Raw genomic sequence first — 127,500 nt, forward strand, 5'->3', positions numbered from 1 at the left:
CTACGTACTAGTTGATTTCAATGACAATAAACATTTAGGGGTGTTAGGTGTTATTACACTCACTTAAAGTATTCAGGAAATGGATGAATCAAGAGGCAGAAATCTAACAGGTGATTTTGGACCTTGGGTCACCCTTACAAATTTACAGTGTTATGTTTTTTTTTTTTTTTTTTTAAACCTGGGATTGCTAATATGTTTGGTCTTTTGAACACATGCTGGCCTTCTCTTATGCTTATTCATGCCAGCAGTAATGACCTGCAGTCATAGAATAACTGACAGATAAGCAAGGGCGACCTCTTGGTGTGTGTGTGTGTGTGTGTGTGTGGCTGTTAAAAGACTGGTGTTAATGACTGTGGCATTTAATTAGCCCATCACGGCTTAGTTTCCCCACTTTTGTTCAAGAGTGAGGGAAGGACAGTGAGACACAAGATGAAAGAGATCCTGAGGATAAGGATTAAGATAAATGGAGATCTTTGATATTAAGCAGATGGATTAGCTCTCTCGCATGGCTTTGAAATGAAAAAGAATGCTTAATATAAGACCTTTGGAATGTACAGTATATTGAGTGCAAATTGCTGTTGATGCTGGCGGTAACAGGAGGGACATTATCATAAATGGAGCCCATTTGGTATCACATATGTGTGGCTCAGTTAGTTGCAGGGGCTAGTGAGCTTCAGGTTCCTACCCAGAAGGCAAATACTCTGAATGCAAAACAAAAGTCCTCCCAGCAATTAACGGATGGGCAAGAGTTTACATGTAATCATCTGTTTCGAAAAGACTCAGAGGGCATCACTGAGAGGTAGATCTTCTGATAATGTGAACTCTTTTCCAGAGGTCAGCTTCTTTTTGGATTGATGCAGCAACATCAACAAACATGACAATAAACATGAACAAGCCTGTTCGTATTTAACTAGGTTTCCTCCATCATGTATTTCCATTTTAGCCTGAGTTCATTTGTAATGTGATGGCTGATTCAGCCCCCGTTCCTTCCCCGGCAAGTTTGTGAATTAAAACAGGTGTTTGACATGATGACCAAATACACAAATTCCACCTCCCGCCACCGAAGACAAGACAATGAAAAAGCTCTCAAAGCAGGGTCCTTTCTGAAAGGAGAAAAAAAGCTGTGGATTTGATTATGCTACGCAGATTATTTACCCTTTTGTTTTGCTTTACTAGGCACTCTAATGCTCATCAAGCATAGTTAGCGATTAGCATGACTTTCAAGGCCCTCTTGATTGCAGTGTTGTGCTGTTTTGGACCCTGCCCGGTTCTTTGTTGTGCTCAGTGACTTTGGTGGGGGGTCCCTTTGGGTTAACACAATGAATTGAGATTGGGGGGTTGTTGGGGGATGGGGTGAGACGGGCGGGGGGGGGGGGATGGGGGTGTATGGGTTGAGATTGGGGGGTGCTGGGGGGTCGAGGGATAGTTCAAAAGAAGCCCTCAAGGAGACCCACAAGCCCAACGCTGGTCACAGAAACTCAATATCCTTAAGCACTTCGACCTTAAGTCAGTCGCTGCTCGCCTTAACTGGATTGATTGGCGAGTTAGCACGTTTCGCTGACACAATTAACTAAAATTTCCCCACTTAGAGTCAATTTAGAAACACAGTCTTCACTGACACAGTGGCTGTGCCATATATATCTTTTTTTTAGGTGTGCGTGTGGAGGTCTTTTTGTATAGTGTCCGTCTCAACTGTCCTCACTAGCCTTCATCATAGCCCTTGATGCTTTGTCCACCTCATCCCCTCTCATCTCCTCACAGAAAGTACAGAGATCAAGTCTTCTCAACCTCAGGGATCATGGCGGCCTCCCCGAGGACTAAGCTCTCCATATGGGTAAGGATAAAGAGGGTATCCCTTACAGAGGTTACCTTCCGCCACCAACCCCCATCAAGTCAATGCTATCAATTACCACTACTGAGGCCATTGTCTGCTGCAGGACTTAATAAGGTATTAGCTACCCAAATCACAGCAGAAGGACTCAGTGAGCAGAGCTGCTGATCCCTCATAGAAGGCCTGTGTAGCTTAACCACCTTAGCTTTCTCAGATCAAAGCTAGCTGGTTTGAGTTTAGCTCAGAGACGGCCAGGATTAAAAACAATGAGAAATGCATGAAGTGGCCTCAACAAGTGGAAGCAGTTGGAAGGAGAGTAGGCAGCATACACCCCTATTTTTTTGAGGGGGGACATGTTTGAAGTGGAAAAGGAAATAGTCTATTCAGAGGAGCAGGCAGATTGTCAGCATACTGCAGGAAGTGGGCTTGACGGTGTAATATCGAAAAGAATGTTGGGCGTTTTTTTTTTTTTTGGAGGGGTCCATTTTTCAAGTCAGATGTTTCTGTTTCCTGCACTAAAGTTCTCAAAACTTCCTGCGAAAATCCCGCGACTCATTGAGGAAATTCTCCCTGGCCGTATAGGCCACGTATCCCACCCAAGAGTTGCAGTCTATTATTACAGTAATAACATATGCCAAGGGGGCATACTTTAGAATGGGTAGAGTGATACAATAACAAAAGACAGAGAGAACATTATTGGTCTCACACTTCACCTTGTGATTTTAATGGGTACCTTAATATTCCATGTGACCACAGCCTGACTTAAAGCAGAGAAGTATTTCCTTAGAAAGTGATATTACATCACATTCATATATATGTTTATATTTATATATGTTATATATTTATTATTGCTATTATTATAATTAAGAATTCAAATAATAAAAAATGGTGTTGTATATTGATAGATGAAGCAAAGCATTATGTTTTTAGCATTCTAATTCATTGTTAAGTAAGAGATTACTGTATTCTGTGTGTTTCAGCCATCTGGTTTGAAGGATCTCCTGTGGTATTCAAGGATCATTAAAAACTAGGGTAACGGGAAAGACTTCATGATGAGTAAATTGACAAAGCAGTTAGCAACTGTGTGATGCTTAAAGCAGATAATGATGTTTGTAGTTGCCCCCCCCACCCCATTTTATCCCCTACAAGTTTGTGTGTGTGTGTGTGTGTGTGTGTGTTTACCACAATTGGCTAAAGATAACAAACTCTCAGTTACAGTGTTCAAAACCTCAGCTTGTGTGTGTGCCTGTGTGGCTGTGTGCACAGCCAGACAGGCACGTGTGCAGATATAACATAAACACTCTGGGTTGCAATCCAACACACACACACACACACAGACAGACACACACACACAGACAGACACACACACACACACACACACACACACACACAGACACACACACACACATACACACACACACACACACACACAAACACACACTCAGTTTCCTGGCATGGCAGTGTAATGAGAATTAATTAACAGACTCTGTATTATCTGTTGGCTTAACAAATATTTAGGCAATGAGGAAACCTTTATAAAGCAAATAGATCACTAAAGCTTTGTTTTCTCATTCAACAAGTGTGGCACCTTCAGAAACTGAACCCACACGGGGCCTATTCTCCCTGTTGTTTACCCAGCCAATAAAACTGAAGGATAAACAGTCTTAAGTGACAGTTGTGTCTTTGCTAGGAAGTCAATGGCAATTCTGTTCTTTTAGGGGGACGGGGACAGACCCATGCAAGACCAGAAGTGAAAGAATGGAAAAAAAAAGATTCTGTCAGATTGGTTAGAGGGATGGATGGATGGATAGGTGGATGGATGGATGGGTGGATGGATGGATGGGTGGAGGGGGAGGACAGAGAGGGGTTTGATCGCTCTGAAATCTCATAAAGTGTGAAGCGATGAGCGTGGTTGCATTGCTGAACTCCTCTCAGGCATGCTGCATTGCTAATGTCTAAAGTGACGACAGGTCTCTACTGAGTTTGGACACACACATACGCAAAAACTCGTGCTCGCACACACACACACACACACACACACACACACACACACACACACACACACACACACACACACACACACACACAGTCTCTATCCTAGAAACTGTGTGGTACTCGCAAACTCCCATATGTTTATCTCTCTTTCTGCCTACCCGGGCACACACACACACACAGGCACAAGCTCATCCACACCCACACACACACACACACACACAGAGCTCCGAGCTCACACGAACACACACACACACACCCACACACACACACACAGAGCTAGCACACTCACAGCTCAGAGTTCACACACACACACACACACACACACACACACACACACACACACACACACACACACACACACAGAACGCTCCAGCCCAATAATCCCAGCCTTGACAGATTGCCTCATCGTGGGTCACTTTGGCGGAGGTCTCCCCACGTCTCCGCTTACGCCACCCGCTCCCTGCGCTCAGGAGCTCTCCCTCTCCCTCTCTCACGCAGTGCATGCTGGGACTGCTGCCTCCTCCGGGTTAATGATTTCCGCCCCATTGGCAGGAGCGGGTTGCTGCCGCAAATTTTTCTCTTTTTTTTCCCCCCCTCTCTCTCTCGGAGATAGAGAGAGAGAGAGAGCGCGAGCGAGTGTGGGTGACTGTGCCATCTGTCGCAGTAATGTGCCCCGTGTCGCGCCCAGCTGGTGAGGCTCTGCCGACGGTGCCCGAGCTCCTTATCTCGGCGCTCTCCGCGGAGGAAAAGCCTGCTAATTAATATGCTGCACGCTGCTGTCAAACGCCACTCTTGAGCCTCCCAGACCCCCCCATCCAGCTCCCCTCACCCTCCGGATCTCAACCCCTCTAAGTACACAAGTCCAGCCCTCTCCATAAGTGCTGTTTGAAGTGGGCGAAGAAGGGGGCTTAAGGGTGGCGAAGTGTTGTGGAAATGACGGGGACTGGCGGATCATATTTGGCCCGGAGTGTGTTTGTTTGTCTTGTGTGCGCTCAGACTAGGGCTGGAATGGAACTCACGAGTTGTTCAGAAGGCTGGGCTCCAGCGCCTCGGGGTATGAAAAAGGATTTCACAAGAGGTGCGCGGGGGATTCAGCAGGTTCCTCACAGGACCTCCCACCCACTCTCTCCCTCTCTGACACACACATACAAACACACACACACACACACACACACACACACACACACACACACACACACAGAGGGTCATTTATATACAAACACTGGCAGGTTCACAAACACTGAGAAAAAAACACACACACATCTTTCCAGGTTTTCAAATAGACAGACAGACACAACACACAATAAAAGAATCACAAACACACACACACACACACACACACCTAGGATCATAAATAGACACAAATGTTCACATAACCCAGCAGGCACACACACACACACACACACACACTATCATGCACTCACACACACACCAGCAGGCACACATATACACAAACACACAGACATGTACTCACACACAGACACAGAGAAACACACACACACACACACTATTATGCACTCACACACACACCAGGCACACATATACACAAACACAGAAACATGTACTCACTCACACACAGACACAGAGAAACACACACTTACACACGTACACCTTACACACACACACACACACACACACACACACACACACACACACACACGGCCAGGCACTTGCAGACCAGAACTCTCTAATTACTGCCATGGGCCCTTTGGCAGTGTGCTGAAAGGCTTCTCCTCCCGGGGTCGGAGGACACTGTTTAAACTAAAGCCGTGAGCTCAGCGGCGGTGCCTCTCCCCTCGCTCTCCTCACCGGCACCCGGGGGGATCCAGAGACGCTCCCGGCAGCCGCCAGGCCCCTCTGAAGTTCACCAAATGATCACACCCTCTCTCCGAACAGCGGGGGAGGCCCTGAAAAAAGAAGCTATTCCATAATCCACCTGATCCCAATCAAAACCGCACTCCCTCCTCTCTCACTTTTTACTTGCATGTGTGTGTGTGTGTGTGTGTATTTCAGAGTCCTAGTCCTAGACAGTAATATAAATTGTTGAGACGATACAAATTATAAAGGCATTAGTACTTTACTACATGCCATTGTTATTTTTTATTAAGTCTTTTCCCATAAGTACTTATAATAAGGTATTATATATGCAACATTTTTAGCACAATTTCAGATTCTGCCTATTGTGAACAAATAGACGAGTTTTCCGTGTCACACCAGTAAATGTCATTTATGCAATGCTCATAGTGATATTCCACAAACATAACTCACCATGTGTCCAGGATGCTTGTACAATATACTTGCGGTTGTCTGATCTTAGCTATGCCACAAAATGCGTTTTCTCCATTATCCCCCCCTATGTCACACACAGAAGAAGAAAAAAACAACGGAGGCCGCTGAAAAGCATAACGTGTTCACATCAATCAATGCTTGTCCCCTCCACAGGCATGGTGAGATCATCACCGTAGGAAACGACAGCTCCAGATATGCAGAACATCTCCGCTGATGGATCATTCAGAAGGCTAGACGCGAAAACTATGTCCCTTCTCTAGCCAAATGTCATTTTAAGATCCTAGACTAATGTGACAGAACGCATTTGCAGACAACTACCAAGAAAACGCTGCTGAAACTTCACCTTTGAATGAATGGATACACCCACACACTGAGGATAAAGCATGCTAAAAAAGAACAGACATTGTTTTAGATCAATTGTTCTTTTTATCCTTGAAATATACACCCTGAGCAATTTTGGAGATTATCCATTATTTTCAGGAAATTGCGTCTGTGATAAATTCTACTCTTTTGGTCTATCTGAGCCAGTCAATATGTAGTCAATTTGCCACCAATATCAAAGCAGTCCACATTTCATTCTGCTCGGTCATGTTTGTTGGGATACACGCACATTAAAGAGAGGTCAAAGGTGAGTGACTCTGGAGGTCGCGAGGTCAGGGAGACATACTAAGAGTTGGAGGTCGTGGGAGTACAGTAGGAGGGGTCTGGACTGTTTCGCCAACCTCGTCACCTTTTTTTTTAAAGTGGGACCTTAAGAAGCCCCATTCAGTAGGGCTGACACGGTCAACATGAACCTCATCTATACACCCCGACACTCCCCCTCAACACACACACACACACACACACACACACAAACACTGCAAAAAAACTTGTCACCCTTTCAGGGCGTTGCTACGAGACGCGCTGGCGAGCTCGGACGTATCCAACCCCCCTCCCCTCCCTTTCCCGTCCCGACCCGGATCATCCTCGTTTGCATTGTTTCTCCGAGTGTAAGTGGTAATCATTAGACACCATTAAACAGCAGGGACATTTAACAGCTCATTGGGACACTGAAAGCAAAGCACCCATTCATCCAAAAAGGCTCCCAAACCAATTCTGAAAAAAGGGGAGGGGGGGGGGGGGGGTGTTGGTTGTGTTGCAAAGAAAGCCCCTGTAATGCCGCTGGAGGTAAGAGAAAAGAAAGGGAGAAAAAGAGCAAGAGAGAAAAAAAGGAGGTGTGGAGAGCGTAGGGAAAAACAACAGTGCATCGTTGGAGAAGAATGGACCGGCACCTCCTCTCATTGTCCGCGCTCCCTTTTGTGTTACCGGGGCAGAAAAGGAAGGAGTTCTCTTTTTTTAAATGATATAGGGTGAGAAAAGGGGGAATGGAGGTAGGGGGAGTTGTGGCAAGAGAAAGGGGGTGGTAAAAAAAAAGAGAAAACGTGGTCAATGTTGGGCTATAAATCCTGCAAATCCTTAACTTCATTACATGGCAATTACAGTCTGTAATTGGCCGGACAAAAGCTTTGGCGTTGTTGCAGGGCTGGGACCCAACACTGTGGTGGAGCCACGCAAGGGTCAGGGGGTTTTACACTGCCGCGGATGAATGGGACTCGGGAGTCACTGCCAGACAATGGGAATGCCAGCTTTTTTTCCCCTCTCTTCTCTTGCTGTTAAAATTTAGGCTTTATGGAAATGGGAAGTTACCAATCTGTAGGTGTGTCAGCCTTGATTGCTTGTGGGCCTGTGTTTTGCGTGTGATGGATGGATTAACGGCCATTTGCCGGAGCCAATTGACCACTGTGTTCATTTACAGACTTTAAAAAAGGGCCTTTGGAGTCAGCTCATTGCGGTTGATCGGACAAGACTTAAAGAGATTTACAGTATCCTGGGCCACTGGTGTCGGTGTCGTTACCACATCAAATGTGGCACATGAAATGCTGCTGGGGTTTTTTTCGCCCCCGATTGTTGCTTTAATCGTATACACTCTATCTTAATTTAGAATTCAGAATGACAGGAAATCAATGGGATGTCATTAAAAGAAACTTGTTCACGTAACATGTTTGGAGGCCATGCAATCAGGAGACCATAAGATGCTATTGGCCAGGGGTAAGTTTTACTCCTTCACCAAAATCACTGAAGACCCAAATCTCTTGTTGTGTATCAGTGTATTAGAGTTACCTCCAGTTCATCTTATAATCCCTTGCCTGGCCAGGGGATGATCAGATTTAAGCAGCTTGTGATTAATATTGCATGAGTCATGGCTCAAACCAAGGAGAGGCCGCTGCTGTGTGCTGCAACCGAGCGCCAGCAATCGTCACGCGTCGAGCAGAGAAATCTGCTTTGAAGAAAGGTGTGCCATTTGCTTAAACGCGTGCCAATAGACAAATTTGATATGGGGCCCACTTTATTTGTCAGGATGGAGAGGTTTGAAGGTGGGCCTAGGCTTCAGGCAGGGGACTAAAGGCATAATAATATTGTGATTGATTGAGACCTTCCTCTTCTCAAGTTCAGCTCAACATAATAATCTTTTTTTTTTGTGGTGGTGGGTGGTGCGGGGGGGGGGGGGGCAGTTGAGGTGTGGTGGTGTGTGTGTGTGTGTGTGTGGGGGGGGGGGCAGGGTCAACAGGGCTTGGCTGCCATCATCACTAACTTATTTGCCCCTCGGCCTACGCGAAACAAAGACAAACACATCACACAAGGGCAGCATTGAGACCAGGAGACATGGCCTACGGGCCAGCCAGTGGCTGCGCCGCTGAAAAGATATGAATGGGTTTTGATTGCGCTCGGGGTCAAGTAGTCACTCGAGCCACCGAGTGGCCATCGAGCGGGTGAATATCGGAGGCATTTTCCACCACCCCCCCATCCGCCCTCTTGCTTATGCATGACAATGGCCACGGCGTGTCTATTATTCATGGTAAATATTGAACGGGAGCCACCAGGGATGACTGAATCAACCCACCAGGGATGCGGGAGAGAGAGAAGCCAGACAAAACTGTGCCCTCTCGCTTATCAATTACGTCTAAAATAGATCCAGCGCTCTCTCCCTGTAAATACCTCATCAGAAACGAGACACACATGGCTCCCCCTCACTTGCCTGTGGTGTGTCTTCAGAAGGTGCGCACCAATTTCTTGTGTAATTATAATCCTCATACAAACAGCGTTGGAATGGAGCAATCTTTACTCACAGCTCTAAATTAATTAATGTCTCCACTCCAGTATAAACACACAAAGGAGGGAAACGCATGCATAAATAAGGCTGCTAATTAACAGGGAATAATGTTAATGAGGGGTGCCATTTTTAGTTGGTGTGGGGAGGGGGCTATTTGCATATCATTCACCACGGCAACGACGGGGAGAGAAAGACTTCCCCATGTTTGAAGACTGCTGATATGTGACGTTCAACAACCCCGAGCACTCTTTCTGAGATAGTCTGCCTAAGAGTTCCAGAGAGCTGATGCTTGTCTGTCCATCTGGTTGTCTGGCAAACTTGTGGCCACCATCTTGGATCCCTGCATGAAGCTTTTTTGTTGAGTGTGTGTGTGTGTGTTTGTTTTGCGTTCCTGTGTGTTTTTTAATCCAAAATATTCACAACCACACACTGGCTTGGGAAAAGAAAAAATTGTTTTGGTTGTGTGGCATCTTACAGTGACAATTTGTGCTTTTTTGTGCGCACACTTTGACTTTTATCCACGTGCGACACATAAAACACGTACCAGCGTCCCCCAAGCACACGAGCACGACGGCGCGCGTGATCATCCCCGGCTCATATGAACAGCTGGTCTATAGCTCAGACAAATATGGCCCCGACGTCTTAAGCAGGAATATCTTCACTCTCAACACAAGCCCGACAGGCAAGTGATGGATTAGGAGGCTCTGGTCAGCCGTACAAACACAAACATCTCGCTCCGCTCGGCGCCGCTGAGCGCTCTAGCAGGAGCCTCCGAGCAGAGGGAAGGAGCAGATGTGGATTACATTGCAGACTAAATGATCCATAACCAAGATCATTAGGGGGAAGCTCTTGAAAAATCTACCCAAGGATTATTCCAGATCCTCTAATCTCGCACTGTCACTCACCTGTGTGGCAGAGCCATCCACACGGGCTGCTGTCAGGGGCTTTTGTTGTGCCACATAACAGAAGCACCACAGACATCAGTGTGAGAGGCACTTAAACCCGGCGAGGACCCTGGATGCTCACTTGCATTATTCAAAAGCATTAAAGCTTCGACTGCACATGTAATTCTCTGCAAACAAACAGAATCTGGGAGTCAAGTGTAGGAAGCGATGTGGCTGTTAAATGAAAGCTAAACAGTTGACACACATTATATGCAATGGCCACAGTGTCCACATGTACTTAATACTAAAGAACAATGCCCCTTTTATATTAGTAAATATTGTATTTAGGGTTAGGATTAGGTTTAGGTTTAGGTTTAGGAATGCTAACATGTTATGATATGCACTGACTTGAGAAGTAGACGGTATCGTTTATCACTTGCTATGTAGCCTACGATGGACATTGTGCAGCACACTGAAATAAGTACTGAAATATACTTTTAAAGCGTGATGAAACTGATGTGTTCAAATCAAACTCTACCCTACAAAGGCCACACAGGTGAACAAACACAAATCAATCTGAGGTCCTCAGTATACTCCCTCACATCAGGCATCCAGCCATTCAGGAACCCCTCTCCTGTTTTGATCCTGTCTCTGACTCCCACATCACAAGTGTCAGTCAGCCGGAGTGAAAGCCGCAGTGCGCCCCAGCAGTCACATCGACGGCCGTCTTGGAAATCGGCGCACGGTAGCGGCCGGGGGGAAGCTAATTAGAGCCCCATTAACGTGGCGGAGCTCGTTAACCGCGAGGGGCTCGTTACCGCGCTCGTCCCTCTCGACCTGACCCCCGTGGTCGGACCCCTGTCCCCGCGACTACAAACAGACTAACGAGCCAGGAGGGGATCATTATAAGGCACACGTGTCCTCATCTCCTCTCCACCATAATGTCCAATAATTCGGGGGGAGGTCTGTGTCTTATGATTAGCAAAGCACAGTGCATACAGGTGTTTATGTGTGTCAGTGTGTATATGTGAGGTTTATGCAGTGCGTGTTTATGGAGGGAGTGGAGTGTACTTATGTGATTTTTAATTAATGGTATGTGCATGTGTGTGTGTGTGTGTGTGTGTGTGTGTGTGTGTGTGTGTGTGTGTTTGTGTGTGTGTGTGTGTGTGTGTGTGTGTGTGTGTGTGTGTGTGTGTGTGTTTAAGAATATACTGTCTATGTGGGTGTATGAATATGTGCTCCTTTTCATGTATGGCTCTTTGAGTGTGTGAGTGTGAGGGTGTGCAAGTAGATAATTAAACGCTGTTAAGATGCACAAAGTGGGACATTTGAAGAGCCTCCGAGTGGCTGGGCCATTTGAAGTATTTCAGCCACATTTAAGTGTTTTTAAAATCCTTTATGATGGAAGTGTCACTTAACATTAGAAATATACTCAATCTGTTGAAAACCAAAAATTAGATTGAACAGTGGCTGCTGCCAAGATTTAATTGTTGACTTTTACGCTCTCTTATCTTCTACAGTGACACCATATGAAACATGTTGAATGTCGGAACAATATTTATGCGTGTGGAAAAAACCTTCATTAAACATAATTCTCGTGGGCTTCAATTATAAGATTGAAACACAAATAGAATGTGAAAAGTAAACTACAGAAGGGGGAGCGCTGTTGGATTTTTTTTTTTTTTGGTTCTCACAATTTACAAAATTGGTACTTATTTTTCCTTCAAACTTTAATAACTCTCTAACCATGCATGATATTGTATGGAATTTGAGCATAGATAGCGGAAGCTCATAATATATGTTCCATTTCTTGTCAGTCTCCACTTTAGAGAGAAGCAGACATAACAATGAATTTCAAATGTATTAATTTATGTATGAGTAATACATATCAGTGTAACACAAATGCTATGTCCTTCTAAAGGCTTACTGTTCACTGTTCTCTTGACTCTTGGAAAGAGAGAGAGGAAAGAGCGTGCTTGCATGTAAGTATAATACATGGTTACATGCATATAATCTTGTGTGTGTGTGTGTGTGTGTGTGTGTGTGTGTGTGTGTGTGTGTGTGTGTGTGTGTGTGCATGTCGGTGTGATTGTGTGTACAACTTCTACATAACTAACATACTAATGCAACAGGGTGGGGTGGCCCCAGAACCACATTTTTCACTTATCCTCTTAAAGACCTGGTTGTAGGAGCATGGGTGCCAACTAGACTGTGGACTTTAGTCCAGATGAATCATTTGAAGTGTCTCTGGTGGCAGCTATAATATAACAGAGACAGCAGGAGAGATGCATTATCCTTTAATGCCACTTAATGTTATATCCTGTTGTCTGCAGTGGGGGAGAAGCAGCTATTTTTGTTTTCAGTAAACACATGATTGCTACTTTCATAGAGACTTTGGTGGTCTCTGTGCCTGTTAAAAAATGTTGGGTGTTCATTGTGAAATTACTGTTTGATGTCCCGTAGAAAGGTTTTGGATTCCATTTTGAATGGGCGTTTTTTTATTTACTGTACTCTTGCTTTGCGTTTGAAGTCCAAGCTGTCATTGTTTTGCTTTTGCCAAATTATTTTTGATTACGGCCATTCTGTTGTGTTGAAATCTCCAGTGGTTACAGTGTTACAGAGTTCCTAGCACTGTATTCAAAACAGTAATTTCACCACCAGAATTACACCAGAAAACATATAATTCAAAACAAAATTTACATCAAATACCTGCATGTGAACACTTTTAAACTGAGCACAAAGCAAAACATACGGGTCTTGGATGTAATTTTTTTCCCTTCTTTCTTTGTGTCCTAAAACAGGTTTGACCAGCCCAGTCAAATATTGCTGGAGGTCCGAACCACAGCTTTGCACAGTCCCTCAACCAAATGATAGGAATCCTCTTGTGCCCAGCCCCCTGATAATCTCAACTCCCTGGCATATAATGACAGTAATCAGCAGGCCGTTCTATGTCTCTCCATTTCGGCGCTCTGAATTACAGTCATGCTGTCAAGCGCCAAAGCCTAACTGGATGTGCCGTGTGCCGTTAACCGTTCGAGAGAAGAAAAAAAACGAAACGAAACCGCCGTGTGTCAGAGTGGCGGCGGCTGGCTCAGGAGAAGTCGACATTGACGCAGTTAAAGAAGTGCTCGTGAGGTGGTAATTGCCTTGTGTGGACAGTGAGGAGGGAAGGGGGGGGGGAGCAGGGGGGGTTTGTCAGGGAGAAGAAAGCCATGGCGTATCAGAGGCAAGGTGAGTGTGACAACCAGGAAAGGGAGGAAGGAAGGAGGAGACGGAATGAGAAGAAGCCGGTGGAAGTGCCTCTCTGTGTGTGCCGGGGCAGGTTTGTGGTAGGTGTGTGGGGCGTGTGTGACAAGGCTAATTAAGGGTGGTCTGGGCCAGGTGGTGACTGAATTAGTGTGTGTGTGTGTGTGTGTGTGTGTGTGTGTGTGTGTGTGTGTGTGTGTGTGTGTGTGTGTGTGTGTGTGTGTGCGTGTGTGTATGTGTGTGTGTGTGTGTGTGTGTAGGTGTCTGAGTATGTGCAAATATGTGTGTGTGTGTGTGTGTGTGTGTGGGGGGGGGGGGTGCTGCTGCTGAGGTGGCCTGTCAAGACTGCTAGTGGAATTTTAGTCTGCGTGTGCAAAACTGCCCAAACATTATGACTAGCTCTGCATTACTGGAGTCTCCTCCCACCTCATCTCAGTGCTTTGTGCATCAGCGGGTGCTGTCTCACACAAGTCACATACACAACAATTAATGTCAGCCTGTCACTTAATCCACATTAGCTCATAGAAAAGCCACAGTATAGAGCACCATCATCTCGTACTACTGCTTTTATTTTTCCAGGAATAATTGCACATTCAAACATCTTTTCCAGGAGACAGTGAGGAAGATGAGAAATATTCTCTCGCTTACTGACTCACAATAAGAGAAAATAAACCGACTGGCAATTAGCGCAAAATAAATATTTGCCATTTCTGCCAGCTTCTACACAAGCCACGTGGTACACATAAACAAGAAAAAATAAAAATCTCTCTCTTAAATGATGGTGGGTTGTAAATCTTATGTAATTGATAATTTGGCCTTGATGTCAACATATGGGCTGTGCTCTGGTTTCCACACACACACACACACACACACACACACACACACACACACACACACACACACACACGGTCCTCAATGTCTCATTTATCTTCTTGTGTCTCTGAGGAGGACAACAACCAAGTCACACAGATGACCACACTGCTTTAACAAAACAATAATGCAGAATGGTCTGACATCAGTCTCTGTTAGAATGCTTCAGAATGACACAGACATGAAGCATTCATTCCATGTGAATCTCAGAGAAATAATTCAGTGCTCTCACCACTTAATATTTCAATGTACTTCATGTTTAGGCATTGACTGTATGTCAGCACAGTCTCGCCACTGAGACTGATTGTGGTTGTACTGAATTCCAAACACATCCCAAACTATCCTACAAGATATTTTACCACAATGAAAGAGAAAAATAAAAAGATTATATCTTAAAATCATGTTTTATGTTTCATGTTTAATTTAAAAATGTAACTATGCAGTCCATTCCATCTGGAATTAATGATGGAAAATCTATTTACTTACCAGGAGCTTAACTGTCTTACTACTAGTATAGCACTGGTATAGGATATTTCAAAATGTTTGCGACACAGGTAGGGGGAAGAAAGAGATGCACTCTGTACTGTGACAGTTTCACCTTCAGGTATTTGTCTACTCTGAAGTCAAGTCGAAGCTCTCGGTCCTGGCAAATCCATTCAGCGTGTTTGTTCTTCAGAGGGGACTGATTTCTCTGATACTCCAGAGGACTCAATCTATTGCCTGCCCTTGGGCTGGTTTGTAATGCCTTACTGATCATCTCTTGAATGCATTATACATTACTGGGAGTCTCTCTCTCTCTCTCCCTCTCTCTCACACTCACTTTCTTTCTTTCTCTCTCTCCATCAATTTTGCCCCTCTTTCTTCAAATGGTCTTTTTTTCCTCCTGTCTAAGCCTTGGGCAGGTCCGGATGTATGAGTAATATGTTTAAAACATCTATTTAGGAGAGAAAATGTCCCTCCCCATAGCATCTATTTATCAGTGTGGGTTTTTCTGAGGGGCCAGATTCCTCATGAGGCCCTGGGAGAGAGCTTTGTGTGTGTTTGTGTGTGTGTGTGAGTGTGTGTGTGTAAGTGGTGTTTGTGTGAGAAAGACAGAGAGAGAGAGAGAGAGAGAGAGAGACATACACACACACACACACACACACACACACACAAACAAATACACTTTTGTGTGTACATATTTGTTAAGTAAATGTGTATGTGTATGTGTGTATGTGTGTGTGTGTGTGTGTGTGTGTGCGTGCATGTGCTTAAGTTGCCCTATCTCATTTCCTTCATATCACTACTTAGCATTTCAACTGCTCCAGTAGAGAAAGAAATAAAGGAGATAGGATGAAAGAATGAGATGGGCCAGAGATACAAAATAAACCTGACTGACCGCAAGACCTTTCTCTCTCACTCACTCTGCCCCCCCCCCCCCCCCCACACACACACACACACACACACATACCACCACCACCACCAGCAGCACACACACACACACACACACACACACACACACACACACACACACACACACACACAGCCCTGAGAAACCCTGAGGTTTTATTTACATGTAAATGGTGCTATCAAGCCCTCATTAGTGTGCTATTGGAGGCGAACACAATTACCCGTCACTCCTTGCAATTACCAGCATTTCCTTACTCAAGGACACCAAATGAATTGAGTGTTTCAGACCTGCTGTTCAATATTAAAGTATTGATGAACTGTGTTTGGTAACTGAAGAGCTCTCTTATCTTTCTGCGTCCCCTCCTCTTCCTCCCTCTCTCCGGTCTGTATTCAGCAGCTGTGGGAGATTCACTCCAGACATGCAGATGGGAGAGAGAGAAAGAAAGAGAGAGAGAGAACTCAATCACAAATGCTGCTGGCTCATGAATGAATGAGACTGAATGAATTATTCTGGCTTTTTGAATTTATGTTGAATTTATATATCTTACAGTAATACCCTGTGATAGTGACTAACTTAAAGTACCTGTATGTAGGCCTGAAGTAGCCTGTGACATTGAGTAATAGAGAGCGTGTAAAACTATCATCATTTGGAATTGTTGATAGGCCTTGACCACTGTAGGTGGAAATACCGTGAATATGATGTTTAAATAATTACATTTTAATGTTTGCAGGGAAGGTGTAACCTAATCTACTTGTCAGTGAATCGTGCGTTTGTGTTTTGTTAAAATGATCAACACCAGTGACTAATGATGACTTACGATGATTTATGTACTGTTTTAAACAGCAAACCTAACAATGAAAAGTCCTTAAAAGACTTGGAAAAGAATTAAAAATCAAAATCCTCACTGAATCCCACCATCTCTCTCTCTCTCTCTCTCTCTCTCTCTCTCTCTCTCTCTCTCTCTCTCTCTCTTTCTCTCTCTCTCTCTCTCTATTTCTCTTTTCACAGACACACTCACATACGCCTTTGTTGTTCTTTTGAGTAACAGAATGGAGACAGAAAAAGGAGAAATATTTATAAGACTGGGGCTGCTATGTGGGTGTGTGTGAGTGTTCCTGTGCCTCCATACTCCTTCACGTGTGTGTGTGATACAGGGAGTATGTGTGTGTGTGTGTGTGTGTGTGTGTGTTTGGGAGCGTACAGTGTCCCTGAAGATCGTGGTGGAGACAGGGTGATTAGAGGAAATAAAAACAGCGGCACTAGGCTCTCATTAGCATACTGATTTCCCTCCACTCTCTGATGTGGCTAAGGGAAGGGGCTAGCTCCCCTGGCTCCTTCAGCACTTGAAGCTAGTTAATAATCATTACAGCTCTGAGAGAGAGAGAGAGAGATAGAGATAGAGAGAGAGAGAGAGGGAGAGTGAGAGGGAGGGAGTGAAAGACACAGGGAGAGAGACTGTCTCTCACCTGGGCATGGCCAAATTAACCTCCTCCTCTCCTCCCTGCCGCTTGGCATCCATAAGGGACCCATTAGAGAGCGCTTTGAAACGGGGAAGAGTGTTATCGCTTGCCGCTCCGCCTGGCTCTGTCCGTCAGGAGGCATGGAGGCAGAGTGGCGTATCTCTCTTCTCTTCTCTTCTCTTCTTGTCTCTCTTCTCTTCTCTCGCTCCACAGCCTGGGCCAGTGCCCTGAGCAGACGGCCGCTTCTCTCGCTTTCTCTCCCTCTCTCACTCCTTCATGCTTCCCCCCCTCCCCCCCCAGTCTCTCTAGTTTTCTCTTCTTCCAGTGCTTTCTCTCTGTGTTTGTCGCTCCTGTGGAATTTTTGTCTCTGGTTAATTCTTTTCTCATGTTGTTTGCTGTGGGTAATCTTTCGCTCGCCATCTTCACTCCTTACCTTCATTACCTTTTCTCGCTCTCACTCTCTTTTCACATGCTCTGCCTCTCTTGTCTCTCCCACGCTTTTTTTCTCTTTCCTTCTGCTTATCCATTTATCCATCTCTCTCTCTCTCTCTCTCTCTCTCTCTCTCTCTCTTCCACTATCTCTATCCATCCCGCCCCCACCCCCCCCCTCTCTTTGGAGATGCTAATGGGCTATCCTGGGAGATTAGATAAAACACAACAGAAATCATCTCATTAGCAGACACAGATGCTAAGGAGTGTGGTGTCGCATAACAACACTCCGAAAAACGCCTGCTGCCCGGCCTCTCTACTCTCTCTCCCCAGTGCGCCCGCGTGGCGGCTGGTCAATTCACGATTCTTTTCAGGGGCCAGCAGTTAGCAGGAAACTCACCCATATGTCCATTATTATGCCTGGAGACCAAGCCTTTGCTCTTTTGTAGCCCACACCACCACGACTGACAGCTGACAGCTTTATGTTCTGAAGGAAAATGAGAGAGTAGCTTACACGATGCTAGGCTAATTTGAAATGTGAAAATGAAATGGCCTCCCAATCTCATGTCTGTCCGATGACAGCGAAACACGAGAGTCGTCGACTTTTCCAGCGCAGACTTGCGCAGCTGCAACACGTGGGAGAGATTTGTCACTCTGAAAGATAAGTGTTGACGCTTCTAAATGCCTCGGCGAAGCCACAGGGACTGCGTTGCAACATTTCACATTAGCTGCAATTATGAAAGGTCATACAGAGGACCATATCACCGCAAGCTGTTCGTAATTACCATAGCAACGACCCTGCCCGTTACTGTGTGACCTTCGGAGCATCGGGGCCGGCCTTAATTGGCTACAGCAATGGTTTAAAGCCCTGTGACAAACTAACTGTGACCAGATGAGCGAACACATGTGCACGCCGCAGTTCATTCACAGTGCAGCCATTAGCACACAAATGGTGAAGATGTTTTCACAATTACTCCCCAAAAATCTGTCTCTCATCTGTCTCCACCAGGCTTTTATTTATGTGGTGCTATCTTCACTTTGTTTGTGTGTGAGTGTCTGTGTGTGTATGTGAGTGTCTGTGAGTGTGTGTGTGTAGTGTGTGTGTGTGTGTAGTGTGTGTGTGTGTGTGTGTGTGTGTGTGTGTGTGTGTGTGTGTGTGTGTGTGTGTGTGTGTGTGTGTGTGCACATGTGCCTGCATGAGAGAGAGAGAGAGAGAGAGAAGGAGAGTAATTTGTTTCTGTGACCATGCATGCATATGAGTGTCAGAATATGTGTATGCCAGGTGTGTGTGTGTGTGTGAGTGTGTGTGTGTGTGTGTGTGTATGTGTTTGCATCGACATAAATATGTGCATCAGAATGTGTGTGTGTGTGTGTGTGTGTGTGTGTGTGTGTGTGTGTACCTGGTCGGTGTGGTGTGGTCTGGAGTGTGTTGCCTGTGAAAAGGCCACACCTCAGAGCTCGGGGAGTGCAGGGCACTCTGAATAAAGCCGCCAGCCTCCATCTCTAATGGGCTTTTCCTGCGTGCATAACCAATCACATTCAAATGAAGCACACAGACCTTAAACATGCACAGGGGGCTCTGCCTTCTGAGAAAAAAAAAAACGAAGAGGAAAGAAAAAAAAAACTCACGGTATCCTCCATCCTCTCCTCTGTGCCTCCTTCTGCATCTCATTCTATCCCTCTCTCCTTTCCTCCTCTCTCACCCCTCTTCCTCCCATTACCATCCTTCTCTTCTATCAGTTCCTCTCCATCTGTTTACGCTCGCATTCGCCACTCTTTCACTCGGGGTCTATAATGCATTCGTTCGGGTGATGAATCAGAAGAATGAAACTAAATTTAACGTTCCTCTGACTGCTAAACGATCTCCCCATGCTCAGTGTCAGGAATAGTAACAACAGTGATTTAAAAGTATCACAATTCCATCAGGTGCTTATTAAAAAAGCATTAGAAGACACTGAGGTTTTGTTAAAACATACTGTGAGCCTTAAGAAGCAAATTGCTATTGTTTGGTATGCCTGTTTTCTAACCTCAAGAGCAATGCGTAAGGTGTTAAGTGAATTAACATTTTTTTGTTGTTTTGTGGTTTTTGTATGTTTTCCAATAAAAGTAGTATTTGTTTTCACTTCATGAAGCAAAAAAAAACAAAAAACAAATAACAAATGAGTTTATGCTCTCTCTCTCTCTCTCTCACACACACACACACACACACACACACACACACACACACACACACACACACACACACACACACACACACACACACACACAGCAAAAGGCAACAGTATGCGGCGGGGCCTCTTGAACAGAGCAGAGAGGGGCTTTTTTGCATTCCCTCTGATTCCTCTGTCATCAGACCCCGGGGCACATGGGCCGCTGTGATTGAAAAGCAGAAGACTCCCTGCCTGCCCTTCCTCTCTCTGCTACCATTTAAACCACTCTTCCCTTTTCTGCATCTTTCTTTCTCTCTCTCTCTCTCTCTCTCTCTCTCTCTCTCTCTCTCTCTCTCTCTCTCTCTCTCTCTCTCTTTTAGCTTGGCCAAAGGGGCTAGAGATTAGCCTAACCAGATTATAGACCACTAATGCAATATTCCCTGCCATTCTCCTCACTACCGACCCCCCCCCCCCCCCACCATCCCGCCCCCTTCCCACTGCAAATCTACTCACATGAAAATAATACACATCTGTGCGTCAGTCACAGGAGTGCCCCTGCTCCACGGGGAGCTACCCACAAGCCCCCTTGATACCTGCGCGGCCACATTAGCGTCACCTCCGACTCAGGAAATGAAATATCATAGCCTGACAGAAGTGGCGAAATTCTATATCATAACCTTTAAGGACTTGCGTAACCATGGTGATTAACTGATGGGGCATATTTTGACATGATAATATCCCGGGCGCTTTGGCTGTCTGGGAGTCCAGCAGGGTCGTGAAGGAGATGGAGATGGTTGTGTGCATGTGTGAGTGTGTGTGTGTGTGTGTGTGTGTGTGTGTGTGTGTGTGTGTGTGTGTGTGTGTGTGTGTATGTGTGTGTGAGTGTGTGTGTATGCGTATGCGTGTGTGTGTGTGTGTGTGTGTGTGTGGGGGGGGGGGGGGTAATCTATTCCGTTCCTTTGTGGGGTTTATGCTGGGGGGGTTGGTGGGTGCAAAGGAAGCACAGGGGGAGCTTCTTTACAGTCGCGCCGGGTCAAAGCATCATTGGAAACACAAAGGCAGACAAAGAGAGAGAAAGACTGCAATGGTTTTCTGCCTTTACTTGCTGTTTTCTGTGAAATTTAGCTGGATTCCCTCCTGACAGTGTGTGTGTATTAGACTAGTCATGTGTGCTTGTGGACCTCTGTGTGTGTGTGTGTATGTGTGCATTTGTGTGTGATTGTTTGTGTGCAACTGTATAAATATGCTTTCCGAGGTTAAAGAGGTAAGTGAGTCGATATAGACGTCCAGGGTGGTGGAAGAGTCCCTTAGCCACACACACACACACACACACACACACACACACACACACACACACACCTGTATGCCTAACCGCTGTGTGATCCTATCAATTATGGATAAGGAACAGATGAAAGATTTATGCCGGGATGAGAAGTTGTGGTCTGTCGACCATGTCTGCTGAGGGTAATATTAGACGATAACAGCCTTGCTGGCAGAACTGCTTAGACAGAGGGCAAACACTGCTAATGTCTATCTGGTCTATATCCAAGATAGATAAAATGTGCAATTAGATATAGGGCTTTAAAATATATTATCGTTATGTCATGGAATCTCATTCGCTAAACCAGATGGGAGTGTTCATTAATTGTGTGTTTAGAGACCGCATAATTGTAAAAATGGCACATCTCACACACGCACACACGCACACACACACACACACACACACACACACACACACACACACACACACACACGCACACACACAGTGTGTGCAACTAAAGTCAACCTCTTTATGAATTCATGAACACAATTGAAACGAAATCTGAAACCTACAGTGTGCACTTGGAGCTGAAATCTCCTGTAGTATTTGGGTCATAAGTTTCTGTTTTACACACGTAACTCTTCAGTTCATCGTGAATGTCACTGATTTGTAACTGAATTCAGCAGGTGAGCGAGATAAGGCTGTAGCCACGGCGACAGGCATAGGGAGGAGGGATTACACGCACATTGTCCAATACCACGGGAGAATAATCCGACCTTCTATGGCATATCTCACATTATCGCTCAGTGTCTGCACCACATCCTGCGAACAAAATGTGCTTTTGATTTTTTTTTTTTTTTTTTTTAAGAAGCAAAGCAGCACTCACTCAGGCTCCGGCGTCAAGTGTGGCCTTTTTCCGCATGGACTCATCTGGTAGCCAGTCGCCCGAGCAAACATCTGGGATGTTTTTAAAAAGTCCTATTGATCTATCCTCACTGTTTTCACGAGACCATTTCCTTTTATCTTCCCCGGGATTCATCATTCCCTACATTTTCGTTTAGTTTAGTCACTGGTTAAGATAAATAATTCATTTCTGTCCCCTAAAGTTTCCTCGGGGAATGTTAGAATTGGGAGCTGTTGAAAATGGCTGTGAAGCACTCACTGTATCCACCACTTCCTGTCTATGTGAAGTGAAAAGATTTTTCCTCCATTGGGCCTTCCTTTTCTATGGGTGTAAATGATGGCCCGTTTATGTATGTGTGTGTATGTGTGTGTGTGTGTATGTGTGTGTGTGTGTGTGTGTGTGTGTGTATTGTAGTTGTCTTTTTCTTTTCTGTTTGCCCCCCTCTCTGAGACTTTCTCTCTCTAAAATTTTTTGGGGGGTGAAATTAACTTGTTTCTGTCTCACACTGTGGTCAATTGGCTTTCACACAAGCCAAAATAGGCTTTCCCTCCCTCTCGGAGGCTGAGTCAAAGACGTTATGCCACAAGAGGCTCTGAAGTCTTCATGCATCAGATTCTAAACCTGTTTATTTTCCAGGCGGAGAGGCTTGCTTTCATCTACCTATTTGCACTCGTTTGTGCAAAAGCGCTTCCTCTGAGAGTGTGTGGGGGGATTTTTTTTTCTTACTTTCTTTTCTTTTTTTTCCCCTCAATGAATATTTTTTTCTTTTTGAGCACACTCAACCGGGGGAAAAAAAAACAAAGTTGAAATACAATCAAAGGTGAAGGCTCACAAAACCCTCCGGGCTAATGTCCCTGAATATACAGACTCGGGAGGGGCCAAATCAGTCTAGGTAGGAGAGGCGTCTGCTGAAATGTCACCTTCCAAGTTTTTTTCCCCCTTCTCCCTTTATGACATTTTTTTTAAGGCAGAAGAATATAAAAAAAAACGAGATCGGTATTTGCATCATAACCAAGACACACATATTCATGACTGGAGAAAAAAAAAATACGGTGTGTGAAAATGAGAGTGACCGAACAAAGGGGATCATGGGAAGGCGTTTGGCTCACCCCCGCGCGGCAGGTAATGAGGCTTTCCCAGAGCAAACATCCCGACAAGGCCTGCTTGTCTGTGCCGATTTCGGTGCATTTTCTTGGGGGCTGGGTTTTTTTGGGGTGAAAAAGTGATTAAATGAAAATAGAGGCGTAATCCCGGCCAATCTTGGAGGCTTAGGGCACCCACGCGTTTCTGTTAGACACTTGTAACTTAATTCTGTTTTGTTTTCGATTGCCAGCTTAGCGGTGGGGTGTCTGGATGAGGTTAAACTAACATGACGTCTCGCTGGAAAACAGGCACGAGGTGTGATTCTCCCGAACCTGATCTGCCGCCACATAAAGCTTTAATTAAGTAGGAACAATGCGGCGCTGCAAATGCTCGGGTTCACCTCTTGCTCTTGAGGACACCGCATGAATCAAGGTTTCCTACGCAAGGGTCAAGGCAGTGTCATGGCAAAGAAATAAGAAATAAAACTGTTAAAAATGCAGTAATTGTTCTCAAACACACCCAGGCTCACACTGTCTATGTCACTCCAAGTCACCCGCACACAGAGACACACACACACACACACACACACACACACACACACACACACACACACACACAAACACTTGCAAATACTGATAGGCCTACTGGAGGCTAAAGGCCTGTTTAATGCGTGATTCACTAGATTCACTAATTGTCTCTAAATATTGTAAATGTACTCATCATCCCTCCAAAAGGTCCACTTCACAAACTTTCTTCACAAATTTTTCATTAGAAATTGATTTTTGTATCAACCAGCGAGCCACCACTTCAAAGTCAGCCACTTTGAATTCCACAGAAGCTCTGCAAGTTCCTTTTGAAAAGGAAAAAAAAATGAGGAGACTAATAACTCACGTCTTTTTCACTGGCCAATGAGTGGAAGTAGCATTAAGTGGTGATTGGGTTTTTTGCTTTTTTGCGCGCGGGCAAAAGGAGTTTCCCTGGGAGAGGCGAACAGAGATCTAAAGGAGCTTTTATAGACAAGCCTCACGCGGAGGAGCAACGCAAATGCTATTGCTCAATTATTCACACAGCTTAAATGGCAAACGCTGCTGGGTGCATGACAGTGTGTGTCTGTGGGTGTCTCTCCTCTCTTTTCCTCTCCTCTCTTTCTCTCTCTTTCTGATCGTCTCGCTCTCTCACTCACTCATACACACTCACACGCAGACACATATACATACAATATTAGTGTGTCTACTGTACTGGGATAGGGTAATAGAGTGAAATTGAAGGAGGATGTGAGTGTTAGTGAGTGTGTGTGTGTGTGTGTGTGTGTGTGTGTGTGTGTGTGTGTGTGTGTGTGTGTGTGTGTGTGTGTGTGTGTGTGTGTGTGTTAGTGAGTGAGTGAGTAAGAGAGGGGAAAAGAGAGGAGAGAGAGAGCAATAGAGAGGATTTCAGTGTGACAGACTACTTAGTTTTACCTCAGGGCCATGAATATCAATGTCACAGTGATATTTATTTATGGCCAGAAACAGAGACTGAAATTATGGCCAGATGCAATAAATATATTCACCAGCACCTGGGGGTAATCGAGGGGAGAGGATGGCTGCCATTGATGTATGAGTATATTATGAATGGTTTATACAGTTTATATACTGTACTAGTCGTTAAAGGTTAACTAACTAAAAAAAAGCAATAATATATTTATTACGCACAATGTGGCACTGGAATGATAATTGACTCAATCATCATAAAGTCAAATATGACAAATGTTTTTTGCTGTCAGTGTTTAAAAATTAATTTACAATAATGAATGTGATGTTTAAAAAGGTTAAGGATAAATTTAAAATTCAAAACACGTCATACGGTGCTATCACCACCGTACAGTAATGCATAGAAATGTACAGTATATAGATGATCTACTGATGGAGTACCATGAAGAGTACTTATTATATCTTTCTGAACAAGGTCAAATGAAATTCTAAATAAATGTTTTTGTCACTGTGGGTCCCTGCCATTGTTTAATTAACGTAAATGTTGGCATTCCATAAAAGTTAAGAGGTGTTTGGTTGACGGGGACTGCATTAGACTGGAGACTGGGTTTGTGACCATCTCAAGGCTGCCCTCTATCAGGGGAAGGTGGAAATGCCTCCTTAGTCTATTACTGATACACCAATTATTTTACAGCACACTCAATTTCAAGCACAGCATTTTTAAAACACAGCATATTTCAGCAGGTCTTGTGGTTTAATTTTTAATGAACAGAAAAACATCTATGCAAAAAAATATAGACATAGACATTTTAAACAGAATTATAAAGTAATTTCTCAGGTTTAAGACATTGTCATATTGATAAACAATTACCAATAACATAACCAAACAACCAAAAACATTTTAGTAAAACATATTTGAAACATTGATTTTGGTTGGATTTGTAAAGGGGGTTTACAAATTAAAAGGGAGCATGATTTTCTTTACCCAGAAACAGGCAAAACCACAGCACACACAGGCACACACACACACACACACACACACACACACACACACACACACACACACACACACAGTGGAGCACAGGCACAGCACAGCACAGGGGTAATTAATTAGTCAAAACTGTTATTTTGGGAGAGCGCCAAAGTTGGCATGGTGAAGGGAACACCTGCTCATAGTTTTTGGATAATCATTTACCGTCATCATTTACATGAAATATGATCCTTTGCCAGCACCCATCACCCTAACATCTATCAAACACATGACAAAGACCTCCAAATCCAAACACACACACACACACACACACACACACACGCGCACACACACACACACACACACACACACACACACACACACACACACACACACACACACACACACACACACACACACACACACATTAATGGGGATCATTTATTCTGAGTACGGGGTTCACATCAGCCTCTGTGTCCCTGTTTGTTTGTGTCGCCCTGAAAAACAATTCTAATGCCAAGAGTATTATTATGCAGTTAGTCTCTCACACGGAGCTGGCTGGTTATCTGCACACAGAGATGCTGGAGTGGAGGGAGAGGACCAGTGGGGAATAGTGTTGCACCGTTTTACCACACGATGGAAGCCTGGTGCCGACTAAAGTACAACCTTTTACTTTTTGTGACTGTAACTAAAAAATGGTGCTGCAAGATGAAAGGTTATTAGTAGTCAGAGCAATTCACATATATGTACTGGATATTTGTTTCCAATTTCCCGAAAACTGCTTTGATGGCTTGAAAGCTTATAATACTACTAAATAGATATTATTAGTAGTAGCAGATACCACCACATTTAACACATCTACATATCTGCTGTGGTATATCTGTAATATTTCTGTTTTTATTAAATGCCCCTGAAAAACACCTGTAGAGAAATGAAATTCAGCTAGGTTGAAATGTTGACTAAAATTACCAGTGCTGCCCTTGTGAAAACTATTTTGAGTGAAAACAAATTTCAATAATTTTTTTAATCATATCAAAACTACTTCAAATGCAGACCCATTCTGAGTAATATAGGTAATGATGTTACAGTAATATTCCTGCATTGTGGCTTGTTTTGTGGCGTGTGTTGGCAGTGATGGATGATTCAATAGCTAATTAATTCGGCCCTGAGCGCTTACAGCTGGAGATGAGCCCACAGAGCGCATAAGCTTTCAGCTGTCAATCACTCCACAGACTGATGAACCAGCCAATCCAGTGACAGCTCAACCCCCTGCCAAGGCAACTTGTACCATATCAGCTCGCCACCGCCAGCTGTCAATCACCTCTCACCCATCTCTCTCTCTCTTTCTCTTTCTCTGTCCTGGTCACCCTCTACTCTTCTTTCTTTCTGGCAGACCAACTAAAAGAAACAAAGTCGATCTCTTCGTGTCACAGGCCTCCAGAGTATTGGCATAGTGTAATCACCCGTTCATCAGTCCAGGCAAGGTAAACCAATCCATCCCTGATTGCCAAGAATAAGTGTATAATAGTGTAGGAACAAGTGAGTCAATGACACCTGCTCAACTACTGTGTCTCTCTGTGCGGATGACTATACTGTGACAGCTGGGTGAGTCATAGGAATGGATGACTATGACTGATGACTATGCACCAGATTAGGGCATTGATGGTGTTATCATAGGGGAGGAGAGAGGGAGAGAGAGACAGGGGACAGAAGAAAAGAAGAGAGGAGAGAAAGAAGAGAGGAGAGAAGGAGCGATGGAGATATTTTGTGGCAAACGAGAGGAGGATGATTACAGAGGCCCTTTGGTCTGGAGTGTCTAAAGAGTAGCCTCAGGCTGTAAGCCTCATGGGTGATTCCCCACAGAGAAAGAGGGAGCAAGAGAGAGAAAAAGAAACAAGAGAGAGATGGAATGAGAAAGAAAGCTGGAAAGAGACACTAGAGAGAGTGCAACAGTTCAGGAAAAGGACTGCTGCTGGTTTTTGGAGAAACATTTCAGCACTAACTTGGGCAAATGATCGCCACATTAAATCCACTGATACTGTTGGAGGAATTCACAATCCGAGCGAGGGATTGCCTTTTGAAAGGTGTCTAAAAGGATTTGGAAGTGCTGTTGAAATCTGATATCCTTTCACACTCTAAAATCCTCAATTAAAGGAGATTATGCAGGGATTTATCTTTGATTTGGTCTGCCTGTTGCTCTTTTCTCTCCCTGCCTCCCAGCTCCTCCCCTCTCTCCATTGGGCTCCATAAAGGAGAGATTTGGGGACTTGAAGAGGGGTGGTGGTGGTGTGTGTGATGTTGTTGTTGTTGCATGTGTGTGTGTGTGTGGGGGGGTGTAGAGGGGGTATGGGGTGGTGGAATCTTCAGGTTTTTGGGGAGGAGAGGATCCCCATCCAGCTAAGGCCCAACAATACCCCCCCACACCCCCTTCCTAGTCCGCCACCCCCCCCCCCCCTCCTCCATGTCCTCATGGATATCCGTGCACCCCCATGCACCCCCCCTGTCTTCCCAAGGGGGTCCGCCGCTTCTGGGCGGGTGGAATCAGAGTGGCTCATCTGAAAGGATTTGTCCCAGGCCCCCGCTGGATGGGAGAGGCCAAGGCCCGACAGCCTGGGCCTCGTGTTCAGCCCAAGCCCTGCTGCAGCAGCCCGGCATGGGGCCCGGGGCTTCCCTGCAGCCACCCCCCACCCTCCTTTACACCTCCGCCCAGCCCCTCTCCGCAGCCTCCGTCACGCTGGGATAATCAGTTTTGTGTGGGTGAGTTTGTGCTCTTTTGACAGTCATCAGCCTCTCACTGATCCCATTACAACCAGCCATCCATTGTCCTACTATCCCCCCTAACCCCCCCCCCCCCCAGCACCCCTCCCGAAGTGTTTGAAATGCCTACGAGAGTAGAGGGGAGGGGTGGTAACAGAGAAGGTGGGGGGGGGGGGGGATTTTCTCAATCCTGTCAATCACGGCAGACATTTTTCTCACTGTTGCCAGGGCTCGGGGGTCAGAGTTCGCGGCGGCGGCTGAATGCCAAGCTGACGAAGCGATAATAATGGCGCGTTTGGTTTGAGCGTCCCCTTTTCAGCGAGGGGGTGAGGGGGGGCTCAACCCCCCTCCCTTGACACACTAACACACCACGAGTAAATGAAGACATGTTTGGATACGATAGGCCCGCTGTGAGGGTGAGGGGACACAAAAACTATTTGAAAACTCCAATGGGCTTATGAGAATTTTACCCATGAGTCCCAGGTAGTCCCCTATTCAGCGCCTTGTCTGTAAAGCCTTTGTCCCCAACCTCATATTCTCGGCGTAGCGGCCAAAGGTCTCATGGAGTATTGACTTGGGGGGCCTCCAAGATTTACTAACACGATTAAGCTGCTGTTTGAAATACCCAAGAACTGGATGGTCGTTGTTCAAAAGTATTTAACATAAATCTTTCCACAAAGATGGCAGGGGCTGTGTGCTGATGGATGATTATTGTGCAGAGGCTTGTCACGTTTTTTATCTCTGCCTCCACGAATCACAGGGCGCTAGCATGCTACAATGTTTTACTTTCTTTTCATGCTCATTCTTGCTTTATATTCAAGCCCATGGAAAATGACAAAAGACTAATATTGATAGTGGGTCCCAAACTTAAAAAGAACCTCCTGCTGTGTCTTTTTTATATCTATGTAACAGCAAAAAGCAAGGCCTTAATTATCATCTTGTAGTATATTTAGCAGTCAGTGGTATGGTCCTGAATGCAGCCATAGTCCAAAGTGTATTGTGCCAGTTACTCCAAACCGTTCATAACACATTATATAATTTCTGTTATGTTTCACATCATCTCGCCAGTTAAAATATAACGTGAGCACTCCAACACAACCTGTTGTTTACAGTACTCACAAGTCTCCCTCTCTCTCCTCTCACCACCAAGAGCCTGATGAGCCAACTCCAAATTCACTCCGAGGCCAGCCTAAAAATGGCCGCTCCCTACGAATCTGTTCCTAAAAGGTGGGGCGAGGGGGGAAAAAAACAATGTCAAAAAAAGATGACATGTGAAAGAGAGAAAAGAAAGGAGGAAGGAGAGAGACGTGGTGTAGAGAGGGGAAGCTGGTAGCTGTGATTTATGACCTCATAATGGGTCTAAGAGCCACACAGAGGGATGCTACAATTACCTAAATGCGTGGCTTGTTATTTCCCCTGCCTCTGCTCAAATGACTGCTCAGGGCCCATGTGGGCTTGCAGTGTGCACCATGCGGTTTGCCTGAGCATTCATCATAGCCCTCAGTATAGATCTACAGTGACAGCTTTAATACGGCCAGGGACAGGTTTAGCCTATTCCGTTTCCCCCAGGCTAAAAGACGGCGTTTTTCTTTTTTTTTTTTCTGAGAAAGCAGTTTATTTATTTATCTATCCTGTGTGTTTGTTTGCTTTTCTCCCCCGTTTGTTTATTTGCTTTGGTGACTCATCCATCTTCGCCCCAGTATAAGGAGGGGATGGAGGAGGGTGGGGGGTGGTATTTGGTCTCCCATGGAGAAGCTCTCTTTTGGGGAGGGATAAGAGAGGACGATGGAGAGGCAGCAGCTAGATGATGATGTTAACCAATTCCCACAACACAGCCTCGAGGGGCACCAAGAGACTTCTTCAGAGACGAAAGAGTCCTCCACTGCCTCACCAACAGAGTAACACTTAAGCCTCATACTCAACAGACTCGCCTCTACAGAGAAATGGATGAATTTATGTTAATACCATAAACCATTTTAAATACCAGTCATTTAGATCATTGCCATATATTTTTTTTTAAATCCATGATTATTGTAAGAATTGTAAATCCGATTTTGTTAATTTAATTTTAATAAGGCGAGGTGAAGCCCATTATCCTATAGAAATTAATAATTCATGTCGACTCTGACACAGCTGCTGGTTGTCTCGCTCAAACCATATGGATTTCCCTCTGATGCAGAAAATGAATTGTTTCAACATTAAGTAATAATGATGGTGTGGACCTGCTGCCAAACGACAGGTCACTCATAAGTCACGGTTGAGTAGTTACCATCAAGTTTGGCTCTCTCTCTCTCTCTCTCTCTCTCTCTCTCTCTCTCTCTCTCTCTCTCTTTCACTCCCTCTCTCTATCTTTCTGTGTGTGTGTGTTGGGGGTAGGGGGGAATGTGTGCACATGTGTTTGTATGCCTCATAAGACCAAAAGAAAATTAACTAGCAATTGACCTGCTGTCTTGTCTGAGTATTTAATGATGACTCCCCTCCATTATAATTACCTAGCTAATATCTGTGTGTGTATATGTGTGAGTGTGTGTATATGTGTGAGTGTGAGTGTGTGTATGTGTGTATGCATGAGTGACTTTTACTGAGGATGTAGATCAGCATTGGACCTTATTATCACCCTGAGTGCAAAATGATTACAGTTGATAATGGGCTGGACACACACACACATACACACACACACACACACACACACACACCTACACACACACACACTCACACTGGCAGGGGTCTCGGTAATGGAGTCATTACAGGCTTCAGTGGTTTGAGGACTTATCACAGGATACAGGAGGGCCTGTGGGGGAAAGAGAGAGAAAGGGAGAGAGAGAGAGTAAGGGAGAGAAAGAGAGAGAAAGGGAGAGAGAGTGAGGAAAAGAAAGAGAGAGAGAGAGAGAGAGAGAGAGAGAGAGAAAGGGGGTGGGGTTGAGAAAAAAAAATCAAATGAGTTCAACCAAGCAGACAAAAGACCATTTCATTAAGCTCCAACACTCCCAGTAGTGAAGAGAGGGACACACACTCTCTCTTCACCAGCCATACCCCTCCCTCCCTCCCTCTCTTCAGTTGGTGGGAGAGGTCATTTATTACAGGTTGACTAATGGGATTGTGTTCAATATAAACTGCTGCCATTTATTTGGGCAGGTTGTTTGAACGAGCCATTATTCCCTGTGATTGCAGCATAAGTGTGAGAATTATCTAGACCAGCAGACAATGTATCCATCTGGCAGGGGCCTGACATGGAATCATACTGGACACACACACACACACACACACACACACACACACACACACACACACACACACACACACACACACACACACACACACAAACACACACAGTGGCTGCATTAAAATGTGTCTATGTGATGTGTGTGTATCTGTGTTTGTGAGTGTGTGTGTGTGTGTGTGTGGGTGGGTGTGTGCATATGTGTGCAGTGGGCGTGTGCATGCCATTTTATATGGAATAAGCCACTATGATTCATCAGGGAGGGGAAGAATGGGTCTCTCAAAGGCAGAGAACGAGAGAGAGAGAGAGAGATTAAGACAGGGAGGTAGAGTTATGTGATCCCTCATCCCTTTCTCTCTCTCTCTCTCTCTGTCCCCCTCTCCTCCCAGCCTGTGCTTAAGGTAATTGAGTCAAATGGTCCACATTAACCCTGGCCAGCTTGTGAGTGGCCTGTCATTGATCACATAAACAGTTGGCAGGTATTGTGTTACTCAACAACACAGACATTTAAGCGTCCCCTCTGTCGGCAGCAGGGGAATCGAAGGAGACACAGAATCCTGCGGACAGGCCTTGGAAATATGGAGTGGCATATCCCGCGGGAGCCGAAAGTGCTCTCCGAGGAAAATGGAACTCCGCCGACTGCTGTCCAATCAAGTCATCGTCACTGTGTGCGGTCAGTGACCACTAAAGTGAACACACACACACATACACACACACTCACAAAAAAGTCAAAGTAATTTAATGGCAGGAGGCAAGCTACATGGACTCAATATTATCAATATCCGTCTGAAAAGTAATGGCTTGGTGAAATCGTTTAATTAACCCACTACTGTAATCAGTGGCTGTCCAACCGTTGTGTAAAGTGAGCAAGAGGCTTCTCATTTTGTAGTTGCATATTACAGCAAATTGTCGAGGTAGACATACAGTACAAAGCTAATTGTCCAGAACGAGAGGTGGAATAATGTTTGGTGAGTGCCTGGACATACTGGTATAATTTGGGTTACATGTATGTGATTTGTTAACTCTGACGATAGGCAAGAATAAGTTTCATATGTAGGATTAAATATACAAGGAAGTGTTAGTGTGATGGCGTAGTGATTCATGCATTAGTATGAGAGTGTGTGGGGTGATGTAAGAGGGTCTTTCTGTAGCCTATAGCAATACAACACACTACTGGTTCGCTGAAATTTTGGAATATGACCTGAAATTCCACGTATCATTGTAGAAACCCCCATGTTATATGTATGACATAAACGAGCAATCTAGGAACAGCTCGTATTATAATGCATCAGCCACCATGACAATGCTAACACTAACCTTAACCTCTGATCTCCTCCACACCAAATCGTCTCTTGTTCAGCTAGCGGTGATGCCACCCACCCAGCTGGATTGGGTTTCAAGGGTATCATTCAAACACATGGTTGTTGATACGCCAAAAAAGCACTGATCCATGGTCTGGGTCTAAGGTTATCAATGCTATATTGTGTGAAAAAGGTTTGAAAACTTGAAAACTTATCGACTCACGTTATGATCTGTATATTTTAATCATTTAATACTGGGTGATATGTTGAAATCAACTTGATTGAAATACTGCACATAAATGTTGCATTTTATGAAAGATGTGTGTGTGTATGTGATTTATTTCTGGCCAGTGCATCTTCATACATCAGGCAGCAGGAAAGGACAGGAGACCGAGAGGTCGGACGAGGCCCAGATGGTCTCTGGAAGGGTTGGTGGAAGTTGAAACATTGAAATCCTTGAAAATCCTATCTCAGCGCCAGATCCATGGGGATAGTGTATGTGTATGTGTGTGTGTGTGTGTGTGTGCCCAGACAGATGTCATAAAGACGCAAGCATATGTGTGTGTGTATGTAGCCCTCTGGAATGTGTAGGTGTGTGTGTGGGCACGCACCCACATTTCTGTATACATCTGTGTGTGGTTGTGCATGTGTGTGTGTGTGTGCCACACCACCATGTCTATTAAAACACTATCTATTGACCTTCGACCCAGCAGTAGCATCCTCCACCCCCCCCACCCCCCACACACACACACAACCACCTCCAGACCCCCTCCTCTTGGCTCTGAAGGACCTGCGGTGTTTACTGCTGCCTGGCTGAAGCTGTCATTACCCATTTCCCTCCCCTTCAGAGCACAACACTTTCCTTTCAGGAGCCATTCCGGCTCTAGCCACTTAAACTGCACTTATCACTTTCAGCTACCTCCTTCAGCAGTCACCCGCATTAGCTCCACGTCTCTGGAAAGGTTGCGACCGGTCACAGGCCAGAGCCTTCGGAGTACGGGGATGCTAGCGTTCTGTAACAGGTTGTGTTTGAACTGGTTTGGACATTTTGATCAAAATGCATGATTAGAAATGACTTAAAGGTATGTGAATACAATATGGTTCAAAGCGTCGATGCTTGCATCTCTTACAATCTTTTGCACAAATAATGATAAACAAACAAGCCTTCATTTTTTTTAGAAAAAGTATCATTTGAATTGAAGACATATCTTATTCTAACTGAACGGCTTTCTGGTATGGTGGGTTCCGTCCCAAATACTCATCCACTTATTGTCATCCCCTATTTCAATCCCATTTAATCATGGAATCTTTGTTCTCACAAGTGTTCACGTTTATGGCCTTACTGTAAAAATATACAGTATAAAGCGGAGTCACGCTTATCCCAAAGTCTTTAGAAAATGGGTGCTGGTTTAAAAGACTAACTGTAGGAGTATGGGATGAGTCGCAGATTATAGATTAAGATAGAGCTTTTTAAATAGGCCCACTTTTTCCACACATATCCTGCCCAGTCTTTAAAATGACCTCATAGAACAATTCCTTCTCATTAAAAGATTTTTCACATGGCCAAGAATGCTGGATAATGAATTCAGTGTAATCTAATGAACACACATGAAAATGCTGAAGTTCAAATAAATGAAACACAGAAGTGTGTGTGCTCCTGTATGTTCATATTACCCCAGTGTGGTCCCTGGCCTGGCCTGCACAGTACTGACTTGTTTTACTTTGTGAGTTGCAGGGACACAGAATGTCCAGAAGGTGGAGCCTGACTCCAGTGAGTGTTCATCACAGCAGTGCTGTCTCCAGCCACAAGGCCCCACCAGCCTCCACTCACACTATATAGCTGAGGCCAGCATCATCCAGTGCAAGGATGGTGGTGACATTCAAACAACAGGAACTCCTTTGATACATTTGTATCTCATTTGTATTGTCCACTTCATTGACAAAGAATGTCAACATCTCAGAAAGCCCAGTAGACCCAACACCAGGCTTTTTCTTTTTTTTTCTCTAAACGGCTTCCGCTGTGATCTGTAGTCTGACTCTCTTAATACGTTGCTTTTAAGAAAAGTTAAGGCTCTATCCCAACTAATTATAGGCTTTACGTTAATGCGTCTTGTTAATGCGTCTGTGTGAAGCCAGTCGCCGATATCACAGTGTCGTCTCCTGGCGTGGCTTGAAGAAACGATTCATCTTTGCCACTGTCTGCTTCAATAAGAGCCTAGGAAGAAGCGATAGGGACCGAAGGCTGAATAGGGAAAAGGGAGAGAAAGAGAGGGATAGAGATAGAGAGAGAGGGATGGATGGATGGAGATAAAGTGGATAGAGGAGAAGAGCCAGTGAGAGAGAGAGAGAAGAGGGAGAGAGAGAGACACTTTATATAGTGGATTAAAGGAGGCTAAAACGTTTTTGAGCCAGCATTGGTCCCAGTGGAGGCAGCGTTGAATGAGGGTGAATAATGCATGTCTGGTGAGGGAGTAATGAACTGGAAGCAATGAGGAGGAATACGGCTGCTCTCTGCGGGATCAGGAAATGCATACTTTAAAGGCCTCTCCTCTCTCTGTCTCTCTCTCTCTCCTGCTCTGTAGCTCTCTCTCTCTCTCTCTCTCTCCCTGCATCTCTCCCTCTCTGTCTCTCTCTCTGCATATTTGTACATCTCTCCCTCCCTCTCTCTCTGGCACTGGCCTGGAAAGCAAGCCAAACACACACACACACACACACACACACACACACACACACACACACACACACACACACACACACACACACACACACACACACACACACACCAAGTGAAGTCCCATCCAGTGCACCCCGGCAGCCCCTCCACGCCCAGTTTATATGCGGCCCCTGACCATGATATGACTACGGCTTAACAGGCCTAGTCATGCAACTGCATATCTATTTACAAACGCCCTGGAGCTACACAAACATCCAGAACTGATCGTCTCCACACAATCGGTAAGCAAAGACATGAAATGTCATGTCCAACACAACACCCTATACGCAAAAACCACCCTCAGCTTCCCAGTTACATTAAAACTTATGGAGCAATGGAGAGGTTTATTATGAAGTGGGGGAAACATAAAGGGCAGAATTGAATGTCCACAAGGCAGTGTATGGTGTCATTACTACAGCATCCTTTTAAAGAAACCACAGAATGCTAGTAAACTATAGTACAAAGATCACAGTACAGCATTGATCCTAACTGACGGACCTTAAGTCAAATTGTAATATGTATTGTTTTGAAGAGTTTTCAAGATGATAGAAAGAAATTAACTCTCTTTCTGCATAGTCATGTTTACAGGGTGATTCAGGACAATAATATTCAGTGCTTTAAAAACTGATATTTGAGAATGGATTATAAAGCTTGGATAACTAACTGAAAAGGGTCAAGTAAATATTTCACAATACCATCTACATTTTTTTTGTGCAATTATGACAAATCTCTGGTCCTCAGATGGATTTGGTACATTTTGACGCAGGTTGTACTTCTTTCTACAGTAACTGAAATTCTAAAGATTGACAGGAGAGTTCAGTCATGAAATTGGAAATCTCAGTCCAATTGATTGTTTACGTGTAATTCAATTCAATCAAAGACTTGATTCAAAAGCTGTGTTTGGTTGCACAACAAAAATAGCCTCGGGCACATTGTCTTGTGTGTTTAATTAACTGGTCCAGTGTACTTAGACTTACAGTTTGGATTATGCTGATTATCTTAAAATAATACAAACATTGTTTATTCCTGATGGATGTACTTTGTTGGGCGTGGGTGTAACATATCTTTTCTCATAGACTGTTCTTTCTGTAACCTACTGACTGAATGTATCAGACAAAATACCTTCTGTGCAAAACACACTTTCCCTATTATTGCAGAACTGTAATGTTGACAAAAATAAACATATGATTATGCAGATTGATTATAATGTAGCACCTTGTGTATTTCTTGGCACATAATATACTTTATTAGTCTAGGATGCCTGTTACATGCAGAATCACTTTTGTCTACGGAATGAGCTGATGATGTCCAAAACAGCATTTTTGCCTTTTGTCCACAAAATGAAAAGCACAACAGTTAATTCAGTGAATGACCTAAATCATCCGTTTAGCTTTCTGTGTTCAAAAGAATAGGCTGTCTTCGAGATGTGTCATTTTGTTGAAACAATGCTTAAGTGTGAGTGTTTTCTGTGGAAAAAACTAGAGGCTTTTTGGTGTTGCATGGTGTTGTAATATATGACGACATTTGGTTGCACAGAATGCATTCTGTGTATGAAATAAGGTCAGTTACACTTGATGCCCCATAGTATCTCACTAAAACCACTTGACAAGGAGATGGAAACCAATAGTTTAACTGGCAGTATTTTAGTCAAGTAATGGTGATAACAAAGTATTATTAAATAATGCATAGATGCATGCATGTGGACCATGGTGTCATGGTGTCCATGACAAAATATAATGACATAGCTGTTTCATATTTCACTAACTTTGCTATTAAAACAATACAATGTAGTTATTTTATCTTAAAATAACAACTTCAAAACTCATCTTGATGACACACTGACTGTGCAATGCTGCTCTCACAGGTAGGAGCATGACCCTTTGCATAGGCTTTAGATGAAATGGGTACCCATTACGTTGAAAACTGATGAAAAGGGACATTCTTACATGGTGTTACCTATGACACATCTCCAATGAAAGTGTGGTGCAACTGAAATGATGAAAAAGTTACATAATAAAAACACTTGCACCAGCTCCCCAATTCCCCCTTAATGCCAGAGCTGTCGTTAATAATGCCCAATTTACTGTTTTACTATTCATTTGGATCGCATTTGCCACATATGAGTTTTCTGTATCATATTCCTTTTAAGAAAGCTTAAATGACCATCTGTGAGCTTGAGCAGTCATGCATACTCAACTGCTCCAAATATAGCCTCTCCCTGCTAGCCATAGTTCTGAGAAAAAGCAACTTTTCAAAGCATCTATCCTCAAATAACTCCATCACTCTCACGGCATCTCCGATACCTACTGCACTGCAATTAGTGTTAGTTATTGTACACACAATGCAAGCTCTTCCTAGCAAGTCTCAGCCCTAGTCTTTCATTCTTGTGTGTGTGTGTGTATCTAATGTGTCTTGCAAGTGCGACTTGCGCATGGCTGTGGTAAGACAAGCTTCCTGAGTGTGCAGTGCACTGGGTTGCTCCGCTCCACTCCACTCCTGTGAGTGTCTCTAATGCTGACTGTATTTCAGCCTTCCCTCCTGGTCCCTTTCTCAGAAAGGATTCTTATGTAAAAGGGAGGAGAGGGGGAGCGAGGTGTCAGAGATCACTTGACACCAGTCCCCCTGGTGCAGTCCCCCCTCCCCTCCTCTTCTCCACTCCACCCAATGGAGGTAAAGTGTGTGAGAGGAGTTTTAAGTCCCAATCTACTGCCCCCCCCCTCCACTCACTACCACTCACCACCACCACCGCCCGTCCCAATCCGCCCCTGCTCCCATCTTCCACTACCCAGCCCCCCCACCCCCTCCCCCACCCCTCCCCATCCATTTTCTGCCTGGGTGAGCGACTCGTCTGCCTGAGAGCATTCCATTCGTCCCCTCTGGCCCAGCGGAGCTGCCCGGGCCAGAACACAAGAAGAAAAGGAGGGGAACAAGCAAGACAGAGACAGAGACAGAGACAGAGACAGAGACGAGGAACGAGGAAAACACTAGGAGACTAGGAAGAGGGGAAATGTGTCTTTTTTTAGGTGAAATTGGGCTGGCAGAAGGGGAACAAAAATGTTTAGACAGAGAAGTAGAAACAGATTGGTAGAAACAGATAGATAAATAGATAGATAGATAGATAGATAGATATAGAGAGAGAGATAGATAGATAGATAGATAGATAGATAGATAGATAGATAGAAAAGGAAAGAGAGAAAGATGGGTGAAATAACACACTCCAACACATCACACGCCACCTCACACTCCAACACACTCCATCCACACATCCACATCCACTGCTTCCATTCCCTCTCACCATACAGGTAGTGAGCTGGGGTGGGGTGGGATGGAGGACTCACCAGGGACATCCCCAGCCCAGAACCTCCCCAGGGAACGCTATGGAGTGGACGGCTCCCCCTTGCAGCTGAATGACATTTAATTTGCCTGGTGAAAAGAGTGCTCATATATTGAACAAGCACTGTTGTCTCAGTGGCGACTGTCGAAGGGAAATTAAGCTTTCAATCTGGGGTGGCTCTTCATGAGCACAACAAAAAAAAGTGTCACTCAACGTTGCGGGCAATTTGCTTTGGCCTGTAACAATGGATGATTGTATTCTCATCTCTACAGAGACAACGCTCATCCACCAGCCATAGCTTAGGATGGGTTCCTCCTTCAGATAGAAAACATTTTTTTGTGTGTCTGTGTGTGTGTGGTGTTTGTGTGTTAAGTGTCTGTGTGTGTGTGTGTGTGTGTGTGTGTGTGTGTGTGTGTGTGTGTCTGTATATGTGTGTGTGTGTGTCTGTATATGTGTTTGTGTGTGTGTGTGTGTGTGTGTGTGTGTGTGTGTGTGTGTGTGTGTGTGTGCCACAGTTTGCAAATGCAATTTGACTGTGACCGCAGACATCCTGACAGCGAGTGGCTGCCAATCACCCCTCCCTGGTGCTGGCTGACTTCAGCCTCTGGGAGTTCCACCTGGATGCACCCTTCCGCCATTTTAATCAGAGAGGCAGAAAATCTGACCCGGGCTCCCTCTCACTCCAACCTCCTCCGGCTCCCAGCCGGTCTCCCCCGGGGTCCCATGGCCCACTTGAGTTTCCTTGAAGCACTACGATCCACCCGCCTGTGGGCACCAAAGGCCCATAGGCTGGTAATGCACAAGTATACGTGTTTACCTGGAAAAAGGCTTTACGCAACTCTAGCTCTGGTTCCATCATCTCCACAAACACCAAAAGTAAGACTACAAAGATGACTACAGCTGCTTACTACCATTCTTCATTGTAGCCAGAGACGAGGCCACTCCACTGTGGCCAAATGTTGTCTGTATTTTTTCCTGCATGAGAACAGAATGCATTAATGTCATTATTTTTACCCTCGCTCACCTGAATATTCAATGGCATACTTATATATTTATACAGAAAGAGCCTGCTTTGACTATGATTAGCTCTGTGATCCGACCCCCTGATTTACCCCCCCCCCCCCCATCTCCAATGCGCATCAATCATTCATTCATAATGCACCTTGAGAACACAAATGTGCCTTATTTTCCTGTTTCGGCATCCTTGTCTATGCCCATAAAGGCGCTCCGGCGCCAGCGTCCCGCCACCGTGTAATGAGAGAGTCGTGTTAATCTCAGCGCGCGCGGAACTGTCCTGGCAGGGCCCATGAACCCAATCACAATTTCCTTCAATCACAGGGCCACCAAAACAAGGGCCAATTTGAATATCACCCACCTGAAAGTCAGGGGAAAACAATTCAATTTTAATGACGAGGCTCCTGCATGCCGATGCTACTGTTGTGGCTCTTGCAAGCTCCTGCACCATTGTGCATAAAAGATATGGGTCAGAAAAGTAAAGTTGGACTGCCTTTGACAGATGTGCTAGGCAGGTACATGTTTGCAACACATTTGCAACACATTTAGTGTACCCTTCCCCAGAGAAGTGGGGTTTATGCCTTTTCATTATCAGACCCTTCTCCAAGCCACTGAACTGTTAAGCACTGTGAGAACCTGTTCTTAATGCAGAGACGGAGAGGAAAACATGCCACAAATGTGCCACAACGGACCACTGAAGATATCTGAGGACAGATACATCAATGCACTCACCCTTGCCTGATTTCATGACGGGAAATATGAGAGTGAATCAAACACATATGGTAGACTTGAAGATGGATAGGAACAGAGCCACAGACAGAACGATTTTTGACTTTTGAAAAGCGAATAAAAAAAAAAACCCTGATCTATCAGACCACCATCCACTCCTGACACCACCGTTCCCCCCAACAGAATATTTGATATCAGATTCTGAAATGTTATTGGCATGGCTTTATAAAAGGTATACTTCACTAATTAGTGTGATTTTTACCAGATAATTAAAGGGAGATTGTGTGTGTGGGTGTGTGTGGGTGCAGTTGACTGTAATAACATACCTAACATACAAGGAAATGGCAATGCAAAAGGTATCGGCTGTGCTGTCTATGAACATAACCAGTTCTTCAGGCCACTAAACAAGTTGAGCTAAAGCAACAACCTTAGCATCAGAATCATGGCATGCTCTACTAGTGTTGCAAAGACATGCCCTGAAGTCTTCATGACTTTAACAAGTCTAAGAGCACCAGTAAACTTCCCACACACCCGGAAGCACACCGCAAACGTGTCAACGAAGGAGAACAAATGGAGGCATGGGTCAGCCCAGGGCCCCCAGGCATAGAAACAGTCATTCAGTCTCAATATAACAGGTGTCACATGGACTATACTGGTAGAACCCTCGACAAACAAGAGTGCAAACATGGTGTTAGGCCCTCATAGCCTTCTGTTTAGTGAATGTCTATCGGTGTTTCAATCTCTAATGAGGACACTGGTGGAGTCCCTGGACCTAGTGAACTAAGTGTTCGGTAAATGCACTGAAACTTCTTCATCTATTATGTATATTAAGTGAACAGCAACATGCTAAACCTCTTAGCCACAGCAGAGGGAGAGTAGATGGAGCTTAGCACGGAGAGCTCCAGATCTAAAATGTCAGTTAGCCTCTTAAGTGTCTTTATCTAGGTGAGTAAGCTCTCAGATAGTTGTAAGTGAGAACGGATTGATTTATGGAAGGGAGGACTGTGACAAAATATAGATTTAAAAGCCTTTGGGGAGGCCGCCCATCAGAAGCTATCAGTCTTCATATAAAACGCCTGTGTGTGGTGTTTTAAAGGATCAGGCCAGTACAATGACTGAGCCATTCAAATAAAGACATGCATAAGGTGACACAAGCAGTCACCACATCTCTCTCTCTCTCTCTCTCTCTCTCTCTCCCTTCATCTCCCTCTGTTATTAGACAAGGATTTATAGCCTACAATGCAATGGACAAACTGGAAGTATTAAATATGTTAGTGCAGTGATAAGTGTGACTATAGTGTATTTGGAGATTATAACTGGCCCCAACCACCCCAACTGTATGAGTAGGCCTACCCTAACGCCTAAATCTAAAGCATAAATCTCATTCTTCAATGACCATGCTGCCACTGTTTTAAAACTGCAGCTAAGTGACATTGCTCTCATCACATTTCCTAGCTGTAGACAGATATGATGACAACTACTCACACCTCTATCACATGTGGTGAGTTTCTTCTTCAGGGAGAGCTGTGTAGCAATCAGCCACTCTGACAATTCTTTCCTCAGACTGAAGTAGGCTACAATTAGATCATCTAGATAATCTATTAGAACCTCTGCTAATAATGAGTGGCTAAAATGATTAATAAAACATGTTTGGGACAAAAACGATAATATCAGCTTTCTCATGTTAAGCATTATTGTGCTTTACAGGACTAAAACAATGATTTATCATTTTACAAAAGAATTGAAAGATGCCCATTTATCTCTTGGTGCCGGCCTGGTCTTCTTCTATTACATGGCAGTCAGATGGTCCACTGATTGTTTTCACCCCTGCTTTTCTATTTATCTGCCCCCACATTACCAGCCCCGTAATGTTATTTAATCGTGGACAAGTATTTTAAACTACAGAGAAAAGCAATTATGCTAATCGCTCCTCGGCGCTCATCAATCATCCACAACAGCGCTGTCGATGTTCTGGAGTGAGATCCGCCCGTCGTTTCTCGCGGGCAGGTGTTCCGGAGAGGGAGAGCGGAACACACCCTCATTAATTTGAGCGAGACCCCGGGGCTGCTCACTTGTCTGAGTCTGGAGGTCTCCCCGAGCAAGTACGTCCTTCAGCTGAGGATATCAAGAGTCATATATTTCTACTGGAAATGATCACATTCGGTTGCTGAGGAGGTGTAGGCTACTATTTGAGTTTTCTTTAAAAAAAAATATTTTAGCATTTTCGCTCTGTCTATAAGAATTGATGCTTTTAAAGTAGAAATAAGTAGAAAAGTGTATGACTTGTTTGCACCCGTGATAGTTTAGGCTATGTACTGATGAACTTCCAGATTTTTTTTTTCAAGTGGGTGTTGAAAAGATGCCTGGAGCTTTAAAGGACAGTTTGTGACGTCACGGGGATGGATGTTTAAAACAACGTGCATCTGGGCTGACGTTTTGTTATGCATTTTTTTCTACTGTACAACATGTTTATTCAAGTCCACGGTGTGTTCGAATGTGAAGAGGAGTTAACAGTTTATATGCGATAGATAATATATTGTTAACGATTTCTCTGAACGCAAAAACATATCTGAGGCTGATCGGATCCTTGCTTTTGCCTCACTCCTGGAGCTTTGTGCATCCAGTAAAGGACTACTTATACCGATGAACGTATGTCAGCCGGCACAACTTTGGCGTGGGACTGAGCCATAATCTCTGTCTTGGACCATGTCATATTCACAGTTTGGCTATTCATACACAACTACACCGCAGGTGAGTGTTCTCCATCTAAAAGTATAAATATCAGTAGGCTATCAGTAGCCTGATCTGTCATTACTAAGCATGTGCAGCAGCCTCAACTTTTTTCTTATACACTCGGCAAGTTAAAACTAATTATCCAATTAGGCTATTAGTTGAATTTCTTTACTGTCATCAACGCTGATCTCACCTGTTTACTGTTACCATAGCTGCTGGTGGCCACCAATACCCTGAGCACCTATTGCGAGTCCAGCGGTAGGTCCCTGATGGAGCCTAGTCTGGCGACTTCCCCGCAGAGCTCGCTGTACTGTCCCGTGTACGAAAGCAGGCTTCTGGCCTCGGCTCGACACGACTTAAACCCTGCCACCGCCATTGGGGTGTACGGGAGTCCTTACAGCAAAAGCCAGGGTTACGGGACGTACACATCATGTGGAAGCGACGCCACTGCCCTGTATTCTCTGGTAAGACTTGTGTGGTGCCCCATGAACATTATTTCAGCAATGACATGCACATTCAGACAAAAAATAACTTTTCAAGTAGAGGTTGTTTCGGTGTTTCTTCTATCTATCTATCTATCTATCTATCTATCTATCTCTATCTACAGTATCTCTATCATTTAGCTAGCATATAAGCCTAATAGGTGACATTGAAGGAACAGATAGTCTACATAGTATTTCTTTGTCTATTATTTTGATCAAACTAGAATGTATTGTGTTGTAGGGAAAACTGGATGGAAAAGAGGCAGCAACAGCACATTCAGGTGTTGCGCAAAGTGCGTATTATCAATATGACCACACCTTTGGACAGTATCAGTACGACAGGTAAAACTTTTCTACGGTCTGTGCCAATGTTTCATACTGCCATTGTAAAGTTGTGTGCCACTGTGAAGATTTGCGTTTAGCCTATATCATATAGATAAAGCTTAACAATGCTCTAAATATTGTCTGTTTAGATATGGATCTGTGGACGTGGCCACAAGGAGGAAGAACGCTACCCGGGAGACTACAAGCACTCTGAAAGCCTGGCTACAGGAGCACAAGAAGAACCCTTATCCCACCAAGGGAGAGAAGATCATGCTGGCCATCATCACGAGGATGACCCTTACCCAAGTGTCCACCTGGTTCGCCAACGCGCGCAGGAGACTGAAGAAGGAGAACAAGATGACCTGGTCCCCGCGCACGAAGAACTCCGACGACAAAGGCTGTGATGACGACAGTGACGACGCAGAGGGATCGCAACCGGAACCAATCAAATCCGTGAAGGAATTCAATGGTTTGTGTTAACTAACTTTGATAATGGGATCAACAGGTGCTCTTATAATATGGATTTTAAATGGAAGCTGTTCCTTTATTAAGTTAATAATTGTCATGTCTCAATTGTAAAGGCTGTAGGCTTTGCATTTAAGTCCTTGTTGTGTCATTAAACTTCCCATTTAGTTTAGAAACGTTAACAATTTGACCATGAAACAAATTGGGCTGGGCGTATTCTTAAATCATGCCATTTTCGTTATTTTCAGATAATCGGATCGGGGTGGACACCGACCTTGCACAAAGTGATTTGGAAGACTTTGATCTCACCGAGTCGGATAGCTCCGAATGCGAGCCCAAACGTCAATTTCACGTGATCACCCACTCGCAGGGACGTTCAAATGATCGTATTGAAGAGGCGCCAGCGAGTGCGTCCATGCCTGAATCCTTTGATGGAAACGATGGCTTTCATAAAGACTGTGCCAGATCACTCGCACAAGCCAGCGAAACAACAAAGCTATTCTATCAACAAGACCAGCCAAGATCAGAGCCCAAACCTAAAATCTGGTCCCTGGCACAGACAGCCATTTCTTTAAACCAAACAGAGTACCCATCTTGTATGCACAGATGCCAACCGACCAATCCTCCTTCTCCAGGTGGTCCTCCAGTCCTGGGTGTGGCAGATAGACCGCAGGACTCCCCTGTCGCTACACTCAGGAACTGGGTCGACGGTGTCTTTCACGATCCTTTATTTCGACAGAGCACTTTGAATCAGACTTCATCACACTCCAGCTTGTGGAGTGGAACAGGTCTTGCACAGGATAGTTCACTCGGGAACGTTACTGCTACACAGCTCACTTAAAGAAAAGAACAACTTGTTTCCCTTTTTGTAAAGATGCGGCTTTGTGTTGTCTATTAGGCCTATAGGCCTACATCGTGACTGAAAGGTTCCTGACTCTGCAGAAATATGAACAATTATTGTTTGAAGAGACAAAATTAAGGATGAGGATAAGTTTTGGATAAGAGTTCACCAAGATTTTTTATTGTGCTTCCTTTGCTTTGCAGGACACGTTCTCACTTTTTGATTGGAGGCATGTGGACACAGACTCCCAAATGTAAAACGTGTATTGTTTCCCTGCCATCATTGCTGTAGTACACAAGAGCACACATGTTACAAACATTGCGTCTTGTTAACAGATCACTGAAATAAAAGGTCGCTGAGAAGAAAAAAACTTGTAGGCCTAATGTGTGATTGAATTGTTGGTCGCTGTCCTTGGTGCTGAAACATTCACAATTCCACATTTACACAAAGTTGTGTACGTATGTTGCAAGCGATCTCTTTCTCTCTCTCTCTCTCCCTCACACACACACACACACACATTCTCTCTCTCTCGCTCTCTGTCTCTCTCACACACACACACACACACACATACATACACGCACACACACACGAGAGAGAGGGGAGTGTGTGTTTGTGACTGAACGCAAGTTTGGGACGTGCGTGCAGGGCCACAAGCCAGATAGAGGGAGACTTTCAAGCCCCGCTCGTGTGTTTATTGGAATATTGGAGGAGGTTGGGATCAGTCAACCATGCTAAATGTAAATACACATAGGAGAGTGCTGCTAAATTGTTAAATCAACGGCACTTTTACACAGACCCCAAATGAAACCGTACTCAGTCAAGCGTTGCTTTTCATTAAGTGATTCTGATTGTGTCAACAAGGGAGCTGCACCGTGGAGATCGACTACACACTCCCCGAGTCTTGAGCGAGCCCCATAGCCTCCATTAATAGGGCAGAGTTAAAGGATATGGCCTGCCGACGATCTACAAACCTAATAGGTTTATCGACTGTAGTAATTCCCTGCAGATCTTTCTCGCCCCAGGAGATGTCATGTATTTTGACGAAACACATACAAGGACGAACTGCCTCAGAAACATTTAGAAAAAAATGGCTGTATTGAAGTTACTAACCCCTAAGGCAAGCCGTCTAAGACATAGAATTTTGTATTATCAGACCTTTTTGGTAAAGTACACTGTTCAGATGGTTGTTATTCTTAAATGGCCTGAATGGTTTATAGGTAAGACGATAATATTTACAGGGGATTTAGATAGAGGAGACGCATTTAAACTACTATGCACAAATTAAACTGTTCATTTCTTACACACAATACCGTTATGAAACACAATAGATAAAGATACAACAAATTATCCCTCAAAATGTAAATAATCGTGCAATTGCAATTCAAAATTGCACAAATTCACCTGAGTAGCTTTTTGATAATGGTGCTCAACTGCACGTGAAAGGATACAAATTTATTTTTGTGTCTTTTGCGGACTTGGTTTATTCTCTAAAGCCTTAATTATTTACTCTAACTTCTCGGAATTTAAAGACTTTCCGCCTAAAAGAAAGACTGTCTGAGGGAATAGGGGGCACACACGGGATAGGGATAGACAATATTTTTCCTTTCGTTTATTTCTATTTACCCATTTATTTATTTATTTATTTTTAAGTTAGAGGCTTAGGATGTTAAAGTATTTATTAGAACAGAGCAGGGATCTGCCACTGCCTTGTATGGAATTAACTATTTCAAGGTGAATAATTCAAGACGAATTCAGCCGAGAATTCCATTCTTTTTCTGCTTTATAAATAAGTTACGTTTAAGATAATAAATAATGACATCCAGCTTTTTCTACCGTAAACTTTACTTTCTTCTACACAATGAGGTGAGAAGTGAGTCTAGCTCGATCTGGGTGAGTGATACAACTTTACAGCTGCTATAAATGCTGCGTTAGAGTGAATTGTTATTCGGTATAGGCTACAACAGTTTGCCTATGGTCTTTGTATTGTTATATTATTTTGCCCGTGTCCCTAACCAACATTCTGCTCTAGGAAGGAAGGCAATATACACAATAAAACATGGAAAAAGTAAGAAACAATGTTTTAAGACAGCCCACAGTCGATGAGTCTTTAGCAATTTTTTACATGTCACGGCAATCTGTGACACAGGACCTCTGGTGAAAACCAGAATGAAAAAAGCCTACCATCACAGCTTATCCTACAATAAAAATGAGTGCCCCTTGAATCACTTATTTCCCCTGACTGTCACCCTGAACATGCAGCACAGAGGTCTTGTCTGGGAGCACGAACACGATATTTACAGGCTTGCTAACACGCCTGGCTGTTCCACCAGCCATGTAATGCCATTATGTCCAGTTTGTTAGTCTACATTCAGGGTAAGTTACTTAAATCTGTTCTACGTCCCTGTTTCGCACAAATTACAGGGTCTAACACGCAGTCACAACACCCTGGTGCTGACAACATCCCCCGTTGGGCCAAGGGCCTACTCTCAGAGATTCTGTTTTGTTTAGTGTTTAGTCATGTTTAGTGTTGTTCTCCCTGTCAAAAATGACCGCTGCATTAGGCCTTGTTATAAATCCATAGCACATATATTATCAACTAATGTTGTGATAGACCTTTATATCAACTTGGGTTCTATTGGATATGACCAGTTTTGAACTTCCATTTGCTATTTGCTCATTGACCTGAGCTCATGCGAGTCAGAAAGGGGAATATTATATTCATAAATATCAGCTGGGGAATGGTTCCGGGGGCTGGCAGCAAAGAGGGGGCGAGGGTGTGTTTGTGTGTGTGTGTGTGTTTTAATGTAGCCTACAGAAGCACACACACAGTCCATATGATCAATAAGTATATGTCTGGACTCAATTTTATACACTGATCATTTTCTCACCCATTCAATTCTAATGGCTGGTCATTTTGACCGGGAATATACAGGTTCTAAAGTTAAACAAAACACTTACTTTGTTATGTGTTCAATATGTTTAAAAAAATGTGTGTTCAGATGCCCTGTGTTAACAAAGTCATGGAGCCTCATGTACGTTAGTCAGAATAAGTTAACAATATTTTTGAGATAATTGAAAATAATTGTCAATCGGTCACACTTGACCGCGAACACAACAGGAGGGTTAAGCACATCGACATTAGTTTAGCCGTTCTTTATGTCACAAAACAATATGCTACAATACTTTTGCCTGTACGAGCAAATTTGCTCATAAAATGTCTGACTGAAGATAATGGTGAACACTTCAGCACGGGATGGTCCATGCGAGGATAAGATTCGTGTTCGATGTGTCGTATTCTAGTGGACATCATATCGGTTAGGCTTGGCAGATTTACATTAGATCACATCAAATTTTTTTAAACTATTGTATTGTTTTATTCTGTAAGTTGGTCAAAAGCGTCTGCTAAATTCCATAACCATAACATTAAGTTGTAGGCCTGTTATTGATGCCCAAGGCCTCGAGTCGACTCAAAGTCTATGCCGTTCTTTTGATTGAGCAGTAAAGGGGTCAGTCAGGAGAATTTAAAAAAAAACAACTACATTTTTTCCGCACAGCAACGTTTTGTGGGCAATGGTATTTCGGTTTCAATCTCTCATTCGCATACGCACATCTGCAGAAGACACAAGCTCCGGTTGCACGGGCACGCGCTCTCATGCACATGCACACACATGCGCGCGCGCGTGCGCGTCTTTTCCGTCTTCATCTAAGTGTGGAAACTCTCGGACCCACCTGTCACAGTGTGTCTGTTTCCACAGGAACTGCGGGCCAGCCAGCTGTCTGAGTAGAGAAACATGACATGGTCTCATAGGTAAAGGTCAGAACTAGTACATGGGACTCAGAAGAGGGCAACGTCGGTAATTAGTTCCAGTGAGCGCTAACACATCACAGCCTTAAGTTGCGAAATGTGACAGGCCAGCGGGGTAATTAGAGATAAGAACATGTCATTGCGTGCATGCGTGGGCGTGTGTGTCAGCGTGCGAGGAAAGAAGTGTGTGTGCGCGTGTGTTTTATTGTGGGTGCGATGCAGCGACCACTGAAGTCTGCTTACAACAGAAGTCACATATGCCGGTGTTGGTACTTGACGGAAAGTTTTCATCAAAGTTGAGATGCAGCGAACTGTTAAATAAAAAAAATAATCTCTAGAGTAGTAAGCTAGTTCTTCGACACACACACCCAAAACATGTAGCATATGCCTAATTGACACAATATGCATTCAACAACATTTTACATAAAAAAACAAAACGTATCCTGCAACAGCGAGAATGCAACATACAGTCTAATGCAACATAATAGTACCACGTAACCCTGCCATGGTCTATGTTTTCATGTCAATGAATAATAGAAAAGCCTCGCTTTTTATTCCGCGGAATTCATATGCTCAGTTTCACTTCAAGATTTCGCTTCGAGCAATGTTTGAATTAACCGACCACCTGCAATGTAGCCTACTCTTTTCGGGGTAGTGGAGAGGGGGTCGACCAAAGACCACCATTTCTAACAATTGATGCAGCCTCTCTTTCTACCATATCGCTGGACAGAACATAGTGTATAAGGGTTAATGAGAGTCGGGCTGTCTTTCTCATTCTGTCACCGCTCCCAATTATAACGGCATGGCTGCGCTTCCCTCAACCTGAAACCTTTCAGCTAGAAAACCTGGTTCCACTCCACGCACCACCAGAGACCTCAGTGCCTGCGGACCGCACATGGGCCAATTTGGCACGGTCAAGCCAACAGAGAATTCCCCTGATGAAATATATATATGATCTTACGCATGTATTGTTCCACCTTCGTGGTCCTTATCAGACTAAATCCCCATTGGTGTTATTCCGACTTTAGCGGGAGCAGACTAGACAGACTGCTGCTTGCCGATGCGATTTATAATTCAGATTCTCTTTTCTGTGTTGTTTACATGGTTGTCATTCACATGTTCCAGGAAAGCCCAAAGTTCGGTCATGGATAGATAATCTTACGGCATCATGATTTGTTTTACATAAATCCATTGAAGGCCTGCTTGTAATTTAAGTCAGCCTCCAGGTCCACAGAGTGAACCACAGCATGCTATACGTGGGTGCACATGGTTTGTTTTTGTCTTCGTCTGCGTGGGTCATGCTAAAGGCTATTAATAGTAGGTATTGGTTTGGCACACAGGCCTAAACACAAAGACCCACTTTTAAAATGATAATGTCCTTAAAATGTTTTGAATTCTAGACTGAATAGCTGCCACTTGGAAAATCAAAATAATAAGTAATGTATTTCATTTCATTCCTGCAAAATAGGGCCTTTTAAAGGATTACCTATTTTGCAGAGACAAATGATCTACCACTCAGGCTTGTTTTAGCAAATATCATGAGACCAAGACAATATGGGAAGCATCTGCTGTTAAAATGAAATGAATAAATGGACATGGTCACAATAAATTGTATTATTAATCTATTAATTTGAGACTGCTGATAAACATTTAATTAATGGGCTAACACCTTTAATCTAACTGGTTACACACCATGTTTCAGGAAGAGTTAAATTAAAATCATTTTGTGAAAAAGCAATTGCACATCTACTGAATAAGGGCATAAAACCAAAGAATACGAATTCCCATGCCTGACCTGTGAAAGGGGGATGTCTAGTTGTATGAGGCAACACTGACCTCTACCTGTGAACACAGGATATTGCATTACAGAAAACACCCTTCTTGCTCACAATAAGTTATTAAGAGGCTGCAATGGTATTTCTCAATCTTGCAAGCACTGGTTGAATAAAAAAAAAAACTGAAATCCTGTTTAAACACCTTACCAGTGGGAAGACTAGGTTCTAAAACTTGAGAGCTATGTCACTGTGATTCATAGAGACACTGTAATCTTTGGGTGTAACTCAAACATTAATGTCATAGAGGAGGTATCATTGGAGAATAAAAGTAAGCTTTTTGAGTTGATTTATGTTTATTGTATAGGACAAGAAATCTAATGGACAAGTACAATGCATCTGTTTAATTTAAACAGGTAAATAACTTATTACTCTGAGACAAAACACTACAGAGGAATGAACATTACTTCAGTGATGTCCCTTCTGCTTGAACTGCAGTCCACAATAACCGCACGTGCCCACTTTTGTTGTTTTGTCCTGAACATAAAGGCAAGGAATCAATGTTAGGGTTTTGTCTTTGGCCTACACCTTTAAGAGTCCACAAGAAAATCTTAGGCAGACAGGTAAGTGTGCATGTGCGCGTAACTACATACACACACACACACACAGCTTGCACACACAAACAATATACTAGGACAGTGATGTGTGTAAGTAGTGTCTTAATAATGTGGTGATACCAAAGACTATGGAAGCCCCTTAAGAACCCTAGAAGGCTTCTATACTCTTTGGTGATATACACCAAGTTCTGTTAGATTCCAACCAGGAGATAATTACCAAATTGATGTAGACTTTGGGGTGTCCCAGCGCGCCGCCACCACCATCACAAGACACAACCCTTGCTTCAACATCAGTCACAGGTTCTTCTGCCACCAGGTTGATGGCGAAGTTTTTGTTCACCTACCAGAGCAATGTCAGACAACAATTAAGTAACTATAACAGATCAGCTAAAGTCAGAAACACAAGGAACAGGTTGTGAAATACTTGCCTCTTTCACTCTGCCAACAAATCTGGCTCTTCGTATGTCATTTTCATCATACACCTGCAATGTGACAACATTACATAACATTACATTTACATTTAGCAGACACTTCTTGACCAAAGTGACTTACATGTCAGCTATATTACAAGGGATCACATTGTCCCCGGAGCAACTTGGGGTTAAGTGCCTTGCTCAAGGGCACAACGGTGGAAGCCGGGAATTGAACCGACAACTTTCAGGCTACTGCACGCTAGCCCAGCTCCTTAACCACTACACTACCACTGCCCACCTACACTACCACCGCCCACAACATCTTGGTCACTAAAGCAGACATGGGAAACAAACAACACCTATTCACTAGGGCTGTAACGATATACGATTCGAACCGGAAATCGCGACATTCATATCCACGATACTGTGTCGCGGTGTGAAAAGGCAGAATCGCGACACACCCTTTCTAGTGTTTCACGCACTGCTTAGCTTTGCAGCTTACTCGGCCGCAAAAGCAACCCACATCTCCCGCTTTACTTATCGGTAGCCTACGTTGTCCAAAAACTAATAAATAAATAATAATGTCATACCTCTCCTTGCTTTCATTGTAGACTATGTGTGCAACTTTACCAAACAGTATAGAAGTAAACCCTCTCTCCTTGCCCCGCTCTCTCTCACTCTCCCTCCCTCTCCTGCTCAATGAACACGCACGACTTAAATAAAACATTCACAATCGTGAAAGCAAGGACGCATAGAAGACGACTAGCTAAATTACTATTAAATCCGCTTAGCATCATTAGCTATTATTGCTGCACATATTTGTTTAAAACTCTTCCATTGAAGTTGACTGATCATCTCAATACCAGCGTTTCCCAAAAGGGCCTGTCCCAAGGAGAAAAAGTATTATCACTTAAACACACATGGGGAAACTGAACAGTCCAATCAGTAGACTATGATGGGCTAAGCTAGCCAACTATGCTACTTTGTTTACAACATTTCCAGGCTTCAACCAGACAGCTGAATTAAAGAGGTAGAGTTGTAATAAAAAATAGTAGGCCTAGGCTATAGGCTAATCTGCATAAAGTGTCATAAATATCAGTCATTCAGAAAAATATAAAGGATATAAAATAAAAGATATAAAAAAAAAAAGAAAAATCGAGATTCATATCGAACCGTGGGTCAAAAATCGTGATACAAACCGAATCGTGAGGTTGGTGTATCGTTACAGCCCTACTATTCACTAGCAAATTAATTGTTCACGTTAAGTATAACATAACTACTGGGCAGTGACGTTGTTAGATTAGAGTCTTAGCGAAAGCAGAGCCCTTATTAGACATTCTCTGGCGATAGCAACTGTTTTGATGGTGACTTCACAACGTTACATGGATGGACAACGCGGAGTTCAGCTAACTTTGATATCGATATACGATATTTGGCAGCGTGTGTCACTCGGTGCATCGTTAAACCCCTACATCTACCGAAGTAACGACAGATTCCAAGCAAACCAGCTGAAAACTTACTTAGCATTGCTAACTTATGTTATAACTAGCTAGCAAACGAGCATTAGCTTTATCGATAGTCATGTAGGTTATTATATGCATACGTTACCTGTCCGGTGTGAGTAATTTCCTCTCCATGCTTCGAAACTTCTACGCCATAACGACTTACAGGAACGGCAGACAATCTTAACGGAGAGAGCAAAACCTTTGCAGTCTTACTGAAGGACAGACCTCTGATAGCAACAGACGCCATGTTTTCAGAGCGCTACCCGAAATGCTCTGCGTCTGCGAGCATGGAAGGGACTTCCACTTCTGATCCGGGGGAAAAATAGATTTTACATTTGAATGTCATACACAATGCAACACATATTAAACCTCTTAGAATATATTGTTTTGATGTCGCTTTATTCCTACCCCCCCCCCCATAATGTACTTTTATAAATAAAAACGTAATTCTCCTATATTTGATATTTCGCATTAGGACCCTGAAGAAACTTGGCGTTACGTCACACAGGAAGCAAGTTTACCATGACCCGAATGCATGGGTCTTTCACCTCTGAAGTAACCGTATGAGTAGTTGTGTACTGTTTTTACCTGAAATCCACAAGTAAGCAGCTTTTCTTAGGAGTGCTTTGTGCAGGTATGTATGATAAATCATTTTAAATATATCTTCTTCTCCTATCCCCTTTTGTTGTCCATTTCTGGAGAATCAAGACTAGCTAAAAGCTAACGTTAGCTGGTAGTAGGCCTAGCTACTGTCTATGGCAAAATGCAGTCAGATGAGCTATTTAGCCAACATTCCGTAGTTAGCCTGTCGGAGTTGCTGCATTAATTGCACCGAGAGCTGACACTTACATTACTTACTTACATTAAGTTGGATAGTATGAACAAACGCAACGTGGACATATTGGAGTTTATGTCTCATGGAGTTCAATTAATTTATGGAAGACAAGTTGGATAGTATGAACAACGCTAACGTTATGCAGACATATTGGAGTGTAGGTCTATGTCTCATGGAGTTCATTAAGTGTCTAATGCGAAACAAAATTGTAACGTTAGCATAAAGATAGTCACTGTTAAAGTGTATCACCAACAGTGTATCATCAAAATGAATGTGTTGACGTTGTAGTAGTTACCTGCTCAGACATGCTGTAAACAAACGGTCAAATCAAATAATATTTTGACACTATCAAATAACTGTCACAAATGCTTTAGTCACAAATTCTGCAAATTAACACTCAGTGTAATCACTCTATGTTGTATGTGACTTTTGCAGGTTGCATCACCATGACAGCCCTGTTTCTGCCTCGGTTGGTGAACTCTGTGTCTCATCAGCTAACACAAATGGCAAGGTTTGCTGCTCTTCGACTCCCTCCATCCTTGGGGGCACACAGGAGCTTCACCACCATCACCTCAGCAATTCCACAAATGAAGACCTCTACAGTTGGTGTGTGCTCTAGGATTCGTACGCCTTTGCTTGGACAGTGCCAACAGCTGACATGTGTGCAGCCAGTGTCAGGAATGAAAACAAAAACTGCCCTGAAAAGACGGTGCAAAGACTGCTTCTTTGTCTGGCGAAGGGGAAGGCTGTGTGTGTACTGCAAAACCCACCCAAGACACAAGCAACGGCAAGGATGAAAAGTTAAAGAGCTGCTGCATGATATTGGAGCAGTGCTTTGTTTCTCTCAAAATAATAGTGTTTCAACTGTCCTCATCTGTTTTGTAAATAAAATTGCAAATTCATCAATACTTTTCCTGTATCATTGCTGTGTTAACAGAAAACTTAATTGACTTTGGAGCGGACTTTAAATCAGTGCACTGCTTGCTGTGCATACGGTATTGCCTAATCTGAAATGTAGGGTGTAAGGTTTTCAGACATGTATTCTTCTCTACATAAGCTGTTGGCTTTCGCAAATCATTCCAAATATTTAATTGTAAATGGTACTATTTTATGTGCAGACTTCCTTTTTAAAGATTACACATAGGCAGATGTGGACATTCTCTTGGCATATTGGTCATTGCTTATCCAGCACATGGCAATAAAGCAGGGGGGGGCAGCCGTGGCTAGCGCTTCGGACGCTAGCCTCGAGGGTTGCCGGTTCGAACCCCGACCAGTAGGAATGGCTGAAGTGCCCTCGAGCAAGGCACCTAACCCCTCACTGCTCCCCGATCACCGCTGTTGTAGCAGGCAGCTAACTGTGCCGGGATTAGTGTGTGCTTCACTGTGTACTGAGTGTGTTTCACTAATTCACGGATTGGGATAAATGCAGAGACCAAATTTCTTGAATTTCCCCTTGGGGATCAATAAAGTATCTATCTATCTATCTATCTAAAGCTCTGTAGTTATCTTCTGAAAGGAGCACACTTAGACATTACATATTAGCACTGCTGAATATCTTTAAACTAAACATTGGGCTGTTATGGAAGAAAGTTTAGATGTGCCTTGTTCTGTTGTCTGCATGGCATTGCTAAACAACCCCAAGTCCCCTTCAGCAAATTCACTATTCAAGGCTGCAAAAGCTTTGTCACAGGTGTAATTTAAGTCTTTGTTACAGTCAAAGCAAGACTCTCAACCATCCCTAAAATTTAGTGCCAGTTTTTTGCCTAGATATCTCCACTTAACAGCAACACATGCAGTTCACGAGGATACTGCAGTGGGATTGTAACTCTTACAATTTGAAGACACTGTGTGTCTCAGAATGATTTATTGTGTCGTTATGTGTCTGTCAACTGATAATGCTTTGAGCTTTATTTCTGCACTGTCAGAAAGTACCTGAGTTGGATACTCTTATTAGGGTGTCTAAATCCTTAGGCTTGTGGGATCTACCATTCTTTTTACAGAGGGAGGTCTTATGTGTTTCCACATGATGGCGCTAATAACTCATTTAAAAATCCATATAATTGTGTATTTGTAGGTGAGAATGTGTACTCTCATTTTCAAGTGTTTTTTTATTTGGTTTGAATATGGTTCTTTATATGCAAACTTCATATGTAAACTTGTAATACCCTATGTAAAAGAATAAGAACATTATTATTATTATTATTATTATTTATCATAATTTATGCATTTTGTAGGCTAAATATATAGGCCTATGTATATTAGGCTATTTGTTGTCAGCATTCTCCTTGCACATACAACACACTATATTCTGAATAAAATAAATAAATAAAAAGGGTTTACAAAATGTTTTATACATTTAAATTTACAATTATGAGGTAACTCGGCATCTCTCAGAACTTAAATCATGCATGAATTTTAATTCCGGACAACAAATATAAGAATGGAATATTTTCTGTTACATCAGAATGTTTTCTTTCACACCCTAATAATAATAAGATTATTATTTTGATGCATTTCCTATAGGCTTGATGTTAAGAAAATGTCTACAGAGACATATCATATGCATATGCCACTGAAACAACAGGCATTAGAAAACCAGCCCACTCTGTCTGTGCTATAATGGACCAGGTAAGCGAGACTTACTTCTTGGAAGACCACTGTTGCCATGGTAGCTCAGAAAAAAAAGACAGATCTATTTCAGTTGCCTTCTTCAAATTTCAATAATTTCTATTTATGGAACCTAAAGTTCATGCCATTGTTCACACATGCAGACACACACACACACACACCCAGCCTATGCCTACTCCCAATGTCCACAATGTCCATACAATGAAAATGGTTTAGATTATTTGATGGATAGGCATAGTTAAGTGGTTTTTGCATATTATTTGCATTATCCATGCAAATGTTGGTTTGTCTGTTTATTCTGGTCTTTCCTTGTATTACTTTACATGTGATAAGTAGAACAATCAAATGTATAAGGTGGTATGCATGTAGATGTCGTTTATATAATCCAACTGAAATCATTTCTCATGATTTGAAGATCACAACTGAGACTAACATTGACTAACATTTGATAATAAGGCAGGCTATGTTAAATAAAGGTCCATTCAAAACATCATAGTTGGCCTGGAAAAAAGGAAGAAAAAAAGCAGATATGCTATGAGTTTCTGAGGGACTGAGGAATTCACATCATTCAAAATTGACTTTATGTGGACAGTGCAACTATGGCAACTGCATGCCCACATTGAGTTGTTTTGTCAATAAGCCAAGTCATTTTCAATATCGGTCTTGTTCAAACTAAACAAGTATTTCTTCCCATTGCCTGCATGGACAGCAGAAATGTGCTCTGGGCTAATAGTCTGTATTCAGAGACAGGACAATTGTGCCAAAGGCCAAAATATGCCCTATCATTTACATTATAAAGGCTGTGACCACTTGATTTCAAATTGCATCTCGGGAGTCCCTGCCATCGGTAACAAAATCAAGAGGAACATGTTTTTTTTAAACTAAGGCAAAATATGAAATTGGATATCAATGGTGGTGGACTTGAGGAGGGGTGGGTGACCGATTCGGGAAAAATTAGGCCATTCGTAGAGCGTGTTGTTTGCTCCAGGCTTGGCCAGATGATCCTGTTCTTTCTCAATAAATGGACAAGCAGATGATCCTGTTCACCATGGATCCTGTCACCAAATCCTATCAGGATGAAGAACTTTATGCTGGCAAGAGCAGATGGCATAGTGCTGATGTCTACCAAGGCAAAGACCCAATTGCGTGCACAAGTTGAGGATGCACAGGGACTGGGTTTGGGAGCCTTGGTCATCACACATTTGGCAAACAATCTAGCACGAAATTCTACTGTGACTCACTGCTACTGTACCTCACTGCAAGCTGTAGACTTGATGCTGGACAGGTAGGTGTACCTGACTGGAACCGTGATGAAAAACAGAATCACGGATGCACGAAGGCAGAAGCTGCCAAATGACAAGACAATGAAGGGGCATGAAAGTCTTCGTGGCGAAGTGGTTTGACAACAGAGATATTGCAGGTCATACACCACACTCAAGACGCAACACTCAGCCCAATGCTCCGCAGCGCTTGATGGGATTCTTGAGGCTGAGGCTGACCATCTCCGGCAGATGATGAGCAGCAATTGTGCGGATGAACACATGCCGCTGGGGCGATCTGATTCTGATCTGTCTGCCTTGCTGCAAAAGGGTCACATGCTGTTCAGGAATCTGAAACTGCATTTCAAATAGGATATATGTGACACACACACACACACACACACACACACACACACACACACACACACACAGAGACAGAGAGACAGACAGACACACACACACACGCACACGCACACGCACACGCACACGCACACGCACACACACACACACATATACACTGCTTGCATCATTTCATTGTTTACATTGTTTATAGTTGTTTTTCTTGTTGAATTGGTATTTTCTGAATGGATCTCATGTTCAGGAACTTGAAACAAACACCGTCTTTGTTGGGAATATAGTCTTGTTCAGGCACTTAAATGCATGTTTATGTTTTTGTTAATTCCATTGTTGAAATATACTTGAAACACATACAAGCATGCACGCACGAGGACATTATTTAAAACAAACAAAAAAACTACTGTTCAGATGCAATACTTAGTTTGAATAATTATGCTACCGTAATCCAAAATAGCTGGGAGAAATGCATACAAAATCATAGCCTGGGTCTTAGGAGGTTAAAAATATATGCTAATTTGCATAATTTCAATATAAATATAGCTTTAGTTGATCAATGACTGAGCCTCTTCAGTGTTGAAAATGAAATGACTGAGCCTCTTCACAGTGTTGAAAATGAAAAATGAAACCAACAATAGGGAGCCCTTCATATTTTTCTCATGCATATCCTACAAGACAGGTTTTCATGAATGTTGAGTCATACTTAGACAAAATGTTTCCACAAAACCTTGCTTCTTGTACATTGCCTGTTGATTTCCCTCTGTTCTCTTATGGGTGGGCTATGGGGTACACACACCTCCCTTTCTTTCTTGGTGTGATGTCAGCACGGGCACTCATCACGCATGCGTGTTACAATCGTGGAGTTTTCAGGAGGCTTTTTGTCTGAGCAGATGAGCAGCAGACCTGGCAGAGTATAGGTAGAACAAACTGTGGGCGCTCAAGTCTGTTTTACCTGTAAACCTTTACTGGCAACAACTTTTGCATTGAGTGTTTAGGACGGTTTAGAGATTGAAAAGCCTAGTTGAAGACCAGCTGCAGACTACGTCGCTGTTCTTTTCTGCGAAAACACGTAGTCTATTAGGTTATGCCCAGGTTTTCAGAATGAGATTTCCGAAAAGAAGACGACACGCTGCGGTAGAAGATGCGTCAGAGATGTCTGCCCGATTCCGAAATCCCTTCGTTCACGAGTTAAAATTTACACTACTGCAAAAAATCAAGGTTAGTGAACACAATCAGTATTATTAAATGTGCTGAACATGCACATAATCTGCGGTGCATTCCTAGTTCTTTACTTCGCCAGCGCATCAACTGTGCAGTCGTTGAGAGACTGGAAAACTGGTTGAAAAACACTACTAACGTCTACTTACTATTACTACGCCTACTGATTTATTGTAATTTTGTACAATTAGTGGGTTGAAAAAGGGACGAGTAAACCATAAAGCATCATACGTGAGTTTGGAGATGGGCTTGATTTTGGGAACTTTCAGTTTTTCTCTCTACGGCTCTAGGCGGAGTAGCTAAATCGAGTCCCTTGTTTAGAAGCAACATGTGAAAGTCATACCGTTCTTCGGCTGTGGGTGCGGATGAGATCAGACGCTATTAATTAGCTGTCATAATATTCTGAGGATGTGACGGAGGGTCAACCCCTCGTAGTTCCTCGTGTTTACACAAGTAGCCTAGCTTACTCCAAGGAATGCATGTGAACACACTTGAACGCTGCACCTCTTTACGTAAATTTAAGTAGGCTACAACATAGCCTACTTCCGACTGTGTGGAGTTGGCGTGTGATTCAATTATTCAGTGTTATTTAAGTGTTGACCTATAATCAACTCGTAGATCATGTGCATTTGTTGCATTTTACATAGGCTTAATATTGTGAATCTCCCCACCCCCCATTCCAGTCTTGTTGCCCTTCCTTACATCCAGCCCATACATCCTTCCTGATTCTATAGGAGTCTTTAGGAAAGCACAGGGTCTGGATCTTCTGATAGACCCCTTCCCTGTCTATGGCATGTTGAGGTTGTAGTGCCATTTCCTTCCACAGGATGTGACCAGCTCTAAGCCAGCAGTTGACTTTTGGCATTGGCATACACAGCCAAGGCAGCTCTCCACTGTTTTATACCAGCTAGGTCACTATTATTGTCCATTACATAACACCAGACACATAAACACACACACACACACACACCTGAGTCTGACTGTGCTGCATGGTGGAGCTGAATATAGAGTCAGACAATTGGATAAAAGAGCTGTTGTTGCAAAGCGGCTGCTGCATATTCCTGTTTTGGGCAGTGCTTTAGCGTTTCTGCCTGGGCAGTCTGTGTGTTTTTGGTCCTGCTATGTGCTATGGAGGATTCATGTGGGCTCTTACACATGCTGGCCTACATGACCCAGGGGAGTGGTGTAGATGGAAGTGAATGTTAATCTTTCTCTGTAACGTCAGCCCCCCCCCAGTATTTTTTTCTACACTACGTCTTTTTCCTCTGAACCACTGTAAAAAAAACCCACTGGGAAATGTTTTATTATCATTGTCCTCAGACACTGAAGTTTGAATTGCTGTTTGTTTTCAATCCACTGTTATTTCACATAGCTTATACTAATTCACTCTGCATACCTTGCTGTGCTTCATTGGTTGGTGTGAAATAAGAGGGAGGCAACAGTTGAAATGTTTTCTCTCCACCCTAGGGCTATTTTTTGACATGCATGCTAACAGGAGGAATGTTGCAGGGGGTCACGTGAGACTGCGATGTATAGACAAGCAGAGAGAGAGAGAGAGAGAGAGAGAGAGAGAGAGAGGGGGTTCCTAGATACACGGTGGCATTTCCTGTGGATATACTCCATTATTCAAAAGATCTGCTTAGACCTTGTTAATATATAGACCTTGTTAATATATTCAGGAGAACCTGGGAAATAGTGTGTGTGTGTGTGTGTGCACGTGCAGGTAGCCCCTGTGTGTGCGCCTTATGTACATATAGCCAATGGTGCTTCCCCAAGAGGTTGACCTAACATGGAAACAAGGGCTTCCAGTTCCATACTGGACTGGTCAATCAATAAATCAACGGCGCTGTTTCATTCTCCCTCATTGATGTCATCGTATGTGCTGTATGGGTGAGAGACGACGGAAGAGACCGGACTGGATTAGTCAATCCATTTAATGTGGCACAGTCCCCCATCCCTTCTCTCTGACCTCTCACTCTTTCACCTACTGCCCACTGCCCAGTCCCAGATGGCGGTCTCCTCTCTGGGAGTGATGTGGCCAGAATCTGGCTCCCATTTGAATTATTTGTTTATTTATTTGTTTATTTATTTATTTGTTTTATTATTTTATTGCAGTGGATGCGGCTTTTTCCCACGGTGATGACTTAATCTCCTTTACCCGGTGCAGGTGCACCACACCTACCACAACTCCAGGATCGGCCCAGGGAACAAAGCACCTTGTCTTTGTGCACGCCTGGATCCTATTACTATGTGTGTATGTGTACGTGCGTACGAGTGTGTGTGTATGTGTGTGTGTGTTTTTCCATTGAGCGATTTTCCCCCCCCCCCCCCCCCCCCACAGTGCAAAGTAGGGACTTGTTCATGCAGGAGTTTTCTTTTTCGAGAGATCTTGAAAAATTAACCTGAGGAATGAGGCTTTCCTTGAAATCTCGCCATAGACCCGAGAAGACGCTTTAGATTTGCATTGGGAAAGCAAAGTGGTGCACAAAATATATCAGTTTGTGACCTGTATGTCATTCAGAACCTTTCATCAGGTTGTGTTGTGTTTACAAGGAACAGGACTGTAGTCAGGTTTCTGGTTTCTGGACGAGTTCTTTTGTGAAACATTTTTCTTTTTACCTTGGCTTTTCCGTCCTCGTAGGAAGGACAGAAGGGTTCCTAAAAAATCTCTAGGTCAGACAGGAAGGAAGTCACTCCACGGATCTGATAATTAAATCCGTTCATTCGCTCCGGTTTCTGGAAGGAGGGAGATTAAAGGGGCCTGTAGCTACACAGCGGTCAGATTTCATGCTGCTAGGAACACGCAACCTATCTGTTGTGGAAGGTATGAATAGAATAGAGAAGAGTCTGGAATGCCTTATTTCAATAACAATGATGTCATATTCTGTTTTTCTTTCGTAAGTTCACTGACAGACAATGCAATGCAGTTCTCTAACATCATGATACAGTCACAGCTCTGAATTCACATTGTGTTATATATTGTGTAATTTAGATATTATGTGATGTATTATATAGGGGTATGGGTGTTTCTTTTCTCTTTTTAGCTCTTGAAGCCTCGTTATCTTAGCCTAGAAATCTAGACGCGCCCCTAGCGGCAAATTACATTTGCTGCCAGGGCTAGTCTAGCAACTCTCCGTTGGCTTGTGAGCTCCAGAAATCGAAACTTAACCAGGCATTAAAATCGTGTATAGAGTCGTTTGGTGGGCTTAACATAATGATTGATGGCAGAGTTGCAACGGTTTGGCTTGAATTCCCTGCTACTTGAAAACAAATATCCTATTGCGTCCTATTGCGTGCAGAGGGAATTTGAAAGACAACTGATTATCCCGCCCCTCGGACTGAGCACTGCGAACGGTGAGTGCCCAGACCCTACATTTTAATGTGGGTCTGGCTCGCCAGGCTATCGTTTTCTGTGTGTGAAGAAAAATCGTTGAGATTGGAGATCAATGTTGAGGAATTGTCGGAGGGTGGCCAGTCGTTAATGAGCTCTAATTAAAATTCTCCTCGGCCCGGGGCCAGAATCCCCAATCCCCTCCGAATCCCTGCCTTGCATTCATCACTCGGTGTCCGCGGCGTGTGTGTGTGTGTGTGCGCCGCTGGATCTCCACGGGTTGGCTCTATCACCCCGGGCTTCAGGGGGGTGTTGAGACATGCGGGGGTGAGGGTCACATCCTCATCTCGGGAAGAGATGGAGAGCTTTATTACAGTGGATACAGTGGATTGGGTCGCTCGGCGGACTGGAAGACAGTTATTGACTAACGGCGTGGGGCTGGGGCTGACCGTGTGAGAGCTGAAGATGAATGAAGACATCGGTGGGGAGGGGGGAGGTGGTGGAGAGAAGAGAGGAGTGGGACGGAGGGAGGGAGGGTGAGGAGCCAAGGAGCCCTGGAGCTATACTGAGAAGAAGAAAATTCCTTCTCTGGGGGGAGACGCGTGGACACGACTGGGATGACTAACAGTGTCACAGGCTGCTCAGATGCATAACGCTTTATTGCGTCACTGGTGATGTGTGAGAGATGGAGAGAGGAAGGGAAGAAAAGTTCCCGGGAGAGAGAAAGAGGGAGAGAGAGCGACAGAGAGGGAGAGAGAGGTATGCGGGAAGGGCCCCTGCTTGTTTTTCAGATGATAATGATTAGACCCGGCCTGGGCGGAAATGCTCAACGCTCTTCTGCCTTTCACTGAGCGCCTTCCTGTGAGGAATGGAATTGGAGCTATTTGTGGTTGGCCAGTGGCCAGAGGAAACTCTTCACTATCAACATTAACATCTACTCTGTCCTCACTAAGCCACTATAGCCTAATGGTCACCACCAATGACCATTAGTTCTGGCAAAGTGGGCTAAAACGAAAGCAAGATATCTGCTTTACGTTTGTACATGTACATAAAGGGCCGTGGAGGTCAGTCTGTTCTTTCTGTCCATCTCACTTGCCATGTTTTGTGTGGTATGTGATTGTTTAAATAATAGCATTGGTTGGACCTTGCTTAGCTGGTTAAAATACCGACAGGTGCGGTGACCGTTTACAAGGACATTTTTGGCTAGAGGTACTTCAGCAGCTGAGTGCATACCAGTCTAATGGTTAGTGTTTAGTTATGCCTTTGTTCTATGGTATGGGTGAAGATGACTATATATGTTCAGCATAGTCTGCCATCATATATTCCATAAGGAATTTCCACATGTCTGATTTCTCTTCTCTCTCAGTAAGAAAGGCCCATATGAATGTACATTCACTTTAAGCACATGGGTCATTCCAAGCTCTCCCCCCGCTATTAATATTGCAAAGTATCCATTATGCACTCTGTTTAAGCATGGATATGCCTTCTGATTTCATTTATTATGCAGGTTCGTTTTTAGTGAAATGAATGTTTCAGGAAGAGGGAAATGGTTTCTGGGTGCGTTTGATTCACACTGATTGGGATTTTTCTTTTCTTTTTTTATGTCTACCCAGACCTAAGGAACATGCCAGAGTTAGACTAGAGGATACATACCCTTCCATTCTCCCTTCTCCTCTTGTGCATGCAATAACCCAGTCTGACACCTTTAGTGTAGCTTAGCATAATTCATGGAAAGTGGGTTAGACCAGTTAGCCTATAGTTAGTCTCTTATCTAACATATGTATCCCCTTATCTAACTCTGGGGTAGACAGCAAGTAAGATCATTTCACCCCAAAAATGGTGTGTTCCTTTAACAGCCTAAGTTATGTTGGATTCACTGCTGTCAACTCCTCACTCAGCTGGTACAGTGCCCAACTCCAGCTTTTAGACCCTTGAATGAGTGACTCTGCTAGTCTTTTTCTCTTCTCTTCTCTTCTCTTCTCTTCTCTTCTCTTCTCTTCTCTTCTCTTCTCTTCTCTTCTCTTCTCTTCTCTTCTCTTCTCTTCTCTTCTCTTCTCTTCTCTTCTCTTCTCTTCTCTTCTCTTCTCTTCTCTTCTCTTCTCTTCTCTTCTCTTCTCGTCTCGTCTCGTCTCGTCACATCTCTCACATGCACATTCTTCTCTGTGGCTCTGTTTGTTGCTTGATATGTTCATGCATTTTTGTGCTAAAAGCCTCTGGGCTCTGCTCTTTATAGGGGCCAGAGTGCAGAAACTGCTGTAGTAGATTAACTGGTTTCGAATGAGGGCGTCTCTCTGACTATCGCCAGCTGGAGAGATGGGAGAAAACAGAGGAAGGTGCAGACTGCAGAGCCACCCCCCCCCCCCCCTCCCCAAATATCCCCTTACTCCTCCCTCAGCAGATGGGGGATAGGGGCCTGGGGGGATGGTGGTGGTGAGGTTCCTCTGGCGTGTGTGTGTGTGTGTGTGTGTGTGTGTGTGTGTGTGTGGTGGGGTGGGGAGGTGACAGTGCCCCATTGCAGGACACGGGTGCGTGGGTGACCCCCCTGGGCTCATGGGACGTGTCAGACAGCGTGGAGGGGAGAGTAGGGGTGGAGGCCTCCCCCGCATCCTTGCTGTGATGGATGGCTTTAACTCATCTAGGCGGTGTTGGGATCGTAAACAGAAATGTCCTGACTGTGACGAATGTCTGCGTATGTCTGGCCTCATCACCACCTATCATCGTAGTCTCTCTCTAATCCTTCTCTTTCTCTCTCTCTGTCAAAGTCTCTCTTTCCCTCTCTCTCTCTGTCTATCTGTCTATTTAGGTCTATCTGTCTGTCTATCTATCTATCTTTTCCTTTCTTTCTTTCTGTCTCTCTGTCATGCACATACACACACAGAGAAATACACATGCATACAATGTCATGTCGTTTCACTTGCTTGACCTCTCCCTATTTACATTTTTCCCCTCTATACTGCTTAAATAAGTATATACGTTCTCTATATGATCCTATTCTTCTCTCCTCTCCTCCCTCCTCCCAGGCTCCTGTGTCTCCTGGGAGTTATGGCCCCTGGTCCCAGATCAGTTTAATCTTCCTGCCAGTGGAGCGCAGGTGTTGACAGCTGCTCCAGATAAATAAATAAACACTAAACAGGCTTCTTTATAAGGGCCCGTCCCATCCGATCTACCCTCCCCCTTTCCACCTCTCTCCAGCCCTAATGGACGTGTGTGTGTGTGTGTGTGTGTGTGTCTGTGTGTGCGTTTCAAGCCGCATCCAACATTAATAGGGTGATTCCAGACTATATGCACACCCCCATTCCGTGTTTGATCTGCACATATACATTCTGAGGGGGTGGGCTGGGTAGGGTTAGCTATGTGTGCATCATACTGCATATTTCTCATCTTATTGATACATTATACCTTATTCATCTGCATATATATCTTCATCTTATTAATTTTTCAAAGACATTGTACGATGACAAAAGCATGGGCACAGTTATCAGTTAGTCTGATTGGTAGTTTGTAGTAAGTTAGTCTGAGTATGTGGTGGTTCAGAAAATGTCATGAGCTAGCTCACTTCAGTTGCACTGACAAAGACAGCCGCCGCTGACTCCCCACAGTCCGAGACGCCCCTGAAGAACAGCAGGTTCTGCCGGTTCTCCGTACCATGACATCAGCGGGGGAATATTTCTGGGAATTTTGGAACCGATCCTTCCCTCCCTTCTTAGTCTTGTTAAATATTCAGCAGGTATTTGCGAAGGAGCGTCGGGTCCCCTCGGTACTTTTGTTCTCTCCCCGCAGCCACTGTTGAGGGTGTTCAGTAACGTTCACGCCACCATCCAACACCACGGCCTGATGAAGGCCTGTGTGTGTGTGTGTGTGTGTGTGTGTGTGTGTGTGTGTGTGTGTGTGTGTGTGTGTGTGTGTGTGTGTGTGTGTGTGTGTGTGTGTGTGTGTGTGTGTGTGTGTGTGTGTGTGTGTGTGTGTGTGTGTGTGTGTGTGTGTGTGTGTGTGTGTGTGTGTGTGTGTGTGTGTGTGTGTCGCTGGTCCAAGTTTAATTAGAAGGGTTGTGAGGACGATCCCCTCTAAAGCCATGTTTACCAGAGCTGATCAAGTGCAAACTGTTCTTTAATTTTGAATTATTTACACGGCCTCCACTCCACACATCAGGAGATGTTTGCTCAGGCTGTGCAGCTCATAATGAGAGAGATTAATGGAGGTCCGGGATGAATTAATTCTGCTAATTCTCCTGCCTGTTTACGTAGAAAGCTTGTCCCTCTTTGTTTAAGTCTGGTTAGTCACAGTTAGGGGAAAGATAACAGGGCCATAGTTTCTTCTGTCAACTGTCAAGTACTGACTTTTCAGGAAGGGCCCTTTTTATTATATATAAATGTTTGTTGTTATGGTTAGAAAGTGATTATTTTGTCTTCTTCAGGAGTGAAACTGTTGACAAGCAGCACCAGGCTTTCCATTTAAATGTGAAATTATTATATTTGAGAAGTCCTGATCTGAAGGTCTTAAGAGCCTATACTATAACATCAGCAGAGATTGCAATGCAAAAGCACTACTTGTATGGCAAAATGCCTTAGTGTTGGTGCTCATGTAGGGTTTTGTAGTATAAGCAAGATCTTCCGATATAGTGCTGGGTCAGTCAGCATCTTTTCAGGGATTCAGCACAAGTGTACTCAAGTATACAATCTCATTACATTATGTTTATGGCTTTTATTGTGGAAGACCTTTAACATGTAGCCAATATAGGGTTGTGAAATCATGTCCTCAACCCTTATGCAATTCAGCATTCACACAGCCATATACACACGTCACTCACATACAGTCACATGCACACACATGCAGTCACATACATACACATACATACACACACACACACACACACACACACACACACACACACACACAGCCATATACACACGTCACTCACATACAGTCACACGCACACACATGCAGTCACATACACACACACACACACACACACACACGCACACACACACACACAGGCTGAAGTGCTCCTTGACCTCGGCTTGAACTTTGCAGCCAATCCGGCCATTCATTAATTCTGTCGTCCAAAAGTCAGTGTCAAAGGTCTGATGTCTCGTATACTCCAACCGATCTTATTTATGTATTGGTAATTGGTACGTGACTCCTCCCCTCCCCTCCCCCGAACCCCACCCTTCACTACAGCCCCAGTCTATAGCCTATGGGGTTACAGTATGTCCATATGTCCTTTAAAGTAACTGCATGTGAGGGCCATGAGGACCAGGCCTAGGTCTCCCACTGTTACTGCCATTGATCACCCACCATATGCGTCTAATTGCATCACTGCAGGACGTTGATTGGATTTGTAAAGATCCCTTAAATTCAATTTTTTTGGTCTTGTTTTTGTTTTCTCTGTTGCAAATCAGAGGCCTTCTATATCCTGTGCGCTGGTTTGTGTTTTTGGTCGAGTTGACCGCTTTTGCTCTGGTCATGACTAAATTATGTAGAGCTGACCTACAGTCTTTCACCTGTTTCTACTTAGAGACTCGATGTGCCAACATGCGCTGACTATTTCCCGCTCTTTCTCTTCCTCAGCAGGGAAAAAAGTTATGAATGCCAGATGCCCAGGCCTTTATTGCCAACTGTGTGTGTGTGTGTGTGTGTGTGTGTGTGTGTGTGTGTGTGTCTGTGTCTGTGTGTGTGTGTACTGTACCCCGGAGATAAAATCCAATTTACTGGTATGGCACTGCAACTTCCCACAGGTTGCGGTGAGCCTGATGTGTTTGGTGTGACTCGTGGTCATCAGCTGTCCACCAGGCGCTTTGCTATGGTCAGGTGTACAGTAATCTAAATGCTAATCCCGTTATCGCCTAGCGATCCCAGCCATTCTGCTCCAGGTCTGCTGCATTGTGTGCCTCGTCTTCTCTGTGTTTTGGAAAAGATGCTGTGTTATCTTGATTGCACGTGCCTCCACTGGGATTGAGGAAGTGAGATGTAGAGACAGAATGTTGCTGAAGGAAGAGTTCTGCTGCAAGACATATTCTCCCCCTCCTCCCCTTTTCCACTTTATTTATCTCTCCCACTCTTTCTATCTTCTCTGTTGATTTTTGCTATTTAATCCTCTCTCTGTTTTCTCTCTATCTGCTTTCACACCATCCACATCCAATACGTATACCCTTCCTCTTCCTTCTCCCTCCCTCTCTCCTTACCTACCTCTGTGTGTAAGGCTATATCTGTCTCTTATCACTGTCTTGTGGTTTCTTCCACTCTAACACCCTCCACACCTCCCTCTCTCTCCCTCTCTCTCACTCCCTCCCTCTCTCTCTCTCTTTCTATCCCCACTCTCTCTTTTTCTGCCCCCCTCTCTCTTTCTCTCCCTCCCTCTCCCCCCCCCCCTCTCTCTCTCTCTCCCCCCCTCTCCCTCTCTCTTTCTCCCTCTCTGGGTCTGTCTCTTATCACTGTATCCCTCTGACCTCCTCCACATCGCATCTCTGTCTCTTACCCCCTCGTTACTCTCTCTCTCCTCCAGATCGGCCTGATGACTGTGACGCTGCTCCCGTTCCGCCTATTCCTGGCCGCCTTCTGGATGCTCCTGGCTTGGCCCTTCGCCTTCGTGGCCACTGTGGGCCGCGCCGACAACACCGTGGAGCCGGTCAGCTGGTGGAGATGGTGAGTATCGTCTGGCTGCGTGGCTGCCTCTAAGGTCAAATTAACGTTGTATAAATGTCTCTTTTCACTCCAAGTGGTCACTGGCTCTGATGGCGTCACTGCTTCTGAGAATGTTGCGTTGTTTCCGTAGCATCTGATGATCGGCAAGTGTGGATGGAATCTCTACCCCCAGCTGAATAATCATTCATGGATCTGTGAAGAAGAGTGTTGTGTGTGTGTGTGTTTGTGTGTGTGTGTGTGTGTGTGTGTGTGTGTGTGTGTGTGTGGGTGGTTGGTTGATTGTGTGACGCAGATGGAGGCTCTCCTTTTCATTCCACACACTCCCACAAAGCCCTCACACAGCAGCAGCCTGCCCTCTCAAGCACCCTCAGGCCCACTCTGGCACATTCACTCTACACACACACACACACTCATATATACACACACACACACCAACAAACCCCCTCAGTCACACACACATCCACCAACTCACACAAACCCACCCACTCACAAACCCCCCCCCCCTTCCCCAACACACACACAGCAACAAACCCAGTCACTCACACAAACCCACCCACTCACACTGACACTGACACACACACACACACAACTTGCATGCAAACACACACATACAAACATATTCACTCACACTGACACACACACATACACATTCACTTTCTCTGACGCTAAAATCTCTCCATGCACAAAAGCCAGGACAATTCAAGGAAACGTAGACAGCGGCATAGCCATTATGTTATAATGACTATTTCAGTCTCTTTCTTTGAATGTGAGCCTTGTGTGTGTGTGTGTGTGTGTGTGTGTGTGTGTGTGTGTGTGTGTGTGTGTGTGTGTGTGTGTGTGTGTGTGTGTGTGTGTGTGTGTGTGTGTGTGTGTGTGTGTGTGTGTGTGTGTGTGTGTGTGTGTGTGTGTGTGTGTGTGTGTGTGTGTGTGTGGGTGTGGGTGTGGGTGTGGGTGTGGGTGGTGAGGGGGGGGGTAGGTTGTCAGAGAGTGGGAATGATGTGAAAGGGGTCATTTGAAAGAGAGGTGAATGGCTACACAGAAACAAAGTGTCTTTTGCGAGGCAGCTTCCTCCTTTGTCACCTGATCCAATGCCCTTGTGCCATTTTTACTCTGAGGATGCAGGAATGCAAAGGTGTGTGTGTGTGTTTGTGAAGGTGAACGAGAACTAACTAAGAGAAGAGGGCAAGGAAGTGAAAGAGAGGATGAGAGAGGTGTGCATGTGCGTGTGCATGTGTGTGTGTCCTTTTGGCTACTAATATACACCATCGTGCATGAATGTTTAAATACACCCACACATATACACTGCAAGGGTGTAAAGGACACTTTCAAACCAGTGGTTTAATCAAGTGACACAAACTCAATTGCACTCATGGCTGACAATAGTGTGTGTGTACTCATGGTTGACAATAGTGTGTGTTTCTGTGTCTTTCTGTGTTAGCTTTTTCAAATGTTTCTATTATACTTTTGATCAATTGGGGCGTGACATGACGAAATGAGTTCAGTGTCACAGAAATCCATTTTGAGATATAGCGATTTGAGTCGAAAAATGAGTCGAAAAATGACTAAAATATGTGTATGTATGTATTGTGTATGTGTAATGTATTATCTAATTTCACCATGAACACATTCCTTAACCTCTTATCGATCACTCATTGACATATCTTACTGTAAAACGACCTAGAAATATGATTTTGAAGGCGCATTAAAGTTTTGATAAAGTTGACGTTTTTCTTCCTCGTTCAGACGCTTGCTGTAGCCTACGTGAGAACAGGAAGGTTTCTGTTTTCTTTGGTCTGATAAGTTTGTGATTCGGCTTTTGGGCACTTCTCAAGAAGTCATCATGAATCACCACTCGTAATTATTCTGAAGACATGTTCTATTTTACAAATGACCCCTTGTTTTAAATCCTAAGGTCTGTGGATTATGAATATCCAATAAGCCCAATTTTTTTTATTTTGTCAAACTGAACTCATTTCGTGATGGCACGCCCCAATTGTTAAGTGTCCAATAATGTCATGAATATTGATTGTGTCTTGTTTCATATTTTGCTCACGGTTGCTTTTCCCACTCCTATCCATACTTTCCCTTTAAGTATTCTTTGCTCAGCGTACTGCACATTCGCAAAAACATACAGTATGATTACAGTGCGTTTACATTTGTGTGAGAAGGACAGCGGCTTAAAGAAGTTATCAATTTTCCTCACTTATGACACCTCTGCTCAATATAGGAAATGACCAGAAAGAAAAATGCCAATACAGAAAGACCAGCTTTTAATATACGAATGTTTGACTCCATAACAGCCTTCCCTCCTTTCCCCAGCCCCTCCCTTCATCCAAACAAATACAGGGAAATGATCCTGATATGGATTAGTGCCACTGCAGGAGTATTGTATTTCACTGCTGTTGATATTGGAGAATTGTATTGTCCAAAATAAACAACCCAAAGTAAACAACTGAAACCCTCAGGGACAAAAGTGTTTGTAGCTATCTCCAATCTCAGTTTACGCTGTGGACCTGTGTGTGTGTTTTAATTTTTTTCTTTCTTTTCCTTCTCTCTCTCTCTCTCTCTCTCTCTCTCCCTCTCCCTCTCCCTCTCCCTCCCTCTCTCTCTCTCTCCCTCTCCCTCCATTCAGGCTGGTGGACCTGGCCCTGAAGGCCATCATGCGGGCCATGTGGTTCTCCGGAGGTTTCCACTGGGTGCGGGTGAAGGGTCAGCCAGCTCTGCCCAGTGAGGCACCCATCCTCACTCTGGCGCCTCACTCCTCCTACTTCGATGCCATCCCCGTTACCATGACGATGGCCTCCATAGTTATGAAGGCGGAGAGCAAGGATATTCCCGTGTGGGGCAGTAAGTAGCATAACTGCCTGTTTTACACTGTGCTTTAGATGACCTTTATGCTGACGATTTGGCAGTAGCTGGCTATTGGATTAGATTTCTTTTTTTCCTTCATTTTTGTACTCTAGTATCTCTATTGTAGTTTATGTACTGTGGTTGACCGTGTTTCTTGTATTTTTTGATAGTCATGTCCACAAAACATGCATTGCTCGTCTCTCCTCTTTCCCTCTTAATTATGGAGAAACTTATAAGCCCAAAATACAGCTTTGATAGTTGATCCTGTCAACAGGTACAGATGTGATCAGTGTATCCAGCAAGCCTGTTTCTGTGTAGCTACATTCCAGTCTATGCTGTAAGGGACCATAGATCAACAGCACTATTGAGACGGCAGGTGAATAATGGGAACGGAATGCAAGAACAGCGTGTTCTCCCCTCGAACGCTGTTGAAAAACGTTGCATGTAGAACTGAACCTGACGTTCCACTTTTATCATGAATGCTGGTTAAATATCTGCCATTGTTTCATTGTGATAATGTTCAGCATTTGGATCCTAAACTTGGCCTGAACTTGACCAATGACTGAAACGAACTGACTGAAAAACCCACTGCCATATCAGAACCAACCCCTATCAATGCTGTCTTTATCGCTCACTATCTAGTAGATAGGGCACGCTTTTCAGCCACCATAGCAGTAGCAGCATCTCTTGAGCGTGTGTGTGTGTGTGTGTGTGTGTGTGTGTGTCTGTGTGTCTGTGTGTCTGTGTGTCTGTGTGTCTGTGTGTCTGTGTGTGTGTGTGTGTGTGTGTGTGTGTGTGTGTGTGTGTGTGTGTGTGTGTGTGTGTGTGTGTGTGTGTGTGTGTGTTGGGGATCTGAAGGAGCCACTCTCAGCTGCCACTCAAGCCAGCAGGAGGCTGTTGCTGTGAGGATGATTATCCCCTCGATGCGCAGGCCTGTCGGGGCATACTTGCCGCCTCCTGCTGCTCCCACACACATACTCATTTCCCATGTCCCTGTAGTCATTAGCAGCCCAGCCATGGCCTCCCTCCCCTTATGCTGTAGCCTGTCGAGGCTTGCAGTAAGGCCATCTTTTCCATGGAATTGTATGTCTGTGTGTGTGGTTGGTTGGGGAAGGGGAGGGGGGGTGTTGTCTGTCTGTCTCTGTCTGTCTGATGAATGAATGAATGAATGAATGAATGAATGAATGTGTTTTCACGTGTGTGCGGTTTGTGCACCTGTGGATGCTACATTAGGGTGTGTGTGTGTCTCTCTTGAGCTCAAGAGAAGGGGAATCTTAATTGTCGCTGCGCTGTTGAAGGTCGCTTCCTGCAGGGCTGGGCTGGTTGAGCTGAGGCTCTCATTAGTCCCGCTGTGCGGAGATATGGTCATCTTTAGCGCTCTCTTCAGCTCCACTTAGTGCCCCTCCATCCTCCATTCCCTCAAGTCAACAGCGGAGCACATGACAAACAGCCTGAGAGCTGCCCAAGAACAATTACAGCAAAAAGCCTCCTATTAGCCTCCATCTTCCTCTTACATTTCCCACTGTTGGTTTATTGTTATTGTGTGTATGTCTATCTGTGTGTGTGTCTATCTGCGTGTCTGTTATTTACATGTGTGTGTGTATTTTGTGTGTGAGTGTTTGCGTGTGTGTGCGTGCACACTTGCCACATTACAGGCTGTTAATTTTTCTCATTCCAAGCGTTGCACTTTTTTTTTCCCCCCTGCTCTGCTCTCCATTAGCGTCATTTGTTGTTGTAACAGTTATTTCTTGTCTGATGGGGCTGTAATGGCCGTGCACTTTTCCTATATATCTCTGAGTCTCCTCTCTCACGCCCCCCTGCCTCTCTGCTGCGGAGCGATGGGGGTTGTAACCAGCAGCGTCTCTGCTGCCAAGTGCATTAGAACGTCGCAATCTATTTCCCTTTTATCTTTCCCATCACTGACTCTGACCTCTCTACTCTATCTGCTCTTTGTTTCTTTCTTCTTCCCTCTTTCTTTCTCTCTCTCCTTCTCTTGGTCCCTCTCTCTGTACTGCTTTCGCTCTCTCCCTCCCTTCCTCTCTCTCTCTCTCTCTCTCTCTCTCTCTCTCTCTCTTTCCGTCTGTCTTGTTTCACTTGTTTCCCAAAGCCACTGTCCCTGTCTGTCTGTCCACTATCTAACCCTCTTCTACCTCCCTCCCATCATAGTTTCCTCCCTATATCTCCCTTTGTTTCACTCTCTCTTTCTTTCTCTCCCTCTCTCTTTCTCTCCCTCTCTCTTTCTCTCTCTCTCTCTCTCTCTCTCTCTCGCTATATGATGTCCCTGCCCCTTATCTTCCTCTCCTCCCAGTTTCCCTCCTCACTTGAAGGAGAGGTCAGTGTAGTCCACTCTTGATGCCACAGAGGCATTAAGCCATAATATAAAAAACAACAACCCACGGGTCAGCCCTCAGTCACTCGTCCCCTTCTAACCTGTGCACTTCTCTTCCCCTCTAGTGCCTGGACAGACCTGCATGCTAACCAGCCCGCCTCGTGCAAAGCTGTCTAGTCATAGTTTTTAATGAGTCAGTGCAGTTGGAATGGGGAAGCACACGTGGTTTGGGAGAATGTTCTGCAGTGAAAGCAAAATTGTTTCTGTGTTTATTTATTTTGTGTGTGTGTGTGTGTGTGTGTGTGTGTGTGTGTGTGTGTGTGTGTGTGTGTGTGTGTGTGTGTGTGTGTGTGTGTGTGTGTGTGTGTGTGTGTGTGTGTGTGTGTGTGTGTGTGTGTGTGTGTGTGTGTGTGTGTGTGTGTGTGTGTGTGTGTGTGTGTGTGTGTGTGTGTGTGTGTGTGTGTGTGTGTGTGTGTGTGTGTGTGTGTGTGTGTGTGTGTGTGTGTGAGATGGTATCAACCCTCGAGGCAATATGCTTTTGAGATGGAAATGAGAGGGAGAGTGGGGGAGTGATGGGCAAGTAACCGCAGGATAGGTGATTGAGCAAGTTTTTCTCTCTTTTTTTCCCCCCTTTCTTGGAGATGTTACTGAAGAGGGTACAGGCACACTTAATCCCAGTAATGTGTTATTAGAAATCTTTTTGATGTCATCCCCCCTTCCCTCCCTCTATATTTACCTTTCTTTCTCTCTCTCTCTCTCTCTCTCTCTCTCTCTCTCTCTCTCCCTCTCTGCTTCTCTCTCTACCTCTCCTCACCCAGCACTCATTAAGTTCATCCGGCCGGTGTTTGTGTCACGCTCGGATCCTGACTCTCGCAGGAAGACGGTTGAGGAGATTAAGCGCAGGGCATGTTCAGGAGGGGAGTGGCCACAGGTACAGAAAACACACACATACACACATACACACACACACAAATACACACTTCAACACGGACACCAGCGCACATACACACACTCATTTACCCACGTGCATATACACACTTCAACACACACATATACACTTCAACACGGACACCAGCGCACACACACACACACACATACACACTTCAACACGGACACCAGCACACACATATACACACTTCAACACACACATATACACTTCAACACGGACACCAGCGCACACACACACACACATACATACGCACTTCAACACGGACACCAGCACACACACACACTTAAAAACAAACACACCAGCACACACACACACACATCCTCTTTCCAATAAACACGTGCACTTGCCCACAGTTAAAACCAGCACAATGGAAATATTATTTGCATAGCATTTGTTATCAAACATAGAACAGGTTTGGTATCAAGCAAACCTGTTGGTCAATCTAGCCACCCAAAGCACATAGTGAGCTCTGCAGAGAGAGCTCTCTTCAGAGAGGCCCACGCTTTGATTGCAAATGTGCTTTTCTGTATTTCATCTATTTGCTTATGGATTACTTTGACGTTAGCTGATGTTTGATCAGAAATGGCTCTCCCATGTTTGTGTCAGACTTGCCATGGGGACAGCTTAAGAGGCTAGATGGAGTAAATTGGCCTGTCTCTTCAAGCTTTCCCTTGTTTGTTTGTTTGTTTGTTTTTTGTGTTTGTGTTTTTGTTGGTGTATTGTTTTGTGCTGTTTGTCTGGGTGTCTGTACTAATGCCTTGCCCACTGCTGCCTGCTGCTTCCAGATCATGATCTTCCCTGAGGGGACGTGCACCAATAGATCCTGCCTCATCACATTTAAGCCGGGTACGTATCAGTGCGCCACTCCTCTCCTCTCTCCACACCAGCTCCTGCTGACTAAACATAATGTCCTCTGCCTCAACACTGAATGTGTGTGTGTGTGCTCTCTCTCTCTCTCTCTCTCTCTTTCTCTCTCTCTCTCTCTCTCTCTCTCTTTCTCTCTCTCTCTCTCTCTCTCTCTCTCTCTCTCTCTCTCTCTCTCTCTCTCTCTCTCTCTCTCTCTCTCTCTGTCAATACACAGTGAAAGAGAGTTAGAGCACAGAAAGTGAAACATTTCATATGAAAGACTAGGCTTACATTCTGTATTGTGTGTGCATGCTATCTCTGTCAATACACTGCACAAGACTATGGAGAGAAAAAATCATACTGTGTGTGTGTGTGCGCACATATATGGGTGTGTCATTTTTTTCCCCTTGGCTTCCAAGCTGTCTTTTTCTGTAAATTCTTGTCCTCTGTGTGGGAAGCTTGCCACCTGTTATGCATGCACATGTACTGTATGTTCATGTGTGAACATGGCTACACACACGGTTTCCTAGAGTATTAGCCACCTCTCCTCACATACACACACACACGCGCGCGCACACACACACGCGCGCACACACACGTGCACACGCACAGACACTATGGAGCTTGTTTTCTGCCTGTTGCTCTGTTGTGTTGGCTCCGAGTCAACTTTGCCCTTCCTGCGTATAATTTGTTTGTTAAAGAGGAGTGTGTGGTGTGTGTGGTGTGTGTGTGTGTGTGTGTGTGTGTGTGTGTGTGTGTGTGTGTTGGTGTTTTTACTGGCTAATCCACCTCTCTCCCGTCACTTGTTGTGAGAGTGGTGTTTTTCGAATCCCCCTCCATTCTCTCCACTTGATCCCTGACAGCCTGTGACGCGCCACTCCGTCTCTCTCGCTTCCCAGTTGTCTCTGTCAGAGCTCCGCATCGCTGCCCCCCAACGCTGCGCATCAAGCCCACAATGCTCACCGATATCGGGGGAAGCAAGGGGGGGGCAGTTCCATAAAGCGGGTGGTCTGCAGCATCCGTACGAGTCAGTCATTTTCGTAACATAATCAATTTAACGGTCGCACTCACACTCGCTCATAGATTTGTTAATATTGAACATTCCTGTGGCATTCTAGTAAATTCTGACCCTACTGACAGAAGAATGGCCTTGTCTGTGACATGACCCCATGAATCCTTCCATGTTGCGTTGCGTTTTCACAAGAGCGGTGACCTGTGTTGCGTTTTCACAAGAGCGGTGACCTGCGTTGCGTTTTCACAAGAGCGGTGACCTGTGCAGTTTCCATTTTGGACATTGAAGGAGAGAGGAACAGAATGGGGGAATCTCACTTTAGCCTACCGCACACACACATGAATATGTTAACCCAGAACGTTGCTATCTAGCAAATTTGACCTGACCCACCCGCAAACCGTGATTTTACCTGGAAGTCTCACCCGCACCCGCGGGACCCGCGAAACAACCATAATCCTGTGTGTGTGTGTGTGTGTGTGTGTGTGTGTGTGTGTGTGTGTGTGTGTGTGTGTGTGTGTGTGTGTGTGTGTGTGTGTGTGTGTGTGTGTGTGTGTGTGTGTGTGTGTGTGTGTGTGTGTGTGTGTGTGTGTGTGTGTGTGTGTGTGTGTGTGTGTGTGTGTGTGGTGTGTGTGGTGTGTGTGTGTCCCTCCTCCATGGTCCCTCTCTCTAGCGTGACACAGCTGGCATAGACAGCTCAGTTCACTTCCACGTAGCCCTCAGAACAGCAGCAGAGGCATGGTGGTTGGTGGCCTGTCCTCCCAATTAAACTCTGCTTTGCATATGGAGGTCAAGGGCAGTCGCACAGCAGTGTAGCCCGCAGCTGGCACCTGTCCAGCAGGTGATGCTGCCCTGAAGGAGAGCCTTGTCCTTTGGCTGAAGGCCACTACTACCACCACCACCACCACCATCACTACTGGTCAGCTCATCAGGTCACACCCCTCCATATACGCTGGCTGTAGCTTGGGAATTTCCATAATGACTTATTAAATGGCTCATTCCAGTGTAGCATACTGTAGGTTATAAATCAAGGTGGAATTATTATGTGGTTGCGCTAGAGGATTAGTTTAATGAAATCTTGCATAGATTTGATTTTTTTTATGGTGTTGATACACTGAAGGCCTTGTGATTGATTGTTATATTAACAAGTGGTGCTTTTGGGGTTGGGGTGCATAGATATTGCACAAAACTGCACTATAGTAATGCAGAATGTGTGTATCTCTCACGCACACACTCTCTCATCACTCATACACACACTCACGCTCTCTCTCTCTCTCTCTCTCTCTCTCTCTCTCTCTCTCTCTCTCTCTCACACTCTGTCTCTCACACACACACACACACACACACACACCATCAGGGGTATGCACACTCAGCTGGCACTCTAGTGAAAATGAGGAGTGGTATGTGCTATACTTTCCGCTGTGTGGTTTTTACTATTTTGTCTGCTCTTAAATAGACTTATTCCTTTTCTGAGGTCAAAGTCAATGGACCTGCTATAGAATACATATAGGCCTGCTGCTGTATATTGTATTGACACAGGTGGTCACTCTGATAAAGACTAAAATAAGGCAATGTTGTCTTTGGTTTCTATCTGAACAGTGACCTCGGCACCAAAGAGTTGCTGGTTTGGAGGGTATTTGAGTGTGTGTTTGTGAGATTGTGTTGCTTGGCCCCTAGTCACGGACGTTCATAGATAAAGCCAGATTAGTTTCAGACCACAGATTCTTTGGTGCCACAGACCTGGATAATAGATTTTGTTTTAAAAGAATACCCTTCTCCTTCACCCACATATCTCAGACTCTCGCTGTTCTCACACACGTAAACACACATCTGTGTCTTATACAGTTCACATCTGTGTATACACACACAAACACATAAATAAACATATCTCTGGATCTGATGCATCTCTGGGTCTCTCTCTCTCTGTCCGTCTCGTTCTTTCTCTCTCTCTCACACACACACACACACACTTTTCTCTTGCATTTTTCTAGTAAGAGAGAGAGAACTGGAGCACACCCATGAGGTGAGCGGTACTCGGGTGAAACCAGGTCAGAGAGGAGAGGAGGGGACAGGGCAGGCGCCAGTCCCCTGACTGCTAATGCTGCTGCACTAAAGCTGCCAACGGGCCTCGGCCTAGCCATTAGCATCCACACACGTTATTCCCCCTAAAGACAAACAGCACCCCTGATATACCTGCATCAATAAACTAGATGGATGAGCTGCTGTCGACCTTTGCAATCTCTTTAAGTCTCATTTTGAGGCTTAGGCTCACTCAGTCTTTCTCTCTCTCTCTCTCTCTCTCTCCCTCTCTCTCTCTTACACACACACACACACACACACACACACACACACACACACACACACACACACTTTTTCTCCCTGTGTTCCTCTCACAAGCTCTCACTCTTTTTGTCTCAATCCATCTCTTCCTTCTCTCTATCTCTCTTTCGCTCATGATCAATGTGTTCCCTCCATAGGTGCCTTCATCCCCGGAGTGCCTGTTCAGCCGGTGGTGCTTCGTTATCTTAATGAAATGGTGAGCGTGCCTCATCCATCTGATAAGATACTCCAGAGCAGGATGTTGGTGCCACCACAAACCCCACACTCACATCACAGCACAACACGCATGGATGCATGCACGCACACACACACACACACACATACACACACACACACACACACACACACACACACACACACACACACACACACACACACACACACACACACACACACAGATACAGAGAAAGAGAGAGAGAAAGAGAGAGAGAAAAAGAGAGACGTACGCATACAGTAATGGTCTATTGATCACTTTTAACGCCTCTCATTACAGACTTCATGTACAGGTGGGATGAGGGATCTCTCTCTCTCTCTCTCTCTCTCTCCCTCTCCCTCTCTCTCCTCCTCCTCTCTCTCTCTCTCTCTCTCTCTCTCTCTCTCTCTCTCTCTCTCTCTCTCTCTCTCTCTCTCTCTCTCTCTCTCTCTGAATAATGCATTGGTGATCAGGTTTCAGTGGGACTCAACATATTGTCATGCTGAGGTGGGGCTGAGTCATAGATCAGGCCCTGCTGACATCATTGTCTGTCCTTCCGGAGACCTCATCACCTGTGGGGATCACACCGCACAGACTACACACCGTATAAAGCTATCAGGCCCTGATTGTTATAGCTGCAGACAAATGTATAGACCCTTCCAACTACTTAAACAAACATGTGCGTTCCTATAGCATTTTGGTGGCACAGAAAACAACATTGAGCTAATGGTTTTAAAGCCGACATTTTGTAGAACATTACGCTAAAGTCGTATATATTTTCATTTCAAAGTATTGTAAAGTAAGAACATCTGAACCGGAAACCTTCAAGGAACTGATTGAAAGGGTCTATATGTACAGCAGATATTGTCTATTGGTCATATCTACAGCAGATATTGTCTATTGGTCATATCTCAGAGAAGTAGATGTGCTTGTAATGTGACTGTGTGTTTGTGTTTTTGCGTGTGTGTATGCATTTGTATGTCTCACAATCTTCATTCTTGCTCGGCAGGACACAATCTCATGGACGTGGAGAGGGCCTGGAGCGTAAGTACTTGCTCTGTGTGTGTGTGTGTGTGTGTGTGTGTGTGTGTGTGTGTGTGTGTGGTGGGTGTGTGTGTGTGTGTGTTTGTGTGCATGCATGCGACATGACCAGCATGTCTTCATTTCTATGTTCAAAATATTTCTGGTCGTGCCATGAGTTAAGTGTATAGGCATATGACATGCATGTGTGTTATGTATGGGATAATGTATGGAATGCGAACCGGACTGGTTCGTCCTGAACGGACTTATTTTCCCGATAATTACCGGCGTTCCATACATTATCCCGCTTATTATGCGGCTACTTGCCAAAACGAAAAAATAAACTCCACATGAAAAAAATAAGTCCCTTCAGGGCGAAGCAAGACCCCTCTGCTGATGCGTCGGCGTCCAGTTCGCCCTGTCAGGACTTATTTTCCCGATAATGACCGGTGTTCTATACATTATCCCTTACTTCACAATGCTATAGAAAGCTCCATTGACTTGAATGGGAAACATATAATGAAGTCTATTTGACAGCGAAGTCGAACTTGACGACGTAGATGGGACGTGAGCAACCTGTCTGATATTTGTAACTCTTCTGGTAGCTGCTCCGAGAGAAATCTGCGCAGAATCAAGCGCAGATCTGTAAATAAACCATTAACCGCGATTGAAATTGAGAGAGGTTTTTTTCCATTGCCTGTATAATTAGTTTTTTTTTGCTGTGAATATAGTTCTACCTCGTTACCCTTACTTCATTTTTGAACTACATATACTTTTCTTAAAATATCTTAGTTGTTCGTGGATAAATGTTCATATGAATTCACTTGCCACATTCCAAAGTACTGTCAATCCATCAAATCATTGCTGAAATATTGTGTTCCGATGCTTTCATGGACTCTTTATGGGCTTCTCCCTTGACTGCATGCCTCCACGTCCCCCCACATACTTCCCCCATATTCACTGCAAGCTTCTCCTGACTATACGATACTTTCTCTACGGTGCGCCTGTGAGCCTATTTTTACAAAAACGGCTACATAACATGAGATACAAAGTAATGGAGCCTTTCACACATTGTTGTGTTTCTTTAGAAATAAACAATGGACAAATAGATTCTTTAAACGCTTGAAATATAAAGTTATTAGCTGTTAAATTGACGCCAAAATGAATTGAGGTCAATGGAATGCTAGCTGCAGGTGAAGCCTTATTGGCCTCAGAGCCTCCCATAGGGGGTACACTTTCCGGATGTTCTCTTACCCCCTTGGGTCCGGTTTGCCCTGTCGGTATTTATTTTCTCGATAATGACTGGAATTCTATACATTATCCCTTACATATTTGACCGTAGAACGTTGGGAAATCCCATTTAAGTCAATGGAGCGTTCTACTAGCATTGTGAAGAGCCATATAATAAGCATAGGTAGAAGGTGTCTTTTTTAATGCTCTTGCTTTTTTAGTTGGTTACTGGGTCATTCCGTGTCAAATCAGATAAGGTTGTTGCTGCACTGTCTCAGATTTTGTTCAAACCTTGTCTACATCAAGAATGGTTCCCAAAACCAAGGCCTGTCAAATATTTCTGTTCAAATTCTCAAATCTTCCTATTATTTTCAGCCATTGAAATTACTTCAGTTTTACAGCCTGAAAAACACATTATCTGGGAAGAAATGTTCAGGCATTAATATCATGAAAAGTACTATTCATAGCCAGCTCAAACTTTGCAGGGTGGAAGACAAACATGTTCTCAGTATGACTGAACCATTAAAAGTTTGCACAGCATGCTCATACAAAGCCCTCGATTTGGAAAAAAGTGTAAAAAGAGTGATATTAAGGGTACTATAAACATTTGGTATCAATCATTATTTGTTTCTTTATAAACAATATTTTATTAATGTTGTTGGTTCAAAAAAGTTGGGGCAGACACACAAAAGGCCCTGTTCCCAAAGGTCTTAAGTCTGGTGTGGGGGTATAGCCAGCTGGTCCTTGTTGGAGGACCAGAGGGACTGCAGAGGGGTGTAGGGGTGGAGTAGGTCAGAAAGGTATTTAGGGGCCACAGCATGGAGGGACTTGTAGGTGACAAGCAGAATGTTGTAAATAATGCAGAACTTGACTGGTAACCAATGGAGCTGCATGAGGGTGGGGGTGATGTGCTGCCAGGGCTTAGTGCCTGTTAAGACCCTGGCAGCTGAGTTCTGTACATATTGCAGCCTGTCCAGGGCCTTAGAGGGGAGACCTGTGAGTTGCAGGAGTAGTTTCATTGCAGTAGTCCAGAGGGGTGACACTTTGTACATGAAATTACTATAAACCTCAGCTATTGACTATTGACTCAACATTAATTAAGTATTGTATTCACAGACTAAATACTGACTGATGCCATGTGGGTACAAACAAATGATAGGGTCTTATATAAAACTAATGGGTATGCAGTGCAAACTTGTAATGGTCCAGTCATACTGAGAGCATGTTTGTCTTCCATCTTACAGATTGGACAGGCTAGTAGTAAAGCTTTTTAATATATTTATGTCCAAACATGGCCTCCATGATGAGACATTTTTGAGAGTGTAAAATTGATTTTAAAAAAATCAAGGGTGAAAAAAACGTACGAAAATGTTGGAATGGAACAAAAATATTTGTTCTGGGACCTAAACATGATGTAGACAAACTCTGAGCAAAACTTGAGACGGTGCAGCAACCATTTTCCTGTGTTCTGTCTGATTTGACACGGAATGACCCTACTGTTTCTAACCTAATGTTACACACATAAATGCTTGTTTATCTTCAGGTTTAAAATCCTGTGGCTCACTCTTTGTCAGCTGAACAACCGTCTGGAAATTGAGGTAAATTAGAGTAATTTTGTTTTCCATGGTTTCAATATGGTTTGTTTTGCCTATCCAGATGGCTCTGATCTGGGTACAGCTGTATGGCTCACAGTGTCCTGAGCATTCAATTAGAAACTGTTATGGGAACATTTTTAGGTAAAAATAGTCAACAATAGTCAGGAGCAGTTATGGTTATGGGATTTGGCAGACATATTTGGATGTGGCAAGGAGATAAGATCACCAGAAAGCTCAGATTTGTACCCACCACTGACAAGTCAAGACTACTTTCTAAAGACTACAAGTATTTTTTGGTGTTCAAGTTTGGGTCATGCTAGAAAGTTGCACAATGCAAACATGAATGTACAAGCTTGACTAAGAACTGACAGAGGACTGCCATAGAGGATCATCGGAGCATTTAAGGTGTATCCATAAATCCCATCTAATAAAGATAATGAGCTCAAGTGAATTTAATTATGTGTTTTTAGTACCTCCCGACTTACACACCTTCAGAAGAAGAGAAGAACGACCCTGCACTGTTTGCTACCAATGTGCGCCGGCTGATGGCTAAGTAAGTGCCGGCTGCCATTTTGTTTTTTTGCCTGTGGATTCCCTTCTGTCCGTGTGAGTGAAAGGCTTTCTTTCACTTTCCTCCAGTAAAGTTGTTTTTAAGGAGCCAAACTGTTTTTCTTTCATTACTTCTGGTTTCCCCAGGATATTCTGTCATTTCCCTTCTTTAAAAATTGGTGGTATTTCGCTTACTCCGTAGGTGTGTGCGTGTGGGTTTGTGTGTGTAGTACCACATATGCATGCTATATAAACACACATGCTGTCACAATTAAGATGCAAATGCACACACACACAAACACACACACACACACACACACACACACACACACACACACACACAAACACAGTCACAGACATGTGCTGCCACAATTAAGATGCACATACATGTACATACAAACGCACATGTGTTTTTGTGTCCATTTAAGGGTGTAGACACATGGGCATACATATGGGTTTGTGTAAACAGCACTTTCTCTCTTTCTCTCTTTATCCCCCTCTCTCGCTCCCCTCTTCCTGTGTTTCTTTCCTGGCAGAGCACTGGACACACCCATCACTGACTATTCCTTTGAGGACTGCCAGCTTGCCATGGTTGAGGGCCCGCTGCGTCTCCCGGGCAACACGTGCCTACTGGAGTTTGCAAGGCTGGCGCGCCGACTCGGGTAAGCAGGACAGACTGGCACCCAGGCGGGCACACGGGAGACGAGGGAGACACGAGAGGTGCTGGACACGGCATCTCACGTTTTGCTTGACTTAACGTAGCATGGATTTGAAGAGTATGAGGTGTGAGTGTATCGACAAAAAGTATAAAACTGCTTTCAGAGGCATCTTTACGGATAGAAACTGTCAGTGTGTGGCAACATTAGTATTTTCGTGTGTGTGTGTCTGTGTCTGTGTCTGTGGTAACGTTAGTGTGTTTGTGGGGATTTTGTGTTTGTGTGTGTGGTGACATTAGTGTGTTTGTGGGGATTTTGTGTTTGTGTGTGTGTATGTGTGTGTTTGTGTGTCTGTGTCTGTGTCTGTGGTAACATTAGTGTGTTTGTGGGGATTTTGTGTTTGTGTGTGTGTGGTGACATTAGTGTGTTTGTGGGGATTTTGTGTTTGTTTGTGTGTGTGTGTGTGTGTGTGTGTGTGTGTTTGTGTGTGTGGTGACATTAGTGTGTTGGTAATGATTTTTAAGAGGAAGTGTAGAATCCTGGGAGGACTTCATTAAGAGGATCCGCGGTGGACTTGTTGACAGAGTGGTGATGCGCTACTAAGTAGACAGCGATGTACAGCGGAGCCTAATGAATCCCGGGGTTGTCTGCGGCTGAACTAGAGGTCTTTTGTGTGCCTGGGAAGCAGAGTGTCCTATTGATCCACCTAACTGTTCAAGACTTACCGAGCCAAACCATAAACACATGGGAAATCTTCAGTGCCCTGGAAGTCCCACTAAAACAAACACACACACACACACACACACACACAGGCATTTGATCACACAGGGATGTTTATAAACATACATGAATTATAGAAACACACACACACACACACACACACACACACACACACACACACACACACACACACACACAGTGAGAGCAATGCTGCTGAGTAATGGAAAATCAAATAGTGCTCTCTCTCGCTCTCTCTGGCTGTCAACCACTGGCAGGGTAGTGCCTAATTAAAACAGCATCATAAAGATGAGCAGCTGAGAGCAAAGCCATTTGTTGGATTTGGGAAGTGAAAAGTTGCCGATTGATTTCAGATGCCAGGACATTCTTCATCGTCGTCCTCTCTCGCAGTGTTCCTCTGTCAGTAGTACACAGCTGACCTCTAGTGGTCAAAGAATGAAGCTACAGGCAAGGTTTTGGACAGCAGATTTTCATCGAGTACAGTGATAAGAAGTATGGTGCATAAAAGTGTTTCTTTGTAGTGTTAGAACAGTAATCTCCCTGTATCCTTTGAAAAGTGTCAAGTTACCTGTGTATTGTGGGAGTTGTAGTTCATTCTTTCTTTCTTACTTGCAGATTGAAAGCAGGGCTCTCAGATGAAGTCCTACAGGAACAGGGCAGCAGGGCACGCAAGCTGTGGGGAGACAAGCTGGGACTGGCAGACTTTGCCCAGTGTATCAACCTGCCTGTGACAAACATGCTTCAGGACATGTTTGACATGTTTGATGAGGTCAGATTTAGGAATTATCACCAAGATCAGCATAATTTACTAATGACTCAAAATAGACATACCTTTGAGCATCTGATATGTGTATTGGGAAACTTACTAGAATATAATTGTTTACATAATGAATAGTTATTACATTTTTTCATGAAATCATTATTGTGCAAGCTTTTTATGTATTGTCTGAATAATTTGATGGGTTTGTTTTGTTGTTTTCCCAGAGAGTACCTCATGGTCACTGATGTATTTCCATGCTTTGTGTTTCTCCAGTATGGTACTGGGCAGGTGGACATGAGGGAGTACGTCATCGCCTTATCAATGGTCTACAGACCCTTTAAAGGCCTGGAAACCATTAAACTGGGGTTCAGGGTGAGTCTGGAGTGAACACACACACACACACACACACAAATGCACGCACATGCTTAAACACACACACACATACACACACACACACTCCTGTACGCACACACACACACACACATGTACATACTCTACAAGTAATGCAGACTTACTTTACATACTCACCCTATCGAGGGGAATAATATTCCTTTGAAGAAAATAAAATGGTGGATAATTCCTAACTGCATGTGTGCGTGTCTGAAGGTGCATTTTGAATATTTTCTGTGCTAAAACGAGGGTGAGGTGGGAGAAATCTTGGAAAGTTGTTGTGGGTGAAGTGAGTAATGGCCTAATGCTGTATACCAGACTGTAGTTCTTGCCAACGATGGAACCAAGGACTATCTTTTCATTGTTTCCCAAGAGACAGTCATCCATCGGCAGTGGATTGCCAAAATAAAGCAAGATGCTGGACCATATTTTGACGTTTTGCTGAGTGCACCAATCGGTCTCTTACTTTATATATGGGTGATGATGTAGCCCACTATCATATCAATACATCCTTTAATACCGATCTTGGGATCCGATTTCCTTCATCATCCCACTTTTTCATCATCATGAACATTACTGGTAAAGACTGAAGGTTTTTCATCCAAGCCATCGGGATCGTTATCAAAGCAGCTCTGATTGTAAGTGACACTGCAGTAGAATCTAGCACGACAGCAGCTTTTTCCACCTCAGATTCATTTTCGTGCAGAAAATATTCAAAATGGTGACCACATGACATAAGCGTATAAGGCTCAGCTCAGACTCAGTGTCCTGGGAAGAGAAACCCTTTGGCTGGACAGGATAGTCTTTGTTTCTTGAGTCTTTGTTTGAGGAGATTAGAGAATGCTCTCCTGATAAGATGCCATTTGGCTTCTCGGCCAGACGCTTGGGTAAAGATCGTGGATTTCAATATTGTCCATCTTTACAATCCAAATAAATTCTGTCCTCTATCCGGCGCAGATGTTTGAGGCGGAGGAGGATGGAGGTGTAACTGAGGAGGATTTGTCGGCCCTCCTCAGAAGCACTCTGGGCCTGACCGACCTGGAGACCTCACGCATGTTCACAGTGCTGGACTCTGCTCATAAAGGGAGAATCACATTCGGTAGGTTTCCCTCTGCATCTCACATGTGGATCATTCTCAACTGAAGTGTACACCTCTTTAGAGTTTAGATTCTCTGCCTAAGCCTGAGCCCGAACTTGACCCGACCTGACCTGCAGGCCGGGTCGTGCCGATATTTCCAGCGACTTTTTTCTTGCTTTTTTGGGCCCGATCTAAGCTCTACACTTCTTACCTATTACATAATAACACTTAATTGAAGCGTGCACTACCAGTGTGTCATTTACAGTGTGAGTTGAAGCATACTTTGCTCACACCTGATTCCTAATAAAGGTCTTAGTATTAGTCATGCTCCACACACTTTATTCATGCTCACAATTATTCACATTAAGTTCACACACTACCAATTAGAGTACACTCTCTCTGCTATTCCACAGAGTTATAGAACATCCTGCAAGGTCATGTTCATTCTCTTAAGCTGAATACTAAGCCCTTAACTGATGTATTAGGAATTAGATATAAACTATTCCAACATCCTCCCTATTTGGTACAAGGATACAAAGATACAAGGAAGTTTATTGTCACATGCATATAGTTACTGGAAGTAAGAAATGCAGTGAAATTATGTCTGGTGTCAGCCTATTTGTGCATTTATGGGGGGGGGGGGGTAAAAAGTGCAGTAGAAGCGGGGTTTAGTAGATAAAGTGGCAAGGGCTGCATAAGAAAGGTGGGGGAGGATTGGTATTGGGGGGGGCACCAACAAGGAGCACCCAAGAGCAATAGTATTGGTAGTATTCCTTTTAATGTCAGATGCAATGCCATTTGTTATTCATGTAGATTTCCTTTAGTGGTGGTATGGAGAACTAACCTGACAATAGCCAGATGAATTTCGCTCCGCCTAGCTCCACTCATCCATCTGGAACCGATCCATTGAAGTGTTGCTTCAGAAGGCTGGGCCTAATCAAAAAATGCTTGCATATGATTGAATAAGCCACTTGTCCGTCATCTATTGACGTGCTACTTCAACCACTCACATCGAAGCCAACCCGTGACGCTGATAACAGTCTCACAGTCGCTTCTACGCTATGTCACATCTATGAAACTCCCGCCCTGCGTCCTGATTGGCTGAACCATAAAGTCGGTTGCAGAAATCACTCTCAATGGAAGAGGTCCCAGATGGATGTGAGTGAAGCTAGGCGGAGCTAAGCGGAACGATATTCATCTGGCTATTGTCAGGTTAATGGAGAACAGAGAAATGTGAATGATTAAAATGGCATTTTTAAAGTTAAAGGTGCACACTTATTCTTGCATTATTGTTGCCAAAACACAGATGCATAGACCTACAACAATCAATATTTGTAATGAACAGTGAAATGAAGGAAAAGGAGGTTGTTCATTACATTTGTGGCCATCTTAAATGCAGTTGTTTACATATTTCAGTCGATCAGGAATGGTCTGATGTGATCAAATGCCTGAGACTGAGAAACTGAATACAAAAGAGTATTGTCTGCTATCTAGTTGTGCCCTTGTGCCAGATCAAATCTAGAATTTTTTGTACAACAAATACATTGGTGCTTTTGATTGTGTGATTAACACTTTATAATGAATCTGTTGCCTTCCGGATTGTTTCTTGGTACAGAGGAGTTTGAGCAGTTTGTGGAGCGGTGTCCAGACTTTGTGGACCGGTACCTCCTCAGCTCTGGGTCATCCCAGCCCAGCTGTCCTGTGATCACACCGCCCCCGGTGTTCAGCAACGGCTTCTGCACAGACTTCAGCCCCCACGACCAACAACATAGCCACACAAACAACCACACTCCAACGGACAACAAGAAGGTCAACTAGGCTGTTCTCTCAACACTGCCTGTGTGTGTGTGTGTGTGTGCCTGTGTGTTTGTGTCTGTGTGTGCCTGTGTGTGTATCTGTGTGTGTGTGTGTATGTGTGTGAGTGCGAGTGATTTTTTTGTGTTCCAGACTGAGCAAAAATATTCTTTTATGAGTGTTAAATGAAGAGGAGGTGGACTGCGAATGGACACTCACGTCCATTAACCCTCTTTTGATTACACTTGTTTGATTTATAAAGCATTTTAGTCATTTTTTGAGGGCTGATATATTGGTTTTTATTTTTTTACATTTCACAATTTTGTTCATCCTGAAGTCCTTTAATTCATTGAAGGAACTTATGAAACCCAATTTCAACAATATATGTTTTATAATGTTTTTGAGAGAGTATCAACTATTTATTTTGGAAAAATATATTTTTTCCTCTATATTTATACAGATTCCCGCTCAACATGGTTGGAATACAGCTAAAACACAAAATTTCCCATTTTAAAATGTATTTCAATTACCATGGCATAGCCTTCTGTGACCTGTAGTTGCCGTGGGGGGCTCAGACATAGCTGGAATATTTTCTTACACAGACACTCATTATCACAAACACTTCCTGTTCTCTCATTCGCATTTCATTGCCGGTGTGATCCTTGAGTTCCTTGGGCCCCTTTAGAACCACAATAGCCTTCATTGTAGATCTTAGAAGACGTTAACACATTTCTGGTATTTTTTTTTAAACATCCACTATAGAGCATCTTCACCAGCTTGTATATACCACAGTTAAGTGAAATATCAACTAAGGAGAGGCCAGACAGCGCTCCCTTTGTTGATGAGTAAGGCAAAAGAGAAAGCTATCCAAAGGTCAAAAACATTAACTACTAGGGGATTTTTTGTATCTAAATGGCCATTGAAGTGATTATGTTGGCATCCCCAATTAGTTTCAGACTACAGACCCAGATTATGATCTGGACAGGATCTACTCATTGCATATCATAACACACTATCTCTATCACTCATGGTTCTGTTTTCAGTCTATTAAGAGCCAAGGATCACTCCTGCATAGTGTTCAGAAAGAAATGCCGTCATGTGCTGTTACATACACTCTATCATAGTTTGATGAATAGGATGAGATCAAACTCAACAGTCCGCTGACCATTATACTGTCTCAGGTGGTCAGTGGCTCTTCATCCAATCTGTCCCTGATCCAGCACATCCCAAATCAAGGGGGTGAGTTGCTCTGTTCAATCTGTTTTTGTGTTTTATTTTTGCTTTTAGAACATGTTTTTAGAACACTCACCAGTACAGTTTTTTTTTATGGAATGTGGATTGAACTGCTGTTTTAAACCAAGATTATTTTTATCTGATGTACTGAGGTATTTTTCATTGTTTCTTTGTCATCGGAGAAGACAAAGTGAGGAATAAATATGCGACCATATGAACTGAACAGAAATGGTTAAAATTGTCCTCATTTTGTTGACCCACTTTTTATTCTCCAAGATGTAGCTTCTAATTCTCTAAGATAATCAGTGTTGGGGAGTAACGGAATACATGTACCGGCGTTACGTATTCAGAATACAAATTATGAGTAACTGTATTCCGATACAGTTACAAGTTAAATAGTTGGTATTTAGAATACAGTTACATTGTTGAAACCAATGGATTACATGACGATACTTCTCTGTTTCATAAGTTTATTCACTCTCTAAATAAATAAAGGCAACTCAGAAGCTCCTAAAAGCAATCTATGATTTCCATGTTTAAATCCAAGCCCCGCCGTCTTGCACTAGCCTCAAAACGCAGCCAGCGCGCATTATGGACGCGTCATCGGACACCCTGAAATGACTGTTTGCACAGCAAATTAGGTGTAAAGTAAGTGGAAGTAACTCCTGTTCCTCACTGATCGCGGTTCCTGATGTCTGTTCAAAGGATATTTTCCCAAGTATTAATAGCTCAGGCTACTTCGGCCAATCGGTTACACAGTTTGCTAATCAATAAACAGAGCCTATAGTTCACGTGTTGATTTAGACCTAGGCCTACAATTAAACCAATCTCTAAAATAGGCACTGCATTCTAAGTTTTTTATTCTAACTTAAAATAGCTTTATGGATTATTTTTTTTTCTAATTAGATCTAGCCTACGTTTTAAAATGAATTATATGGTGGAGCCTCTGAAGAATTATTCTTGCGAGTAGGCTAGCATATTTTAACGTGCGGTTTTTGATTGTCATTACGCAATCACGTTCATTTTGAGAGCACTGATATACAGTAGCCTAGATAGTGTTTACATTTACAGGTCATTTGCGTTCCACCTGTCATATGCGCCCCTCACTTGTACTGGGTTGATGCCACCGAAAAATCTCACAGGCACTAATATATTTTCTGGCTACGCCCTTAAAGTAGCCTATTTATTTAGTTTGTTTTAATTAGCCTAGTCGCCTGCTGTACAGTAGTTTTAGTGGTCACCTTGCTATTTTAAAGTTGTATCAGGTAGCTTAGTTGACTTTACATTCTCCTATGTGGGCCTAACACTTCAGCCATTTGGAACAGAAGAACACACCAGAATAGGCCTGTTTAGTAGGCCTAAGCAGGATTTGATGGCCGCATTCCTACACTTATAAAATCCAATTCAATGCGGAAGTAATCTAAGTATTCAGAATACGTTACTCAGATTGAGTAACGTAACGGAATACGTTACAGATTACATTTTTGGGCATGTATTCTGTATTCTGTAACGGAATACGTTTTGAAAGTAACCCTCCCAACACTGAAGATAATAAATTACAAACCCAAGACCACACACATTTTCTAAAATGAATTTAAAGCGGAAAATGTATTTCAGATGACTGCAGGATTCTGTATATTTCCACAAACTCCAATCTGTGTAACAGCCTGCCCTTTTAAACCACATGGAGGTGCTCGAGTACAACTCATAACTAAGTCCTCTCCCTGACCTCCATACCTGTCTAACCCAACAGAGGGAGCTGTGTCTACACCGATAATGAGCTCGCCAGTCCACCGGCGAGGTTAAAGACTCCACTAACTGTTGTCTCAGGTGGTTTTGTTTAGTCTCCAGCACAGGCACATAACTGGCATTGTGTGCCTTGTGTGCATGTGCATATTTGTAGTGGTGGATTCTCTGGTTTCTCAGATACTGGAGATCTACAACTGGCAAGCATGATGATCTACAAATAATTATTTTCTTCACTCTCACTCCCTCTCTCGCTCTCTTGCTCTGTGTGTGTGTGTGTATGTATATGTGCAACAATAAGAGGCTAGTAAATAATTGGTTATGATGGGTAAGGCACAGACTCGAGGCTCCTATATGTTGAGCTCGGTTGCGAAGGCTGAATGTCATTTTCCACATCCTACACGCTTTAACACTCCCATCCTTCCTGTGTCCTCTTTTGATGTAAACACATGATGTCACCCTTTTAGAAAGCGCTTACGTAACGTTCTGACTCTTCACCATAGGGTGGCAGTAGCAGCTTCTTCTGAATGAGAGAACAACACACGCAAACCCACCTTCACCTCCATCTCTCACTCACCCCCCCCCCTTCCTCCAGCCTCCACAAACAGACTGACAGGAAATGCATGACATCATCCTTTTGCACAGAAATAGACCTGCAATTGATTCCAGCCATCTTGAAAAGTGGAGCATGTCACCACCTGTGTATGTGTGTGTGTGTTTCTATTCCTCTCTGTATGTGTGTTTCTTTCTTTCTTTCTCTCTCTCTCTCTCTCTCTCAGCCTTTAACAAATAATGACATCATCTACATACGAGCGCTCAAGGGCAGCACGGCTGAACTGCTCCGTTCAAGTGGGATGACTGCGCCACCTGTTTACTCCCTTATTAATTTCCAAATAACCCCTCACTCCTTCAAGGAGCCTTTTGCCTCCGTGCCACGTTCCTCGCCGCAGCGAGTGGCCCATTTACACATGCAAATAATTGAATTACAACGGTGGTTGTCGAGGGGGGGGGGGGTACACTTAATAGCAATAATAATGATAATGAATTTCTTCAGGGTGATTAAAATTGTGAGGGTGTGAAGAAACCCTCCCCCCCCCCCCCAACACACACACACACACAAACTCCAACTCTGTTTTCTCTGAGGTGACATAGATGCTAAACACCACATTTCTCAGTCTATAGGCACAAATGAGGCAACACAGCTTCTGTTGGAGCTTGGCACTACTAGGCATGCCAAGGACCGCAATCGAACTGCCAGGAAGTATATGTGCTTGATGAATGAAATCATTCAGAGGACTCCAAGTTGTGTCGGATTAACGTGTCTGTGGCAGTGAAATGCTTTCAGATGGAAATGACTGAGGCAGCGGACCAGCTGATAGAAGATCACAGACCTCTGCCCACTTGTCACTTAGCGCTCTATGAATATCGTTGTGAAGCCACCTCTTTCTTATAGGATACCAGCAGCCAGTTTAAGACTGTGAGTAACGGTTGGACTGGGTGTGCTGCTCTCGTTTAATATCTGGATTTTTCCCTCTCATTCATCTTAATGTGTCTCCTTATTCCATGAAAGGGGATTTTATTAGAAACCTGGAACCTGGGCTTTAAGCTGGAACTGAACTGCAAAGCCTGTTGGAATAATCTTTGTCAATAGATCATCCTTTCTGGTTAGTACTGGAGGCATGAACGCAGACGTGACAGGATGGAACCAAAATGAAGTCGGGTCTCGTCGCCAGTCGCCCCATCTTGACTGAATAGACTCAAATTGCCCTTTTATTCAGAGTTATTTCTATATTCCGCCCACAAGATAAATCATCAATTCAGAAAAGTCAGTTTTCGAGTCCTATTTGACTGAGCTGGCTTCACCATTAAGATACTTGAAAAAGATTTCTTTGAAAAAAAGACTCAAATAAAAATGTGTCCTCCAGAGCTACCTGATGGCCTTGGCACTTAGGCATACAAGCTTATGGCTGCAAGGTGATCTAAGCGAGGTTGCGTGGTTTCTAAGCTAAAAACTGTTTTGTCACATACCAACATCTCATAACCTTCCGCTAGCTGCCTGTCTGCTGAATACACTGTAAAAAAATGCGGTCTCTGTGGACAGCCAGGCTCCAAAAATGGCAACAAAAACAACTTGGTCCAGCCTGGACCATGAAACATAACAAACTGTTCCAGCCAATTACAGATGAGATGCGCGTTCTAGGGGAGTTTCAGTAACTGGTGGCAAGGTTCACTGGGAATCTCAGTGATAGGAGTTATCACACCTTTTACTGATGCACTGCATGATAGAAGGGTGTGTGCATATGACAGGTGAAAACAGTGAGAGACACAGAGGAGTGGTGTCAGGAAAAAAAAAGCTAGGAGTATCAGGAATTGCCATATGCCATTGGAACATTACATTTTAAATTGACATAATGTTATTTCTTGAAAAGAAAAGGTTATTCTACCCAGAAGGTTAAATGGAGTGCAATGCAGTGAATCAGGTCTGTCAGTTCACTGGATGGAGGGAAAAACGGATTTCCTTTGCCTACCACTGAGCTTGTTACCTCAGATGCCTTCTCAATCAAATCAAGTTTTCACTCACGAAAATTACCATTTGCAAACAGCCGGCCGTGCATCTCTAAAATTCAAAATGTCCGTCCGCAGGGCTACTCGCATTAATATGATAATGAAGGAGAATATGTATGCTGAAATGTTCCCATCTCCCGCTACTTTCTTCCCCCCTCTCAGTGTCCCTCTCAATGTATAATTGCCCTTTCCCGTCGTTTGATGAGCGAGGCAAATTTCATTAAACGGCCGATATGGACTCGTCTCATTCTCCACGCCCGCGGCTCGATTCCAAAGGATCTCTGCATACTGTGTGTACATGTGACTCTTCATATATGCACACATTTATGTCAATCTCCTGGCACCTGCCAACGGTGGGAGTCCAATAAGCCACGGCGGGCGATAAGCCCTGGCGTCAGCAGGCAGAACTAATATTATTTGTGCGCCGAGAAGCGTTTATCTGTCACAGGCTCTGAATTGATGGTTTTGTGTCACTTTTGTTTAATAATGATGTCGCAATTGCAATATGCCCAGTGGCTGGGGCTCTATTAAAGTTCAAAAGATTATCCAAATTAAAATCTCATTTGCAATATTGCTTTTGCCTATATTTTTACTGGAGGTGTAGAACTGTGCTGTTGGATATGATATTTCTCCACTTTTTTGAGATCCAATTAACATTCTGGTGTTCGACATGTTGAAACGATGGCAAATATTAGTAAGATTACTAGGCAGTGCTGCAGTGCATAAAAAAGTCTGATAAGTTGGCACAGGAAAAACTTTCTACTTGTACTCCATATCTTCCTTGTCAGGCCTTGCATTTCAGCTATCATCCTTTAGTTACAGTGCCTGACGAAATTATGAGAAATTAAAATCAGCATTAATATGAAAAGCCTGTGTTGGATTGTGCTGCCATCTAGATATGATATTTGAGTATTTGATTCATTCACACCAGTGCATTACCTGAAATGATGACTGTAGGATATACTGTACTTAAAAAATAACAAGTTCTATTGCAACAGTGGATGAAGACAAATTGATGTTATGTTAAAGATAATTTAGCTTGTTGCAGTTTCACAAAACTACATAAATTTCATTTTTACAACCCTTCTGTGCCACTAATTATGCTACATTATGCAGCCTGTTTATAAGTCACTACTTAAATTGCTTACATTTACCCTGTGCTGGTATATAAAGCAGATGTAATGTCTGTTTAGTTTTACAGGCTGTCTTCAAGGGTGTCCAATCAGCATGCATATTCATTTAGATCATGTATGTATGTGGTGGTGCTAGATCACTGGTCAGAGCTCTGTAGGTTTGAGTGTGTACACACACATCTGTGGTCATTGGTTACTCTTTGGATGTACTTTAGGAGAAAATACAGATGGTTGGTTTTCTTTTAAACATGTTTGTGGTATACTGTTAGCAAAACAAAGTTCAAAAGAGAGCACAACAATCTGTTGTGTTGTGAGGTGAATAGAGGTGACAGAGCGAAAGTGAAGAGAGATTTAAAAAAGTAAAAGAAACACCTCACATGTGTGAAAGAACACACATCATGTTTGTCAGGCACTGTCACACTAATTACTTGGTGTTTCATGTGAAAGAGTCCACCTGCGTGTGATTGCGCTGTGTTAATAACAACCTGATTAACCTTGTTATTAGAAACCTTGTAAGCTACATGTGTAGACTAATAGCATATTCATAAGAGGGGAAAATACATTCTGCCATTAATGGGAGTTATTGTTGATGTGTGAATAAGAAAAACACACCTGCTATCATAACACACTTGTATAGATTTTCATTTGACTGTAAACAAGAGATGTTGGCAATATGGATATATATCAACCTTGCATTTGAGAATACAGTAGTTTTAAAAAAATAAAAATAAATCACCTCTCCAATATATTGAAGCAAAGCATGATTAAAACCTTTAAAATCACATAATTGTGCACAGAAGGGGCTACAAAAGTAGGGAAATAAATGTGATTAACATCTAAATGCCTTGTGCAACGCCAGCAGTATGCAGTGCGCACACACTTGGTAATGAATAGTGACAATAATTTCTCAGTGTCTCAGTGCTTTAGAACGACTTTTCTTTTTTTCAGCTTTTCAGCTTTGGTGAGTTTCAAACCTGGTGTCTCAGCTGTAGAACAGGTACCTAAACATTCACACCTCTCAACAGTCATAGCTACAGAGCTGTGAGTTTCAAACCTGGTGTCTCAGCTGTAGAACAGGTACCTAAACATTCACACCTCTCAACAGTCATAGCTACAGAGCTGTGAGTTTCAAACCTGGTGTCTCAGCTGTAGAACAGGTACCTAAACATTCACACCTCTCAACAGTCATAGCTACAGAGCTGTGAGATGAGATTAGAGAGAGACAGTGCTAATGTAAATGTGTGTGTGTGTGTGTGTCTCTGTCAGTGTGCGTGTGTCTTTGATTCTCTCTCAGTCTGTCTGTGTGTGTATGTGTGTGTCTGTGTTCTCTAACTGCTACACACAGTGCAGAATCAGTCATATACAAGGGAAGAGCCAATGGAGCATGGCAGTCTGAAGCCATTTGCTGTGTCTGCATCTGCAGGGTTTCCATATAAATGGGAAAAAGGTGACTGGTGAGTCTGACTGTCCTACTCTCTCTCTCTCTATTGCCACCATTCTCTCACTGGTTAAATGAGAAATGGAGGCGGGTGTGCATTTCCCTTACCGCACCTCTCTGTGTTCATGTGTGTGTGTGTGTGTTCATATGTGTGCGTTTGTGAGTGTTCATATGTGTGTGTATGTGTGTGTGTGTGTGTGTGTGTGTGTCTGTAAACCTTCCCCTCGAGCAACTTATTTCTCCTCTTTCATATGAATGATGATGCTCATTTTATCTCTGCAGTCGATCCCATGGTGAGGCTGAAATGTTTTATTCATAATAAATGTGCAAATCGGCCTCTTTCCCCCTGCCTTGCTGAACGAGTAAAGTGATCGGAGAGGAAAAGTATACGTAAAAACAGCGGGAAATGAGTCAACAGATTCACCTACACAAAGCTTTGTACCCTTACTATTCCTGACTGCCAAAGGACACAAAAATTAAAATGTATCAAAAATATCTCCCCTCACTGTCTCCATCTCTGTGTATTTTCATCGATTGATCTGCCTGTCTGCCAATGTGTCTATCTGTTTTGTTGTGTCTGTCTCAAATGCTTCACATACAGACAGCTCTGCAGTAATCCAGATACACCCTCATGCAAATGAATTGAATCAAAATGAGAAGGAGACAGGATCCATTTCTCCAAAAATGCAAATCAGGACATTGATCTTAAGAGGAAAACAACACCCAGAAACAATGTTGTTTTTACTCCTGCAAAGTAAAAACAACCCTTACAAGACAAGTGACACAGTTTGAATAGAGATTTAAAGAAGGAAGATAGATCTATGCATCCTCTGTTCTAAGACAGCTACAACCTTGTCTCAACGTGCTGAAAGGGTGTTTGTAACACATGACAGCCAGCATAGGGTTACTGTGAGTGGGGCAGCAGTGTGAGCCCTGGACAAGCTACAGCTGGATGTCCACTGTGCTGCTGCCCCAGTGAGCAGTATAATACCAGGGGGAATTGATTGTTAAAGGCCCCCACGCTGAAGGCTGCATCCCACATCAGGGAGAAGATGAGTCATACAATGCTCTGCTTCTGTGGGGAGGAGAGACAGGAGGAGAACGAATGTAAAGAGAGAGAGTGAGATGCATAAAGGGAGAGAGGAAGAGTGTGACAAAGAGAAAGACAGAGAGAGAGGGATATAATGACCAAGGAAGTGGAGGACAAATGATAACAGAGAGATGGATTAGAAGGTGAGGGGGGGGGGCAAGAGAGAGAGGGATGGAAGCAATGAGGAAGAGGAAGGTGGATGGAAGAGGAAAAGCAGAGATGGATGGATGGATGAATGAATGGAACAGCTGAGAGAGAGAGATAGGAAGAAAGCAAAGGCGGGAGACAGGGACGGGTGGATGAGTCATCAGCTTGTTCCCAGCCAACGATGGCCTCTTGATTGGCTGGGCGCTATGCTCACAGTGAGAGGCCTCCCCCTCCAGTTTATCAACCAGAAGCAAATCTCCATGACCAACGCTGTGCCTGCTGAGATCCAACATCCCCCAGCCAGGCTAAAAATGGACGCCGCTTACGCAAATGAGGAGAGGGGGAGGTTTCCAGAAATAACACCAAATGACACAGTCCACAACAGGGATAGCATTTTTGGAATGCTGATATCCATTTAATACATTTTTAAGGGATCAATCATCAATTACCACACCTTTCCTCTGGATGACCAGGGACAAGGACATTAACAACTGCAATGTCACAGACATGGAAAAACACAACCCCTTTCTTACGGCGCGAATCTACTGTGATCTGTTGTGGAGTTGGAGTTGAATGCCTGTGTTTTAACTAAGTGCCTTAAGATGGCAGTGAAGGTGAAGTCTGACGATAATAACCATATGAATGTATTTTCTCCACTTGTAAAAGTGGGATATACTGTAAGATGCATTGTGTAGTTGCCAAGTAACCAGGAGTGCAAGTTAAGTGTGCTTTGAATTGATGGCAAAGAGAGAGAGAGAGAGAGAAAGAAAGAGAGAGAAAGAGAGAGAGAGAGCGATCTGTTCAGATTCCCTTAGGGAAGTCTGTTACAGTCTGTTCTTTTCTTCTGCAATAAAGTGTTTTGTTTTGTTCTGAATCTGAAATGAAAACAATAACTTATCTCTTCCGCAGAACATTTCCCATAAGGCTAAACAGCAACCAACGTTCCTTGTGAATTAATGAACGACAAAAGACATAAGCAATCAGTACAACAGAACACTGGCCACCAGATAAAGGCTCGCTTTCTCGCCTGTTCAAACTCAAGTCCACAATTCCCTGTTGTTCATCCACTGTATCACACAGCAGGCACACGTTAAGACAATTCACTGTGAGACTATGAAACACTGCTAGTGAGATGGAGAGGGGGGAGGATCTTCTGACGGGGGCTGGATGTTTTCTACTTTCGACAGGGTGACGGGCACTCCGGTCTCGCCCGAAATGGGGGTAGGGGGCTTGGTGACTGGGTCAGAGGGCACCTTCCCACCTCCTCTGGTTCCTCTCTTCCTCTCCCTGCCCCTGTCTTTGGGCGGAGTGCTCTGCGTCTCGTCCTTGCCGGAGCCCCGGGAGAAGGCAGACACGAAGAGGCTGCCAGCCACCACCAAGCCCCCCAGGCAGAGCATCCCGGCCCCGGCCTGAATGCTTGCCTGGAGCCCCTGGTTGAAGCGGACGGCCTGCCGGTCCACAAACAGCAGCTCGCCCTCGCCAAACGCCTCAATGCGGGAGGGGATCGTGCAGCCCACCACAAACACCACCATGCCGACTGCCAACACCACAGTGCCAAACACAAGAGAGACCTGAGAGAGAGAGAGAGGGGAAATAAAGGGTAGAAATATACACTCAATGCACATGTCAATCGTGTAATGTGTAGAATAATCAACACCGATTGGCTTCACAACAGAATTGACTAGTAATGGCTAATTTATTTTGTTCCTAATTTTAAAACAATATCTAGTAGAAACATAGGGTCCTGTGGTTACATTTGGCTTTTTAGGGTTTTTATAGAAATTACAACATAAACCCAATGAAACCCATCAAACCCCAATGTAAACATGTGTGTGCATGCACGCCTGCCTGCGTGTGTATGTATGTGGATGCGTGTGTGTTAATCAGTGTGGGTGCATATTTTGGGAGATGATGCCATGAAATGTTGTACAACATAATAATCTAAAATGGTGAGTGATCCAGTCACCTTCCAGAGGCCCGAGCTCCACCAGCGCGGCGATCTCTGGGTCTGAAAATCTGTGTGGCGCTCCCACACCGTTGCCGTGCACTCCTCGTAGAAGTGGTGTAGGTACGATCGCACGCCGTACCGGTGGCAACCGGACTCCGTGGGCTTCTGGGCGTGCCGCTCCGACTGCTCAGTCCCGCAGATCTCGGCGCATGAGGCCATCCTCCACACCTGCAAGAGCGGAGCAGATAGCAGATGCTCATCAGAACACACACACATACACACACTCAAACATTCAATATATGCTCATTAATATATGCTCATTAACTCACTGACTAACTTCCTACATTTACTTATAGTCACACTTGACACACACACTGATACAAAACATTACTTGACATTTTGGAATATTAAAAACATATGCAAATACACATACAGGTTGAGAGTGTCTAGTACACAGAACTGCAAAAACCCATGCACCCCCTTTTGAACATAAACATATCAGACACAATGACATTTTCTTGAAGAATGCATATGGTCTTCACAAATGCAAATTATGGATGAATATTTTATGAGACTGCCCAGCTCTACCACTAACGAGGATCTGTGTGGGCAATGAGTAGCTACCCGCAGGGAGACATTTTTCTTAGAAAACTTATGAGTGGCAGTATGTGGCAGTGGCACACCGCACAATGAAAGATATTTGAGCCCAGAGGTCATTTGATGGAGAATGGAATGAGTCAGATACAGACAGAGGCAACATGTTCGGAGATGCCATCAATAAAGAGTCTTCTTGGCCTCTAATGCCCCTGTGTGGGTATATATTCCCAAAAGCTTTCAGCTTGACTACTAGCTGCGCATTTGGTGAGATCTGGGCTGTGAGGTTTTCAGTGTTCAGTGTGTTCAATCCTCCTGCAGAGACACTTGTGTTTGATGGCTGACTGTGTCTGGCCACCCACTGATGACTCACTTGCGTGCGTAACTTCACACTCTCTCTCCCTCTCTCTCTCACTCACTCCCTTTCTCTCTCTCACACACACACACACTTGTGCACACGCAGACACATTCCTTCGCACATATAGTGAGGGAAAAAAGAAGAAATAAAAAGGCAACGACAGAAAAAGAGAAAAGGGCAAAAGCAGAGAAGAACACTGATCTCTACAGTCCATGCCAGTCACCACTGGAATCTATGTATATGTCTCTCAGTAGGCTCCATGTTCATGTTTAATGATCTACACTGAAAGCCATGTTCTCCCATGTTAAAGCTACCTCCTGGAGCTCTGGCACACTGCATGGTATTGTAGAGACCCCAGGCTGTGCATAACAATCACTATGGCTTACTGAAAACAATGGGAAAAAGCCATTTAGTTTCCCTGTGAATATATGGCTGTATCACCACTGATTTGTTACAAAGCAATGTAGCCATGCTTAATGATCAATGCCCAAATGACATTACTACAGTTATGTAGTGGCACCAAAGAGGCATGGGCAGGCCCCATCTCAAACCCTAGGTAAGATACCAAAGTTTGCATGACTAAAAAGACAGACTAAAAAAATTGACAGCTGGTGTTGTTTTCGGCCTGACGTAACATACCCCCCCTTCCCATAGTGATAATCAAATAATCAGTAGCCTAAATAAGGTCTACGTGAGGAAAAGCTGTTTGTTTGATACAATAATGATCCTGGATGTGGAAGTTAGCCTATTTTAGCTATAGGCTAGCTATAGGCTAACTGGTGTAACCCACTTACACTGAATTATGCTAAAATAGGCAAACGGTGTCAGACTGGGTTATTGCGCGCACAGAGAAGATAAGGGTATCCTATCTAACTCGGGTAGAATATTCAAATTTCTCAAAAAGTTGGCGTGTCCCTTAAAATGCTTTTAGGGGTGAAGTGATGACATGAATATCAAAATAAGACTTAGCCTATACGGATCTTATTGGTCAAGCACAATCATTGATTATGCTAAATTGTAGGTTTAATCTGAGAGTTGGTTCTGAACGACGTGGTTAATTTACAAGCGGTTGCTGGCGACCTGAAAAAGATGCATGTAATTACAAAGTAATGACTTCCGTCTTGACGTTTGTATTCAATCTAGTGTTGGCGGCGAATCTTCCAGTTAACAGCCGTCATCTTGAAATCATAGACATTCAGGTTTCATGACTCGATTATAATGCAAACGAGTCATACGCATCATCAGTCGCTATCCATGGTTCTGAACATGATTACGGTCTATTCTGATTTTACACATTGACAGTTACATAAGTACTGCAAACGTTCAACATGGATACCATTCGACAAATTCAATATTTAACATTATTATGGATGGAACAAAATATATTACTATCATATTCAAACAGTTTCTTGTCCGGCATGTAGCCTCACATATATCCTCTCGCATCGTCTCGATATCATCAAATATATTTCTCCTATTGCACACCAGAGAAGCCAGCCTTCTGCATCAGGAAACATATGTTTTTCCTCAGAAGTTTCTAAGCTTGTTAGATTCTGTCACATAAAAACGACATCCGACGATACATCAACCACGCCATGAAGCCTGGTGTTTACTACCGAAACACCCTGCTGTTCTCCCTATTTTGCTATTAATTTGCCTTTTTACCAGATGTTGTTTAACAACCGTTTCGACTCTATATCTTTAGAACATGATATGCATTGAGGGCTTAAAAGCTACCATACCCAGTTTCGAGTGATCGATCCCTGTCGTTTCCTCACGCGCGTCCCATTACGTCCCGCTGCCACTTTTCCGCACGTCCAAAGTTTACGCTCAGTGGCGCAGCACTACGCAGGCGCAATGCTATAGACATCACTGTGACCGCTCGTGACACCGTGACGATTGTGGAGATGGACTTGATGTCAATGATGTCAAAACACTTGTCCGAAGAAAAAAAGCGACTGGAATCGTCTTCATATTGTGTTCACACGCAGCGTCTGATTGCTAAAGCACTCACCAATGCTGTCATTTAGAATCATTCAAAAAAGAAAGTAAGATAGAAAAAACACTCGTTTTTGTAAAATTATTTGAAGGCCTATTATTAACCAGATGTGGCAAAACTTGTCTGAAGTAAAGGTAGCCCTATGTTATTGTTAAACACCCCAACCTTTTCATCAATTACAAAATACTCCATCCCCATTTTACATCAGAAACACATGTTAAGCTACTCCAACACCATGTAGTAGTTCAGATAAACGGAATCTTCAAAACCAACTCAGCATCTTGAATATCACCAGCCTTACCTTACCTAGCAAAAGGAAGTCAATGCCATTCACTTCCAGAAGTTTCTAAATTAAATCTTGAGTAACTGCATCCAGTGCAAACACCACACCGTTAACATCAACACATAAGATAATGGGGTTGCATTGGTACACTGAAATAGACCTGACAATGTCAGACTAACTTCACTTCAAAAAGACTACTGCACTCCCAGATGTCAACTGTTTCCAGAACAGGTGTGGCTCAGGCCTGGCGCAGATCTGTAAAATAATCAACTGCCCCTAGGCCTGCAGTAAGACACAAACATGGAGCATAAAGTAATGTGGAACAGACCACCTAACTGCAGGGTGCCAGTAGTTCCTCACTGCTTCCCAGCAATCTGCGGCGTAAATATTTCAGCGCATCCTGAGCGTCCATAATTTATGCAAAGTAAATTTTGTGACATGCTTCCAGGGAAACATTTCGGAATTGCTTTGCTAAACTTGGAGGTTCTCCCACCTCCCCTGGCTCGAGAGTTTTCTCCGGACATTAACATCCAAAAAGTCGAATGGTGAATTTGCACAAGTTACCTCATCTCCTCTGTGAAAAAAAGAAAAACAAATCTTCTGGTTTATGTCATTGTAGTTATTTCCACATACAACTTTTCTCAGTTTTCAAAGAAAGGAAGGCTATGTGTCTTGCACTAGTATTTGGGTATGGTTCAGCAACATTTGGAAGATCTCTAAGTATAAGTATATATACTCTTTTGATACCGTGAAGGAAATGTGGTATCTGCATTTATCCCAATCCGTGAATTAGTGAAACACATTTAGCACACAGTAATACAGTGAGGTGAAGCACACACTAATCCCGACGCAGTGAGCTGTCTGCTAAAGTGGCGCTCGGGGAGCAATGAGGGGTTAGGTGCCTTGCTCAAGGGCACTTCCAGCCGTTCCTACTGGTCGGAGTTTGAACCGGCACCCCTCTGGTTACAAGTCTGAAGCGCTAACAGTATGCCACGGCTGCCCCAATGCAGTATTTCCATATCTTTGTCTTTTGTGCTTTGAAAAGTCATTTGTTTAGTATGAGGATATGTAAGCCAGAAAAAGACTAAACTGACAACACACTCCACTGTATTTATCTATGTATTACTGTACACTGTCTCATAACAACCATTCCCACATGCCCCATAACACTCGTTCAAGGTGTTGGCCTTTCACACACACTCTCTTCCTCCTGTCAATCTTTTATTCTATTTTCCACTGTCTAATTCATTTCGTGTCCTCTTCTCTGTTTGTTCCAGAGAAAGAGAGAAAGAGAGAGAGATAATGATTTCCATGGTTACACATACTGTCAAAACATGCTCACTATTTGCAAGAATGTTGGAGAGAAATTAGATACCTTTCAAGGGGTTGGACTTTTATTTTGACAAGTTGTCATCGTTCTGTCTTCCATATTCATGAAAGGTTTGGTACGAATGTTGAGTCATGTCTCATGAAACAGTCATGAATGCTTTATGTGCAGTTTATGACAGCTGCTATGAATGTGTTATGAACTCACCCGCCAAGTAAAGTGTTACCAAAAGAAACAATGTGTTTTTCTTTTAGCCTCATGTTTGAGTTGACATTACTTGTCACAATTTGAGTATTTACACAGATTATGTAGAATTGCTGGGGAGCTAACACACCTAACACACTTGCCCTTAACACACTATTACACACTCTACTCCAATTCCACCTCCCATGTGTCTTTGTGTGTGTGTGTGTGTGTGTGTGTCTGTGTGTGCGTGCACACGTGCGTTTGCTCATGTGTGCACTACACATATGTAATGGTATTATATCTAATATATCATATATTATGTCTATTTTTCCTTAACTTGTTTTGTAAGCAGATTTGTACTGACCACCACACTTGCCATACAGTAACGATACAATCCAATTACAGATGAATAGCTATGGCTCCAAACACAAACACAGGAGAGGGTGAAACAACGGCTAGGCAAGTAGGCCTACTCTTTAAATACCTGTCTTTTCTCTATTGCTTCAATGTAGCAGGGCGGAGGCAGATGTTGGTATGAAATAGTCAACTACGCCACCTACTGTAGGAGGGTTATGCCCTCCCAGGAACTAATTATGACCGCCGCGCAGCGAAGCGGCGGTCATATAGGTTTAGTCAGATTCTTTTTTTCTTTTTTTTTTTTTTCTTTTTCGCATGCCCAAATTTCCGTCAATGATTCCCGGGACACTGAAAGACCGGGGTACACGAAACTTGGTGGGCATGTAACCCCACATGGATAGCATGGAACCATCGTTTTTCGTTTTGATCTGTAGCCCCCCCGCTGGACTGGACCCCCCGAAAGGAGGGTAGGGCAGACACAGTTTTCTGTGAATATCTCGAGAACCGTAGGGTTTAGGAGGACCATTTTTTTTTTGTATGTTGATCTCAAGGGGCCATGTCAACCCATTCCATAACCACTCATTTCATGTATAGCGCCACCTAGTTAAACACAAAAAAGTAAAAATGAGGTGTTGTAATCGCAGGTATCTGTGACCTAACATAGTCAAAACTGCACGAAATTGGAAGTGTAGGATCATTATGACACCCTCTGTATGCACGCCAAGTTTCGTGGAATTCCGTTCATGGGGGGCCACACAATAAATTAATTTATGTTACTATACACCAACTGGCCTGTAGGTGGCCGGAGACAGTTTTCTGTGAATATCTCGAGAACCGTAGGGCCTAGGAGGTCCACCTTTTTTATGTATGTTGGTCTTAAGGGGGCATGTCGACCCATCCCATTACCACTTATTTCATGTATAGCGCCACCTAGTTAAAAATTAAAAAGCAAAAAATGAGGTGTTTTCACAACAATATCTCTGGCTGACAAGGTCAAAACTGCACGAAATTAAAAGTGTAGGATCATTATGACACCTTCCGTATGCATGCCAAGTTTTGTGTACTTTCGTTCATGGGGGGCCTTACAATAAAATAATGTATGTGTACATTTAGTGACGTACACCAACAAGGATTCCTGGGACACTGAAAGACCGGGGTACACAAAACTTGGTGGGCATGTAACCCCACATGGATAGCATGGAACCGTCGTTTTTCGTTTTGATCTGTAGCCCCCCCGCTGGACTGGACCCCCGAAAGGAGGGTAGGGCAGACACAGTTCTCTGTGAATATCTTGAGAACTGTAGGGACTAGGATGACCATTTTTTTCCGTATGTTTGCCTCCAGGGGTCATGTTAACCCATTTCATGTACACACATGTGCACAAACAGATACACACACACACACATACATTCACAGTAATCATACGTATGACACATACTCACAGTAGACATATGTACGCTTGCACAGGCACATACGCAGGCACACACACAAGCACGCACGCACACACACACACACACACACACATGCACACAACATAAACATGTACATGCACACATGCACACAATTCAAGAATTTCTCAGAATTGAACAGGCAAGATGGAGGTGGGGTTGTATAAAATGAATTTTACATGTGAAATCTATGAACTAATCATGTTTTGGTACTTGTTGTCTAGCAGATATCAGTGAGAATTGAGTGTGGATAATGCAATTTAGTGAGAAAGTTAGAATCATATAGGCCTTTCAGCGTGATTTATTTTTGTGGAAAAAATGTGCTGGACTGGGCGGCGGTCATATTTTGTACCGCTCTGCGGTACATCTAGTTTAGAAACCTTTTCGTCAGTTTAGACCCAATAGGACACACAGGTTCGTAACACTGAAAGACCAGAGACAGGGTTCTATAAAAATAAAGATGACAATTTATTGAAACATAACAATAACAGGTCCAATATGGACTGCACTTGCAGACAGGAATACAATCACAAGACACTAATCACATACACCATATGCCAGAGGTGGGAGTAAGTCACACATGTGCAAGTCACAAGCAACTCTCAAGTCTTAACCTTCAAGTCTCAGAGTTTTATTTGTAACAAACCAATAGAAATTGCATTCATTCAAGCCACATAGCCTACATCTGAACGGTTTATAGAATAAGATGAAATGTATACGAATAAAAATAAATGTATTTCAAGTAGACCTATTATAAAATAGCCTTTTATTGTTTAAATATGCCTCAAATATTAGGTAAGCTACATCAAATCATGAAAATATATTCAAACAGTTCAAGTTACACCTGTCCTGACCTGTCACATCTCCAGGGACCCAATAATGTTGAAAAAGTGAACTAATCAATCAATCAAACGCTGCCGCCGACGTCACTGCCAAACTTTGATAAGCGCAATGGGTTTTAGGAGGGTTTAGGACCGTCAATGCTATATCATATTATACATAAGCCTAACATGTGAAGTAAGCTACTTGCTGATTGCTGGCAGTTAGCTAGGCCTACTTACTGTTGTTAGCCTACTAGCATCTACTAGGCTGTAACGTATGGAACAGGGACGTGTTTAAGAGGGAGGGAGAAAGAGGCGCTTACTTTAGGTTACATTGGCAACATTTTCGCTGTATCAAGATTAAACTTTGACAAGAAAATGTTTCACTTTGCCATTTCACACATTTTAACCTAATATGGCGTTAACTAAAAAGCATAATAGATTCAAAGCCAACTCTTAACATGCCTCAAATTTGACGTTAGGTTTCTAACACGACTAACTTCTGACGGATGAAAATCAACGTGGTGGTGGTTATGTCGCTATTTTGCACACTTGCAGACTGCTGTTAATTTCTTCTTTGAGTTGTCAGATACATCATCTGTGATTGTGAAGCCAAACATTATTATGTTTTGGTAAAAACGTAGAGCCTTCCATATTTGCAAGTTAGCCTACCTCAGTCGGTCTCATTTGATCTGGCACTTGCTGTTGGTCTGTTGCGTCACTTAGTAACGCTCGCGTGACGCATGCAACAGCACCTAAGCAGATTTTCAAAAATCGTAAAGTTAACTCCTTAATATCTATGAAAAATAATTTCAAGTCATTTGTCTCAAGTCTAAGTCAAGTCTCAAGTCATGAATAGCAAGTCAAAGTCAAGTCGAGTCTTTTATACATGTTGATCAAGCAAGTCTCAAGTACTAAAAAATGTTACTCGAGTCTGACTCGAGTCCCCCATGTCTGCTATATGCACATAGACAAGCAGGCCACACCCAAATAGTGCACAAGGCCCTATAGGCCTACTGCTGCACACTGAGACAAACACAGTGCAAAACATAAAACATAAGCAGCAGAAGAAGACAGGGCGACAGCATCAGGTGGCGTGGGAGAAGCAAGCTTAAAGAGTTGTCACAAGTTCTGAGTTGGCTAAAGTAGCCTACTGTTGTCAACTGCACGTTCTGTTCTACACAGCTGAATTGGATACAAGGCTGCCTTAAGCAGAGGCTCGAATCAGAGCAAATTACTCACCGCTGAACCACGAGACAAACATACTCAGAACTGTTCCTCAAACACACACGACAGGACCAGCCCAAGCAGCCTGCTGCTTATGTTTGCACTGTGTTTGTCTTGGTCGCGAGTGTTTGATGGTATTTGTGTATATTTTGTGTTTGTGAGTGAATGCAACGCCCTCTCTGCGCATACGTGCAGGTCGTGACATTAAAGCTGACCAGGTGGTATCACCCATGCAGCCTGACCTCCAGTCTGCATATTAATAAGATACATGACATTGTATCAGAGTTTCTCCATAATGTAAGTGTAGCTAACCAAGTTCCTTGTGTTTGCTTCTCTCTCTCTCTCTGGTGCTGGACAGGAGCTGTTGGGCCAACACGGGTGGCAAGCTGACTCCCAGGTGGTGGTGTCCCATCACTGTCCTTTATCATTGCTGTGCATCAAGTGTGTGTGTGTCTTGTGTGTGTCTTGCTAGCCCTGGTGAGCCCACAGCACTGTTCCTTGCCCTGTGTGTAGTAATAGTAGGCCTATAGGGCCTTGTGCAATATTTAGGTGCGGCCTGCTTGTCTATGTGTGTATAGTGTACGTGATTAGTGTCTTGTGATTGTATTCCTGTCTACGAGTGCAGTCCATATTGGACCTGTATGTGTCAATAAATTGTTATCTTTATTTTTTATGGAACCATGTCTCTGGTCAGTGTTACTTTCCTATTGAGTCTAACCTGACCAAAAGGTTTCTAAATTAGTTCCTGGGAGGGCATAACCCTCCTAGGTGGCTAGTCACAGTCAACTATTTCATACCAACATCTGCCTTCGCCCTGCTACACTTAATATTGGTAATTTAAGGTGGCACACATGGCATAATTTCGGATCAAGGCAAAATAAGAAAACGGAGTCTCTAGCCCAACATATTCCGGAAGTGTACACAGCAGAATCCCCCAGCGCTGAGAACTGATATGGTATTTATGAATTCCAAGATGCAAACTTTGCGCATGATTTCCTCCAGTCTGCTGCTGTTGTTGGTTGGCAAATGGAACAGCTGAAGCACGTAATCTTTTTTGAGATTTGATTACTATCTAGCGTCACAAAATCTTTTAACAGGTGAAATGGAAAGCGGATAAGATGGCGTTCCATAAAGACCGCATTTTCATTCACGTGCACGCATTGAGGCCTGTGCATTGATGGATCTACGACGTTGAACAAACATGGTGAATGCAGATGTACAACATGGTATGTAAGGTATCAACCAGCACAACGTATCGATTTATTCTCCCTTGTCGTGGTGTTGCGATTTGCCCCTGCTTTATAATTCATGCAAGAACCAATGGACATCTTAGGCGCACACCAAACGACCCAAGTGTCTTTTCGGTTTCTCAATTTGAACGTTTCATGTGTGGTGCTTTAATAGAGCGAATGGAGGCGACCACTAGCTCAAAAAACAGTCCCCTCACAAAACCGAGTTGAAATGCGAACACCAAAAGTGTGGGGGCGAGCCTCGGCGTCGGAGTTCGCAGCAAATGTGCTCATTATGTCTGTAAGCAATTGAAGCGAAAATACTATCATGGCCAATGCCTCTTTGCCTGCCTCGCCAAGGCCCCATGCTTGAAATATGAAGCAGTTACAAGGCGTGCGTTGCAGGGGTAACGAAGCGCATTTCAAACAGTCAAAAGATGCGTTTTCAGCTTTTGCCACTCCAACACAAGTCTCCTGTGCGGGGTGAATGGAGGTGCAATATCACACAAACGTTCAAATGCAATGCACTTCATCTCCGTAGACCATTAATTGTGTCGTTACCAGAGCTGCATTACCGAAAAAGTGTTAATGGAATGGCTCTCTCATCTCATCTTGCAGTCTATTATTTCATGCCTGTTGGTCTGATCATGGTTTAATCTAATTAAAGCAAGACTATTTAAAAATAATTTTAGGGGAAAAAAAATGATGAGTGTTTTTTGATCGACGTGATCAAATGTATTTTAACATGTGAAACGACCCCATAGTTACGTGAGCCATTAGTCATCTTTTGGTTGTATAACTGTATGTCATCGACGGGTCGACGCAGTGTTTCGTGGTTCCTTCGGCAGCAGACGGTGCGGCTATATTCTGTCTCATTTCCAGACACCCTGGCCTACATTTGTGAGGGATAGAGATCGGTTGCCTTGGAGGCGGTGTGGTGCACCAGTCGGATGATATGTGGAACAAACCAGGCTCATTTGCTTAGACGTCAACCAGGGTTTGCGTTTCTCGTCTTGTACACTAGATGGCGATACAATGCCAGATAGCGCAAAGTCTCATTGAAGCCTTTCTAATGTTGGAACCAGAGTAGATGCCCTTTCCAGTGCTGGTGGTAGTGAGATGTTGTTATCACTGTGAATCCCAAATGAATAATGTCTGTTAAGGAGTGTAATTTTAGGGGTTATAACACAATGTATTCAAAGTAGAAATAGGCCTGTGTGTTTTTCATATTGTGGAGGTCTAGTTTGCACTGAGTTAACTTAATTTTCCCAAAGAAGATCTTGCAGACAATAAACCGTGCCAAGATTACAACCATGTACACACCCAACTACCCAGAAACCACTTAGTTTGAGTTCACTGACCAGGAAAAAAACGTCTCACATTTAGATGTATGAGAATCCAATCAAACTGTAGTAGTGTCACTATAGTGCATGTGATGATGATTATAGTCAGTATCCTGACACAGGGACATATCCTACATTATGCAGTCTTATTGCGGTATCCCGTCCCGTCCCCATTCGGCTGAAGCCAGTGTTAAAGTGCTCCTCATTCACAAGACTGTCCTATTCTCCCTCTTTTTATATCATTATCATAAAACTCTGGAAATTGAAAGCAGTGCCTCCAGGGACTCTTGACGCCTCGCTTAGAGGGACAGGGAAGGGCAAAGGCAGCCGTCTGAAGTCATGAACTATGCGCAGTCTCCCCCACACACAGACACACATACACACACACACACGTACACACACCACACACACACACACACACACGTATACATACACGTACACGTACACACACCACACACACACCTCAGCAGCTGAATTGCCCCCCTATCCCATTCTGGCAAACATCCGCAGGCACACTTAGTTAGCTGGGGGTCCACGGCAGTAAACATTTTATACATGGCGATGGTTCCAGTGATCGCTCGGCGGGCTCATGTTCGTCCTCCCCCAACACACACACACACACACACATACCCTTTCCCTCCACTCCACTCACTCGCCCCCCTGCCATCTGCTCCTCTGTCCCACACAGTGAGGCACCACACCGCTCACCGCCGCAGGGCAGAGGAGGGGCAGTGCCGCGCGCAGCAGCCCCCAACATCTGCTGCCTTGCTGGGGCCGCGGGGCTGGCGGGAGCCTCCCGAGGCCCCTGAGCTGATGGAGGCCAATGGCACGCATCTCTAACACCTTGGTTGATGACCCTCCCTCCTGTTCCTCGTCCTCATGCATGCTCACACACATGTGCACGCACACACACACACACACACACACACACACACACACACACACACACATTCACACACAGATGTTCATACCCACAAGCATCACTTACCCCTCCTCAGTCAAGTATGCACACAGCCAGACCCCCCCCCCCCCACACACACAAAGAGCCGTATGCACACCATGCCAGGGGGGCCATCAATGACCCTCTCCTTACTAGCATACAAACATCCCCTGCCCTAACACGCTCACACACACACACACACACACCATGTCAGAGGGGGCATCACTCTTTCAGGTTGCCATGGGGACCGAGAGCATGACCTGTGCCAGTAGTTTGACACTCGCGCCACTCAGGAGAGGGTTGCAGGGGTGTCATGCTATTCGAAATAGCCATTAAGCTGTAAGGTCAATTTGACCCAAATTAAAATGTAAATGATATGGAATGTAGCAAGCGTGACACGACAGTTGGTGTACACACACATAATGGAATTATCTGAGTTGGGACTCGTACAATGTGCATATGCTATTCGTCAGTGAGTCTTCAGTACCACAAAATGATGTGTGACATGAATAAACATGAAGAACATGCTATTGTTTATTGTTTTATTGTTGTGAAAGGACAGTGTTCGTCTCATTTGATACATAAAGTTTATGGTCTATGTTTTGTGTAAGAGAAGCTACTTAGTTTATGGGCTTTATTCAGACTTTCTTCTACTTTTGTTAGTGTGCTTGGTTTTCACTGGTTTCCTTATGATTGAACTCAGCAAGATACTCTGTTGTGACTGCCTGTAACAGGGAGGTGATTCGCTTTAAGTCTTCACTGTCAAAGAGAGAGAAAGGGAAAGAGAAAGAAAGACAAAGACATAAAAAAGATTCAAACTCTCAAGGTTTCCCCTCCTCCCTACTTTACCCTGCTTTTTCTCGACACCACACTGGAAGCCAGGGCATCATCCCATTTCTTTTCTTTTCTGTCTTCTCTCTCTCTTTCTTTTTTTCCCATCTTTCCTAGTGAAAGTGTGGGGAGCAACGAGGGGAGCCCTGCGTAGGCTTTCATCTCTGGAGCGGATCAATAATGCATGGGACTCCCAGGATCTCGGAGGGAAAGGAATCCTCTGGTGGAGCACAGGAGAGAGAGAGAGTGAGGGAGCGAGGGAGAGAGAGAGAGAGAGAGAGAGGCCCTGACAGTCAGGCGCAGCACCCCGTCTGCCTGCCTTCGGACTGGGGCTCCAATTAATGGGCACGCTTAGAGAGAGGATCTCCTGCAGAACAACCTAGCCGAGCTCCGACTCCCACTCAAAAAAGGCAAGCCCTCCCCACACACACCCCAACCTCCCCTCTTCGTACCCACACATCCAATCACCCCCCCCCCCCCCCAAACACACACACACATCACCACACACTCATCTCCACTTCTCTTCACACACACTTGCACACACACACACACACACGCACACACACACACACACACACACACACACACAGAGAAGCGGTTCCTCTATCCTCTGCACAACCCCTGGAGACCTTCTGACCTACTCCCTCACAACTGTATTGATCTTCAGGCAAGATGTAAAAGACTATTGAGGTCATCATTCATTTTTTATGATTCCCAAGAAAATGTCAAAATGTGCACCAAAAAAATAAATGAGTGAACGAGAGAAAGAGAGAGAGAAAAAAACTTAGACACACACACACACACACACATATTCACACATCTCCATGTGTCAAATGAAGCACTAATGGTGAATGAAATGCCCGGGTGGGGAAACTGATGAAAGAGAGCTGTCGCCTCGATGCAGAATTTCAAAATCATCGTTGGCACAGGGTTTGCCAACACACATGCCTGGCAAAGTGCGAGGAAAAACCAAAGAGATGACAGAGCGAAGGAAAATGATGTGAACGTACACCACTATACCGTAAGGCAAAACAGATCAACCCTATTTTCTCACCCCTCATGATCTCATGCACCCAACAACAATGCGGTACGAAATAGTGTGTACAGTATGACACACAATTTTCACTTATTTTTTCACTTATATAACATTTTCACTTGCAATAATGAATATTTAAGGTTTCTTCTCATCCAGCTTTGCTTTGGTGCACATATTGACTAGAGGGGGAAAAAAGCCTCATATACTTTATGTTGTGTGTAGAGTCCTGTGAGGCCTGCTCCCTGCTAGGATCGCTGTTAACGGATGACTGGTGGTTATGACAAACATCAAGGCTGCGTATGGATCTACCTGTGATGAAACATTCACAGTGACCCCTGTGGGCTTCAGAACCTCTGACCAGGCCTAATTGGACACCCCTGTGGCCCAGGGACCGTTCCTCTTCCTTGTCTTTCTCTCTCTGTATCTATCTCTTTTTTTCTCTCTCTCTCTCTCTCTCTCACACGCAGTCCCTGTGATAAATATTTCAGCGATGTAAAAGATCCCCTCTGGTTGGGCACTCAACACGCACTGATCACACTTGAGAGACGCTCAACTTCAGAGAGAAAGAAAGAGATGGAGAGAAAGAATGAGAGAAAAGAGGAGGTCTACCACTAGGAGCCTCTATCCAAAGGAAAAGGAAAGGAAGGTAAGACAGATGTGAGGGTCTGGAGAGAGCGACGTCTGTCGGTTGTGCCTATCAATCTGTCAGTCAGTCTTCCGGTCCGTCCACTGGAGCTGCCCGTCAGATTCTCTTCCCCCTCCTCACAGGGAGAAGGCATCCAGCACCTGGTTTTTGTGTAGTCGCCCCAAGAACGGTCGTTCTCACAGTAAAGTAGACAGTGGAGTCTGGACTGTTAGACCTTTGGATAACCAGCACCACATGTTCCATGGTTCCCCTCTGTAAATCATAAAAGAACAGCTGAAGAGCAAGCTCAATCACACACTTAACATACTCAACCTGTTATGGCCATGCCGTAATTTAAAGAAAAGAACATAATGGTAGTACTTTACTTAAACCCATTATTCACAAATTATAAACACATTTGTATATTTTATATTCATTATCACGAATAGCATAATGATTGACTACATCATAAAGCTTTGTTAGTGCGTTCACATTATATGGTAGACTTCAGTTGTTGGAATTAATTATTAATACTTTAATTAATTACTACAAACATTTCTAAATGAAGTTCAGATGGAAAACCCTCTAAATCAGTCTGACCACTTTTCTTTTAAAGGCATACTTTGCAGTTTCAGGTATTTTTGGCGACTGCAGAGCTCCCCCTAGAGTCGCGATATAGTTATATTTTACTCAGCCATTGTAAAAAGCCTACTTCTCGTGGCTTGTTGTGGAAGCGAAGGATTGACAACAGGCAAAAACTATCTCCAAAGAGCTAAATCTACTGAAGGTAATGTTTCACGATTATCGCGAGATGTCTTCGGGTCGACTATTCTTGAAGTTACATGGCTGGTTCTCTCGTTAGCGACTCGCTACGGCTATGTAGTGATGGGCAAATGAAGCTTTGGTGAACCACTGAACCACAGGAGTGTGAACCTAGCGACACTAGCTGAAAAGCAAAAAGATGGCCGCCACACATACATTTTTCAACATTTTTCAAAAGTCCTTAGCAAACCAATATTTTTTGGTTACATATACTGGTTTGGGTAAGGACTTTTATGTTGAAAAATCTACATGTGGCAGCCATATTGGATTTTTTCATTAGTGTTGCTAGCTTTACACTGCTGTGGTTTAGTGGTTCACCAAAGCTTCATTTGCCCATCACTACGGCTATGCTGTATGGCTATGCTAGGTGAGCCCCCTATTACAAGTTCGTTTACCATCAAATTGGCTTTGTGAGGTAAAATGAAGATGAACATTTTGCACAGCGTACCTTTAAATGAGGATTTTAAAGATCAGGCTCCTATAGGTTTTTGCCTACAGATGGATATTTCCGACCAGGAAGAGAGTGGTATTTAGCAAGATTTGAAGCTAAATTATTTGATTAACATACACTACCGGTATGTGTGGAGAGCCTTCACTCACCATTGTTTGTTCCATTTTTGTTCCAGTTTAGAGGCTTTTGCAAATGTGTTTACAATTTAAAATTTATAAATTCTGATTTAACCCTCTTGTTATCCTTGGGGTCAATTTGACCCCAAGCAACATTTAACAGCATAACTCTCAAAAAGAATTTCAAGTTTTTGCCTGAAATTGCACTGTGCCTATTTACAAGGGCATTGTTCCCACCTCTTCTGGGGCCTACCATCAAATGTTGGACCTCTATAGAAAGCTGAGAACCTCTAGTTTCCGTAGGAAACAGTCAAAATAAATGTGTGATGTACTCACAAAGAGTAACAGAGGCTAGAATTTAGTTTTTTCTTTCTGCCGGATTACAAGCATCTCTGAACTGACCACATTTCAGCCCTCTAGGTCTCTTGATATCCCTTAGAAACACAACTGAGCCCTAGCACCAGGTCTTGCAAAAGTAGATCAATATAGAATGAAAATATGAGTGCTTTAGACTATTATTTGCCAAGGTATGCCCATGCGTTTTGTAAAATGCCTATGGATACTCCCCATAGGACTTTTTGTTATCCAAAATGCATACTGACAATCAAATGCTTACTGCACATGAACCCCTTTGTGTAGAAGCATAATCCTGGTCTTAAATGAAAGGTAACACTTTGAGGTTTCATGCTTGTATTTGGATTATACTTCAGGGGTTCTGATATGGAATGACTACACTAAATATGGAACGATTACAAAAATGTCTCTATTTTTGCATTTACTTTGTTGGTTCAATGAGTGTGTATAAGATAGACTATACATCTGTACAACTAATATTGGATAACATGACATGAAGATTCAATTTCTATGGATTCTTGTGAATATTTCAGTACCCAATATGTTGCATCTACTTATTGTGCTGCAGCTACACTGCAGCCAGAAGTCAGGGTAGCACCAAAAGCGGAAGGTGGGGAGGGGGGGCATTTTGGATCAAATTTAATTGAGACATAATAAGATTAATCTAAGAATGTAAAGCACTATACAGATTGTACATGAAAAAAGTTATCATTTTTGGATTCCCAAGAGTCAAAGCTTTGAAATGGTGTATAACATACTATGCTACATAGCAATATGGTGCATACAATTGATTTAGAATGTTGGGGGGAGGTGGGGGAGGGGGGTAACCGTCCCGCTGGCGGGACACTGAAAGTTATGTGGTATATCATAAAATATATGGTTCACTTTTTTTTTTGCTTCATGTTTCATGACTTTTCCTCAATTGAAGGGTTAGCATGACATTTGTACAATAATATGTTTTCAACGTCCTGTACAAATATTTTGTACATTGATGTTCCTTGGGGTCAGTTTGACCCCAGCTGTTTGAAACATAAGATACATGAATATTTGACACATTATGGATATTATTATTTGAATAGTATGACAACATATTGTTATTATCATTATTACATACACAAGTACATATTACATATAAGTCATTTTGGCAGGACTGTATAAGTCAAAAGGGGAAGCAACAGCAAGCCTTTGGGCTTCTGACACTGGATGGGCAATACTGCCAGCCAGGGTTCCAAGGTTCATAAAGGGGTGTGTGTGTGTGGGGGGGGGGGGGGGGGTGGGTTTGTTTTGTAGGGATTTTGATGGTGGTTATTACACTCTTGTTAAGTACCTGTCACAAAAAAAAATGGGTAACAATATGAATTATAATCATTTTCTGAGGGTTTATTTAGCTGGGGTCAAATTGAGATAAGATTTGAGTAAGATTTGAGAATAACACAAGGGTTAAGTGCTTTTCTTTTAAACATTTATATTTTCCTTCTTTCTCTCTGCACATCTTTCTTACACTTCGGTCCAGTCAAACTGATGCATGGTTGCATGGCCCATTACTTTCTGTGTTATCACCTCAACAGGCCATTGACTAGTATTGTACCCCACTTGTGGGTCCCCCTTGGACAAAACGATGAAGAGAAATGAAACATAACTCCACTGGTGTTTGTCCGAGGAATCAGCCCAGCCCGCCTGACCTCTTTTCCGACCCGCTTGCCCTCTCCTCCCTCCCCAGACATGAAGGTGCTCAGAGGAGATGGCAGGGGCTCTGTGTGATAACGCCTGGGAGAAAGAGGGAGAGAGAACCAGAGTGGAGAAGCGAAAGTGGTGGGGCTGTATCTTTTTTTAATTCCAAAACTGGGCATTCTCACAGAGGGGGATCCCCCACCATTCACTGCTCTCTCTCCATGCACTCACTCTCTCCCCCTGTTCCCAGGACTGAGGCTTGGCGTCCACCTCCAGCTGCTGTGGGAATGAAGTGATAAACTGGTGTGATAGTCCCTAAAGGAGAGAAGCAGGCTGGAGAGAAAGAGAAAGAGAGAGAAGAGAGACAGACAACAAGAGAAAAGTAGAGAGGAGTAGAGATGGAATGAGTAACAGACAGACATTGAGAGAAGATTAGAGAGAGAAAAGGAGGGATGTGGGAGAGAAAGAGTAAAAGAAAGAGAGAGGGAGGCAGAGACAGAGAGGGAGAGAGAGAGCTAAAGCAAAGAGAATCCTGTCTGAGTCAACACTGGGCACGAGCGTTCCACAAATCAGGCCGGGGTTACCGGGGGAAATGGCGCTCAGGCGCCGCCCCTCAGGAGGAGAGGAGCGCAGCGCGAGGGGCCCCAGGGCCGAGCAGCACAGCGGCCCATTCACCACGGCGCCGATTTACGGGCCGCCACAGAACAAGCCATCTTTGTGTGGACCCCGTGACTGCGTCGCGCCCCAGCCACATAAATTAGACCCTTTTATTGGGCAGAGGGCCCACGCCGTGAGATTGTCTCTCAAAATCTTTTTTTTTTTCTCTACCCGTCTTAAGTTTGGTTCCCCAGGTTCTCCTTTTTGGAGTGGCGAGTTTTCTTTTTCCCTATGTAGTGTGCTTCACTCATTCACTCCGTTTCCCACTTGGTTTTTCTTTTTTGCATAGACCTGACCTCTCATGCAGTTTCTTTCTCTCTCTCTCTCTCTCTCTCTCTCTCTCTGTCCTTCTCTTTGTCTGTAGTTCTGTCCCTCTTTGAATCCATCTCTGTCTCATCAGTGAAGTTGGGGACACATTACTAATGTACATTCCTATATGAATGTTCTATAGGAGCGGATCCTATTATACATTCAGCATACATGAGGTTTCCCTCCATACACTGGAGGCTGAAGTCTTTTTATAACAGTCCATATATCCAGCTGAGAGATGAAGGCCTTTTGAGTTAATTATATCCCCCCTCCACCCCCTCCCCCCCCCCACATCCATACATCGTTGGCGAAATGTAGCGATAAGACGCAGGCCTCTCCCTGTAATGAGCTTTAACATGAGTAATGGACATAAGGGGAGACCGCGGCGCTGGGGAATATCAAGCGATGAGACTCTGACGACAGCCTTAATTATCCCAGGCGTCCGCGACTCCACTCCGCTGGACTCGACTGGACTCGGCTCAGCGGCAGCATCACGTCACCCTGTCCTCCAGCCTGCCACGAGGGCCTCGTCGAGAACCAAAGAGCTCGGCGTGTGGAGAGCCAGTCAGGTGAGCAGGACTGTGTCACTTCTTTTTCACTTCAGCAACAACCCCTCAACACTCAACCACCCACCCACCTCTCCCCTTCTTCACCAGCTTGTAACATCATCAGCTCATTATGTCTGGAGTTGGTGCGCTGGGGAAAATATTGCTTATGGGAAGCAGTGATCATAAAGGCTGACCATGTTGTAGTCATAGCAACTCGTAAAGTAATACCTGACTAAAGAGACATGCAGAAGTTGATGACTATTCATCCGAAAGCACCGGCTTGTAATGGGATGACCTCAACTCATCACCATGAGAGAGGCCTTCTCAGTGCAAAACCAATGACCTCAACACGGCTGATGTTTTTTTCTCACAAACAAGAACTAATATGCTTTTTTCCCCTCTGAACACACACATACACACACACACACACACACACACACAATTTAATATCTGTAGCTACAGTTGAACAGAATCCATTGACTGTCTTCCATAAATAAACAATGGATGTTTAATATCCTTGAGACTGGGCAATGTTGTACAATGGTGTGCTTACATTTTTGTTCAGTATACTACCACACACAGTAGAAGTATTACATACATTTCAAATTGAGATCATGCACCATATAAAGTAGATGTCAGAGCTCACATGTGTCCGTATAAAGTATTTTGTAGGGGGGAGCAAGTAGAGGTTGACTGGGCCATCTTGCGTTTTAAGTGAAATGAAGAGTGCTGTGGTCTGGCGCACCTGAGACGCCCCTAATGAGGGAGACAGGCCCGTAATGAAATTTGGCTCGCCGTCTCTGCGGAGCGAAACAGATGCCGCTGGCTGCAGCGCCACGCCAGCACATCACACCTCCGACGGTGATAATTACAACACCGCCACCCGGCATCCAAGGAGAGGAACCACACAGAGCATACATTACTGAAGGAGACGAGGACGACACACACACACACACACACACACAGATACATACTCACTCACTCTCTCTCTCTCTCTCTCTCTCTCTCTCTCTCTCTCTCACACACACACACACATACACACACAGATACATACACACTCTCTCTCTCTCACACTCACACACACACACACACACACACACACATTGAAACACAATCATGCAAACACACATACATGTATTCACACACACACACACTTAATACACAATATGTAACCTCATATGAAGTGTGCACCCTCACATGCACAATGCACGCATACACACCAACATAAGCACACAACTCCTAATCGTGTGTAGACACACTTACACTTGTGTGAAGACACTATGGACAAAAAAAAACAAAACATGCCTACACATAAATTGCACATGTCTCACGCACACACATGTTGGCACAAATCACGCGAACATCAGTGGACTTACACTCCACACGGCACAGCTGTGCAGTTTCTCAAATGTACCTCACCCTTTCAGTGTGTAAAACCAACATGTACACACACACACACACCTGTAAAGACTTAAACCATATTTTAAGCCATTTAAATGATTGAAATTAAAAATAATTCGCCCCATATCTCAAATATAATTCAACAGAATTTTCTCTCTCTCCCTCTCTGTGTCTCTCTTTCACTCGCTCACTCACTCACTCACACACACATACACACACACACACACACACAGAGAACACCAAAGCGCAGTCAAGCATCTTTGTGTGGCCCAGTACAGTGTGAGTCTGTGCAGGCGTAGACTCTTTGTGTCAGTTGCTCCTGCGAAGCCTCAGTCTGCAAAGCTGAGATCAAAATGAGCTTTCTCTCTCTCCCTCCCTCTCTCTCTCTCTCTCTCTCTCTCTCTCTCTCTCTCTCTCTCTCTCTCTCTCTTTCTCCTCTCTCTCTCTCTGCTTGCCTCTGTTAGGCTGCCAGGGACGACATGGACAAAGAACTACAATAGCTCAGTAGCTTTCTCCTGAAAACAACACGAGAACCAAGATTACAGAGAGAGAAACAGAATGTGTGTGTGTGTGAAGGAGAGAGTGTATGTGTGTGTGTGTATATGTGTGAAAGAGAGAGTGGGTGAGAAACTGTCAGGCACTCAAGTGTGTGATGCATGAGACAAGTGGAGTTCAGTGAATGGATTTTACTATAAAGTGACATACATTATATAAGTGGAAATAGGCTTTTGTTCAGTGCAGAATGTGTGCTTGTGTGTTTCTGTGAGAGTGTTCATGTGTTTATGTCGGTGAGGCTCCAACTCACTTGTCACCATCTAAAATAGCTGATATCAGCATTTTGTCCATAGGAAAAAATACATCTCCCCACTGAGCCATAAAGACATCAGATCCGCTTTTCACATGGCAAGATGACACAGTGGCCGGCATGAATAAACCAAAACAGCCGAAAAAACACCCACCCACACTGGCTCTCACATTCATCTGCCAAGTCACTTCCATACTTCCATTTTTAGTGATGCTTGCTGTCACTTTACATCATTCAAATGACTAAACAGCAGAATCCTGGTTGTCATCATAAAACACAACAAATACCAGGATAAAAAAAAACAAACAAAAAAACCCCCCACAAAAACAAACAGATATAAAAAAAACGACCGGTTGGCCCCTGAACTTGGCTCCGCTGTCTGGACGTCCCCCCGATCCTGTCCCTCCCAAGACCCGCCCTCTCTGGCCGCTGGTCCGATCACAGCAGACTGTGATTCAGATGTAATGGCCTCAGTGTTTATTTAAATGGTTTTTCCATCACGGGCCGTAAAGCGAGGGAGTGCGACGCCGCAGCCATAAACAGGCCTGCGAGCGCCCCTGATTTATAGGCCATTAGGAGCTGAGAGGCACTTTACGGCGCTAGGCTAATGCTAACCCAGCTCCAGCGCCAAGCCGCTGCCACGGCTGGGCCAGGGAGGACCGTGCCGGGCTGGGCTACGGGAGGAGGGGAGGGGTGGTGGATGGGGCTGGCTAGTGTTACACCGCTGCTGAGGTAATGGGGCTTCTCCTGCCACAGGCGAGTGAGGACTGAAAATACTCTATGCAACACACACACACACACACAAACGATGCATACTTACACACTTAATTACATACATGCAGACAGACACACCTGCTCTGTGTTAAACATACATTCTGTACCTATACATAATGGTACATACTTGTGTACAAACAAAGACACATACAGAGATACATACAGTATAAGAGAAAAATGCATGTACCCTAATATATAGTAATACACATGAACAAATGGAAGCACATTCAACACACACGCACACGCACACACACACACACACACACACACTTCCTTGCTCCTGTCCATCAATAGATGAGCCAAAAAGAGACCTAAGATCTGGAGGTGCTGGATACACATTGTGGGTAAATGCCATCATAATAACTGCATGTCAGAATGTTTAACGTGTGTGTGCATGTGATTGTATGGATGTGTATACATGCCCTAGGGGTGGGGGGACTGTGTGTTTCAAACCAATCAAAACTAATAAAGCAAAATGTCACGCCACGTCAAAACCCCAGTGCATAAGCTGCTTGCGTTTGCACAACATATATTTTATCCGGCAGACATTCATGCCTCCATGCATTCGGGGCAGCACGAGCCTCTTCCCTTTAAATTACCATGGCGACCTATTTAACATATATGCTCACCAAGGTCTGCCATGTCCTGTGGCATCAAAGTGGTGTTGCGCTCATGTCACACAGATGCCAACGACCACCCAATGGGGGAACCAGGGGCATCTGGGGTTGGGGTGAGGGGTACTTGGTGGAGATGGGGAGAGGGGGGGTGGGGGGATGGAATAGACTCTCTCTCCCGGCGCCCACCTCTTGGCCCAGGGGTGCGATTAACATTTCCAGCCGGTGATTGCATCAGTCGGAGGATGCTCTTGCTTGAGGTGAGGATAACCTTTTCATACAAGATCAACACAGAGCCTCGGTGGCTTTCAGCCAGGGCCACTTATCACTGCCTGACTTCAAAAAAAGAGCAAGGTTGTCATTAGAGGGGGGGAGGGGGCGGGGGGGATGAAGAGAGCGGCTGGTGGTGGTGGCAAGAGAGGACATCACATCATAATCGCTCCAATCAGAATGATTAATGCTGGCCAAGGGGAGGGTGGCGAGGGGGTCAGCGATGCCATAGCGGCCGTTTCCTGAGTGCATCTTAAATGATGAAGGACTGCGGTTTGTTGGGCTCCTAATGCAAACTGACCTCTCGTGTCATCAAAATAATGAGACCAAAGACCAAAAACATAACACTGGTGGACATAGTGGTGAGAGAGCACAATAAAGTGTATCGCACCGTGGCATGTGGGTCGTTAATACTGTGTAGGTGCTCCGGTGTCTTTATGGTGTATCATATATAACGATTTTTTCATCACTTTGGGGATCCCCAAAAAATATATACACTGAGAATATAAATATATCGTAAAATGTCGGGTCAGTTGGCTTTTCCATTTGGATTGGTGAACAGGAATGGCTCCTGGGGGCAGTGTTTTAACACATGCAGTGCAAAACTAAACAATCCACAGTGCGATGCTGTGTGTGAGAGAGGGCAGCTCTCAACAGACGCTGACACCTAGGACCCCTCATATGGACTGGAAAACAACTCCACTCCTCAGCATCAGAGTGTGGCCAACACACAAAAACAACTCCAACAAATATTAATAAATAAAAAAAGATGTTGGTTTTATGTATTTGTCCAAACATTTGTTGGAGCTTTTCAATTTAATATTTTTTTTAATATACAAAATAAATAACTAATCCCACCAGGGGAGGATCTGAGGATTTTTCTTTTTTGGAAAGACAGGGAGAAAAACAATGGCCTCTGAAATGACAAACACACACACACACACACAGATGCTGTGTGTCGAGGCCGAACCATTTATTTAGTGACCACCAGGGCTTCTTAAAAACCGGGGCTGTAACCGACTCGGTGACACCGGAGTGCAGCGGTTGTATAATGTCATGGGAGGGCACGGGGGCGAGCGAGCGTAGATGTGAGTGGAGGCGTGTGGGATTGAGTTGCAGCCTCCCCTCCACATCTGCCCTGGCTGAGTGGAGGGGTGTAAGGGGAGAAGGGGAGGGTGAGGGTGGGGGAACTGGGAGTTGGGGTGGGGGTGGAGGTGATGGAGGTGGAGGTGGAGGTTGGGGGTTATGAAGTGAGCCTTTTGTCTGGGCCTTGAGTGAGTGGAGCAGCTGATGACCTGCCGTGTTCAGGGAACAGAGACTCATGTAGACAGTAGGGGAGTGCGCGCACACACACACACACACACACACACACACACATAAACACACAAATGAGAACTCATACATACACAAGCACACACTAACACACTAACACACACACACACACACAAATGAGAACTCATACATACACAAGCACACACACACACACACACACGCACACACACACACACACATACACACACACACAGATGAGCACTCATAATTACACAAGCACACAAACGTATGTAGTATATAAGTATAAGTATACTCTTTTGATACTGTGAGGGAAATTTGGTCTCTGCATTTATCCCAATCCGTGAATTAGTGAAACACACTCAGCACACAGTGAACACACAGTGAGGTGAAGCACACACTAATCCCGGCGCAGTGAGCTGCCTACAACAACAGCGGCGCTCGGGGAGCAGTGAGGGGTTAGGTGCCTTGCTCAAGGGCACTTCAGCCGTGCCTACTGGTCGGGGTCGGCAACCCTCCGGTAACAAGTCCGAAGCGCTAACCAGTAGGCCACGGCTGCCCCATAGTGTACATCAAGTATCCAAAAAATTGAACACATGTACAAACACAAAGTTGACACACACATATGTACCCTCATAGACATGCAAGAAACTTGGATACATACACCTTCCACCAGTGATGCCAGTTACTTAGTAACGTGTTAGTCTATTTTGACCACTTTTTTCGGTAAGGGACCGTTCGTTATTTATAAACGGGGTCACCGGAGGAAAATAGGGGAGGGTCATGTCTTTTTATTCTTTGTTGAGGGGAGGGTCACCTAACTTTTTTTTGTCTAGGAGGGAGGGTCACCCATCTTTTGTATTAATGAAAACAGCAAAAAATCAAAGTGGCTTGTTTGATTGTTGATTTCTGTCGCCATATAACGTTCTCTTTCGTTCCATAGCTCTGTCAACATTGAACAATGAAAATAAGGGAGATTTCCCGGGTTTCTCACACAAAATACGGAAAATGTCAACATTCGTCCCTATTAACATTGGAAGGGTTGGAGCAACAAAGTAGCCTACTTTATTCACGCCTAACAGCCTATATCCATTTGGTCAACTTTATCCAGCCCTAAAAAAAGCTAAATTTAACTTCGGTTTACTTGTAGTTTACCGTGTAGCCTAACTTTTAACAGTGTGCATGCTTAACATAAAGCATACTTGTGCTTCATTCATCCACACATCCAGCTCCTAACGTTTTGACAAGCATTTCTACCAATTGACCTTGTTCCTGCCCATCTCTAGCTTTGCTGTCTCCATCCTTTCTGTTTTATAATAAAAATATATAGTATTTATTGATAACCAGCAACAAGTGCAATTTGTTAATCGCTGTCATTCTCTCTCCTGCCAACAAAAATGTGTTACGTTCCAAGTAGCAGTGCGTAATTCTGCTTCATAAAGTTGAACAAATACATTTGGTCATATAAATAGCCAGTTTATGGTCTACAGTGTAGTTGGTAAGTTATGGTAGGC

At 44.0% G+C, this 127,500-nt stretch overlaps 4 protein-coding genes across 4 annotated transcripts; 2 read left to right on the forward strand and 2 right to left on the reverse strand.

The window, feature by feature from the left end:
* The first annotated feature begins 43,088 nt into the window (after positions 1–43,088).
* irx4b (iroquois homeobox 4b) lies at positions 43,089–45,431 on the forward strand. Its single transcript, XM_076300968.1, has 5 exons — positions 43,089–43,201; positions 43,396–43,647; positions 43,907–44,007; positions 44,139–44,458; positions 44,703–45,431. The coding sequence occupies exons 1-5, from the start codon at positions 43,157–43,159 to the stop codon at positions 45,293–45,295; spliced, it is 1,311 nt and encodes a 436-aa protein (XP_076157083.1). The 5' UTR covers positions 43,089–43,156; the 3' UTR covers positions 45,296–45,431.
* Positions 45,432–51,209: 5,778 nt separating this feature from the next.
* On the reverse strand, positions 51,210–53,682 carry ndufs6 (NADH:ubiquinone oxidoreductase subunit S6). The gene is made up of 4 exons (XM_076300969.1): positions 53,511–53,682; positions 51,918–51,971; positions 51,707–51,829; positions 51,210–51,409 (listed from the first exon to the last, which is right to left on the reverse strand). Exons 1-4 carry the CDS (start codon positions 53,652–53,654, stop codon positions 51,341–51,343), a joined length of 390 nt encoding a protein of 129 aa, XP_076157084.1. The 5' UTR covers positions 53,655–53,682; the 3' UTR covers positions 51,210–51,340.
* Positions 53,683–59,261: 5,579 nt separating this feature from the next.
* Positions 59,262–91,462, forward strand: lpcat1 (lysophosphatidylcholine acyltransferase 1). Its single transcript, XM_076301837.1, has 14 exons — positions 59,262–59,701; positions 69,535–69,674; positions 72,307–72,521; positions 75,672–75,784; positions 76,588–76,648; positions 80,135–80,193; positions 81,200–81,234; positions 83,984–84,038; positions 84,506–84,588; positions 85,121–85,246; positions 86,594–86,747; positions 87,012–87,110; positions 88,086–88,227; positions 89,822–91,462. Exons 1-14 carry the CDS (start codon positions 59,585–59,587, stop codon positions 90,022–90,024), a joined length of 1,602 nt encoding a protein of 533 aa, XP_076157952.1. The 5' UTR covers positions 59,262–59,584; the 3' UTR covers positions 90,025–91,462.
* Positions 91,463–100,476: 9,014 nt separating this feature from the next.
* Positions 100,477–101,519, reverse strand: nrsn1l (neurensin 1-like). Its single transcript, XM_076301891.1, has 2 exons — positions 101,319–101,519; positions 100,477–100,923 (listed from the first exon to the last, which is right to left on the reverse strand). The coding sequence occupies exons 1-2, from the start codon at positions 101,517–101,519 to the stop codon at positions 100,477–100,479; spliced, it is 648 nt and encodes a 215-aa protein (XP_076158006.1).
* Positions 101,520–127,500: the final 25,981 nt, after the last annotated feature.

This window comes from Alosa pseudoharengus, unplaced genomic scaffold (assembly GCF_046254945.1).
Source record: "Alosa pseudoharengus isolate Yale_2024_CS ecotype anadromous, Long Island Sound unplaced genomic scaffold, YU_APseudo_1.1 YU_APseudo_1.1_scf_23, whole genome shotgun sequence".
Taxonomy (NCBI): Eukaryota; Metazoa; Chordata; class Actinopteri; order Clupeiformes; family Clupeidae; genus Alosa; species Alosa pseudoharengus.

Bases quoted from the DNA above. Each gene is read 5' to 3' on its own strand.
- ndufs6 (XM_076300969.1), bottom strand. From the start codon at position 53,654: ATGGCGTCTGTTGCTATCAGAGGTCTGTCCTTCAGTAAGACTGCAAAG. The intron at 51,972-53,510 runs GTAACGTATGCA...GTCACATTGCAG, and splicing joins AAATTACTCACACCGGACAG to GTGTATGATGAAAATGACAT. The intron at 51,830-51,917 runs GCAAGTATTTCA...TTGCTCTGGTAG, and splicing joins TTGTTGGCAGAGTGAAAGAG to GTGAACAAAAACTTCGCCAT.
- irx4b (XM_076300968.1), top strand. From the start codon at position 43,157: ATGTCATATTCACAGTTTGGCTATTCATACACAACTACACCGCAG. The intron at 43,202-43,395 runs GTGAGTGTTCTC...CTGTTACCATAG, and splicing joins CATACACAACTACACCGCAG to CTGCTGGTGGCCACCAATAC. The intron at 44,459-44,702 runs GTTTGTGTTAAC...CGTTATTTTCAG, and splicing joins ATCCGTGAAGGAATTCAATG to ATAATCGGATCGGGGTGGAC.
- nrsn1l (XM_076301891.1), bottom strand. From the start codon at position 101,519: ATGGCCTCATGCGCCGAGATCTGCGGGACTGAGCAGTCGGAGCGGCAC. The intron at 100,924-101,318 runs GTGACTGGATCA...TCTCTCTCTCAG, and splicing joins GGAGCTCGGGCCTCTGGAAG to GTCTCTCTTGTGTTTGGCAC.
- lpcat1 (XM_076301837.1), top strand. From the start codon at position 59,585: ATGAGATTTCCGAAAAGAAGACGACACGCTGCGGTAGAAGATGCGTCA. The intron at 72,522-75,671 runs GTAAGTAGCATA...CTCCTCACCCAG, and splicing joins GGATATTCCCGTGTGGGGCA to CACTCATTAAGTTCATCCGG. The intron at 80,194-81,199 runs GTGAGCGTGCCT...CTTGCTCGGCAG, and splicing joins TTCGTTATCTTAATGAAATG to GACACAATCTCATGGACGTG.